The 131,966-nt window shown below is 43.4% G+C and overlaps 4 protein-coding genes across 26 annotated transcripts in view; 3 read left to right on the top strand and 1 right to left on the bottom strand.

Annotated features, from left to right (window-relative positions):
* Positions 1-10,689: 10,689 nt before the first annotated feature.
* On the bottom strand, positions 10,690-71,028 carry FAM114A1 (family with sequence similarity 114 member A1). Of its 3 annotated transcripts, none has more exons than XM_045834513.1 (14): positions 70,943-71,028; positions 63,490-63,850; positions 52,784-52,871; positions 39,329-39,442; positions 39,106-39,206; positions 36,099-36,233; positions 33,425-33,577; positions 27,494-27,617; positions 23,678-23,769; positions 21,793-21,954; positions 20,635-20,774; positions 18,197-18,269; positions 15,844-15,897; positions 10,690-14,127 (listed from the first exon to the last, which is right to left on the bottom strand). In XM_045834513.1, exons 2-14 carry the CDS (start codon positions 63,835-63,837, stop codon positions 14,002-14,004), a joined length of 1,710 nt encoding a protein of 569 aa, XP_045690469.1. In that variant the 5' UTR covers positions 63,838-63,850; positions 70,943-71,028; the 3' UTR covers positions 10,690-14,001. The 3 variants fall into 3 exon arrangements, with proteins under 3 accessions (XP_045690469.1, XP_045690468.1, XP_045690470.1); XM_045834512.1 differs by having other exon boundaries at positions 39,106-39,209; positions 70,943-71,027; XM_045834514.1 differs by lacking the exons at positions 39,329-39,442; positions 52,784-52,871; positions 63,490-63,850; positions 70,943-71,028 and having other exon boundaries at positions 36,099-36,247; positions 39,152-39,206.
* A 71-nt stretch (positions 71,029-71,099) lies between these two features.
* On the top strand, positions 71,100-91,410 carry TLR6 (toll like receptor 6). 11 transcript variants are annotated; one of them, XM_045834510.1, is made up of 6 exons: positions 71,107-71,329; positions 75,984-76,148; positions 78,272-78,824; positions 88,234-88,316; positions 88,451-88,613; positions 89,857-91,410. In XM_045834510.1, the coding sequence occupies exon 6, from the start codon at positions 89,906-89,908 to the stop codon at positions 90,908-90,910; it is 1,005 nt and encodes a 334-aa protein (XP_045690466.1). In that variant the 5' UTR covers positions 71,107-71,329; positions 75,984-76,148; positions 78,272-78,824; positions 88,234-88,316; positions 88,451-88,613; positions 89,857-89,905; the 3' UTR covers positions 90,911-91,410. The 11 variants fall into 11 exon arrangements, with proteins under 11 accessions (XP_045690460.1, XP_045690457.1, XP_045690461.1 ...); XM_045834504.1 differs by having other exon boundaries at positions 71,100-71,329; positions 78,593-78,824; positions 88,451-91,410; XM_045834501.1 differs by having other exon boundaries at positions 71,100-71,329; positions 88,451-91,410.
* A 13,415-nt stretch (positions 91,411-104,825) lies between these two features.
* Positions 104,826-113,045, top strand: TLR1 (toll like receptor 1). 3 transcript variants are annotated; one of them, XM_045834366.1, is made up of 4 exons: positions 104,859-104,907; positions 105,635-105,786; positions 106,789-106,888; positions 109,138-113,045. In XM_045834366.1, the coding sequence occupies exon 4, from the start codon at positions 109,192-109,194 to the stop codon at positions 111,562-111,564; it is 2,373 nt and encodes a 790-aa protein (XP_045690322.1). In that variant the 5' UTR covers positions 104,859-104,907; positions 105,635-105,786; positions 106,789-106,888; positions 109,138-109,191; the 3' UTR covers positions 111,565-113,045. The 3 variants fall into 3 exon arrangements, with proteins under 3 accessions (XP_045690323.1, XP_045690321.1, XP_045690322.1); XM_045834365.1 differs by lacking the exon at positions 105,635-105,786 and having other exon boundaries at positions 104,851-104,907; XM_045834367.1 differs by lacking the exons at positions 105,635-105,786; positions 106,789-106,888 and having other exon boundaries at positions 104,826-104,907.
* A 12,539-nt stretch (positions 113,046-125,584) lies between these two features.
* Positions 125,585-131,966, top strand: part of TLR10 (toll like receptor 10) — a 9,452-nt gene continuing 3,070 nt past the window's right edge. Inside the window, exons 1-4 of one of the 9 annotated variants that reach the window (XR_006785192.1) lie at positions 125,585-125,906; positions 130,576-130,861; positions 130,959-131,057; positions 131,222-131,746. The gene's annotated coding sequence lies outside the window, so the exon portion shown is untranslated. Of the gene's footprint in view, positions 125,907-126,270; positions 126,407-127,936; positions 128,323-130,575; positions 130,862-130,958; positions 131,058-131,221; positions 131,747-131,966 lie in introns of those variants that run through there. The other 8 variants (XM_045834692.1, XM_045834695.1, XM_045834693.1 and 5 more) reach the window with 8 other exon arrangements.

Raw genomic sequence — 131,966 nt, 5'->3', positions numbered from 1 at the left:
AGGCTCAGGTCCGGAGTGTACAGCAGGAGTGGAGGGCTGGAACACTCCATGAGGGGTGGATACTGTACAGTTTCTGAGTAGCCAAGCTATTGTTTCTTTGCACATCCCCTATTCTGTTCTGACAAGTGACTTGGAAATCAGTGGGAACTTGGCTTACCAAAGGCATGAATTCAGCTTCAAGTTCTACTAAATTGTGTGAGCTTTCTGGAAGCTAATTCCACTTATTTATTAAAATAATAGACTTTAACAGATGTTATGAAGCAGTCACAGATATAGTTAGCCTGCTCTCTGCCCACAGAGTTTATAGTCTGGTAGAGGAGCTAGAACATGCATACCACTAGTTATAATACCAGACCCAGTCGAGTCAGATAAGTGTTGTTTGCGGGCTCCATGCTTCCTGTTGAGAGTTCACAGGCCTAGAGTATCTGTTAAGGTCTATTTTCTTTTCTGTCTACATGGTTCTTAATAATCTCCAGCTATTGGTGCTATTCTGATGGTTGGTGATTTTAGGGGAAGTGGAAGTCCTTACATTTTAACAATCTAAATAAGGTATGTTATCAGATACCTAGATGTAGGACAAACAAAAGATACATTAAAAAAATCTCTGTGAACTAGCAATCCTATACTTTAGTAAAGACAGGATGTCTTTACTAAAGTCTCTACAGGATGTCTTTAGTAAAGACAGGATGTCTTTACTAAAGTGAGGGGAAGGACAAGATGAAGTGTGTATGTTTGAACAGGGGGAAAACAGAACATTTTGGCAAAAATATGATACATCATAAAACCTTCTGGAAGAGTTCATGTTTTCCACCTCCTGAGAGTTAAGGCTGTTACCAGAAGAAAATATGGAGATAATGTTGCTGCTTACTAGAAGAATATCATTTTGAGGGTTATTAGTTAGGATACTTGCATCTTCAAATAACAGCAGGCCCTAGTCAAAAATGTCTTAAATAATAACAAGATTTATTATCTTACCTAACAGGAGTTCTGGGTAGTGTTTCCAGGGTTAGTTAATTCAAGAATTCACATCATCAATCATCCAGTTTCTTTCCTCTCTTCTCTGCCATCTTCAGCTGTTGTCTTCAGGCTTCCCCAGCATGATTCCAAGGAGTGATTGTGTTAATGTTAGTATCACATCATCAACAACCATCACATCCTATATCACAATGTCCTTTTTATGAGTAAAGAAGCTTTTACAAGAAGTCCCCCACCCCTCACCCAGCAGATTTTTCCTCACACTAGAGCATCGAGAATTGGATCACAGATCCACTTTCAAACCAACCATTGATGGGGGAATGGGACCCTCGGGACATGAAGGGTCAAGATTTTCCTGGTTCTTAAGGAGGAGAGAGGAACTGACCATCAGAACACAACCAGCGCTCTGTAAACGCAGAAGAAGCGTGCTGGGTGTCTCTGTGAATGTTCCTCCTCTGTTACATGTTGATGTGCAGAGAGAAACTTGCTCAGAACAAAACACGGGCTTGTTTTCTCCTCAAAACGATCTCTTCAGGTGTGCTGAGGCTGTTCCCCAAGCAGTGTCGCTGCCCATCCTACTGTGATGGTGTCTGCCATGTTGTCATGGGGCCATTATCTCCCTCCAAAGATACCTCTTTTTTCAGTTGTAAATGCCCCGTCTGTTTTCACGTAGAAAAGTGATACCAGTGTGTGGTATCACAAAGGTGGACACATTTGCAGTAAAGAGCTTCGCAGTGGTCATTACCTTTCTCTCATAACCTTTCACTGGTGACCCCTTAGGGAATTACCTCTCACCCATTGAAGGACATCTTGGTGGGACTGTACATCAAGGTTTCTTGCCCACCAGCTGAGGAGTGGCACGTGACCTGAGCTGGGTCCATTTGACCCTCTGTTTTTGATTCACAGGTGCACCAACAGGAGGGTGGGAAAAATGAGTGGAGCGCATTCATTCCAGCAACAGAGTTGCATGGTTCCTGCTTTCAGATGATCCGATATGCTAGCTCTATGGCCACTGATCAGCCTTGGTTTTGAGCCTGCTCCTCTGGCCTTCCATTTGATTCTGTGAGCTATCATTAATATCTTTGTAAAAAGACCTTTTTCCTGTTTAAGTTTCTGAGCTGGTTTCTATTGCCTGCTGGATATAAAATTTATTATAATTCATAAAGTCATAGGACGTCTTAGCTGTAAGAAATTGTATAAATCATCTGGCTGCACCCCATTTTACAGCTGAGGAAACTGAAGCCCCAGGGGCTGAGAGTTTCACCCAAGGTCATATCACAGAGTCTGTCAGCGACGGAACTTTGAATAAGACAACATCTCCTTGGCCCACGGTAGTGCAGCCTGCTTTTCATTTTAATCCCCTTTTAGTATAAACCACAGTCTCTGTCGATCTCTTCCCACCCCCACCTTCTGCAAATCTCAGTAGAGACTGGTGGCTTAAAACCTTCATTTTAAAATTCCAAACTGACAATTTGCTTTGTGTAGTTAAAAAACTTGTTTCGCAGATTGTCCTTTCAGAGATCTGGCATCTGGTAAAGCCAGGCATCACTTTATATCCTTATAAGGAGCTCTGATTCTTTCCAGCTATCTTTGAGTGTTTGGAAAGGAAGTGGTGTGCTCTAGGGAAACATATGGGCTCGGGTTCTGACAGAGATTATTCACCATTTCTAAGTCTAGCTTCTAGCTGTGTGCATGTGGGGAGAAACTTCCGTGGCTCGCACTAAAGGATATATAGCTGCTCTGTTTTTTCGGTTGCTGTAGGGCAGTCGTAGCTCATAGGACCACTGCTAACATAGCCTGGTGTTAGAGTAGAGGGGGTTAATGATAATACTGTCATACCTCAGCACTTGTCGGCTCCAGAACTCGTCAAACCTTGTACTCATTGCATTCTGATGACAAAAAAATGCCTCATCACTCATTGCTTGCTTGGTACGTGTTGGTTTCGGCACCCTTCGTGCGTTCTGGAATGCATTAAGCCCGAGGACCAAGGTACTGCTGTAGTACTAATTATGTGCCAGACACTATTTTAAGCACTTAGCAGTTTAGTTTATTTTTACAACACTGGTAGATAAGTACTATTATCATCATCCCAATTTATAGGTGAGGAAATTAAGGCAGAGAAAATTTAAGCAACTTGTTTAAAGTCACGCAGCTTTAAGTGGTAGAGTTGAAATTTCAACCCTGGTGGCCTGGTCTCTGAGTCCATACTCTTAACCTTCTGTTGCTTCTTAATCACAGAAACGCTCTCTGTGGAGGTACAAGTATACTACTACTACTACTACTACTACTACTACTACTACTACTACTACCACCACCATCATTTTAGGAATAAAATGATTGTCCCCAATGCCAACAAATGGCTTTCCATAATCACTTCTAACAGCGGTTCTGTATTATGACTCTCTGTGCCCCAACAGTGTTTGCAGGGTGTATACCTACAAACAACAATCTACCACAAGTCTCCTACACCACTGCTTCTCGTCTCTGCTTGAGTAATGAAGTATCCACAAAGACTCAATTATTTGAGAGTTGTAAGAATTGCACAGAATGAAGCTTTTTTTGCCCTGGATCCTCAAAAAATAGGATCAATAAGTAATTGTTCCATAGACCACTTAAAAGAGTTTAATTCTTTTAACTCATGTCCAGACCCCATGGGGTGAAAGATACTCATTGCAATTTAACTACACCCAAATATTGATGAAGAAAGGCTGTAAACTGAGTACCCAACAAGTCCCTTTCTGCCTACCAGGTTCAAGACACATTTTTCTACTTGAAATTAGCTAAAGGGAGATAGTAAATCATTTCTAGTCCCATCCTATTTGGCAAACAGACCGTATAGGCTTTATTTTTAAGCAATTTATCATAACAAATTTCCACTATGTCAAAACAAAGTAACTGTGCTTAATGATTACATCATAGTAAGATTTGTTTTAGTATACCATTCTTTATTCAGGGTGAAAATTTAGTAGGAAAAAAGATACTTAAAAATTGTCTATTTTATTACAGCTGCGTAAATAATAGACTAATACTAGAAAGAAAGTTCCTCATTATTCAGTAATTTTTTAATAGAATAATTAGACTAATGTGAGCAAACAGGAGTACTTTCAATGGCATGTTTTAATGGCAGAAATCTCACCAGAGGCAGAGGCTGCCCAGGCCATGTCCTCAGGCATCGGCTGCTGTGGCGGGTGGTCAGTGGTGGGGGAGCATAGGGAGGAGAGACAGGGAGGAGAGAGGAGGAGGAGCGAGGAGGAGGCACAAGGAGGTCGCTCTGTCCTCTCCTGGGAACCAGTTGTGTGGGCCCTGGGAATGGCGGCCTCCTCTCCCCCTGGGACCCAGGTTGGCCCACCTGTGCCCCAGACAACTGTGTCGGAGACTCCGTCTTTCCTTCTTGCCTGATGCACCACCACGGTGCCTGGGCAGTGCTGGACCTCCCTCACCATCACAGCACCCAGACTCGGTTTATCAGCAGGCTTTGTTTGTTTGTTTGTTTGTTTTCGGTGAAATCTAATTGTGGTTCATTACTTGTTAAAGCTTTAGATGGGCTCCCTTCTGATTATTAACATATTGTTGAAATGGAGGTCTTTTATTGATCCTTTCAGTCGTTAATGTGATGCCCGCCTCATGCCAGGCACAGTCCTATAGCGGAGACAGCTACACAGACAATAAGAATGCACTTTGGAAAGGCCTGTGCTGGGTCTGCACTCCCGAGAAACTGGTTTCATCCATCTTTGAATTCCCAGACAGGTGCTTCATATAGAAATAACCCAAGACGTGTTTGTGGACTCAATGAATGTTGCCATGGGAGCCCAGGGGATGGGCACCCAAATCAAGGAGGAAGACAAGTGAGGAAAGACTTCCTGGCCAGGGTGGAAGGAGCACAGACAGAAAAGGGGACCTTAATTCAAGATCTATGTGTCCTCCAACACACACACACACACACACACACACACACACACACACGGGCGGCTCCTGACATGCAGGAGACAGAAATAAGCTCTCTTTGCAAACAGTAATAATGATGCTATTCTCTCTTCCAAGGACTTGCGGTAATTAATGGGTAAGAAATGAACTTCGTTAAGCTTGAGAGTGCCAGCATTCCACAGGGGAGAAGTGACAATACTGTGATCTATTGTGATATTTTTCCACACTATATAATTTGAGCTTGTAACTGATTAACTAATTAAAGATTAAGCAGGCCGGCCTTAAAGGCTACTGCACAACGGAAAGAATGATTTATTACACAGCAGGTTACCGGAACAGAGGCGAGAGCCAGGCTGCATCCAGAGGAGCACGGCTGGAGGCGGCTGTAAGTCCGTGCAGCAGAGCCAGGCTTCCCTGTTCACGCCAGAGAAAACCGGCCCCTTCAACCCGCCTTTGGGGGAGTTCCAAAGCGCAGTTACCAACTAAAAGGTTTGGAAAATTCCTATGGGGTTTTTAAAAGTTTATTAATGGTTAAACACACTTCCCAGGAAAATCCTTTTTCCCTTCCCAAGTATTATCCCCTAAATACCAGTTTTTGAATCGCTGTAGTAAAAGAAAATTGAGACACTGGAGGACTGTTGGAATTTTATTTCTTTTTGGGAGTTATACAATAGCCATTGTTAAAAAAAAAACAAAGATGAATTTCACTAAGGCACAATTTTATTTTGTGATAATGTTACTATACAGTAAGTCCTCATTTAACATCGTGAACAGGTTCTGTGACTTTAAGCAAAAAGGGATATAATAAAAACAGTTTTATCAAAGTCTAATTAATATTAGCAAGAGTTAAGTTCTATGCCTTTTTGTCAATGTTATAACAACATGGCATTGAATCTAGCAACGTTATTTGAAGACCTGCTGTGCTGATTTCAGGAATATTTGGTCTACGACATCACCAACACTGTTGAATCCTTGGATCCACACCGGTCCTTCGTGGGCTCCAATAAGTGCATGATGGCAGCTGTGTAAGTTAAATCCCCACCACAGAGAGATGGGGGGGAACACAGTGCAAGGGGCAACCCACAAGGATTTCTGTGAGTTTCACCCGTGAGTTGATGAGGAATTGATGAAGGCACCTGAACTGATGGGTGACATTGATAAAGGTGCCTGAGAAAGTAGGCTGGGTCCAGACTGTAAAGTGCCTCGTTTGGGGATTTTCCTAAATGCTAGGGCCCGCCAATGAGGAGGAATAACCGGATCTGAGCTCACAGAGAGTCTGCGCCGACACTACCATTCTGGGCAATTAGAAGGGGCCTGCGAGGGTGCCGATACCAGGTTTCTACTGCAGGGGAGGAAAACTAACCGACCCTCCCGAGTTCTTAACTGAGACCCCTGTAATACAAGTTTCACACGAGAAAAACAAATAGAAGTTTATTAATATGTAACCTCTTGGGGGATAACCTGGGAAAAATGAGTAACTCAAAGAGGTGGCTTAGAATTCAGGCATAAATACCATCTTCATAGAGAAAAAGGCATGGGGATACAGACCCCTTGGGGGAGAGTAGATGGTTTTTGGGAAGGATAAATGGGCCCATAGAAGAACAGATGGGATTATAATAGGCTGTGACAAGGTCTGTCTGGGTGTGGTGTCCACTTCTAGTCTCCTTTCCTGTGATAAGAGTCAGTCTTCCTTGACTGATAAAACTCCTGGAGAGGAGATCAATGACAATGGAATCTCGTTTAGAGGACCTGTCTTTAGATGTATGGGAAGTTCAGGGAAAGCCTCTCTCTGCATTTGCTGGTTTTCAAGCACCTACAGCTCAAAACAATCAATGCACCAAAATAGCATATTTAAGGGGGGGCGGTGTCCTAAACTTCTACACTCATATGGTATTGGGGCAGCATATTCTGTTACCTTTCGGTATCTATTACACTAGTTCACAGGATGGAAGTGAAGAAAACAAAACAAGAAGAGGCAACAGGGTGGAGAAAGATATACAACAAGGAGGTAACTGATAGCACTAGGAAACTGATTGGATTTGAAGATGAAGAAAAGCAACAGCCTAGGGTGGCAGTGGGGCTTCTGGCAAAAGTAACACTGTGCATCCAGCTAAGACAGAGAATGTTCAAGGGGGAATGTTCATGAATTCAGTCTGGACACTTTCAGAGTGAGGTTAGAGGGAGCCTCAAATACTGAGCTATTATAGGTGTCGGGTAGGAAGTTGACCCTATGGCTGAAATTCTGGAGTGATGTCAGAATTCCAGGTAGACATTTGGGTGTCATCAGCATATACGTGGGTGGCTGCAGAAACCATGGATATACCTAGTAGATTTCTCTGCTCAAACTGATTTGTACAATTTTGGATGAGAGATGTGCTAAGTGAACTTCATATTGAGCACTGGTTTATTTGGCAGAGCGCTCAATAGTTACATGTTTGTGGACTGACTGGATGGATGTATGGATGGATGGATGATTGAATGAATGAAGAATTCATAAAAATCTATAGATATTCTCTTTTACTTTATCTCATGCTTTGTTTCAGTATTAGCTCTGGAAAGAAAAAATCTATGACTACCTCCAAGAAGCCAAAAGACAACACTTGGATATCTCTCCAAATCAATGAGCCTTTCATTTTTTTAAAGCCAACTAATTTCAGAGCCTCTGATGTGTCATGCATTATTCCTGTCAGGTCGCAGTGCCCCAGCCCCAGGTCAGGGACTGACCAAGTGCCACCTTTGCAGCAAACATAGATGGAGATGACCAGCTGAGTGATAGGCCAGGTACTGTTCGGCAAGCAAACATGTTATTTCAAACATGACTTTTCTTACATAAACGAGTCTTTACATTCCTTGACAGAGACCAGATGTTTTTAAAAGAAAGAGACATAGAGTACCAGATATTGGCACGTGACACCCATGTCTGACATAGATGGTGTATTTCAGTCCCAGCAGCTGTAGACTACACCAAGTCTCTAAATGATCAATCACACCACCATCGGGACACACAGGGCACACTGGAAAGAAGTTTCCTATTACCACTGATGGATGATTTTTACCTGTCCAGGGAAAGGTATTTCTGACCCTTTATGAGTCATTGAGGAAATTCTTCAAATGCACGGTTGTGGCCCAGAATGGCTCAAATATTTTTGCACCTCACTACAGGTACCAAATGATTTGGGCAATGCCAAGTAAATTACAAATCCATATTGTAGCTCAGAAATGTCATTAGGACTCAGATTCATTATCTGCTGAGACTTTTTTTTTGCTTTCCATTTATTACCCTCCTTTGAGTGACATGAAACTGTAGGCATAGAGCAGAGACCTCAGTTCATTCGACCTTGACACATTTTTCGTGTCTACATTTTTGCCATAAATTTGGAGACAGAGAGACAGAAATTGCAAATGCAGGTATTAAAATCCCCTTGGGCTCCATTTGTCAAGATGAGCAGATTGTAAACTGCCTCTTGCAAATATGATATGTACCAAGCTAATAACTCCGAACCACAGACTTATTCATTGGTGTGGCGTTTCCCTCCAGAAGTTTCTGAAATTGCTTCTGTGCCATTGTATATCCCAGAGCTGTTCAGGTTTAGTCAGTTGATTAGAGGGACTATCTGGCCAACGAAGTTGGGGTCCTCTTCCAATGAGAGAGAAACGACAAATTTTCCTGTTTATATCGTTGCATCAGTCTTTACAAACCATGCATTTGAAATGCTCAGTTTGGGCTTTTGGGAGGAAAGCAAGAAGAGATTTGTAGTCACTGAAATTGTTTTAGAGCCTTATAGGAACATTGATGACAAAAAAATCCAAATCATTTTTATTCTCATTCAAACTTCTGGCTCTTCTATAGAAAAATAATCTGTGTATTTTCACTTTAAGTCTCTGGCAGGGCCCTATCTTCTTATTTCCCTGATCAGAAGCAATTGCCTTTGGTTCTTGTTTTCACTTTTAACAGTTCAAGAGTCATTTATTAATATTTTCATTATAAAATATCTAAATATTGCAGATAACACTGGCGTGCCCTTCAGTTGGTGTGTCAAATTCTGATACTCTCTCCCATCCCGTCTACCCTGCTCAAAAGCATTGTTAATAGTTTTGTGTGTATTTTTCCAGATCTTCTTCAATTGGGGGAGTGTGCATGCACGCCTGGGTATGCATGAAGTATGTTTGTGTGTGTGCATACGTCATTTTAGGTAAATATACTATAAGTACCATACTGTAGCTTTCTATTTACAATGATACATCTTGGGCTCTGTTAGCACAGAGATTTCATCTTACTCCACAACAAATTGATTTCTCTCTCTCTCCCTTCCCCCACCTCTGTCTTTCTCTCCCCTTCCCTTTCTCTCTTAAAAAAGAAAAGCTCATGCTCTACACAGGTAGTAGAGGGTTAAAGATTTTTGGGAAGGGTAGTGAAACACAAATGGGCTTCCCTGGCACCATGCAGGGGGGTGGGAGGAGGAAATGAAGCTATTTTAGGAGCAGCGAAGGCACCTGTGAGACAAGGGCAGCCATGAGAGGACGAGGAGAGGGGGTGCTGGGTTGGTGATGACCAGGAAGCTGCTTGGTGTGAGTGTCTGTGAAGCGGTGGGGAGGCCTGCGGTGAGCACAGCCCACGGGCCCAATACCCTCGCATGGCTTCATTCTGTGTCTCTCTAGTCCCAGCTTGTTCTTAGTTTCATGGCAACAACCACGGCCGACGACCAAATCTTTCAGCTATAAATCCACCTCACGGCATAAACATACAAGTGTTCAGATGTCTCCAAAAATAACATGACACACTCCTCTTTCACTAGAAGACTCTGTATAAATGTTTAAAACGCTAGTTAGTCAGGTCACATGGACCTGGGTTTGAATCCTGGCTCTGTCTTACTAGTTGCGTAACATTAAGTGAGTTATATAATTTCTCTGGGTCTCAATGTTTTTCTTGTAGTAATATCTACCAGAGCAGGTAATTATGGAAATGAAATGGAATAAAACATGTAAATCATTCAGCACAGTGCCCAGCACATGGTAAATACGTACTAATTATTTTTATTTAAGTTTTTTGGATGAATTGTTTTCTGGTGAGATAAACGGAGAAAGGAGAATATAAATTATAGAGAAAGAGAAGAGGAAGAAGGACTTCACAAGCAGACCCTGGAAGAGAGGCACTTAATGACTGTCAGAAAAAAAAAATCCCGAGAGAGAAAAAGGATGAAGATGGCAGGGATTCAAAGGCAGAGGCTGAGCTTTGCTTTCTGCCAAGGTTTCATCCATCTGGCCTTGGCTTCTACGCCGGTTTTCCCCTCCAAGTGGCAGCTCCGGAAGCCTAGTGCTGCGACGCAGTTCAGGGTGACACGGCGTCTCTGAGTCACCCTGAACTTCTGTGCTCTGGGCAGGCATGCAAGAAACGTCCGTGTTCTGCTTCTGCAGTACGGCGTTCCTGGGAGACTAAGAGCAGAGAGGGGCCTGTCAAGTGAGTCGGCAGTGACCACCGGTAGACCTAATCCTGTTTCTTTTTGGCTGACAGCTCATGCAGAGAAAAACACTCTAGGATCCAGACAAGGTAAATGTAGCTGAAGTCCCAACACAAAATCCCAACCTTGCATAATCAGCCTGTGTTCACAGCCTACCAGGATCTGAGATGCCAGAGATACCAGAAACACAATCAATACCTTTCTCACTGCTGGGCTGTAGTAATGTAAAATCACTGCTGAGGGCAAAGTGCTCCAAGGGTGGAATAAGTCAGATTAGTTTTTGGACCTAAGCAAAGACACACAAAATAAATAAATAAAAAGAACAGCATGATGTCTTTCCTCAGCTTTGTTTATTAGCAGATATTGAATGGAGCATCTGTTACAGATGAGCATATAGAAAAGGAACATATAAACCCGAATAAATAATGAAATGTCTAGGAAAATGAAACGAATGGTTAACAAAGATTTCTTTTTTTCCCCCTTTGTCTGAATCCACTCCTACAGCTTTTCCCATTCTAATCAACTACAAAAACTGGGCAAAATTACAGTTCTCTGAGGAGTTTCCAGGATGATCCCTTCTGATGTGCCTTTACAAACACAAGAATTTAAGAACCAAGTTGGAGCTGGATCTGAATATAAAAATGTAGGGCACGCCTGAGAAGAAGATCAAAGGGCAATTTTTACATTACAAAAATGACCTTAACCCTGAAGAATAATTGCTTTTATAAAATTAAATAGAGATTGAAGTCATGTAGTATGATCCACCCCCTCTGCTCCGCATGCATACATGTACATGCACATAAAATGTGTACACATATATGTTTTTTTAGGGGAGGAGAGAAATATGTTTATTTCATGTTTTTGCTAAGTGACCTAAGACACGTTGCATTTTGGACTTCTGGGATGACTGGTGTTGGAATCCGCCTGCTTTTGTTGCTCACTGAAGCGGGCAGTGAGCACCACTGAAGTGGCTGCTCATCTCGAAGGTGGCTTTCCAGACGTGTGCGAGCACCTGGGGCAGCTGACTGCTACAAAGACAGAAACGCTCTCATTTCTGGGTTCCGGTATCTACCCAGTAGTCAGCACTTTCCTTTAGGCTGCCCGAGGCCAGGGCTCCTTTCATCGCTTGTGAAGGCAGCTGAGATCCCTGGTTCCTGAGTTGGGATAAGGGACACGGCTCAGTCCTGCCACTGCCTCCAGCTACTCACACCACGCATTTAACCGTGCACTTCAAGTGCAGCCCAGTGTGAGACCCAGAGAAAAGAGAGACGCCTATTCTCAGGAGGGGAGGCTGTTTAAGACTGGACCCCTGCTTTCAGATTTGGGCCTCGATCTTGCCCTTTAGTGGCGTGCATATCAATACCCCCAAGGAATTTTCCTTGGACGTATTTTTGCTTTGAGTTTGAAATAGGCTTTTGATGCTTTTTATCTAATAAAAAGCACAGGCACAGAACTGCATTCATTATTTAGACTGGAACTTATTTTGCACTTGATGGAAGAAAAATCTGGCACTCTTATTCAGGGTAATGGCACAGAGTGAAATGAACCCAATTTATGTACAGGGTTATTGAAGGAATAGAAAGCTTTCAAAGTAAGCCTGCTAAATCATTCCTTCAGTGACTGACAGACATTTTGCCCAGATCGGGATCCTGTGCTTTGCCAGCTTTTAAAGCAAAGCAAAGGAGCAATCATTTAAAGTGACGGTGAAAAAACAGCACTGAAAGAGAGAAATCCTGGAGGGTGGATATATAGTGACTGAGTATTCTCTTTTAAATAATATAGTTCACAGACCATGAAGCTGGGCTCTGGGAATCATTTCTCAGTTCATATCTTTACCTGGCAACTTTCAGTATTCGATTAAAACACATGAAAATGCAACATAAATGATGTCACCCACTTTAAAAAGAATAGTTATCTCATTCTTCTATAGGTTTCTATTTTATTTCATGATTAAAATTTTGGTATGCACTGAATGGGTGTAGTTAGAGTTAAAGTCTAATTCTGGAAATCTAGCTTCTTTGAGATGATTTGTTTCTTTGGCATTTCCAGTGAATGTCTATAAATCTATCTGATGCTAAAAAAATCTGATGTGAAGAAATTGTGTAAGTCCTTTCCTCTCTGCTCCCCACATAAAACGTCTAAAATTTCTGAAGAGGTAGAACAACATTTTCATCAGCTAATCGTCTTCTAGATTTAATAACAGGAACATTTCAGGCAATCAAAAAGCAAGTAAACAAAATCTTTAGCTGATTCCTTGAATAGTATTTTTCCAGATTGTAAATAAATAGTTTTGATGTTTTCTATCTGGCCGTTTCAGGATGCACACCAATGAAGACACAACACAGACAAAGGAGTGCCTGTGTGGAACAAAGATAGTGTACTCCATCAGGGCAATAAAAGCAAACGCAAAGGCAGGGTTTCCCACACGTGGGAAAGTACAGGCTTTATTTGCCCTGAAGAGAGCCCCTGGGCAAGACATCCTGCAATGGCCTGTAAGGGCGTCTGAGAGAGAAACAGGATAGAGCACCCCACCCAGGACACAGCACGGGCCTTCAGGAAGAGAAGTGCCCGTGGGCAACGCCTCTCCTGGCTGCAGGCTCCTCTGTGCCTCCCTTCCCGGGTCAATACACCAGTCAGTCGGCCCGCACACCAGCATCTTCTGCCCCTTCGCAGGAAGGATGATATTTGCTCCGGGCGAGAATGATCTGTGTGTTCATAAAACAGCCCGACTCAGCCACAGTAGATTTAAAAATGTAGTCCTAGGAGTCTACCATGTTGAAATCCCTTTGATTTTCTATTTGAACACTTCTAAGATTTGTAATTGTGCTATCATGAATTTACGGTCATAAGAAGTCAATTTTAAACTAAATCCTCTGTAGTACCCCCTTTCATATACATTTTCATACCGTATACAAAGTTTGGGGTAAAAGAGTTCAGAAAGGGTGGGAAAATACAATAAGTTCAAGAGTAGACATTTTTAAAACCATAAATGTACCTTGTTCTTTAAATTTTTTAAGGTTTAGAAAATTTATTAGTATTTTAATGCAGTTTAAGAATTATTATAAACCCTCTTTCAGAATACTTGTCTTTATTGGAGTTAGATCATATTCCTCTATTGTGAGCATATAGTAGGAGCTCAATAAATGCTTGTTTCAAGAAGGAATGGCTCTAAAGAGATACTTATGTTCCCCTTTAACTATTATAGCTAAATCTATAAGTAGTGTTATCTTTGTCCAAGACATTTATGTAACAAAACTAAGTTTAGTATAGGAGTTGACTTAAAGAAATACTTTAAGAATAGAAAATTTAAAGGTGTAAATTTAAAGGATTAAAAATAAAGTCTAAGGTTTGCCCACGAATCTCCAAGTATATAGCACGCTTGACCAGGGAAACGGCAGTATTTGTGAATGAATTTCAGATTAAAGAAAATTATCAACACAAAGCTGTGTACATTTAAATTAACACCAAGAAAACACAATTATTTGTAAAATAACCGAAGTAATATTCTCTTTAAACTTGCATTCTCAATACTGTCTGTGCAAAATTGCTCGTAGTGTCCTCAGATGGGTGTCTGTGGCCAGATGCGTGGAAGGCAACGCCTTCAATGATACACGCAGCAAAGCAACGTGGCCCGCTGTTCCCTCTAACTGGGTGGGGTCTGGCCAGCTCCCGGCTGTGCTTCTGAACAACTGGTCTGGATGTGTGAAACCTGCAGAACGGGCAGCAGCAGCTGGAAGGCATCCTGGATGTAGGTCGTGCTATTGCAGCCCTGAGAGGGGACAGAAATGTGGTTCAAAGGGTGTTTTCATAGTTCAGCTCTGACAAATCTTCCAGTTTGACAACGTTCCCTCTCATCAAGCCCCACAATATTTTGTAGCATTTTTCTCGTAACATTGGTGGCTTAAAGCGAATGTAAACACATCCCTTGGGATGCAGTGTGTTTAGCTCTTAATGATCCATACTAACAGAGAGAAGAATTCACTCAAAATGAAGCAAGCCATTTCCATAAACTTTGAGGACACATCAGTGTGTTTATTCATGACCCAATATGTCTAGTCTTCACTATCCCCTTCCCGGATAGCTATTCCCACTGTCTTGAAATAACACAAAGCACAGTATGAAGAGGGCTCTGGTTTGCCCTAACTTACAGATGAATGAGTGAGAACGGCCTGCATAAAGCGAACTGGAAATACTGTGTATTATGTGTGGCAAACCTTGAACCCTAGCGTCCTCCCGTGAGCGTTGGTGACTCCACTTGGTTTGGGTGTTTGACGTTGCTGGGCAGGCTCTGGGGTGCTCTGACACACAGCAGCGTTAGAGGGAGAGGCCATATAAAGCTTCAGGTAACTAAAACATGAGGCAGTTCCACTGGGAGAGTGAATGAGTACTTGACCTTATATTCTCCACAACTGACACAGTAAATTAATCTGCTGATGCCTCTGGGTGGCCAGGGGAGGGAGAGACTTCCTTGTTCCACGTTCTGCCTCTGATTGCTGGGGTTGCCTCTTAACTGTGTCTGTTCCCCCACAACCTGCCCCCACACGCCTTGTCCTTTCTGGTTGACTCCATTCTACATGCGGCTCTGTCCTATACAATAACACCTGGTGCCACCACCTTGTTACTTTTTTTGGTAGTAACTTGGTAGTTTCCCTTAACAGTAAAGCATGACTCCTTAAAATGTTTCTATGTATATAATAGGTAGCCCTCTCTTACCTGAAGTTTTGTCAATTCCAAATTTTGCAATGGACACCTAATTCCAACTGCAAAAACCTACTGTATATTCATGGCCCATGTTTAAACTTAACTTGTTAGTCCTTTATGGCATCAGCTGGGTGCTCTGTGGCTACAGATAGGTCTGCTTCGTATTTTGTAGCCCCTAATGGTAGGCTCTTCCCCCACCAACCACAGGTAGAACGCTGTGCCTTCTGACTCGAGAATGTCTCTGAGCCTTTCTTACATCAATGTTTCTGGCACAGACAACGAGGGGTCAGGGCAGCCTCCTGTCTGTCTATGCTACAGAGTCCTGGTGTATGGAGAGGCCACGGAGCCAGTGGTTGCAGAGGATTGTGCCTCTGGTCACCCAACAGGCAGAGGGTCAACAGTCTACTTGTCATTCTGCCAGTCTGAAGCTTAGAGCCCACTAAATAAACCAAAGATTATTGTGAGGGAAGGGAAGTGCCCACTTTTAGGAAAATCACAGTGTCAAATCTGGTGTCAAACTTGGCAACAGAAATCTGCTTCTGCTGGAGAAAACAGCGACAGGAATAGCATGCAAGCTTTGCGTTTCTCTTTATCATCAGGAATTCTTGGAAATTACATATTGTTGCTTCACAGGGGGGTTTACAGCTGGTTGAGCTCCACAGATGCACTCAAAAAAAGACTGCTGATGATATTTAGAATCGTAGTAACACTCGCTGCCTGGGGAAAAAGTGTAGCTGTAATATTTGCTTTGATTCAGAAGCACTTTCTCCCCGGGTCCACTTACCTCTAACAATACACTATCGATCATGGGGTTAAGGACCTCAGCCTTCTTGTCGCTCTGCAGAATCAAAAGGGTGAAATGGACAGATTAGGTGCTCATACTGCACGGCCCGCCGCATGCAACGGCACGCACCCACTCTGCGGAGGGATCTCTTGGACGGAAAGGAGAGGAGAAGTGGAAAGGGTACTCTAGACCAGGCTTCCTATTGCTGCGTCCCCTGGATGATCTCATTTACTTTTGACAGAAATCCTAGGGGGTGGGTAGGTAGGTACCATGACAACCCTAATTTAAAGATGAAAAACGAGCAATCGGGAAGGTTGAGGAACTTGTTTAGGGTCACAAAGCTAGAAATTTAAACTCAGACTCTTTGACTACGGAAGACGTGCAGCAGGTCTGGGCGCAGGTGAGGGGAGTGAGGCCGAGTGGTAGCGGTGCAGGGCTGGCGCCTGTCTTTGCTTAACATTGTTTGGCATTCATTTTGATTTTTAAAAGTATTGCATTAAAATATTTCTCCAGATGACTGAAGTTGTTTCTTTGTCTTCTGGGGGAAGCCCCCTTAAACTCTGCAGGTGAGCTAAGCACTTTAATTACCTACATTAGTTCCAGCCCTGTTCATGAGTCTCCCCGCTCCTTCTTCATGTAAATGCAAAACATGGACATTTGGTTATAGGGTGTGTCTTTCAAATCAGCAGCAAAATGAAAACAACCTTAAATATAACTTGCAAACTGGTCTGCAGATTCCAGGTTTCAAAATGTAAAAACATGTAAAGCCAAGAATACAGAGCCTGATATAAAGTAGGTATTCAAAAATGAGAGCTAGCATTAGTATCACCGCTATTATCTCCACTATTGGTCCATCCATCAGCAGCCTTCTCTACCTAAAGCTTTTGATCTATTCTTAGACATTAATAATTAAAAGGACTGGGAAGAGAGAGGGCAATCTTAGTAGATGGTTTTCCTCACTGCACCCAGAAGACTTTATGGGAAACAAAAGTACAAGATGTAAATGAAATACATCTTCCCAGAACAGCCCCCTCTTACTGACATTACCCTACTGGGGAAACCATAATGAAATTTTGGTGAGAAAAAAAATCTTTAAAAACCCAATCACTTTAGTAAGTAACCAGAAAATCCATTATGGTTTTTGCTTTCATGTTTACTTATCAATAAACCTCTAAAATATAATAAAAATGAGGGCAGTAAAATGACACTGGTTTTCAGAGTCAATGAGATGTACAGGCAATTTCAATAGAGTCTGGAGAGCAATATACACTCATTAACTTCAAGTTATGAATAATGGCTGTTGTGGAGCACAGAAACAATGACTAGATGTAAACGATTCATCACAGTGCAAGATGAGGAGGACTGTTGGGGCGAGAGGCAGTTCAGTGAGCTCTATTTAGACTTAGCTTTTCCTTTCTCCAAAATAGCAACTTGTGTGTTTCTGATTTTGTGCATGCAAACATTTGTACACATTGTGCCTACATGGTTGACCCTTGAACAACATGGGGGTAGAGGACCTGAGCCCCCACACAGTCAGAAGTCTGTGGATAACTTCTGAGGCCCCCAAATCATAACTACTAATAGCCTACTGTTGACAGAAAGCCTTACAGATTACGTAAACAGTCAATTAACACATATTTTGTATGGAATATGTATTATATACTGTATTCTTACAGCAGAGTAAGCCAGAGAAAAGAAAATTTCATTAAAAAAGTCATAAGGAAGCTACATTTACATTATTTCTTTAAAAAAACCCCACATATAAGTGGATCCTGAGCAGTTCAAACTTACGTTGTTCAAGGGTCACACATGCGTGCGCACACACACACACACATACACACACACACAAGTTCAAGTATGACGCCTGTCTGCTGAGCTTTGCTACTCAAATTGTAGAATGTGGGTCAGAAACATTGTTATCATGCGGGAGCTTGGCGGAAATGCAGAATCTCCGTCCTCATGCCAGGCCTACTGAATCAGAATCTGCATTTTACCAAGATCTCCAGGCGGTTTGCTTGCACATTCAGGTGTAAGAAGCTCTGTGCTGGAGCTACCAAATGTGAAGAGGAATGGAGAGCAAAACTGCATATTCCCCGGAGCTGCTCAAAAACCCACCAACATCACAGAAGCCTGAGGCGGCAGTGTCAGGGCTAAACCCAGTCAGATGAAAGCCTGAGCTGCCTGCCTGTCCTTGGAGACGGTGCTCTGCGCCTAGTTTCAGCAAACATCCTGGCAGAGCTTCAGTTTTGTGGAGCTATCAAAGGAGGCCCTGGCTCCTCCACTTTTGACAGAAGCCCCTCGGAGACCCATCTCCTTTAAAAAGGTGGAAGAAGAATCGGTATTCCAATCTTACCCCAACAGTGGTTAAGGAATTTGTAAACTTCTTTGATAAGGAGGCTACTTCATTGCACATTGCAGTAGTTAATCTGAAATTAAAAAAAAAAGTGGTTTGGGGATTTTCAATAAAGTAAAATAATGTTACCATACAAGACAATTACTGACATTAATACCGTATTCCACTTAAAAGAATGGCACACAAATTTGAAGATGCTTTGTAGGAACATTTGTCTTAATAACCTTTCATGATTCACAAGCACAGTTTAATCTAATCCTGGTTTTCTTTGCATGCTTGATTGAAGGATAATTATCTAATGCAGGCTACCTCCTTTTAGAATCAAAACCTCATGCAGAAGAATACCTACCAGTCTCGAGCTCCACACGTAAAGGGATTAAGATTCTTGCCAAGTGGCTTTTCTCCAGCTTTTTGATCATTTTCAAATAATAATGGACATTGATGGAGGCACTATGTTAGGTACTTTTGTATAAATAATCACATTTAATCCTCATAGTGACCTTATGGGTAACATTATCATTCCCATTTTACAGATGAAGAAAATGACTCTCAAGGACGTGAGGGACTGATAATTGCACAGGGCACGCAGTAGGAAGTGACAGAGCTGGTATGCAGACTCAGGTGTCTCTTGATACCTGGATTGTTTTTATCAGATGCTTGAAGAGAAAGATCCTATAGAATACGTTTTAAAGACATATCAAAATTCCAAGCTTATTCCAGCCATTCCACTTCCAAGACTTTACCCCAAGAAAATAATGCAAGATGGACACAAATATTTCACTAAAGCAATATGTTACATTACAGATGGTGACAAAAACTGAAAACAACCTAATTACCTAACAACATGGGTACTGTTTGATTTTCAAAAATAATATATATGACTTTAATGAATGGTGATTAAAATGCGATTAGAAAAATAATAACTCAAAGTTACGAAAAGATCTAATGCAGCAAATAGAAGTAAGCTTTGTTCTGAAAAATAGGGGTCCTTGTCTAAGCTAGGTATTCAGGTTTAGTGAGCAGTATTCATCTATCTGGCCATCTGTCCATCCTCCATCCACCCATCCCTCCACCAAAACTTCTCTGCAGAGAGGGTCAGGAGCAAAGCTAGGAGGTGGCCCAGAGCCATTCTGCCTATGTGCTTAGGCGTGTGGGTGGAGAGGCACTTGCACAGACAGATGTGAGGTCTGAGTACCCTTCGCTGTGCAGCTGGCTAAGGATGGGACCATGGGGACTGCGAAGCAGAAGGAAGCTAAGAGCCCTGCTCTCCGTACACACGGTGGAACGTCAGCCCTCCCCTTCCAAGTCAGCACGGCAAACCTGAAACAGCACCTAGGTGTTTTCATCAGTGTTTCAAACTTTTCCTATTTTTCCTTTTCCTCTTCCTTCTACACACTGAAGCGAGCAATATTCTTTCCTAGGCATATTAAGGATAGGAACGCACAGTTCTTGCAACATCTTTGACTTTCACGTGTTTAGATATAGACTAGGTGACACGTGCTGACAAGTGAGGAAAAATGCCACTCATACTGACTTTTTGGAAGGTCCTTCCACTAAAAATTTGCTCCCCAGCCTATAATGCCAAATGCAGTAGTAAGCAAAGACTAGTTAGCTACTAAAGTAAATGAGTGAGTTGAGATGTGTGTGTATGTACCCAAGTGTTTTTAGGAGGCTCTTATTTCTGGCTCCTGTGTCTGTGTCACAATGAGACGATGTTCGGGCCCGTGCTAATTTTCTACACCATGACACACAGCCATGTGTATAAAAGTTAATGGCCTATTTTTCTACTCCATGCCAATTATTTCAACAAACTCCATGCCAACTAGTTTCATGTATATAAAGTTACATACATACACTTTTATTTCACTAGATAAACTAATAATAACTTGTATGTATTGGAGAATGTAACATGTGACAACACATGTCCACATGCATGCAGTGTACAGTGAACCGGCTCACTTTAGCCACCACCATCGACAAGATTCAGAGCATTTAGAGCTGGTGGAAGTCCCTGGGCACAGTGTGGGTTCGTCTGTATATTTTTGTGAAGCTTGCTGGGAAGTCACATTAAGGTTTCCTTTCAGTATCTGTGTGGTATCTGTTGAAAATGTGATTCCCCTCAAAGGTCTGTACTTCCAAGACTTGGGTCTATGAAAATAAACACTTACCGAGCTCTGAATGCCTTCCCTTAAATCTCTTTATAAATAATTCCTGAAGTGTCTAGCTAACTGTTGTTATTCTTGTTAACATTGTTCATTTCTTAAGACAGTCCTTGTTCCTTAACGTGACCATGAACACTGGAATTATCTGACTTGAAATCTGAATCTTTAGTAGCCTCTGTGTGTGTGTGTGTGTGTGTGTGTGTGTGTGTGTGTGTGTGTATTCAAATGGCATATACATGTAAAATTGGAAAAATAAGAATTTAAAATAACATTTACTTTATCAGAACGTTTGCTTGGTCCTGAGCTGGTTTTTCCTCTTCTTGCCCATGAAGAATCAATTCCGCTACTTTGTGAAGCTGCTCGATACAGCGTGCTGTGACTTCTGCCAGACTTTCAATGGACAGCATGTACACTTCCTGGAGTGGGCAAGTGAGTAAGACAATTATTCACTGAGCAGATGCTTAAAAAACCCCTGTGATATTAAAAATGTATATATAATTATTTTTAAAAGGTTTTATTTATTTATTTTTAGAGAGGGAAGGGAGGGAGAAAGAGAGAGAGAGAAACATCAATGTGCGGTTGCTGGGAGTCATGGTCTGCAACCCAGGCATGTGCCCTGACTGGGAATTGAACCTGCAACACTTTTGTTCACAACCCGAGCTCAATCCACTGAGCTACACCAGCCAGGGCATATATAATTCTTTAAGAAAAACAAATATTACCTGACAAGTTTACCCAAAGATTCATAGGCATGTCTAAGACTCTTCTAAGTGGAGGTGCGGCCGGGTCCCCGGGACGTGGTGAGCCTTAGTCACAGCTCCGTCCCTGGTCCCCAGAGCAATGCTGCACACACAGCGGGCAGGTGCTCCAGAAGGTGTGTGAGCGAGCGGCTGAATGAAATGGGCCTCAAGGAGCGTTTTTCTCAACATGAACTAATTTTAAAAATTAGTTCCTCTAAAATTAATATCTAGCGTGAGAGGAAGTTGTTGCAAACTCATTTTTGAACACAGGCAGGATATAAATTATGCACATGTATATTTATTAAACTAAAGAATAACAACTACAGTGATAAAATTTTTTTTGAAAAAAAAGTCTTCAATTAGCTCATTAATTGTGAGGCATAAAGACATTTTATGGTTTCAAATTTGCATACAAGATGAAATTTCACCCTCAAGGTAAATCAACTATATTCTTAAAGATCTGGGTTTCCTCCCCCCACATTTTAAATTATAATTGTAGAGCCATGGAGAAAAGCTACCATACCTATGCTAAGTCACGAATTATCTTGGCATGGAGACATTTTAGTGTTTATTGTACTAATACTCATATTTCTATAATAAAAATGAAATGGCTTTTCCTCACTTAAAATTAGGCTGCGAATAACATTAACATGATATTGCTGCTCTTCAGGTGGACAATCGAAAATAAACGTACCTCCACTGTTTTAGTTCTCCTTTCCTCCTTTTTGTCGTCTTCGGGGTTTTCAGGTTTCTCTTCCTTCTCTTCCTCCTTAGTTTTCTCCTCCGCCCCATCGCCCACACCCACTGGCACGACGGTCTGATCCTCTTCCACCCAGTCATGGGCCTTCTTCATGGCCTGCGAGGGCCCCCGGCCAAAGCAAGACAGTTACCGCGTGAATATGGAGACTCAGAAATTCCAGTCTCCAGACCAGGACCAAGTTGCCCGACACCATCAAGGCTGGTTCTCTGTGTATTTGAAGAACGGTGGGGCAACTCTGTAAGCTCCTTCCAAACACCTTGCTTTCAGATGAACATAAAGTAGGGAAAGGGGACGGAACAGAAAGTCTGGAGAGAACTATACAAGCCTAGAGGATTTTAAAAAAACCCACTCTAAAATGATACTCAGAGAAGAAAAAAAATGACGGTCACCTTGAAACAGTAATAGTATATTTTTCACTGTTCATGACCAACTGTAAAAGAATCACAGTACTTTTTTTTAATATAGAGGTTAGAGACTTAGCCAGGGCATCGCTAAAGCAGATTTCCTCATCCACCATGTCTCATGAAGCCCTCAGTGTTTCATGAGCCCAATAATACATCACGCCAGGAAGATGAGAGATGGCTCTAATCTTCTCTCGCCGCTGTGCTGGGTCTTCCGACCTCAGCGGGGAGCGGAGGGGGGAGAGGAGGGCTGTTGGAATGACTAGGTGCTGCTCTGGGACTGCTTTAATTTCACAGGAGTGCCTGAAAAATCATGTCTAAATCGGACAAGGGTAAATCACCCTTCCTATCTGCTTCTCCCTGCATTTAGAAAGGAAGCTTTTATCACCCCGGTTTAAGCTGTTTGCTTAAGTGAACGCTGTATCTGAATTTATGCTAAACTTCTCATCTGAAAGCTCACACATCAAACGTTTAATATGTCAGAGTGTCGAAGGGCAAGTTCCTGGTGTGGAGATTTGGGGAGCCGGAACCCAGCAACGCTGCCCCTGGTGCGTCCTCACGGAGCCACCGAGGTTTACCTGACCACTGTAAGTATAGCGGGGGGAGCCCACACACGCTCCCCGAGCGCTGGCAGGTGCTGCTTGGAGATGAACGAGGCAATTTCCCACTGTGTTCAGGTCCCTGACCTGCCAGGATCGGTGACCTCTCTCAGAGATGAAGAAATGACTCTTCCTCCCTCCTCGCTGCCTCACTCTGCCCTCTCCTCACCCACCTTGATAAGTGAGGGCCAACTCCTGCTGGCCAAAGAGAAGAAAGGGAAAACCAAAAGAGAGAGAGTAGGACAAATGACACAGTTTTAAGTAATGAGTGGCCAGTGTCCTCCTTAAGAAACTCCGAGGCAAGACCTTGCACTAACTGGCAAAGCCTGCTGTGGAACAGTTAGAGGGACCCAGGTGCCTGCAGCTGGGATGTGCTGAGCCGTGGTGCAGCCCCAGCATGCCAGGTGGGAGGGGGCTGACCTGGCTGGCGCACTTCTTCCCTTCTGCCGAATTCTGGCCTGTTGCTTTAGCGGGGGAGGGAGCTGGGATTTGAAAAAGCCCCTTGGTGCTTCTTTTCCCTGCTATGCCAGGGATAACCACTGCTCTGAGATAACATTCTATTTTGAGGAGAAGTGACTTGTTCAAGGTCATAAGGTAATTACTACTGAAGTTGCAACTAAAACACAGGTCTCCTGACAGTCTAGCCTGTTCTCTGCCATCACACTTCATTATGCAGCCTCCTTGGATCTTAATTACTGACCCCAGACTTCCCTCCACCCATGTGCCATTTGGGGTTTTTCCATTTCAGGTGGGTCTCTGGAATTTTCTAACTCAGACCTTCCCCTAAAAGGGAAAAACCCCCACGCAGACGGTGCTGACCTTATTGAGTTTGTCAGGCGTGGCTGCAACATGTAATTCAAAGAGAAGCTCTGTAAGCATGCTAGCAAATTCTCCTCCCTTTTCTTCTGAGCCTAGAAACAGAAAATGACAGAAGTAAGAAGCATGATTAATTTTTCATCTTTCAGAATGTGGCAGCTCCCCCAGCCTACAGCCTGCCCTCAGCTGCCAGGCAAAGATGAGTTTCACCCACTCTCGACACTGAAGAGAGGCAGCAGGCTGCTGGGGGCTGCTGGGTGCAGGGGCTGCAGCCCATGGCACTGGCTGTGGCGGCCCGGGCTGCTCAGGAGGCAACGTGAGGAGAGGAAGGGACATATCTGCCTTATTTGCAGCTATAGGTGGTCAGCAGCTACTCAGTGAAAAAGTGACTGAGTGAACAATGAATGCCATTTCTCAGGCCCGAGTGACCTGGGACAACACTGTATTGATGACTTAGAGTCTTGTAATGCCCAGCATTGCAACCCGGATGCCACCTGGGGCGCCCTTTCCTGTCCACAGAGCCGCCGTGTTGAGGAAGCCAAATTAGCCTCAGTGGAGGAAGTGGCGTCTGGACTGAGCCTTCAAGAATGAGAAGGCATGAGTTACACACACAAAAGAGAGTTGGGGGTGAGTGGGGGGAAGAGAAGTTGGGGTGGGGGAGAAAGAGAGAGAGAGAGAGCTTTCATCAAAAGCTGAGAGTCTCTCTCTGATAGGGAGAGGTCTTACTCTCACCCTCTCTGGGTTGGCAAACTCAGAGGGACAGGGGCACATCTGAGCATCGACAAGGTCTCGTTCCCAAACTGCCTGGTCCTTCTCATTCTGTGGGAGGCAGGGTCACGGGGTGGAAAGAGCCTGCACCTGAGCGTTGCAGGGTGGGTTCCACCCCGGCTCCAGGATTTAATGGGTCTGTGACACGGGGCCAGTCATGGGGCTTCTTAGCTTCCAAACTTTCCTCTGCACATGTAGGGTAATAAAAGCCACTCCTCTCCGCTCTAGCAGTGTTGTAAGGACCAAATAATATAACAAATGCAGAAGTATTTTGTAGACACTGAAGTTTCATGTAACTATATTGTTAAGTGCTACAAAGATACAACATTAGGAGATTAAAAATATTTAAGAATAATCAACACTGTGTTAGGAATTAAATACTTTGTACAGCCCCAACTTTTAAGGGTCCATTTATTCTATAAAACAGGAAAACACACCAATAGCTTCTGCCAAATATTTTAGAAAAAAATCAGAGAGAAATGGAAGTAGACAAAAACAGATGATAAAAATGTTGCAACAAAGAATACCTATTACTACAACTCTTAGTTTATGTATAAGGTGAGAAAACCTTCTCCAAGGCAATATAGAACTAGAAAGTAGCCTTTAAAAATCTCTTTATGACAGTGGTAAACCAAATGAGAGACCCATGGCCGTGTGGTAAAATTATACTCTGCTGGAAAGACAAACATGTAAATCATTAGCTAACGTTATTAACTGCCAGGGAGACTGATACTCAATTTATCTAAAAATGACAGTTTATTATATTTTTGGAGACCATTGAATAAATTATTTAGGTGTTAGGAAGCTTTTAGGAATGCAAGTGCTGACAAGAAAAACATTGATGGCAACATTCTAGTTTCTTCCCTAGTGCCGCTCCCGGACTGTCTGCTTGCCCCGCGGATACGTTGTAACGCTCCATCATAACTTGACTGATTAATGGCTACCCTGTTATTCTCTTCTCCTGGTTCTTTGAGCATCCAAATACCATTTCTTTATTAAATTAATTACAATTATTAGTGGTTTGATCATCTGGAGGTACCCTTTGGGAAAATGGATATGTTACAGGAGATTATAGGGTTCTGTCGCTTAAGGAGAGACAGATTTAGCATATCTTACACATGCTATTTAGGACTTTAATTTATTTTGTCATATTAAAAAGAATCTCAGTTTACTGAGGCTCTACACAGAGCCTGGAACACACCGTGCTCTCTCTGACAGGGTTGGATCAAGGTTCCTTCCCCAGAAGCTGCACTGGCTGGGGCAGCAACGCTGCCTTAACCTGCACCGGCAGCAAGCTCTCCTTGACGTTATGGGGAATTTGGGATCCCCTTTTTATCCTTTCTGAGTGAATCCCTAATAGGACCCTGGTCTACCTCAGGCATCCAGGAAATGAAGAGAAATAGCCTGGCTCTTTGTGGTGACTGTTAATCTGGAAGATAGGCATCTATACTATTTCATCCTGAGTCCAGAGTACTAGCTCCATGACCTTTAACAGCTAGCCTCATAGTTTCTTCATTATTAACACAGAGACAAGGCTGTCGTCCTTTGTGACTTTGGAGAAACATACAAATGCTCAAAAACATAATTCTCCAACAGTCTCTGTGATATTGGCCTCTTTCTATGCTTTGGTATAACTGATTCTTCTGTTCTGATGCAATGAGCATAAAGCTCATTAAACTGAAGGTCAGTGTGTGGGGCTGAAGGGGGAGATCGTATTTTAAATGACAGTTTGCAAATGCCTAGGATAATTTTGGCCTGAGCATCGAGGAAGAAGCATCGGGAGCACGTGTGTTTGAGCTCTGGTGAAAGGCACGGAACACACCTGGACACAAAAGACTCCGGCGACCTGACGGAACGGATGTACGTTGCCACTGCTCCGTGAGTGGGCGACAACCAGGGCACCCCTAAATGAAAGCTACAACTTACTACGCCTTTACTGTCTTCCTGGCATTGTGTGAGCACTTGAAGTAATAATCACAGGTAACATTTTTGAGCTGTTCTGTGGGCCAGGCACTGGCAAATACATATTTGTACATGTACTATCTGATTTCAATCCTCACAATAGCCCTTGAAAATATGTATCATTGTCAGTCTTTTACAGGTGAGAGACTGAGTTTCAGAAAGGTTACAGCACGTGTTCAAGGCTGTAGAGCATGTAAATGGTGCAAATGTTTCAAGTGGGACCCTTCGCGTGGTTCCAGAAGCCAGCTCTGTCCTGTCCACGGCTGCTTGACCCTTCGGCAGAACCGGCAAGAATGCCGTGGCTGTAGTGTGTAGTGATGCCATGAGTAAGAAATCACTGCCCACGTGCGTACCACGTGTTTTAGTACGTTCTGCTCCCAGATGGACAGCTTTATCACCAAGCATGCCTACCTTGGAGATCATTTTCCCCGCTCTGCAGGAAGACTTGCTTCTCACAAAATAGGTCCCAGTGTGCTGGGGGCCACGCCACGGTCTGGCTGGAGGGTTATCAGGAGAGCGCACCTGGCTCAGCTCAGTGATTGACAGCCTGACACGTAAAGCCCTGGTATGCTATGTGCCTTTCTTTGCATGAACTGTAATTTTGAGGCAGAGCATATGCAACTTACAAATACATAGAAATTAAAGGAGAGAGGAAAAACAGGAAAAGAAATCCACTGACGGACCAGCCCACACCAACATCAATCACATCCAACAACTTCCACATGCAGATACACCAATCAGATATCCAGACGTGTACTCTAGTCATCAGGGCTCTGATCAGCGAGTGGCTGCCCTTGTCCATGGGACCACACCCAGTCTCTGTGTGCCTGTGAAGGGCCGGCGATGGTGCTGGGCACCGGAGCAGTAAAGGTGCCTCCGTCAGGGGCTCCCACCCCGAGAGAAAGGACTGTAGGTGAACGTGGCCAGCTCCTGTGGCTCGAGCAGGTGCATAGCATGTTTTGGAAGTAGGAGGGGGGAGCGGTGAATGAAATGATTTCACCCTGCTCAGAGGGCTGTGCTTATGCATGGCTGCGCCGTAAAGATCACACCAACCGTTTGTCTCCCTGTGAACCCATGATTTCCCTTTACCTTGATCTTCCTGATTCTCTTCATTCTCCATCTCTTTGGCTGCAAAGATGTCTTTAATGGAAATTAGGTCATTTTTTAAGAGCTCCAGCTTCTCTCCATCAAATGATGCGAGAAATGACTGAACCTGAAAAGAGAAGTAGGTCAGCACCACTGCCATTCTCTCTTCTCCTTAATAACGTTTCCGTGCAGACGACCCTGGCTCTCCTGGGACCCAGGTGACTCGGTGTGGGAGGCAATGCTGGGCTGAGTTGCCAGTGAACTGTGCGACTCTAGGTAAGTCACATGAGTTCCCTCGGCCACAGTTTGTGAATGTTTAAAGGGAGATTAGCACTTCACCGAGGTCCTGGTGCGGTAAGCGAAGTAACAGATGTGAAGTACAGTGCAGGAGTGCACGCGGCAGGTGCCAGGTGAGCGGTGGTGGCAGCTCTTCTGTGACAGTGACTACGGACACACTTCAGTGTCAACCCAGCATTCAAACGCCAGCTGCTCACTTACTAGTTATGAGACCTCAGGTGATTTATTTAACCTTTCCATGCCTCAGCTTCCTGATTGGTAAAAGGGGGACTAATAGCATCTACCTTATAAGGGTGATTTGAAGGTTGAACGAAACAAGGTACTTAAAAGTACTTATAGCGATGATTGAGAAATTTTATATAGGCACACATAGACTATGCACATACGTACACATGTAAATAAACATAAATGAATAAATAAATAAATACACAGGTATAGATACAGTTGCTAGATATGGGTTATTGAGCTGGGGTTGCAAAAATACACAAAACACATTTTTCTTCTCAGAGATTTTGTTGTCTAGAGGAGGGAGGCCCATGTTCACCAATAAGGACAGGGCAGTTGTGAGTGGAGGCACAGTGGGGGCTCCAGGCAGGGAGCGGCCCACCCCCAGGGGAGGCGCGAGGCTGTACAGGGAGACCTCACAGTGCGCTGAGGTCCTCCCTGACCTGCTGTTCTCCCTGCCCGTCGCTTTCAGATTCCCCCTTTTGAAATGATCCTTCGTACATGCTTCAGAATTATTTGTACAGGTGGCCAGTCATGCTCTGTGAGTCTGAGATTGATTTCAATTTCCAAGATGGACAAAGTGCACGGAGAACCACATAAAAAGTGAGGTATGACTGTAGAAGAGTAAGGCTTTTAATTTTTCATTCTGCAGGTCCAACGCTTGCTCTGCAGGGAGAGCCTGCAGAAGAGGCACTGTGCCCTTTTGAATGTTTTAATATTCATTGCGGTGGTAGATTCGCACGGCAGGATAAGTGAGAGAGTTATCGAGGGCATCGGGACTCCAGAGCACCGTTTTCCTAAACGCCACCACTTTCCTAAACGTCACTAATGCAACCAGTGCCAGGGCTCTGGGCGCGCGACGTCCACGCGAACCCCATTAGCTGAGCCCAGCAGGTGACAGCGAGTGCGCCCTGCACGGTGGCTGCTGCCCCTGCTTTCGGTCCAACCTTTTCAGACTTTGTTTCAGCTCACACACTCATGTTTAGGCCCCAGGGTCCTAGACATGCCCATGTCATATTCCTACACTTCAGGTGTATTTCCTCAGGAGAAGTTTTCTAAGAGTACAACAAAAAAGGTAGTTGAATAAGCGTGTCAAGAGTAGAACACTAGTGAAAATGTACACACACATGCAGAACAGTTTTGTTTTACTGAGTTTTCTGGAGGGTAGCTCTCCCCTAGGAGTGATTGCAGTGGAGTTTTCTGCTTTGGGAAGCCCCTGGAAGGGTTTTCTTTGTTTTGTTTTTTAAGCAAAAGAGTTTTGTCAGCATGTCCACTACAGCATCATTTTTGCCTCCTCCTAGTTAGTTTGCTCTGTTATGCCAAGGCAATGTGCACTGAATCTTTATTTCAATCCAATAATAAAAAATAAGTAAATATGCACTCCTCAATAAATATTTGTGGGATGCTGGCTATCTGATTAGCACTGTGCAGTCAGGAACACCAGGGTAGACAGTCTACCTTACAGACTTTTCCTTAAAAGGGGGTGCTGGGTGCTGTTTTGAAGATTCTTGTTTACTGTTGGGCTGGCCAAAAAGTCCATGACGTTATTTCTGTACGATGGCTCTAGTAAGTTGTCTTTAATTTTATTCGACACAATTTTGTTAGATTGTATTGTGACAGCTCTCATATCAGCATGCATCTAAAAAAACTTATCAAAATTGGTGAATTATTGTGCAGCCATTTTAATATTGAAGATGGAAGAAAATACACAGCTTTTTCAGTATATTTCAATTTAGTATTCAATAATACTTAATTATTTCAAGAAAGGTAAAAGCACAACTGAAACACATACAAAAAGATTTGTGCAGTGTATGGAGAAGGTGCTGTGACTGATGGAAAGTGTCCAATGTGGTTTGTGAAGTTTCTTGGTTCTATTGATGTTTTAGCCAAATAATTCTTTGCTGTGGGGCTGTCTTATGCACTGGAAGATGTTTGGCAGCACCCCTGGCCTCTGCCTACTAGAAGCTAATCGTGGGAGATAGCCGACATGCTCAAAATATCCAAATCAATACACTTATTAGTGAAAATGAAAAAAGTGTCTTTTATTTTATGGAAAAACCCAAAAGGCCAACCCAATATTTTTGTTGAATATTGAGCATGATGGCAATACAGTGATTAACTTTTCCTTAAAGATTTACAGATTATACCACACTGCCATGCAACTGTCCTAGAATCAATCTTGTAGGTAGTAATGCTAGAAAGTCCTTATATTTTATAATATATTATATTTGCCAGTGGAATGTGAGCAGAAGAAATAGAAATCATTTCCGGGTTAAGGCTTTTAAAGATGGGAGGGTCCCCTCTACATTCTCTCGCCTCACGTTGGTGGGGTTAAGAAGGCACTAGACGATGGTAAAAGCCAATACTTCAGCCTTGGACACAGGGGTGTCCACAGGACCACAGGGAGATGCCTGCCCAGAGCCTATGCTCCTCCTTCTAGACTGCCCACCCTTCTCCAGGTGACCCTCCAGGTCCCCTTCCACGGCCTGAATGGACCTCTTCCCCAGGCTGTGCTCCTTACAGGGGGCTGTCTCCTGCAGAGAGCCCTCCTAGGCCCAAAGGATGACGAAGAGGTGGTTGTTTGCAGGGAGAGAGTGGAACTGGTATCAAGTCCTCCTCACATGTGCCCATGAGGTGCTCTGAGGGGAGGGCCGACTGGAGATGAAGGCAGGAGAGTGGGCAGGAGGAGGCTGTGGCGATCGGAGGTGTCTGGGGGTTCTAAACAGGAACCCAACCTTCCAGGTCATTACGTTAGTGTATTTGTCAAGGTAGGGTGACAGAATACATTTTCTTCAGCAGTCTCTTTCTCAAGGTCCTTTTACTTTTAAATATTCGTTTTGTGTAGGTTGCCAGATGAAATATAAGACGTTTAGTTAAATTTGAATTCTGGATAAACAATGAATATTTTTGTCGCATAAATATGTGTCCCAAAGATTGCACGTGACATGCTTAAGCTAAAAAAAGTATACATTGTTTTTCTAAAGTTAAAGTTTAACTAGTTATTCTGGATTTTTACTTGTTAAAGTTGACAACCCCAGTATAGGTCCCCATTTGTATTCTTTCCAGAGGCCGAAGAATATTAGGATGGGCCCCCGGGAGGCAGCAGACGGACAGAGCCTGGCTCCGGGCTCCCTCAGTGCAGGAAGGCTGCCCGCTGATCGGGCACCCCGCCCTGGGCTGGGAGAGGAGTAAGGACGACTCCCGGCTAATGGTTCTGACCCAGACGTTTTCAGGACTGTTTATCACAGCACCCAGTCACTACCATTACCAAGCCAAGAAAAAAAAAATGTTGTATTCCTTACTAGGGAAACTACAAACATCTCCACGTTGGGAAGAGAAAGCAGTGTGCAGAGGGCAATGCAACCCTCCAAGGGCCTCACCCCCCTCCTAGCAACAGCCGTTCTCTGGCGCTCCTGTCTGGGGGCCTGAGGCTGTTTCTCCGCTGAGACCTGCAGTGGAACCAGGCAGAGTGAAATCTCTCTCTCTACTACCACGAGAGCTTCAAGGGCCCATGCTCACCTACAACGCTTTTAGTGATGATAACAAATACATATGACATAAGAACGCATAAAAAGTAAAATGCCATCAACATTATAGAAGCGTATGCACGTAGAGATATATAAAATGGCAGCTAACATTTATCGATTGCTCATTAAGTATTAGGCATGCTGTGACTAACTTCACATGGATTTCATCAATTATTTTAATAACCCTATGAAGTAGGTTTTCATTATTATTTTCGTTTAATAGACAAAGAGACTGAGGTAAGACAGATTCAAAATCATACAGCTACTGAGCTGCACTGGATCATGTAACATTTGACCTGACGCACAGGTTTTGTAAAGAAAACTCTGTGCCTCAGTGGGAAAGTGCGTTTTCTAAAACACACCTCGCCAGATCATCGAATCCTGATTCTATGGGAGTAATTTTATAACTCTGGAAATTGTAGATAGCCGACTGCAGTGTGAAACAATTGTCTAGAGACACGGGAATGAATTTTCCCGGTGGAGCGGCAGCCTCCTGTGAGAAAACCAGGTTTGCGTCCTTTCGCACATTCACTTCAAAATCGCTTTACTCCATATAAGTCAGAGCTTCTTTGGCTTTTCCTTTGAATCAGTTACAATAGCAGGTTGGTTCCTTCATTTAATTAATGAGCTAAATAAAGTCTTTAGTTCGTGTTCATTTTAAATCTGTATAAGACTCATGATTTTCCTGTTAAAAAATTGTTCATTACTGGTATAACCATGAGATGGCTCGTGGATAACTAAAAAGGAAACAAACACAGAGAGTAACCTGTAACTCGATAACCCCGCGGGTGGGGAGTGGGGATGTGGGTCTCTACTTTGTTTCGTTCTCGGTTGCCTGGTTATGTGGCCGGTGGCATCTTCCCCTGACTAGGTGGCCATGAAGACTGTCCCAGCCTCCTCAGAGTCCCGACACGAGAGGAGAAGGCCTAGAGAGAGTCCAGATGTTTCCTCCACTCTGAGGCTCTCTTCCAAGCTCAGCTCCCTGTCTGAGCACCCGCCTCTCCCCAGGGGGTGGCCCATAGCCCCTCGGAGCCCACAGCCTCTCCCGGGAGGCCTGGAGGGCACTGCCCTGCGGCCCCCACTGGAAAAACACCCCAGAGTACAGTCAGCCTGAGTTCACACAAAAGAGCCATATATACAATTAAGTGATTTAATAGGTTTAATGTGCTTAGAATAGTGACTATGTAAGTGCCAGTACAAGCATTTGCTAACTAAACACACATGTACCCCCACCCCCCCACACATAGATCTTTTAAAAAATAAACTACCAAACCCTGCTGATTTCTGCTTTTCATGTTTTGTTTATTGGGATCACCGTAGGGGAGATACGGCCATGCAGGGCTGCTGGGTAATTTCTCAGGGTTTTGTTCAGGGGCATTCCCAACTAGAACTGTAACTGCCAGCAAGCTAATCCTGCCCTTTGTAGTTCCGACAGTCTAACAAATGGGCGATTAAATACAATATATAAGCCATAATACCAAAAATATTAAACCTCCACAGTCTGGAAGAAACATCAGCTGCTTTGTTTTCTTTGTGGGGGAAGGGAGAACGGCTTGGTAGGGCGTCTCTGATGCGTGTACTATGTCACCGAAGGGAAGTGCAGGGCCGGGAGCCTGGCAGACAAGCTCTCGAGCAGCCCTTTGCACCATTACATAGGTAGTGATGACTGTTATTGTGCCGGCTCTGTTGGGCGTGGGGAGGAGACACAGCCCAGTCCACAACAGAGAGGAAATAACGTGGAGCACAGGCTGCACAGCATTTGTGACCTTAGCATACAATGACACTCTAACAGTGAGATGTTCTAATGGCAGGTTTTCTAGCATCTTTCCTGTTTAAGAAAACACAGTGATGAAGATGTCATTTAAAAAGACCAGTGCAGACATACCTTGCTTTCACTTTCATTGGACAGAATTTCCAGAGCTTCCAGGTGTGACAAACCTTGATACTCGTCAAACAGCATCCCGTAGTGTGCAGTCCTCCCGGCCGGGAGCTGCTGCGCCAGTCTCTGCTTCTCTTTCTCCTTGGCCTCCCGTAACATCTGCCAGATTACACAAAAGTTGTACACTCCATGGTGCCCGAAAGTCCCATTTCCTGCCTAAGACGTAGGCAGCGACGAGGACTGACTTTGTATTTGTAAGAGTAGGTTTTAGTCATTTTGGAGGTTCTTTAAAAAAATGACACTTTTGATTGATTCTACTGACAATTTTTACATAATATTCCACTTGGAATTTTACATGTTCATTATGCACACAACAAAACAAAGCAAAAATTCTGTGCCTGGGGACTAGGCCCGGAAAGAAGCACAACAAAAGCTCAACACCGGCTCCCATGGAAATGTTTTCCATGTGTGCGATTAATTTCTTATTCTCTAAAATGTCCAACTTTTTTACAACGAGCAAATTTATGCGCATCAGAGAGGTTTAATCTGTCATGACAGGATTCATTAATTGCAGCGTCTGCACCTAGGCAGACTTCACAGCCGAAGTAAACGGACCTGATTTTATCTGAGTTACTGTATTTAGAATTGTGTGTGTGTGGTTATTAAATATCTTTGATGAAAACATTAACAGAATATAAGCTAATAATGTATTTCTTACTAGATATTGAATATAAACAAGAATGTTGGCTTATCTGTTCTTAGACTGATCGTGAGAAATACGACCGTGAACAGAGGCACTCTCCATGTTTTGTTGGTTAACTAGAAAAACAGCAAAATGAACACACGCCCGCCATCACTCCCAGTTTCCTGCACTCACTTTCTTTGATTCGAAGCCTTGTTTATTTGCTTCCTCATCCAGTTTACTGGGGCATTAAGTTTATAGCGTTTTTTCATATCCGTGAAGAGCACCAGTGTGTTTATACACTGGCCACCACGAGGTCATAAAGGGAAGACGGTGGAAGAACAGATTTTATTTTTTATTGTGTGCCAATAAAACAGCCATTTTGGGTCTTAAGGTTGTTGGCCGATAACCCACTGGGTCACAGCCAGAATTCTCCCTCCTGCTTGTATTTAAGACTACATCAGTGCAAGCTCCAAATTTTAAAGTTTTCAGGACAACCCCATCAAACCTCTGGGAATTTTTAACACAATAAGGCCTAGTGAAGAAGGCTGAGAGGAAAAACATTGGTTCATTTGAAACGTGCTGTCGGAGGAGAGCTCCACAGATGGACCGCCAGAAAGACGAACAAGTGGGTCCTGGGGCAAATGAAGCCTGAAACGTCGCTGGAGGCCAAAATGACACAACTACTGCTGCCCGACTCTGGGCACATCCTGAGGAGTCGGGGTTCTTTGGAAAAGGCAGTGATGCTGGGAAACAGAAGGCAGCGGGAAAGGAGGAAGACCAACTAGGAGGCAGATAGACTGATGCCATGAGAGAAGCCGTAGGCAGGAGTCTGCAGGGGCAGGGCAGGGCTGCTGAGGTCGGGACCCTGGGGACATCACTCAGTCACGGGGTCATCGGGAGTCAGAGCCGACTCAAGGGGAACGGTGTGTGTGTACATACTGGACACCGAAAATGCATTTGTGGAATGAATGAGCGAATAAAAATTACTGCTCAGAAGCAGGTTAAAGTTGGTAGTACTCTGGTGACGCAGGGCAGCAGGCCATGTGAGTTATACAGGGGCAGTGCTCGGGTGTGCCCCAGAACAGTGGGCACTGCGTGTTTTGCACATGTTTCAGATGAGTAAACTAGAGCAAACGCTGCAGATGGTCCGCACAGCTTCTGGGGTGACACATTTCTGTGAGTGTGGCTGCCCACTTTTCATCAGTAGATTGAATACAGGTACGATAAACACTGTGAAGGGGGCTCGGAAACTACGGTGACCTGGGAAACTGGCCAGGCCCAGTTCTTCCTTTTACAGGGTATGAACTTTTAGAACCATAAGAAACCTATGTTTGCTGTGTGTAAGCTGCCCCATCTGTGGTATTTGGTTACAGCAACCTGAATGGACACAGATAAATGGCATAAATGGAATAATCTTCAAGAAATTATTAAATGAATAAAGCCAGGTACAAAAGAGTGTGGTCAGTAAGCAACTCTGATTGAAAAAGTATACACATATGAATGTGTATGTGGCTACACATATCTTTATCTATAGCTACATCTTTATATCCATACGGTAATTCTGACAGAATCCATAAGCAGCTGTTACAGTGGTTGTCTCCTATGTACAACTAAGTGGCCAGGACAAGGGGTGTATCAGGAACTCAGTTTTTATTCTGTATTATTTTGTATCATTTGAATCTGAATGCCTAATAAAAGCCCTGGCTGGTGTGGCTCAGTGGATTGGGTGCCAGCCTGTGAACTGAAAGGTCACCAGTGTGACTCCCAGTCAGGGCACATGCCTGGGTTGCAGGCCAGGTCCCCATTTGGAGATGTGTGAGAGGCAACCAATTGATGTGTTTCTCACATATTGATGTTTCCTTCCCTCTCTTTCTCCTTCCCTTCCCCTCTATCTAAAATAAATAAAATCTTTAAAAATGCCTAATAAAGAAGATCATTGAGAATGTATTTATTTTACTGACTGAAAGAAGAACTGGCAGAAGCACGTCATCCCACCTGAGACAAGGACACGGTTCTCTCCATGAGCGTCTTGGTGCGCCTGAAGCCCGGGTCGCTCTCCGCGAGCACAGTCATGGTTTTCTTGCCGATGAACTCCAGGGCGTCGAGCCCGCCTGTCAAGACGCTCTTCCCCTGCAGAGGAGATACTTGCCTGAGATTACATTTTTACATTTTGCTCTTTCGCAGCAGTCAGCAACTCCTAGACGGCTCTATCTTCAAGTATTAAAATCAATATAAAGTCACCATTTTTTTCACTGGAATTTATCATCCATTTAATCCTATTTTCTTCCCCTTCGAGGAGCGCGTCGTATAATTTGTAGGACATTCAATGTTATTTTAAAAAAAAGGATGGTTAGGGGAAAAAGCCAAAGCATATTCAGGATTAATTTTGCCCTGCTCTGTGTGTATGAAGAGATATATGTTTAAGACATAAAATTAATAGGTGACCCAATTGCTACTTTTGTTTGAAAGAATTTTAATCCAAGTAACAGAGTTATTTGGAACAATCTATTAAAACATCCAATACTCTTGCCAATTTGGGGAATTCTTTAATCTAGGGCCCTGGAGGGTAGGGCCCTCAGGCTATTTCAGACGGCTCTTCTGCAGTTCCAGAAACTAGTGACTACTGCCTATAATTAGCATATTCATGAAGTGAGGCAGGCTGCTTTCCATATACCACTGGTTTTAGAAACTGTTCTCTTATATAGTTATCCTCTTGCAAATCCCTTTGTCAGCCCTGGTTTTCCTTAAAAAAAAAAAGATTGAAACAATCAAGATTTACTGGCATAAACTGTTCATATAAAGAGAACTGCTTAAATTCGTGCGACCTCTACTCCTGTCCTCCAACCACACGACAGCAATTGCAGTGTGTACACATCCGTGCTTTTCCCACCTTACATGAGTTTTACACATTACATTTTATTATTATATGATTACCTATATGCATCTTCCGATCTTCGTAATTATCACTTCAATAGCAATATTGGATTTCACTGAGTTAATGTACTTTATTATTTCCATCTTGGACATTTAGACTTTGTTTTCATATTTGAGAGCAATCCACAGTCACACAATAAAACATCTTAAAATACACCTACTGCTTTGGGAGCCCTAGGGGATATCAGCAATTCACCCTTCTGCATAATTTGATTTATTTTCTCTTAACACTCTGTGGGGGATCACTTCAGCAGAGAATCAAGTGGAAGGATGAAGGTCATAGGAATTTTGAGTAAAGGGAGACCAGCTGGGGGCACCCAGATCTTGGGAAAGAGGAACACAGCGCCCTCTGATCCAGGGTTTCACTTCCATGGTTTCAGTTACCTGCGACCAACTGCCATTCAAAAACACTACATGGAAAATTCCAGAAATAAAGAATTCACATGTTTGAAGTTGTGCGCCATTCTGAGTAGTGTAGTGAAAGCTCACGCCCTCCTGCTCTCTCCCACCCTGGATGCCACTCGTCCCTCCATCCGTTTGTCCAGCAGACCCACGCTGCGCTTGCTACTGCCCATTAGTCACGTGGTGGCTGCCTCAGTTATCAGACCGACTGTGGCGGTCCCACAGTGCTTGTGTTCAACTCACCCTTGTTTTACTTAACAATGGCCCCAAAGCACAAGAGTAGTGATGTTGGCAGTTTGGATATGCCAAAGAGAAGCCACACTTCTTTCCAGTGAAAAGGAAAGTATGCACAGGAAAACAAACAGTACACAGAGGGTTTAGTGCTGTCCACAGTTTCAGGTATCCACTGGGGTCCTGGAACACACCCCTCGCAGAGAAGGGTGGACCCCTGTGCCAGAAGGTGGGAGAGGACACAGAAAGGAATGTGAGGATGCTGGAGAGAAACTTGGAGTGCTTTGCACTGGAGCTCAGGGAGACCATGAATTCATTTCTTATACCAGAGATATTGAAAGAGCTTCTTCCCACCCCCAGCCCTACAAATTCCCCAGGGCTTACCAGACGTGTATTGCTATTTGATCCTAAAACACATTTGCAGCCCCTCATTCACCCTACTTAGCCTAGAGGTCCTCAAGAGCCAAGGAGAGGAGTGGTCCTTCCCTATTTCCGGCACATCCTGCCCCAAGCCTGGGTGGGATGCCCTCCCGTGTGCGCCCACAGCCCCTCCTCAAGCCCTATTGCACTGCATATGCCTGGTGAGTTGTCCCCGTCTTCCAGGATACTGTGTCCTCTCGTTTGTCAGCAGATGCTCAGCATGCAGCGTAGCTCCTGGTATATAGTGAAGGTTAATTATCTTTTTAAAAAAACGAATAAAGGAATGCATTGGACAGGAACTACATTTCTAGAAAAACTAGTTCGCTGGTTTTACATAGCACAAAATAAACCTTTCTTCCTGGCCCCGAAGACCCGCTAGCTGCCTCAACTCATTTTTTCATTATTCATCTGTTCCGTTGCCGTTGCCGATAGCAAGTTTCTTTAAGAGGTAGGCAGCTCCCCCAGTGAGGGGTGGGTGTGGGGAGGGGGAGACTTGGAGTTACCAGAGGAAGTGAGAGTAGAGATTGGGAGGTGGGAATGGGGGAAGAACATTGGTCTCAGTTATCTGGAAACACTTTAGAGACATCTCGGGGATGTTGTTCCTGACCCTTTACCAGCGTTTATTTTTATTTAAGTGCTTTATAGAATGTTTCGAACAGAAGGTTAAGGGACACAGAGCACTGAGGGAAAACAGCTGTCCCAGCTCTAAGGAAGAGCCCTCTCCCCCCAACCAGACGCTGTCCTTGCAGCCGCTGGAGGACACTGTTCCATGAGCCTGAACAATGTGCCTTTTAAGCAGCAGCTGTCTGTTAAACATAAAACGCATTTTCTTGTGCTCTTATTATTCTGGTTCCAAGATTACGCCTACTCTGCCAAAAAGCACCACAAAACCACGGTCCGAAGTTATGAACAAGGCTGTCTTTTCTCTGATGTACCTTGGTCACGGGTAAATAGCGATATCAAAAGAAGGTGCTGGGAGGTGCCATGGAAACAGAGGAGGCAGCTGAGGACTTACTGTGTTGTGAACCACATTGGTGATGGCTGACAGCATGCCCCGAGACCCCGAGGACGGAGAAGTGGGTGGGCCTTCCGCAGGGCTCTGATCTGCGGCTGCATCTGCTATCAACGAGAGAAGCATCCTTTCAGAGTTCATTCTGCTGATCTGGAAGTTTCTATTTGTGCATATAGTGTAATACAGCCCAAGTCCAAGAAGCCCCCCGAGTAAGTATGTCACTCACTTTGAGGGGCGCTGTTTTCCGTGTCGGGTTGGGCCCCTTCAGGGGAGCCGGAATTCCCGCCATGAATCCGTAGAGTGGCCCCTGCTTTTTCCTTGACTGCTGTCAGTCCGTGACCTATCAGGAGAGAAAAATGTGGTTCGTGGGCACAAGAGAAATCCACGGCCTGCAAATGCCACAGCTCATCTCCCAGAGTTGTTGTAAGAAAGTGTGGTGAGGAACAGCAGAGACTTTGCAGCCCCCTGGACGTGGGTTCGAATCCCAGATCAGCCTCTGCCTAGTTCAGCGATCTTGGAGAAGTTTCCTATTCTGTCAGTGACTCGGTTTCTTCATTACTGTTGTGAGGAGCAACGGGAGAAACCTTTGTCAGGTGCTCTCAGGTGCTTTATTATTCCCTTTGGCTTCTCACACTGTCTAACTAGCAACCTGGGATTCCACACCTTAGATATTATCTGTGAATAGTGTTCCTGTCTCATCCTCTTTTCTCTTTTCCCAGCTCCTCCAGGCAGGTATGTGTCATTCATTTTTTGATTTGTCGCAGGCCTTCCACTGTTATTTGGTGAATTGAAATCGGTTGAGCTTTAACCTCCTCTTTCACTGTGTCAGTTATTCCTTTCGCATGGACAGAGCAGGGTCTGATGTGTCAAAATCAAAAGGCAAGTCAGTGGGAAAACCAGCAAGGGCACCCCGCAGCTCTGACTGTTGTCTGAGGCGGTAACCGCATAAACACAAACTGTGGGAACAGTCAGCCAGGATCAAGGGCAGTGCTTTCACTCCATCTGCACAGGGACAACGCCTCCGTCTCCCAGACCTGGGGCAGTGGGTATGTGGTGACTATTTGGTAAATACAGAGCTGACCGTCTCACCCCCAGCCCCACCCCCAACACACATACCTTTGTTTTGATAAATATTATCATCTACATTTTATCTGCATGGTTTTTTTCCTTTCTCTCCCCCTTACAGGCCCTCATGAGGAGCTATCACTTTCTCAGAGTGCCCAGACTAAACAAAAAGTTAACAGTCTACTGATGATCCTAAGTGGCTGTTTGAGTCCTCGGGGGAGAGACAACGCGTGCTGCCACCGTCACACCTGCCTCCACCCGAGCTCCCCGGGGAAAGTGGAAGATGGCACTCGGGTCTGCGAGACCTCAGGCTGGTAAAACCCAAGGCAGCAGCAGTGCTAATACATGGGGGGAAAGTCCCAAGTCATGGCAGTGTTTAGAGCCAAAGAGAAGCTCCTGGGCTTACACGGCACTGTTGAAACGACCAACGGCCCACCTCCTGAATAACAGACAGACACGGATGGGCCCCAAACCCAAACAGTAGTACCGTATCAGTTGTCACGTCGTCAGAGCTATTGTAACATAATTAGGACACTGGTGTTCATACGACACAGGACTAATTATATGCAGTGGGAATCACCTGTCATTATACAGGATCTAGAAAACCTGAAACATTATTTACAATGTTTACAACATTAGTTACATACAGAAATCTATGTCTCTGTTCATGTGCAGATCATTAAATACAGCTCAAATTCATTGTTGAGTTACAGTGGGGGAAAAAGACGCACTGTAACTGATAAAAGTAATACTTGAATTAATTCTCTCTAGCTTCCAATGAATTCCAAACATTTCAATGGGAACTTACTGGAGTCACAAGAACACATTTAAGTTATAGAACATAATCATCTAACATGTTTACACACTGAGTCCATATTCCTTGCCCTCTTTTAAAAACATATTTCTCTACCTGGCTGGAGTAGCTCAGTGGATTGAGCATGGGCTGTGAACCAAAGTGTTGCAGGTTCGATTCCCAGTCAGGGTACATGCCTGGGTTGCACGCCATGGCCCCCAGCTACCGCACATTGATGTCTCTCTCTCTCTTTCTCCCTCCCTTCCCTCTCTAAAAATAAATAGATAAAATCTTAAAAAAATAAAAACAATAAAAACATATTTCTCAAATGGAAATAATGTACACCCAGATCTGAATCTATGATTCTCACCCAGATTTCTGAGAGCTGAGATCAAGCGATAAATGATTCGGAAAAGGCTGGGAGATGCCTGCTGCAGCTTCTTTGCAAAAGCCATATAGGAAAGACGATTCCACCTCCTCCTCTGGGACCGTTCGGGGTTTGTTAGACCTCACAGCCATCATCTCCCCTTTCATCTGCTCCACCCTTTGTGGGTTAGGGTCCTGTTTGCCCGGGGAAGGGCGGATTCTCACCATCTCAGAACACAAACCATCACAGATGTGTACGCAGAGGCTGCCTCTAGAAAAATCGCTTTGTTTCTGAAGGAAGTCCCATTTTTATGTGCAAATAAATGGGATGTGTCTGTTTACCAGACATGACAATAGGCTGCTACTCCAACTGCGAGCGTGCGCACACACACACACACACACACACACACACAGCTTTATATTGAGGTATAATTACATACCAAGAATTGCATGTATTTCAGGTTCCTCCAATTATATATTCTGATAAATAGTTTTTTTTATGAATTCTTTTGTTAGTAAAAGTGCACCTTGACTGCATTCTACCAGAAACCTAAAGCCATGGTTTTTCAAAGCTAAGGTTCACACTGTATACCACACCCTACTTTGAAGAGTAACTTCTAAAACTTTGCTGAGTGCGACATCTAGTGCCCAGAACCAGGAAGTAAAAGTAAAGAGTCACTGTTGCCTTTGGCTGGGGGGGGAGGGGGGGATGCAGTCTCAGATACTGACAGGTCCTACCTGAAACAGAGAAAAACAACAGACCCAAACAATACTGCAGTGCACAGTTCTTAGATTAGTTTCTTCACATGTCATCACACACCTTAGCAACCTCACAGAGACGAAAACCCTCCAAATTCCATGCTTCTGGAGACAGAATATCCTCTACCCCTTGACATAGTGCAATATTGCCAAGAAGATAAGAATGTTGTATAAATGCCGTGATACTGCATAATTTAAAAACAAATGTTAGGAAAAGGGAAATTACTCTGACATTCCGAGGGTATGTGTTATCCTGGATGCAAAAAGACAATAGGTTCAGATAAGGTGAAGACTGGCCTTTGTCCAGGATGATACCAGCCTAGGACATGACTACACATCATGACTCACTTTTAATTAGAAAGTTTTAATTTCAGACCATCCTATGTGGTTACTTTAGGTCTCTGTGTTTGTAAGGCCACCATGCAGGCCTCCCCTGAGCTTGGCAGGTTTAGCATGTGGCCCCTTTTTCATCTACAGGACAATAACACGACAGGCAACTACTGGGCTGAATAGTATCAGGACAGGCAGCTCCCTGGCTGAGTTATTTTGCAATAGGCATCTACTACTGCAACAGACAGCTACCCAGCTGGGCTGTGAGGATATCGCAACAGGCAGCTACTGTCACAAAAGGCAACTTCCCTGCCAGGTATTCTCACAAGAGGCAGCTGTTATCACAAGAGGCAGCTACCCGACCAGGCACTGTCACAAGAAATGGCAACTGCCAGGAGAGGCAGCCATTACCACAACAGGCAGCCAGTATTGGAAGAGGCAAGCAACTATCACAAGAGGTGGGCACTGTTGCGGCAGACAGACACTATGGTGACAGGAGGCCACTGTGACAACAGGAAGGCACTATCTCAAGAAGCAACCACTATCACAAGACACAGCCACTATCATGACAGGCAGCCAGTATCACAAGAGGAAGACACTGTCGGGAGAGGTGGCCAGTATTGCAAGAGTCAGCCAGTATCACAAGAGGCATTCATTATTGCAAGAGGTGGCCATTATTGCAAGAGGCAGCCAATATCACAACAGGCAGCCAGAATCATGATAGGCAGCCACTACTGCGAGAGGCAGAATGTATCACAAGAGGAAGATGCTGTCATGAGAGGTGATCAGTATTGCAAGAGTCAGCCAGTAAGCAAGAGGCAGTCACTATCACGAGAGGCGGCCAGTATCGAGACAGGCAGACACTATCATGCCAGGCGGTCACTGTCGCAACAGGCAGTCAGTATCGTGACAGGCGGCCAGTATCATGCCAGGTGGCCACTGTCATGACAGGCAATCAGTATCTCAATAGGTGGCCACTGTTGTGACAGGTGGCCAGTATCATGCCAGGTGGCCACTGTCACGACAGGCAATCAGTATCTCGACAGGTGGTCAGTATCGTGACAGGCAGTCACTATGTCTGGACAGGCAGTCAATATCGTGACAGGCAGTCACTGTTGCAACAGGCGGCCAGTATCATGCCAGGTGGTCACTGTCATGACAGGCGGCCAGTATCTCGGCGGGTGGTCACTATTGCAAGAGGCAGCCACTATCATGACAGGCAGTCACTATCTCGAGAAGCGGCCACTATTGCAAGAGGCAGCCAGTATCACAACAGGTAGCCAGAATCATGAGAGGCAGCTGCTATCTCGAAAGGCAGCTACTGTCAGGAGAGTTTGTCTCTATCAACAGGAGGGCACTATCACGACAGGCAGCTACTATCACAAGAAGCAGTCTCCATCATGACAGGCAGCTACTACATTGAAAGGCAGTTACTTCCACAGAGGCATTCATTACTGTGAGAGGCAACCCCTGTCACGAGAGGAAGATGCTATCACAACACACAGCCACTCTCATGAGACAAAGACACTATCGAGACAGGCAGCTACAATCTCGAGGGGCAGCCACAATTTTCAAAGGCAACCACTGTGTGAGAGGGCACCACCACGACAGGTGGTCACTATCACAAGAGGAAGACACCATAACAACAGGCAGCCACTACCACAACAAACCCTTACTGTCACCAGAGGCAGCCACTATCGAGAGTTAGCTTCTACCGCAACAGCAAGACATTATCACAACAGCCAGCTACTATTGAGAGAGGCAGCCACTATTGCCAGAGGCAGCCACTATCGTGAGAGGAAGACATTATCACGAGAGGCAGCCACTCTCTCGAGGAACAGCTACCCAGCCAGGAGCAATCACGAGAAGCAGCTGCTATCACGAGAGGCAGCTACAGGGGCCAGACTATGTCACGACAGGCGTCTACACAACCTTTCCCACAATAGGTCAGCAATTGCAGCGGGAATGCATGGCTATAGTGCCACCCTCGTGGGAATACTCATGCTGCCTTTTCAGACAAGGGAGACTATTTCTGGTGGTTGTTACTCCCTGTACGTGCTTTGCCCATGACTTGTCCACTTTTCTCAAGTGGAGCGAACTCCGTGTTCACCAAATGGGAACTGTCTGTCTTCACCCTGCCCTTCAATATGGTGATAACCCTGTACCTTTCAGCCACGGGCTGAAAGGTACAATCCGTTCTTCCCAACCACCTTGATCACACCTGAAACCAGTTCCCAGTGTCACCTGGTCTGAACTCAATGCCCTGCAGCTACTAAAATCCCTGCTTGTGGGTGTTGGCCAGACATATGGCTGTGACAACCTGTGGACAGGGCTCATTTTCCCAGGCGCCATCCTGCTTTCCTCCCCACTCGTGTGCCTGCATGTTGCAGTGGGGTCACTGGTGGGGACAGCAGAGCACTCAGTCTTTCGGCTCCACTTAAGGACACCTACTCTGGACTCTGCGGTTACAACAGCTCTCTGGCCTGCATTGCGATTGGAGGAATGTTCATGGCACTCACCTGGCAAACCCACCTCCTGGCCCTTGCCTGTGCCCTGTTCACTGCCTACCTCGGAGGCAGCATGTCGAACCTGATGACTGTGTGTCCGAGTGTCATGTTGTACCTGGCCCTTCCACTTGGCCACACTGCTGTTCCTCTTGCTGAACACCCCCCCGCCCCCAATCTACAAGATTCCCCTCAGTAAAGCCACTTATCCTGAAGAAAACCCCATCTTCTACCTACCGGCTGAGAAAGGGGTGGTCGAAAGCCCTCTGTGAGCACAACCTTCCCCCACACCCGTGGTCACACGTCATTTCTGACTAACTGCCCAGGTGGCCTCCAGGGCCCCAGCAAACCATGGTTTTCCACTAGTAGCCGCTTTCCCACTAACCCACTGGCGATCTGTTCTTCCATTCATTTTGTAGTTTTCTTTTAGATTTCAGGAACATCCCCAAAAGCGTGAGAGACGCATCCATGTGCTCTTTCTAAGGCATTTTAAACCCTTACGGGGTGTAGGCACTAGGACTGGAATATATTTATAAAGCCAGAATGCTCCAGCAGAAAGATAAAGTGAGACGGAACTAATTATTGATATTTATTGATATGTTTGATGTTCAGTTGGCTAGATGATGTTAACGGCATTAAAAATTAAGCTCTGTAAGCCAACTAAGCCTTAAGCGAATGGAATTCATGGTCACAAAATCGAAGTCAACCCAGAATTCTCAGATAAGCAGCCTGGCTTGTGAAAATCGCTCCGGCTGCGGGCAACGTGGCAGAGGTGCAGTGACGGCCGGGCCCGCCCCAGGACGGCCTTGGCGTTGCTAGTGCACAGTGTGGCACTTACAGCAGATAAGCCTGGGTGTTTTCAAGCTGACAGAGTGGCAGTAGGGAGAAAGGGCTTTTGTCAGTCAAAGTTGTTTTGTATTGTTACTTTTCTTAGAGATTGCAAAGGATTTTTTAGGTAGAATTTATTATCTTTTTCGTGCGAGAATGTCCCATTCAGTGTGTATCAGTCCAGTATTTCGGAGCATGCAGGAAGTGCAACTGTGGAACCCTAAAGGTTTTTACCTCTTTGGGTTTGCAGTGCTCGGTGCCAAATATACAGTTTGTTGAATCAATAAACATGAAAAGGGAAGTAAACTTACAAATAGTTTAGGGAGAAGGTCACTTTTTCCTTCTCTCAGGAAAACAAACCAACTTGGTTCCCACTTAAAAACCCTGTGACCAAAGGCTTTTGAAACCACGACTTGGCAACAGTCACATATACTCCTGGGGAAAAATTAAAATTTCAGTGTCTGAACTGAAATATTTCTCATTAGGGAATTCGTGAAGTAAGACTTGGGGGAGGGGGTGAGAAAAGCAAGCATCACCAAGGATGACCAGGAGTCAGGAACCTGGCGGGGGCTGAGTGAGCCGGAGGCCTCTTCAGTGTCTCCAAGTCCATCTTCAGAAGGAGCCCTGCCCAGTGTGCTAATTCCATACCCCCTCCCTGTGTGCTCACACAGGCTTGTGAATAAGAACATGTTAAAGCCTTGTACATTGTCTAGTTTAAACGGTATTGGTTTTCCCAAGCTATTTTTTTCACTAAGCATTAACCTAAAATTAAGTATTTTATGAGTTTTGTTAAAGAGTTTTATATAACACATTTTCATGTAAGAATACAAATAAATTATACTCACAAAAAACAACAACAATAACCCCCAAATGTTAAGTGATTGGCTGATGTTTAATTTATCACCTACACTCTAGTGGAAAAGATCCTAAAGAGGAGTTAGGAGTCTTATGGAGGAATTTTGATTTCTTCATTTATTAGCCATGTGGCCTTTGAGAGTAACTTAATCTCTCTGAGTTTCTGCCCTTGTGTCTTCTCTGAAAGGAGGATCATAACATTTTCCTTCCATGGTTTTGTAAGGTCACTGAGGAGAAATATGAAACTTTTGGTATGGCCTAATATGGAGCACTTTTCATGTCTCAGGCATGGGACTAAATAGTTTTATTTTTATTTTTTTAATCCTCACCCAAGGATATATATTTATTGATTTTAGAGAGGGGAAGGAGAGAGAGAGAGAGAAACATCGATTAGTTGCTCCTGTGCGCTTCCTGGGAATCAAACCCACAACCCAGGTATGTGCTCTCACCAGGAATTGGACCCACAATATTTTTGTGTATGGCATAGACACTCCAACTAACTGATCTCCCTGGCCAGGGCATGACTAAATATTTTTAGTTCAGTGAATTATCTCATTGAATCTTCTCAACACTCTTACGAGTTAAGGGATATTATTACAACCATTTAACAATCAAGAAAATGAGACCTGGTGATGTGATACCACTTGCCTGAGGTCCCAAAGCCAATAAGCAGCGGAGGTAGGATTTGAACCTAATCCTTCTGACTCTAGAACTCACATGCTCAATCACTATGTTATGTTAAAGTTTTATATGCCATTTATAGTTGATTAAATGTCATCTTAGTCCATTTTTCTATAACTCCTTGAAAATTAGATCTTTGTGAGGGGCTTCCTCATTTTAAAAACATTGGTTTATGTTAAAATCAGCTCCACTTACTTTACCTTGACCAAACAGCAAAGTGAAGGTCACCCCTGCAGGGAGGATTTGGAGACCTAACCCTGCCCCTTCCAGCCACACCTCGCATAGCTTGGTGTTTTCAGGATTAGCCCTGTGCTGTGCAGGCACAGATCGCAGGACACTGTGTCGTGCTTTCTTACACCTCCAGTGGAATTTTTCTTCTCAAAAAGCACTACAGCCCTGGATGGTGTGGCTCAGTGGTTGAGTGCCAGCCTGCAAATTAAAGGGTCACTGGTTCAATTCCCAGTCTAGGGCACATGCCTGGGCTGCAGGTCAGGTCCCCAGTAGGGGGGGGTGCGAGAGGCAACCACACATTGATGTTTCTCTCCTTCTCTTACTTCCCCTCTTCCCCTCTCTAAAACAGAAATAAATAAAATCTTTTTAAAAAAGCACCACAATTTCACCAGGCCCTCTTCTTGAGAGTTCCACTGAGATCAAAACTCTAATGAAGGGAGTTCTCCCCTTTATCTGCAGGATAAAAATATTTGTCGTAGGTAGGAGGGTCTCTGTGATCAAGTGATAATGTAGGGGGGCAACAGCAGCTCCAGGCAGCTCTCTGGATGCCTGGGTAGCTCTGGGTGCTTTCTGGGTAGCTCTGGGTAGCTCTGGGGTGCCTGGGTAGCTCTAAACCCTGTTTTGTGCACTCTCAGCGCAAACCTACTTTTGCCCCGCCTCATATTGACTGCATTTCAGCCTCTTCTATCAATGAACTCAAGGTATTATAGGAAGTTGTAAGGAGCAGTGGTTTAGAAAAACACACAGGTGGTGTTGCTGTGCTCGGCTACAGAAAACTTCAGTGCCGCAAAGAGGGGACCCACCAATCTTCCCTTTGGAAAGCTCTTCCCATTCCATGACAATGGTCAACGTCTCCTCTGTCACCAGACTGCCCTTGAGGGTCAAAATTGACAGGAAATGTTTCTGAACTGACAGTGTTCGCCTGGCCATGAAACAGAAAGTCATTAACCCCTGGGTTGTATTCATAGATTTTAAAGGATTGTGAATCCTACTTTCTTTAGTTTCTCTTTTAATATATTCATTTTTGGAAAGGAAAAGACAGGAATGATATAAAAAGAAAAGAAATGTTATATGAAAAATTAAAGCAATCTAAAAAGGGGGGAGCCCCCTGCATGAGTTAGCAGGTGCCCTACTTGAGGGTCCTTCAGCATATGGGACCAGTAGGAAGTGACCAAGAATCAAGCTCCAATCGTGATTCTTGAGAATTCTTGTCTCATCAGCCATGTCACATGAATTCATGTGACATTAATAGGGATTTACACAGGTAAGAGTTCTCATTTTAGCATCATTTTGAGAAGTTTGCCATTCTCTATAATAAACACTGTCAATATTTCTGACAGTGCTGGCAGAAGGGTTTCATTAAAATGTGCAGAAGAAAAAAAACGTGTAACTTGGGAAAGGAGGCAGAGGGGGGCAATGGTAACTTTGAAAGGTAAACAGGCAGATCACATGCACCTTCTCCTCCTTGGGTCCTGTTGCAGAAGGTGTTTGGACTCATAAAACGGTCAAAACTAGAATTTTAAATGGACATTTAGGTCTTTTGTAGTATCTAGGAATACAGTGCTCTGTTCTGCCATGGAACTTTCACTTAGCAGAACAGTTTCGGCATTGTCAACTTTCATTTGATTATTGATTATCGCTCTTAGTATGTTCTATGAACAAGTCAGGTCTCTAAGATGCTTGTAGAAAATCACATCTGGTTCTCACAGCATAACTTTGAAATTATCATCAAACTCTTATTTTTTGTACATTTCTCTTTCCCATTCTGGTTTCTGCCTAGATCTTCGATAATAACCATTTTTTTAGATTTTATTTATTTATTTATTTTTAGAGAGGGAAGGGAGGAAGAAAGAGAGAGGGAGAGAATCATCAATGTGCGGTTGCTGGGGGCTGTGGCCTGCAACCCAGGCATGTGCCCTGACTGGGAGTTGAACCTGCGATGCTTTGGTTCGCAGCCTGCGCTCAATCCACTGAGCTACGCCAGCCAGGGCTTGATAATAACCATTTTTTTAAATGGAATTTTATGAACTTGTCCTAAGGCATGGGTGACAGGTGATCAAGTCTTCTTGGAATGTGATGACAGTGCAGCTGCGAAGGGAACTAACACGACAGTTATGGCCTTTCCAAAAATAATTGTTGGCTGAGAAATGTTTGGTTTTATATAAGCATTGGGAAGTCAGTTTTTCTCACTTTCCTTTAATTTTGGGGTCAACATTGTGAGTCAAAGACAAAATAGAAAAATACAGAGTAGCAAAAAGTCAATCAATTGTCTGTATTTTTCCACTTAGCACAGTACTTGCAAGTATCTTTCTCCTTCTATGTGTAGCTACAGAATATGGAATTATCATGTTCCAGAAGTTGGAAGAATTTGTCTCATTTCCCAACCCCCACTTTTTCAAATAAGGAAGTTGAGTCTCAGAGAGATGAAGTGCAGGACGCAGCCAGTTAGTGACAGTTTGTGACCACAAGCTAGTAGCAGTCAGGACCTGGCCTCAGGTCCTATGACGCCTGGTACAGTGCTCTTTCCAAGAGAGAACCACCTTCTACGGGTTTCCATTTTCCAATTACTGTATTTTGCCTTATATAATGTGCACTTTTTTGCCCAAATGTTTGAGGGAAAAATAAGGATGCACATTATACATGGGTAATACTAATTCCCATGTAATTATACATACATATATACATATACACATAATTGTACATGTATATGTATGTATACATATATAATTATAAACATGTATAATTGTATGTATACATATATAATTATATGGGTAGTACATAATTATAATTATATAATTACAATGCAAATTATACATGGGAATTAGAACTAAAATGTGTGTGTACATTATGCACAGGAGTGCATTATACACAGCTAAATATGGTATTCTCCTGCCAACTCTAAACAGTTGTAACTATTGTGATGGCAGTTTTTCAACACTGAGAAGCATTAGTTTCTGTTTCTAGTGCTGAACCGACAGCTCTGTGTTCTGTTACAGACCATGTGTTCTGCACTCCTGTCTGCAATTGGAATTACCCTGGGGGTAACATGAGGTTACTGAAATCAATTGCAGTGGAATACATGGTTACTTTCTTTATTTTCTATAGGCAATTTATAAACTTTCAAGAGCCTGTCTACTGCTCTGAGTGCTCTGTTTTCCAATAAGTTTCTTTGCCTTATGGTACTATTAATGCTGCAAAGCCCTGGTGGATATCACGCCTCTACATAACGGAAGGCATGCCTAGCTCACCTCTCAATTCAATATAGAACACAATCCAGGATGTTACCCATAACTTTTTCCAGCTTCTGTTCACAGATGGCTGAACCCTATTCCAACCCTGTTTCAGGCTGTGAGCCCAGCATTGGCACCTCTCCATTTGTGGCACATTTGTGATCCTTATTATATTTTGGGAGTCCGACTCTCGACCACCACCACTTCCTGTTTCCAGCTTTGGAACCCATGGCTTTAGCCTCCCCTTATGCTACATGTTTTTGTTCTCTATCAGGTCCACAGAGATACTTATCTAGTTTTAAAGTATATATTGGTATTATTTAAGCTACTATTATTGTGTAAAGTCACAGCACATCTGGACCAGAAATCTCTGAAATATGTGTCAGGAGCAACTTATGGGTGGTATTCAGTTACAATTCTTTTGTGTGCATCGGGGTCATGGTGACCAGGGGGGATGAGCAGGTTCAGTCTCTACTTTTCTAAAGACGGCTCCTGTTTGTCCAAAGGGACTCTTGGGATGAGCCTCAACATTTCAGAATGTCTTCGATTTCCTTCCAGTGTCCTTTCACCATTGTCTGTGCAAACAAGAGAAGAATGCCAAGACTCAAACACTTCAAAATTCCATCATGCAGCCAGAGCCACAGAATGGTACTAAGTTTCTAGAATTGGTGAGGACTTCAAACAGACAAGGGCAGTGGGGTAGGCGGTGTGGAGAGATGGCCCCCGAGATTCTCGCCTCCTGGTGTTCACTCCCTGTGAAAACACCTCTCGCTCCCTCGAGTGTATGCAGGAGCATGAGTAGAATGGGATCACCACCCCCATGATTAGGTACTGTTACATGGCCTAAGGGAAAGGATTTTGCAAATGTAATTAAGGTCCTTAATCAGTTGGATCTGAGTTCACCAAAAGAGAGATCATCCTTGATGGGCCTGAACTAATCAGGTGAGTCTTTAACACGCAGGGGCCCTTTCTAAAGTGAGAGCTTTAGAGTCAGAGGGAGATTCTCTTCCTGGCTTTAAAGAAGGACCTGAGGGAAGTTTCAAGGAGCTGAGAGTGACCAGTGAGAAAACAGGAATATAAGTCCTACCGTTGTAAGGCACTAAATTCTGGCAACACCCCATATCACCTTAAAAGATGACCCCGAACACAGGTGAGAATGCAGTGGGCTGACGCCTTGACTTCCGCCTGGTGAGGCACCGAGCAGAGGCCCTAGCTGTCTGTGCCTGAACACCCGCTCTACAGGAGCTGTGTGCTCATTGGCGTGTGTTGTTTTAAGCTACTAAATGTGTGGTGATTTGTTAGCAATCGAAATGAATGCAAGAGGACATACCAAACATCATTTTGATGTTTTATAGGCCAATGTGCAAATGTCATCCAACCTCGGAGGAACCGTATCTCCACCAACCATACATGAGAGGGAAGGTGGCAGTGGTGTCTCACACGGTGGTCATGCTCAGTCACGGGCAGTGATCTCTTTAGCCTTTTCTGGGTCAGCCACTAAGCAGAGCACAGTATCCCTCCTACCCGCACTTCTTCTATTTGTATTCGTGTCTCAGTGCTCTGCTGATGAAGTGCCTTTTATAGACACTTCCAAAGTGCCTCTTACAGACCCTTTTAGGGGATAAGTTAGTTGTAGATTTTAAAACATTCAAGTGGAATGATAAGCACAAAGCTTTAGCAATATATTTTTAAAAGCCCCAACCTTATATTTTAAGAGTCAATATAACATAGTGGCTTTTATATAAAAAGCCATCCTACTTGGTTCTCAACTCCGCTGCTCCTGACTTCGGGCAAGGTCTTTGCCTCTGTGATTCAGCTTCCTTTGCTCTCAAATGGAGAAAGTAAGAGTACCTTCTTACAGAGTTATTTTGAGGAATAAATGTATTAACAGACATGAAGCACTTAGAACAATAAGCACTAAAGGTGTTTGTCATCCCATGGGCTAATGTTAAACTCTGTCAGCACATGGTACGACTGAACTATCATATCCTATTAGGCTTCCGAACTTCATCCATTCAAATGCAAGACACGATGCTTACCTACTGTGGCAGATGCGGAGGACAGCAGAGATTTGCCCCAGGAGCCCCAGCCTGCCCATGCCCCTCCGTGTGGAGGGAGATCCATAGCCTGTAGGAAAACAGATCAGCCACAGGTCAGCAATTCAGTTTATCCCTGAAAGGAAAAACATGCATTGGTTGGAAACAAAGAGAAGTGTTTTTGTTTCATTCTGTTCTTTAAATAACCAACAACCCTGTCTCACTGGCTTATAAGGGTCATAAAAGAATATACCAACCCACACTGCACTATGCACTTTGGAACCAAATTGGTTAGTAGTGGTGTTGGCTTCTGAAGGCTTGGCTTGAAGTGAGAAGAAGGGAGTTTTATGTCAACCAAGACCTCCCATTATCTGGAAGACAGAGACAGGGATGTGAGGGAAATGATTTAATATATTAGGGTACAAGGGTGGTATGAGAAGGCTCAAAACAACTTTGACTCGTGCCATTTTTATAGAGTGAAACAACTGTGTTCCTCAAGGTAGAGTTGACTTGCAGGTCTCTGGCATGGTAGGAGGAGCTTTGCCAGGAGTGATACAGGCAAAGCATCTACAAAAGCTTCAAGGAGCCTGGAGATGGTGGCAGCAACGGGTAGCCTTTTAAGGTAGACGCCGTTCAAAGTGCCCACCCCACTCACAATGACCTGTGTAACCCTATCTCTCTCTGTCCATGGGCTTAGTAGATTCAAATTCTTTTGTTTAGGTATTTGAATTGGGACTGAGAGGCGGGTTGCTTGAGTTGGTTGCTTGGACAGAAGATGAAAACTCAGGTGGTGCAGGGTGACCATATTCCATCTACCATGCAGACTAAGACTTGAGAGGAAGCAGAGTGAGCAGAGTTAAAGACATATATTCAGAGGAGCTGTTTGAATTCTTCATACCTTCCTAGCCCCCGGGTCCTATTCCTCTTGGTGGAACAGGCCCTGCTGCATTTCTATCCTTGGGTTACACGACATTTTTGCATAGTGTGTATGTGTCTGTCTGTCTGTTTCTCTCTCTCCTCCTCTCCACTGATGTATCCCCAGAGCCAAGAAGAGCACATGACACATAATCAGTGCTTAATACATCTATTCGTTGAGTGAATAACTGAAACTCATCTGTTTTCTTAAGTGTACAACAGTTTCTGTTACTTGCAACTGATGCATTCAGATCCAATTAGTGAAACTGTATAACTTGAATAATTAGCTCCTTTCCTTTTCACCAATCTCTAACATGGAGAGCTATAATTCTCTGGCGAAGGGAAAAGTGAACATAGTACAGGGTGACCTCAGGAGAAACAGGGGTCAATTCGGTAGCATTGTGGGACCCTCTTCCCTGGTGGCCAATAGGGGAGAATCATGGGAGACCACATGCGCAGTAGCTTTAAAGTAATACAACTACTTGTACATCCTCAGTAAAAGCCCACCAAAACTAGCCAGGAAGGATCCACCCTATAAGAATAGAGTCCCTCCAGCCCATGAGGTCAATCTCTGCTTGGAGTTGGCCTGCCCCCATGTTCTCTGCTATAAACTCTGGGTGTTCGGTTTGATTCTTTGTCCCAATCACCAAGAACCTGGTTACCTGTGCCCACCTGTGACAAAACCACAGCTTTCTCTTACTCTCTAGGAATATATTCTAGAAAAGGAGGCAAGAACACCTTAGGAGTTGAAGAATCATAGCTCTAAAAAGAAAAAGAAAGCAAGTACTTAAGAAAGAAGTGAAAAATTCCTACAAAGTTTGAAGACTCTATAACCCTTGACCCAAGGCTGGTCCATCAGTGGTCTCCAGCCCCCTTCTCCCTGCTGCCTGTCACGCTTGCAGATGTGAGTGGACATGTGAAACAGTTTTAAATTAATGAGCGATAACTGGAAAAGTTGTGCTTTTCATAACAAATTATACAGTTATGGCCAGTGCCAGCTCTTTCCCCCTCCCTTCCTCCCGTCCTGAATGTGGAGACAATGCTTGAAAGAGAAGCAGCCATTTTTGCCGCCGTGAGAGAAAGGCCAGGGAATCCCAAACACCGGTCCTGGCACTCCTGAGCTACTAAACCAACGTGAGTGCCTGCCTGTCTGCCTCCCTCCATTCTTTCTGTGAAGAGAGAAAAAGCCAAATTGCTATCTTATAAACTACTATACGTTGAATTTTAGTTACTTGCACCCAAATGCATTCCTAAATGATTCACCTAGTACACATGAAACACTATCCATCAGTGTAGGCTACTGGTGAAGAGAAAAGGTTATAGAATTAAACTGCTCAGGTTTCACTCCAGGCTCTGTCATTCTGGGCAACAAGATACCCAAGTCCTTGAACCCACTGTTTCCTTCATTACAGAACACAAGGTATAGGAGGATACGAACCAAAAGCCTCAGAGGTTTATTGTGAGTATTCAAAGAAATAATTCTTACAAAGCTGTGAGCATAGTGCCTGGCACTTAATGAATGCTTCATAAATGTTAACTAATAATAATAAATTACATTTTTAATACTAGGAAGCAAAAAGCTTTGAAAGTTGGGCGACATTTTCTTCTGTTGGAAACAACAGAAGCCTGTTAACATATATGATAATACTCATGACTCATGACTAGAAGCTTTCCTTTTTGGTGTCTATGTTGATTTACTTCATTTTGGCAATGGAAGCCAATGGCAATTTTATAGCATCGTGAAGACAGATATAAGCTGATGATGAATAACATTCTTTTATAGGAAAAATCACTACCTATGTGATTAAGGAGAGTTAATACACTTAAGGGTGACAGCTTCTGACTCAAATTTACAATACTTAATAGGCTCTGACAGCTGATAATTGAGTAGCAAATGGAAATAAGTGTGAAATGAATCTAGAACTTTTCACAGTATAATAAATGGTTTCAGTTGATTTATTAATCAAGCTCCTTTGACATTGAGCTGTGACCTCCCGATCAGCTACAAAGAATATCAGTGGCAAATACTCAAATAACTACATGTGCACACTTAATACCAAAACCATATAAACTAAATGTTCAGCATGGATTATAAATCTATCTCGTTATGAGTACTGTCTCCACTTGACATGGCTTTAATGTCACATACCTATGAGACTATAAAGTAGGCAGAATGGATCTACTCAGATCTTCTATCGTTAAATACGGTTATTTTAAAGCTTTTTTCTTGCCCTCATGCCATGTAATCTCCACCTCCTTTATCATATATCTTCACGTCCTGTTTTACAGAGAACACAAGTCATCATATGATGACTCTCTAAACTCCCTGCCCCCGCCTTATACAATCCCAGAAGAACGGCCTCATCTGGTACAACAGATCAGATTTGGCGTGATCAAGAGGAGTATGCAAAACTGAACGGGAGGTCATTTAAACATCTGTAACAAACTTCCCAGGTGATTCCAGTGCACCCCCAGATTTAGGAAGCACTGCCCTCCAGGGCCAAATGGCACCAGCATCCACCCCCCTGGCTGCTCAAGTCCAAAACTGAGCGCCATCATGGACAGCGGGCGAAAAGGGGAAATAAATGAATCGGAGCAAACTCTGCTCGCTCACTGAAGAGGCGAAAATCTGCTGTCAGCAGGTCTTGGCCTATGTTCTCTCTTCTTTGCCTCCTTCAACAGCAATTTCATTTTTCTTTTTATTATTTTTTTATTCTTACCCGAGGACATTTTTTTTCATTGCTTTTTTTTTTTTTACAAAGACCGAGGAAAGGAGAGTGGTTGGGAGAGAGAAAAACATCAATATGAGAGAGAAACATTAACTGGTTGCCTGCCATACACATTCTGGCTGGGGATCAAAACTGCAAGCTTTTGGCTCCTAGATGGTGGTCCAACCAACCGAGCCACACTGGCCAAGGCAATAGCAATTTTATAACTTAAGCATTCTGCTCTTCCTTTTGTAGGTGGAGAACTTATCTGGTGGTAGTCTATGTTTTCCTTTGAGAGTATTTCTGGAATTCTTTACCTTCATAATTGTCCTTATGCATTGGCATTGAACAGTAGGGATGATGTTTTTCTTACTTTGGGCATATTTCTTGGTGTTCAGAATTTAGGGATGTTTGATCTAGATGGAGTCTTTTAGGGGACAATTGATTAGTGTATTATACGGTCCTATAAGATCTCTGGGAATAAATATCACTCCTGATTAGCACCCAAGACAACCATCTCTGAATTGAGGCTAACTTTCCCAACTCCTTAAGAGTAAATGTTCCACCTAAGGCTTCCCTTGGGCCTTTACTATCTAGCTATACTACCTAGTGCTACAGGACATGCTGCAATCACTGTAAATGGCATCGCCTTCCCCAACTAGCCTGTAGGCATCCTGAAGATAGCCGCACCACTGAGATACCTGGGCACAGCATACAGTGTCATGGGACTGGCCGAGGCCTTCGAGAACCTAGTCCAACATGTCTCATGGATGCCGTACTGTGGATTCCTGCGGAAAGCCTCAAGTCAGTGGCTTCTAGTCTGCACATATCAGAAGGGATGGGAAAGAGAAGGAGCAGCAAAGATGAGACACCTTCACTGAGGGCATAAACTGTGAATGGTGTGACCCTTCAAAACAGAGACCCTTCAGCTGGCAGAACCACCGGTGTCTTCCTCTTCGCTAGGTCCCCTCCTGGCCACACCACCCTCCCTGCCAAGTTACGGCCACCGTGCGGCCTCAGACAAAGGTGAAACAAATAATGTGGGCTTCAAGGAGCCCCATACACAAAGTTACTACACAGATGCAAACCACTTAGAGAAAGAGATACACATTTAAGCACATTATTACCAAATCTAGTGTGTCCTACAAGATACAGGTTTATACTTTCTCAAAGAACATTCTACCAGGGTTTTTTTTTTCTTTTTTTGAGCAGGGATTTTCCCAATAGAAGTTTTTTAAAAGGGGTGATGAGATGCTTTTCAGCTCCAATATAGCTGGGATCAAATAGGCTTTTGAGTTTGGCTGTTTCCTATAGGACCTGCCTTTCCTTGGGAAACTGTGTTCAAGATCCAAATAGTCAACTTATACATAAACTTTTGATTCAAGATTTTTTGTAGAGTTCATCCTCTTTTTGGATCAGAAGAAGAGTTGTTTTCATCACTGCCAGAGGCCATCTTACAAGCGTCCAACAAAGGGCAACTAAAACAGAGCCGATGAGCAATGCTTGAAGATGAGGCACAAAACCGACTTCTCATATTAACTCAAGAGAAGAGAACAGGTTACCAAAAGTATCACCTTTTCTGGGAATTCTTAAAAAGAGACTAAATTTGCAAGCGCCTAGAAGGGTGTAAACATGACCTGGGTGAAAGCGATATCCTTCCCAAGCAGCCGTATCGGCTTTCTGCCTTTCTCAGAACAAACACACTCACAGGTGTTCCTCCCACACCTCGGCTCCCTGAGCTCCCGTGGGCAATGCCGCACTCACACATCCAGAGTCCGGTCCCAACTCTGTGGCCAGTGTTTGCACTTCCATCCAGGTGCTTCTGTGACAGTTCATTCTGAGGAAATGCTCACCGTGTCAAAGTCCTTGAAAGCTATCACTGTTGCGTGGGGAGAGCTGGGGAGTGTCTGTCTGCCCCTCAGCACATCCTTGTAGCATTGAGGAGATTTATAAAGTGCTTTCAAAAGCAGGGTCCACTCGGTTTGCTCAGACAATTTAAGAAGGCAGGTGTATAGGAGCATACTGACTTTTTACTGTGGTGTCTTTATCAATGAGCTTGTTACAATTATGAGAAGTCTGAAATTGAAATGTATAACCCAGGCATCAAGAGCATATATATTTTGAATTAGTGGAACTTGTGTAGTTTTTTTAAGTCATCCCATGTCAGAATGGTGTGGCTAAGATACAGTTTTTTTCATGGACAATGGTATTTACTAACAGTGGCACTTACAATAAAACTGGGAAGCAGTGCTCCCCACAACAGAAAGACAGTGAAGAGGGAAAATGGGTTCCAGAGTCAGGTATATAGGTATTCACAGGGACAGGAGACATACATATGTATCTTATTGGTTCCATTTCTCTGGAGAACCCAGCTTAATACAGACTCTGGCATCAGTATTTTTTTAAAGCTTTCCCAGGGTTGAAATGTTCAGTTAGGGTTGAGAACCTCTAGCCTGGGAGTTCTTAATCCCTCGTAGGGTCCATGGGCGGCTTCAAGGGTCTGTGAACCCTGACTTCAGAAACAAAATTGTGCGTACGTTGACCATATCTGATCTAAACTCCCAGCTGACATCCTTGCAAAATAACTGTTTGGTTTTGTTTAAACATCTCCAGTCTTAGGAAACACTCTCTTCCCCGAGAAAGCCCATCACATCTTAGAACAGTTCTACGGAAACTAAGAAGCCAATTTTGGGGGACTGGGTGAAAAAGGTGAAGGAATTGAGAAGTACATATTGGTAGATACAGAACAGGCACAGGGATGTAAAGTACAGCATAGGGAATATAGTCAGTAATACTGTGACAACTACATTCTGTGCCAGGCGGGAAAGGAAAATATTGGGGGAAGCGCCTGACTGTCTAACCACTGTGCTGTATGCCTGAAACTACTGCAAAACAATAGTGAATGTAAACTGTAATTGAAAAAGAAAAAAAATAAAAATGCAGTAAATTTTTAAAAAAAGAATCATAAAACATTAGTCAGAAGAGTTAGTAGTCTTCACATGCAGATTTTTCATTGTATAGAGGAAAACACTGAGGCACAGAGAAATGAGGTGTCTTGCCCAAATTAACAGACTTGTTGATAGGTTGGAGAATGAAAGCCCAGCTCTTCTCTGCCCCATCCTGGTTTCCTGTTTAGTTCCCCTCCCTCATGGCACGCAGCAGAGTCCCTTCAAAGAGGTATCCTGATCATAATACCTGGTGTCAAACTATATTGCAAGGCCATGGTAATCAAAACAGTCTGGTACTGGCATAGGAACAGACACATAGACCAATGGAACAGAATAGAGAGCCCAGAAATAAACCCATGTCTCTATGGTCAATTAATATTTGACAATGGGGGAAGGAACATTAAATGGAGTAAAAATAGCTTCTTCAACAAATGGTGTCAGGAGATCTGGGCAGCTACATGCAAAAAAAAAATGAAACTTGACCACCAACTTACACCATACACAAAAATAATCTCAAGATTGATGAAAGATTTAAATGTAAGTTGCGGCACCATAAAAGTTTGTTCTCCTAGAGGAGAACATAGGCAGAAAATTTTTGGGTATTCCACGCAGCAATATTTTCACCAATATGTCCCCTAGAGCAAGGGATATAAAAGGAAGAATAAACAAATGGGACTTAATCAAATTAAAAAGCTTCTGCATGGCTAAAGAAAACATTAGCAAAATGAAAAGGGAACAAACCGTATGGGAAAACATTTGCCAATAATATCTCGGACAAGGGTTTGATCTCCAAAATATATAAAGAATTCACATGACACCACACCAGGAAGACAAACAATCCAATTAAAAAATGGTCAAAGGACCTGAACAGACACTTCTCCAAGGAGGACATACAGAGGGCCCAGACACATATGAAAGGATGCTCAACATCACTAGCCATTAGAGAGATACAAATTGAAGCCACAGTGAGATACCACTTTACACAAATCAGAAAGGCCATCATAACCAAATCAACAAACAACAAGTGCTGACGAGGTTGTGGAGAAAAGGGAACCCTAGTACACTGTTGGTAGGAATGCAGACTGGTGCAGCCACTGTGGAAAACAGTACAGAATTTCCTAAAAAAGCTAAAAAGGAAACTGCCTTATTGTTACATGGTGCAGCCAAGAGGGAGACCCCAAATGGGCATTTGAAATGGGGTCCAGAACTCAAGGTGTCCAGGAGATTTTAAGGTGTCTTCACCCCTTCCCCCACAGGTATGAGTTGGGGGAAGGGGCACACAGAGCAAGAACATGCAGGGCAGCTGTGCAGCTAATCCATGGCATGGTCATTTAACATACCCATAGCCTTCGGCTGGTCACTTAGATATGCTAAATAGCTATGGCCATCTCTGGGCCAGGAGGATGGAAAGGGACTCTCTCACCCAAGATGTGACTGGGGAGCAGGTCCCCTGAGTTACAGCACCTGCATGGGAGCTTGGAGATGATTGGCTCCATGACATGGGCCACACCTGCCCAGACTCATCATGGCAGTCCAATAAAGCTGGAAGGATATGAGTTCTGGCATGTGAAGCTGAGTGTGGGAGGAGTCGGAAATGGGGCTGCAGAGGAAGATTGGCGCGGGGATTTAAACCCAGACAGCAGCCATTGGAGGGAGAACCACTCGGCTTTGGCAGAGTGGAGACTCCCGCAGCCCTGTGAGAGAGAATCACCATGCGGCTTTAGCAGAGAACCACCACTCAGCTTTGGCAGAGTGGTGACCCTTCTCCTTGCAGTCATTGAGGGGAGAAGCACATGACTTTAGCAGAGTGGGGTCTCCTGCAGCCCTGTGAGAGAGGATTACCATGTGGCTTTAGCAGAGAATTGCCACTCAACTTGTGGGGAGAGGGGTCGCAGAGTGGCGACCCCTCTCCCCACAGCTTTGTGGGGAGAAGCACGTGGTTTTGGCTGAGTGGGGACTCCCGTGGCCCTGGGAGAGAGGACTACTGTGCCTTTGCCAGAGTGGGGACCCCCGCAGCTTTAGGAGGGGGAAACACCACCCAGTTTTAGCAGAGATCCCGGCGACACAGCTGAGGGTGCCAGGAACCCAGGGAGGTCTCCCAGTTAAGACAGAGTACTGACTGGGAATAAGACGGAGTACTGACTGAGCCATGGACTTCTATTTCCTTTCCTGAGATATGGTATTCTGGACTGGGCAAAGGGGGAAGGAAGGACTGTGTCTGTTTGTGGGTGTTTTAAGAGCCTTTAGGATTTTTGATGAAGACATTAGGTCACTGCTTTAAGTCTGTATAGCATTAAATAAACATTTCCTTTCCTTTTCATGAATCTCTGGCATTGAGAGACGTCTTTCCTCTGGCGGTGGACATAAAGGACCTGGGGGCTTCTTTCAGTAATAGTATGTCATCCCAGGCCCCCCCCTTGTTGTGCTCTGTAACATTCTGACCTGGCAATTCCACTGCTGGGATTATACCCTAAGAATCCTGAAACATTAATTCAAAACAACCCATGCACCTCAAAGTTCATAGCAGCATTTACAATAGCCAAGTGCTGAAAACAATCTAAGTGCCCATCAGTAAATGAGTGGATTGAAAAACTGTGGTACATTTACACGATGGAATACTATGCAGCAGAATGAAAGAAGGAGCTCCTACCCTTTGTGACAGTGTGGGTAGAACTGGAGAGTATTATATTAATAGGAATAAGCCAGATGGAACCTAATTAAGTTAAATGGAACCTAATCAACAAAACAAACAAGCTAGCAAAATAGAACCAGAGACACAGAAATAAAGAACAAACTGAGAGGGAGGTAGGGAGGGGGACAACAGGGGAAACAAGGAGAAGAGTCAAGTGATGGAACACATATAAAAGACCCATGAACAAGGATAGTGGTGGTCGGGGGAGGGGGCGGACCATGGGAGAGGGGGGATAGGCAGGGCAGGGGAGAGTAATTGGCGGGAAAAGGGGGAGAACTTTTTAAAAAAAAATTTTTGAAAAGAGGTGATCTGAGGTGGCACAGTTCAGGACAAGCAGGGCAGGGGCCCGGTCCCCCATCGCTCCAGAAGGCAGGATTGGAGGCGAGCAGCCATCCTCCTCCTTGCAGGCTGGGTGCCTCCCCACCCCCACCCACCCCCACACAGATGGAGGTGAAGATGCCAATGGAACCCAGCTCAGTGGTTGTGTTGATCGGCACAAGGTACCAATTGGGAGACAGTGGTCTTTTTGCCCAGAGAAACAGGTGCAGACACTGAAGGAAACTGGCCGTGAACATGCGAACATGCTCTGCCTCTGGCCCCCTGGAAGGCGGGAAGGTGTATGAGGATCTGAATGTCTGAATGTGATCCGAATGTCTAAGATCTCCACAGTGGATTTGTAAATATGCATTAAAATTTAAGTGACATTAAAGCAACATTGATGTGGTTTGGGTAGAATCAGGCTCATTAATAATTTGGACTCATGTTCAATATTACAATATTTTCCACTTTACTACTGAGTAGCTTAATATCTTACTGGGTTGTTTAAGATCTCCAAGCCTGGTTGCTTTGTTTATAAATTGAAGTTAATAACATCCATCTTAGAACCCCCAAGAACTGTTGTATGGAGTGAATTACATGACATATAAAGTGGCTAGCAGAGTGCCTGGCACACAGGATGTATCCAATTATTGGTAGCTGTTATTATTATTAATAACTCCATTATCAAAATGCAAATATATGCCCTGGCTGGTGTGGCTCAGTGGTTTGAATGCCGGCCTGCAAACCAAACTGGTTGCCAGTTAGATTCCCAGTCAGGGCACATGCCTGGCTTGAGGGCCAAGTTGCCAGTGGGGGGCGCTCAAGAGGTAACCACACATTGATGTTTCTCTCCCTTTCTTTCTCCCTGCCTTCCCCCCTCTAAAAATAAATTTTAAAAAATCTTTTTTAAAATGCAAATATAAAAAATATTTTAAAAATACAAATATAATGACCAAATGTTCTCAAATATTTCTTTTCTCACCACACAACACAGTTTTGATGACAGAGGTGATATCACAGTATATTCTGAACCCCCCAACGCCACCCACAGAGATTGGCAGAGATCTGTGCCCATGGTAGGTGTCAGTAAGAACTTAGGTTGAACTGAATCAAAGAAACCACTCCTACCGGATTATTCTGTTCTTTCAGGGGTATTTCGGATCCAAGTTCTGCCTCCAGGCTGACAGCGTCGATGCATTCGGTGAGCACATCCTCAGCCACTTCTCCATTGAGTGGGGGGTCCACAGCACTGGTGTCTTTGGGCTGCTCCAGGTGCCCAGCGTCAGCAGCCTCTGCACCCTGAATGGCTGCATTTTCATGCACCTCGCCTCCAGGGTCAGCCAGGGTCGGCTCATTTGAAATTGTCGCTGAATCACAGTGTGCCTCTGCATCTTTGGGTAAAGAATCACTGTTGGGCATCTCGGTAATTTCTGCTTTGTCTCCAGTGGCTACCGTGTCACCAGCATCATCAGACATTTTTTCTTATTACCTGTCAACATGATTACAAAGAAAAACTTTCTGCTTTAATCTGAATTGTCAAACTTTAATTCGAAGCCCTGAATAATTAAATTACTAATAAACCTTCTTCAACCAATAAGAAACTTGACGTAACCTTGGGGTAGACTGAATCAATATCCCGAAGACATCCAGGTCCTAATCCCTGGAATCTGTGAATTTTACCTTGTATGGCAAAAAAGACTCCACCAGTGTGATCCAGTTAAGGACCTTGTATTGGGAAGAGTATCTTAGATTATCCAGGTGGGTCCTAAAGGCAGTTCCCAAGTGCCATTATTAGAGAGAAGCAGAGGGAGACTTGACTACAAAAAGGAAAAGGTGGTGTGCTGACAGGAGCAGAGACTGGAGAGCTGTGCTTTGAAAACAAAGGAGGGGCCACAAGCCAAGGAATTTGAGTGACCACTAGAAGCTGGAAAGGTCAAGGAAATCACTCTCCTCTCAGAGACTCCAGAAGGAACCAGCCCTACCAACAACTTGGCACTAGCCCAGTGAACCTGATTTTGGACTTCTGGCCTCCAGAGCTGTAAGAGAATAAATCTGTGTTGTTATAAGCCACTCCGGATGCTGTAATTTGTTACAGCAGCAATAGGAAACTAATACAACCTACAGTGCTATCTTTTACCTTTCATGTATTTCTTGTTTGGTATGCATGGATATGCATATGGTAACTAGGAATATTATTCAGATCTGTGAAATTATTTATTTAGTGTGACTTCATTGATTTTATTTGTAGCAATAATGAGCATAAGCATAGAAAATACCCAAAAGCTTATCAAAAAATACTTGACATTTAGCTCTGCCATGTCCCCAGAGATTCACATTGAGAAGGAGACATATAAACACATAAGTGTGCTTTGTCGGGCACCAGCTGGTGAAGGCCTGGGCTCTGCTTGGACAACAGTTTAGACAGGGATACACAAGAGTGAATGGGAAGAAGTGATATGTTAAGCCAAATGAGGAATGTAGTCATTACAAAACAACCTACAACACAGAAAACTCGTTATCTTGTAAAACAGTACTGCTCAATAAAACTTTCTGTGATGATGAAACTGTTTTATATCTGCACTGTCCACTGTGGTAGCAAATAGCCACATGTGGCTATTGAGCATGTGGAATGTGGCTAGTGCCACATTAAATTTCTTTAATGTAATTTTAAATAATATAAATTTTAATTTTACATAGGCATATATGGCTAGTGGCTACAAGCTGGATAGCAGAGATATGGAAGGCTAGTTCAAGTTGATAATTTTTTGGATAAAATGCAGAGTGCTGTCACTACACAAGAAGCCAAATCTTGGGCAAAACAATGGGTATTTTTGTTGACTTCAGTGTTTACCAGTTGGTCAAATCTCAGGTTGCTGCTAAAACCACGGAATGAGAGAAGCCATTTAACATACCAGCCACCTGGTGGTGGAAGCTTAGAAAGAACTCAAGTGCACAAGCCAACCCTGCCATCCCCTCAAATAGCTGTTGCCTGGCTATTTCCTTTTCCTGCTACGTTCTCCCCCTTGGTGAGTCACACTCCTTTCTGTTTTACACACCACTTTGGAGTTGTGAGTCTCAAACGTCTACCCCCAGTCCACAGAGACAGAAAGGAAATGAGTGGTTTCCAGAGGCTGGTGGGAGGGGGAATGAGGAGTGACTGCTAATGGCACAGCTTTCTTTTACAGGTGATGGAAATGTTCTAAAATTAGATCCTGATAATGGCTGTACAAGAGTGTGAATATATTAAAAACCACTGCACTGTGCACTTTGACAGAGTAAATTTTGCAGTATATGAATTACATCTTGATTTACTAAGAATATATATAATATATAGTATAATAATATCTTAGTACTGCTGCGGGAAAGAAATTCTACCTCTCAAGTAGTTCTAATGGCCAATTGGAAATCTCTTCTTGTCCAAAAGAAACCTGTGGTCTTACCATGAACTGGATCTTCCTCTTAATTTTTGTGTTCCATTTGACGGCACCCACATTTCCCCAGTTGCCCAGGATACCCTAGATTGTGGTGGGGGGGGGTGGATTCTGTCAATGAGTATGGTCAGTGCCTGGTTGAAACAGTAAAGAATGACCCAAGGCCACTGTACAGAAAAGGGTAGTCACCGTGGTTTGTGGGAGGAGAGTGGGATTGAGGGAAGGTGCTTGAAAAGCTATTGTCATCTGGAAACTTACAAAATCTTTGGGAGAGCCTTGTCAGGATTGGCTTAGGATGGAGGCTGGCAAACTGGCCTGAAGTTTTATTGGAATACAGACATCCTCATTTGTTTGTACATTGTCTATGGTTTGAGTAATTGTGACAGAGACGACACAGTCCACAAAGTCACAAAGCCTAAAACGTTTACTCTCTGGCCCTTTGTAGGAAATGTTTGCTGGCTCACAGCCTAGGGCCCTGCTTGACTGCCACAGCCCAAAGCGCTATCCGTGCTCATTAACCCTGACCTCAACCGGGTCCCAGGGGCAGGGCCGTGAGGAGAATGGGTCCGTGAGAACGTGAGACTGAGACATCACTTTTATCCCCATTTTGGGTTCATCAATAGCTGGTCATAGACACTGCGTATTTATGTCTTTATAAGATAATTTGAAAATCCTTGTCATTGATCTGGATTATTAAGAAGCTCCAAACTATTTCACTTTTTCTACAATATAAGCAGGAACACAAGTCTGGCTGTGACAAACATTCATGGGCAAATAAAAAGCATTATGGACACTTTGTTGTGTGTGCTTCACCCTAAATGTGTTATGGTACCATTCATAATGCTAACTACCTCAACACGCACCCAGTGATGTGCGTGGGTTGTCATTTATGCCCTGGAATGATGGTTGGTTAACATCTGAAGTGCCCTGTTCAGACACTTGCTCTCCAGAGGTCTTTAGTTAGCATTTCAGTATCTGTAACTGAGAGCTCACCTCTTGAGTGGGTCTAACTTTCACCTTCTCAGATAGGTACTCCACGGTGTGCTAATTACCATAAGGAATATTAGAAATCATTCTCACTGATGAAATAGAAACGGGGCTGAAGATATGTAGACTGCAAAAATAATGTACAGGTTCTTTTTTACCCTGCCATTACCAGGGCATAAGGGTTTATTGAGCCCAGCAGCTTACTGGCCTGTGGAGCAGATTTTTTCTAGTTCTCTGGCTGATTGCGGGAGAACACCAGAACTTGAAGCGGATGAGAAGGTCACCTGAGTCCTCCCCAGAGGCCTGAAAGCACAGAGCTAGGACTTCACCAAGCTTACAGGAAAGGCTGTGTAACAGAACCCAGTTGCTAGTATATTTGCGAGTGAGCGGCGGAACTCTTTCTGAGAGCTTTGTGGTAACAGCACTCTTGGTAGGGAGGTGTCATGGAAGGAAACCTACAGCCCCCACCCGTCTCTAATGGCCAAATTGCCTTAGGTCATTTCACCTCAATTCTAGAAAAATTGCTATAACAAAACCTCTCTTCCCTGCGTTTGCTCTGCATTCAACCCACAACACGAAGCCATTCCCTTCAGAATACCCAAGGAGTCAGCTCGACGGTGTTGAACTGATACTGTTAAAAAGTATTTATGGACAACTTATAAATTTCAGAAAGACTATATTTCTTACATCTGTTTCTATAGTAAAAATGGTAACTACACTGTGCAGCCCTACTTTAACTTCCAATCATATATATCTCTGATCTGTTTCCTTTTACCTGTTACAGGCGTACCTTTTCCCCTAAACCAAAACGAGAGGGGTCTTTTGTGTTTGTTTTGGTAAACCTTTACCTACAGTGGATGTTACTAGGACCACAGAGAATCACTCACTTTGTGCCCTTTTGTCTGTGATCATCAGAAATTGTGTGTCCTACACACACAGCTATTCCCTCGCAGTTACTGATGGAGTCCGCCAGGACCGCAGCCGCGCCCCACGCTGTTTCCTGGGACAGCCCCCATCTCTGCCCGGGTGCCCCAAGGGCTGTCAGGCTTCCACGTTCCTCCCAATTTATCGTTTAGAATGTTGATCACTGCGGCTAAGTCTGTGGCTTTTTGATGCTAGGGAGGCTCAACCCACAGAAACAAGGGGGCTTCTTCAGTAAACTGCAAGGAGAGGAGGGGTGGCATATAAAGAAGCCTTTGTGGGCTGGGAAGAAGTCAGCTTTTTTCGTGAATAAATTCAATCATACCTAAAATGCTCTCGGAACTATGCTAGATATCGGAGCGGCAGCATCATAGTTCCAAAAATAACATTAAAAGAGAAGACATGATTACTCTCCTTCAGGAAATGAATAATCTGTTTATATTTTATTCCTGATCAGTGAAGGTGCGGGGAATGATTTCGGCTAACACAAGCTAGTTAAGTGATGATGCAAAAGAGCCGATCAAATAAGGAAAAGATGAACTAGCCCAACCTCGTGCAAGGGAGAACCTTGAAAATAGCTTTGATACGGTTATTTAGGCATGACAGAATAAGAGTAGAGCAAATGTCCAGCCTCAGAAGTGAATTCTAGAGATTCGGGATGGACACCTGTGTGGACGCCGGCCAGGAGGCCACGTGCAGGAATAGTGAGGGTGGGAAGGGTGGGATTCCGAGGCGGAAGGAGTTGCGCTCCGACCCACTGTCCCTCTGTGTGCACACAGCTCACTCATTTATGCTGGGCTTCCTCGTTTCCTCCCCTGTAAACCGAGGGTGGACCAGATGATCTGAACGCTTAGTTCTCGAACACCATCCCGCAGCACTGGGACAGTCCATGATGACAGAGAAAAAGGAGGACAAGATGGCAAGTTTTTCATCAATCTAAATTTATTAATGCGAAGGGCTGCCTTCATCTTGCAAGGCTAACCTTCATGCTCTTCTTGGTATTAAAATATCTTTCATTCTTATGGAATAGTGGTAGAGTGGATGGATTTTTTTTTAATGGCTTCATTTGGCAAAATAAGAATTTGGTAACACAATGCCCTGTGTGGAATCACTTTTCCTAATTTAAAAAAGTGCTGGTCATTAAAGGACGGGGGACAAACACTCTGGATGAGAGCTTCTGAATCGGTATGTAAGAAAGGCTTCCTGCCCTGGCTGGTGTAGCTCAGTGGATTGAGTGTGGGCTGCAGACCAAAGGGTGGCTGGTTCAATTCCCAGTCAGGGCACATGCCTGGGTTGTGGGCCTGGTCCCCAGTAAGGGGCATGTGAGAGGTGACCACACTGTGCTGTTTCTCTCCCTCTCTTTCTTCCTCCCTTGCCCTCTCTCTAAAAATAAAATAAATACATCTTAAAAAAAAAAAAAGGAAAGACTTCCTATGACAAGGACACATGTCAAGGTCCCAGTCTCTTTTTACTCCAGTGTAGCCTCCATGTGTCTGCCAGTTATTTTTCTGAAACAGATGACAACTCTTTGTTTTCCTGTTTAGAAAGCATTAGGTTTAAACACCTTTGCACAGCACCTGTGGCCCCTCATAATCCAACTCCAGTCTTGCTCTGCTCCTGCATCTCTTGCCACACCCTACACACTTGCCTCACCTGACTTTCCATCAGAGGAGCCCGCACCTCCCTGCCTTTGCTTATGCTGCTTCCTCTACCCAGCTGCCCTGCCTCCAAATGCCTGTCAAACTCCTGTTTGTTTCTCAACGCCTAATGTCATCTTTTACTCTGAAATTGTCCTTAATTTGCCCTTCTCCTTCCAAATTAATTGCTGCCTCATCTATGTTTTTGCAATACATTTGAGATACTTCCATTGCATTTATAAGGAGTATTTGTTTGTATGTCATTGTCTCCTCTAGGACTGTGACCAACAAGCACCCAGCTGGGTGAATTACCCTCAAATGGTTACTGAACTGAAATATACTATTCGGTATTGATTAAAGAGAAACAATGTTCAGTTTAAGCTGGTCTTATAAATACAGTAAGGGACTACTTATATAGACTGAATCCACGAGATTCAGGAAGGCCCCCTCCCACCCTCAAATTCCTTCTACACTGGCTCACTTGTGCCTCAAATTCCACCCTGAGAGGTTCATTCCTTTGCTTAAAGTTTGCAGTGCAGGGAGGTTATCAGATTCTTTCCTGAGCTCAGATTTTGATGGAGGAAAGGAAGGAAAGAGCATGGAATGAACATCAGTGAGGCAGGAAAGGGCCACAGGGAAGAAAAGAGGGCAGAAAGAGGCCTGTGAGGAGGAAGGCAATCTCACCCCCAGTTTCCCCTGGGGGGCTGAGGTCTCCTGGAGCTCAAGAGACATTGATTTTAAAAGTTGCCTGTTCGTATCCCTCAAGATGCCCTATACAGTAGGGCATAGTCAGCGCCCTCACAGCCCACACAGAGATGTCTTCCTACTCTTGGAAAAGTCAGTGAGATTCAGGTGCCTGATCTGAGAGAGCTAGAAATACTCATCAGGGGAGAAGACGAGAAGACTGGGTGGGTGGGGCGGGGCTGGGCTGGGCTGGGCTAGGGAGTAGTAGTCAACCCCGGGGGCTGTGCATCAAGGTGGTGCCAGCTTAGGATGTAGGCCCGGGTGGAAGGGAGGGCGTGGATCTGCAGGGGGAGGGATGATGAGCTCGGATGGGAGTGGGAGGTCCAGGCCTGCACTCGGTTTCCCACCTCCAAAGGCAGGAGAACCCCAGGATGGAGGCCCCTACCTTACCAGGATCTCTGTTGGAGGACCCTCTGTGCCCTCCGCTGCCTGGACCCTGCAGCCTGCCTCTGACTCCGACCTGGGACTCTGGGGAAACTTTTTCAGATGCGCTTGGTGCTGGGTGCTCAAGGCAGGCTCCGCGGAGGTTACTGCCGGCCGAGGGTGCAGACCCGGAGAGCGGGCGTGTGGGTGTGTGCATGAGCGTGGACCCGGAGCGACACACACTCACACACACACACTCACACGCCCGCACCCACGCAGGGCCCTCGGCAGCGCCGGCCGCGCCTCCCCGGACCTTTACCCCCTAGCCGGATCCTCCCGGGTCCCGCGCCCGGTGACTAGTCCTTGCCGGCGGTTTCTCACTAACGCAGCGGGCGGGAAGAGGGGACCAGACCAAGGAGCGACAGCGGGTTTCCCCACCACCCCTTGTCCCCGCAGCCCGGGAGAAGGGGACTGGGAGAGGGTGCCCGGGGATCTTACCGCTCAGGCTGGCGGGTGCGCGCTGGAGCTCCGGGCGGGTCCCGCCCCGCCACGTCGGCAGGGCCAGCGGGGACGCGGCCGGAGGGCGGGCCTGGAGGGGGACTCGGGCGAGCGCCCCGCCCCTGGCTGGCCCAAGGTCCGGCCTGCCCCGCGTGCTCCTCGCTCCAGCCCCAGAGTGCAGCTGGGGCGCTTCGGCACCCCCTTCCCCCAGCCTGGGGGCGTCCCGGCTGCGCTTTTGACCCTCCCTGAAAAACTTTGCTTTTCTAGCTTTGGGGCTGTAGCGAGAGCCGGAGGGGCGTCCGCCCCACGCAGAACTGGTCCCGGGACTCGCCGGATCCCTTTTCTTCCTTTTTAAAAGTGCCCTGGAAAGTCCGCCGAGTTACGCTGGTAAGGGGGGGCCTGAGGTTCAGCAAGAGCTTGCGATCGGCTGATTGTGCCGTTAAACAGCTTTCTCCTACTCCGTTTGTGGGAGTGGGATCTGATTTTAAAACCGAGGGACCGAACAAACAAAAGCACTTTCTAGAAGGTCTATTCGGAAATGTGGGTCAAAATTAAAAAATGTTAGCTTTGGCCCAGGAATTCCACATCTGCGAATTGGTCCTAGGACTCAAATACGCAACTACGTTTATTGTAGTTGTTTATGCCAGGGAAAACCGGAAACAGCCTGTCCCACAATAAAGGGCTGGTGGAGTAAATTAATTTCCAATAGTCAGGTATACTGTCGCCATTACGAATTATGTCTGCAGGTCGAATTCATTAACGTGGAAGGAAGGCCATACTGGAATGTTAAGTCAAGGGCAGAGGAAGCTGAGAAGGGTGTGTACATAGTATAAGCCTGTTCTTATAAAATATACGTATATATTTTATAACTTTTAAAACAGTGATTCTGAGTTCTGTGATTGTGTTAGCAAATCGTGTTCCAGGTGTGACAGGTGTCTTTCGGTGTCCTATAGACAAAACATCCTTGCCCGTGGGACAGCTCAGACCTTTGCTGCACCTGCCCCTCTCTGCTGTGGCAACAGCCCAATCAGATCCTCCCGTTTATAGGGGCTGGTTTCCTTTTCTCCTTTGACCCAAAACAAAGGAATATTAATCAAGCAATTCTAGCAGCAAGTTTTGTTGTTGACTGTAAATTAAGCCTTTTTACTCGAATGTTGTTGTTTCCAAGCCCACTAGACTTTATTTCAAAACTTTTATTTTTCTGCAACTTAAAAGGTTTTTTATTCGTTTAAAAAAATCTAGAGTGAAAGAGGACTTCTGGTCAAGATGGAGGCATAGGCAAGTATGGCTCGCCTTTTTGTACAACCACATCAAAATTACAGCTAAAATATAGAACAACCCTCACTCAGCAACATCACAAATCAAGTTGAATTGAAGTCTCGCAGCTATGGAATTAAAGAGACCACATCCATCCAGACTAGTAAGAGGGTTGTAGATGCAGAACAGGCTGGTCCCTCACCCACATGTGGTGGATAAAATTTTGGGAGGAGTGTCTCAGGACTGAGGACCCCCAGCCTCCTACCGGGCCCCCCAGCCCAGGGTTCCAGTGCCAGGAAGATAAGTCCCCACAATTTCTGGTTGCAAAAACCAGTGGGGATTGAGTTGGTGGAAGAAACTTCTGGAGCCCCAAGCAGTTCCTCTTAAAGAACTCATACACGGGCTCACATACTCAGACTCTCTCCCCCCTTCTGGGCTCCAGCACCCGAGAAGCCGCCTGAAGGGCACCAGTGGCGTGCAGGGGGAGGCTGAGGTATCTGGCTTGAAGGTGAGTAGAAGCCATTGTCCGTTTTCTGGGCCTTGCCCCCACAGAGTCAGCAGTGCCATTTCTGAGATTCCATCAACCTGGCTAATGCCCTGGTTGCCCAGCCTGGAGATTCTCTGAGACTCCAACCCACTCAATTTGTAGGCCTTCCTAAGCTGCTTTTCCGAATGAATGGCTCTTGCTTCACAACTTCCTAACTCTTCTCAAACAAGCAGCAGGTGGCCTCAGTGAGCCCCTAGGCATGACACTAGTAGCCTAGATTCACAGCTTGGCTATGCCTGGAAATCTCCAAGCCCAGCAGAAGATGCTGCTATATCAGATTACTTTATAACTCAGGCAGGGTGGCCCTGGGAAAAACATAGGTGGGGACTGATCTTAGCCTGCACGACCTGGGAAACTCCAGGGCCAACACACCAGTGTACTGCTACAGACCACTTCAAAGCACCGTCACCCTGCCACTGCACACCTGATTCTCCACAGAGGGCAAAGGTTGGTGGTAAGTGATCACAACCAATCCTTGCAGCTGACTGGCCTGGATAACTCCCTCTTGTTGATCTGCCAATAGCAACCAAGGCTCAACTACAAGAGGAGGAAATACTCTGCCCACACAAAGGGCACACTTCGAGTACCCAGCTTGGGTGATAGAAAAGGCTGAACACTGGACTCTACAGGACACCTACTACATTAGGCCACTCTACCAAGACTCAGAGTCAAAGCAGCTTTACCTAATACATAGAAACAAACACAGGGAGGCTGCCAAAACAAGGAGACAAAGAAACATGGCCCAAATGAAAGGACAGATAAAAAAAAACTCCAGAGAAAGAGCTAAATGAAATGGAGATAAGCAATCTATCAGATGCAGAGTTGAAAACACTGGTTATAAGCATGCTCGAGGAACTTAGTGAGGACATTAACAGCATAAAAATGACCCAGTCAGAAATGAAGGATACAGTAATTGAAATAAACAATTTACAGGAAAACAACAGTAGAGTGGATGAAGCTGAGAATCAAATCAATTATTTGGAACATAAGGAAGCAAAAACAACTGCTCAGAACAAGAAGAAAAAAGAATTTTAAAAAAATGAGGATAGTGTAAGCAGCCTGTGGGACCACTTTAAACAATCCAACATTCACTTCATGGGGGTGCCAGAAGGAGAAGAGAAAGGGCAAGAAATTAGAAACCTATTTGAAAAAATAAAGAAAGAAAACTTCCCTAATTTGGTGAAGGACATAGACATGCAAGTCCAGGAGGCACAGAGAATCCCCAACAAGATGGATGCAAAGAGGCCCTCTCCAAGACACGTCATAATTAAAATGCCTAAGGTTAAAGATAAAGCAATGGGAGTGGGTGTGTGGGAGAATGGGTGAAGAGGTGAAGAAATTAAGAATGGTAGGTACAGAAGAGCCATGGGGATGTAAAGTACAGTATAGGAAATGGAGTAGCCAAAGAACTTGTACATATGACCCATAGACACGAACAAGGGTGGGGGGGTTGCCTGAGGGAGTGGAGGGTGTTGGCTGGAGGGGAGCAAAGAAGAAATATTAGGATAATTGTAATGGCATAATCAATACTATGTCATTTAAAAAAAATAAAATTGAGAATTGACTCTTGGACTTGGCAATGTGGAGGTCATTGGTAACCCTGGTGAGCGATTTCTCTGGAGTGGTGGAGAAGGAAACCCATTTGGAGAGGGCTGGAGAGAACGGGAGGAAAATAATTGGAGGCAGTGAGTGAAACACCACTTTTTCAAGGAGTTCTGGTATAAAAAGGAGCAAAGAGGAAGATGTTGTAGGTTCAAAGGAAAGAATTTATTTTTGGTTTTTACTTTTAGAACTTATTTTTAAATATGGGGGAAATTGTAGCATTAGGTGCCGACTGGAATCACACATTAGAGACAAATGATGATGCAGTAGAGAGGCTCACTGCGGGAGGGATTTCCTCCAGCAGGCGAGCACGAGTGGGGGTGCGGGCTCAGTGGGCAAGACCTGGCTCTCGACACAGGGAGTTTATTCAGGGGGTAGAGCAGGGAGGCTAGTAGAGTTTGGGGGGAGGATGTGACGAAGATCATCCACATCCTCGCATTCCCAGTTACTACTTACAAAGTGCAAGTTGGATTGCAAAAAAAGGCAGATAGGAAAGAAAATAAATTCATCTGGAACATGGTGTCGGAGGAAAGCTCTGCAGATACCCTGGACTTCCAGATGAACGAATGGGTCCTAGAGAAAATGAAGCATGAAACATCCCCGGAGGCTAAAATGACAGAAGTGAAGCTGTCCTATTTTGGGCACATCTCATTCCCCAGACGAGAATGCCAGGAAAAACGGGGCAGAAAGGAAAGAGGAAGACTGAAGAGGAGAGGGATGGATGCCATGAAAGAAGCCCCAGGCAGCAGTCTGCAGGAGCAGAGCAGGGCTGCTGAGGACGGGACACTGGGGACATCACTCAGTCGTAGTGTCGTTGTCGTAGTGAAATGGCATGTAACACACACGTGGAAATGCTCTTCTGGTTGCAGCTGTTTCTTTGTGAAAAGTAAAGCATCATCATCAGCTGGGAAGGTGAAGGGAAGGAGGTGCTGGAAGTGTAAGAGGAAGGGGTATGAGACAAGAGAGGGGGAGAGTCAACAGGCTGGGGAAGGGGAATGGAACAGGTAATACTGCTGCCCCCTCTGGAGGCTGGACCCAGTCACGAATGTTGAGGGAGGCAGTAACCATGGGTGTGTACTTTTCCAACTACATTCAGCCACTCAGGCTCGGTGTGGTCCAGTGGCGAGTTGGATTTAACCCAGGTCAAGGAGAGAAGAATCAAGGAGCTGTGGGTGAATGCAGAGGGACGATTGAAAGGGTGGATCATGATCTTTCAGTCCAGTGCAGTGGGTGAGGAATTGTTGGCACCAGAGGGAAAGGGGTGGTACCTGGAAAGTGGGATGCTGGCAAATGAGATTATGGAGAGGGAACAGCCGTTGGTAATCATACTACCTGGGTTATAATAGGGGAGTGCAGGGATGGGGTAGCTTGCAGGAAAAGATCATTAAGAGAGAGAATATTTAAGAACTAAGAACCCAGGGGAATGAAAGAATGTCTACATAGCTATTGAAATCACTAGAGTTATGTACGGCAGCGGTGGTGTTGGGCTTAGACGGTGAGCGGTACTGAAATATGAATGAGGGCGTGATGAGGCTCTGTGGCACCACCACCGCAGCCAGGAGGGGCAGGTTTCAAGGACTGCAGGGAGGAACAGTGATCTGGAAGTAGCAACTGAGATGCCTCTCTCTCCTCCAGGCTGTGAGGTATGAAGGATGCAGTTGAGAAAACAGAGACCAGTAGAGGGCGGTGTGTTCAGGACAGAGTTTCAGTCTTAGAGTGGTGGGATCCTCACTGTGTTGGAATGGAATCACCTGAAGAGCTTTTAAAATAATGCTGGTGCCTGGCGTCAACCCCCACCATGTAAGTCAGAATCTCTGAACATGTTTGACAGCTGTTTTCTCACATTCGTACCAACATTTTGATGTTGTTAGATGCTTTCATTTTTTTATCCATTTCAGTGGTGTCTCCTGGTTCTCTTAATTTGTATTTCTCATATTTAATGATGATGCTTTATCACACATTTGAGATATTTCTATTTCCTTTTCTGTTATCCATCTGTTTGTATTTTTGCTAATCCTCCCATTGGGCTTCTTAGTTATTCTTTTATTGATTTGTAGAAATTCTTTATATATTTTGTATATTAATCCTTTGTGGTTATATGTGTTACAAATATCTTTCCCAAACTTTAGCTGATTCTTTTTTTAAGATTTTATTTATTTATTTTTAGAGAGGGAAGGGAGGAAGAAAGAGAGAGAGACAGAGAGAGACATCAATGTGCAGTTGCTGGGGGTCATGGCCTGCAACCCAGGCATGTACCCTGACTGGGAATCGAACCTGCGACACTTTGGTTCGCAGCTGGTGCTCAATCCATTGAGCTATGCCAGCCAGGTAGCTGATTCTTTTTAATGCAGCAGATAATTTGGGTGTAATGTCAATATTTAATATCTAAGTTATCAATTTTATTTCTTGAGGTTTGTGTATTTTGATAATTTTTTATAAAATTTGTTTCAAAGCTACTGGTAGACACTAATAACAATTTTTTTCCTAGGGAAAGAGAAAGGCAGCTCTGCCTCTGTTCATATGGGGACAGTATACGCACTGGCCTTAGATGACGTTGTTTTCCTTACCCCACCACGATGCCACTTCATTTTGTAAAGAAAAAATGCATGAAATAGTAATGCATGTATATATTTTTAAAATTCAGACACAGCAAAAGAGCATATGCAATGGTAATAAAAATATGTCTCCCCTTGGCTCATGTGCTCCAAGGTAACAGCTAAGTATCCTCTCAGAAAAAAATTATGCATACATCAGCATATGTATGCAGACCCTTGTGTTAGTTTCTTGTGTCTGCCATGAGAAATTTCCACAAATTGCATGGTTTAAAACAACAGAAATTTATTCTCTTAATAGTTTTTGGAGACTAGAAGTTCAAAACCAAGGTGTTGGCAAGTCTACTAGGTTCTGGGGGTTGCAGGCATTTCTTGACTTGAGGCTGCAGAAGTCCAGTCTCTGCCTCTGTTTCCAGAATGGCCTGCTGCTCTCTCTCTGTCTTCCTCTGAGTGTGTCTTATAAGGACACCTGGTGTCTTACTGTAACTGGAAAAGACACCGGCGTTCGGGCTGCCTGTCACTACCAAATCCAATAAGCAATGACAGCGAGTGAATCTTTTATGGGCGCTTTATTCAGGTGGCTGGTGATTGGAGAAGATGGCAGGCTCATACCCTAACAAACCACCTTCCCTTCTCTTTCCTGGCCAGATCTTTTATAAGGGGGTGGGGGAGGACAAGCAAGGTGCGGTGAGGGCTTTGAAGTTTAGGTTAGCGAAGCTGCAGCATTCCTGTTCTTGGCAGTTAGCTGTTCCCAAGGGTGGGAGGTGGTCACACAAAAGGCCCGGATGCCTCCAACATGTCCCCTGGCAGTAATCTCTAGCCAATGCCCCAGGAGGTCAGCTGCTTTTCTCAGGAGCCAGGATGGGCCTTATCTGTAGTTTCTGAAACAAAAGCTTAACATACACATTACTTGCTAGACTTACAGCTTTTTACCTTAAGCTAAAATTTTCCAAGTCTTGAGTCCCCTATCATTACAGGCACTATAGTGTAATGCTGGAGCACATAGACGCAAGGGATAGATTGCATCTGGGTTCAAGTCCCAGCCCCACTGCTGACCAGCAGAGTAAGCTTGAACATTTTACTAACTACTCTCCCCTGTCTCCCCTGAGTGGGAATACTGATGGTACTTGTCTCAGAGCACCTTTATGAGTTCATACTTGTGAAGTGCTTGGAACAATGCCTTGCAAGATGACCTATGCAGATGTCTTACGGACCAGATTTTACACAAATGCAATCCCACTCTCTACACTGTTCTATACCTTACTTTTCTTCATATCGTATCCTGAAGTCTTTCCACCTCAGAGCATAACAAGATAAGGCTTGCACAGAATCCCAAAGCTCCTTGCTGTAATGACTCCTCTTCTGTGTCAGTCCCTATTGCAGCCACGCTGTATTCATCATCTTTCCTACCAATCACAAGATTCCTATTTGGTGGATGAATAAAAGGAGTCTCTGTGAGGTTAAGCAACTTTCCCAGCCAGGGCCACACAGCAGGTACCCGGCATTGTGAACGTGGCCAGCTGGTATGGCCTGTGTGTTGGCCATGCCCTCTTCCACGTTACCTGACTTTTGTCATCTTCGCAAAGACATTTCTTGGAATTATAACAGCTGCAACAAGAACAGTCTCCTTGTTCCTCTAAACCGGCACTATTACGCAATGCCCTAAAGACAATGCAATGCCGTTTGTTAAAGGCACTGTGCAACGTGACCACCTCTACAATGATACGAGCATGCACGCGCACATGCGTGTTCTTAAAGACTTCAGTCCAGTGTGGCTTGAAATTTCCTCAAAACCACAGCTGGCCCGGATCCCCTCCGCCTGTTTCCACGGATACCCACTGTTCTCCTGCTGTCTCCTTTTGCTGGTCCCGCAGAGACCCATCCACTTGCTGACCAGGCCCGAGAAGACTTGCTGTTATGTTTGGTGAGTAAGGATGAATAGTAACAAGCTGGTCTTCCTTTCCCTCCGAAGGCAGAAGTGATCCTTCCCAGACGTCCATCTTTGTCAACTGTCAAACTGTAGGGTCTTAACTTGTTTGTTTTTTTTTTTTGTAAGATGAGGTAAATGTCAGACAGTGGGATTAATTACGGAATGATTATTTCACTCATATGTTCGGCTCTTTACAGAACCTCAATTAAGTGGAAAGTGTCAGGAGTAGGGACTCTTGGCTGCCTGAAGTCTCTGGTTAACCAGACGCCCTCTTTTTGTATCAACCCTTGTTTACATGGAGAAACAGAGTGAAGGAATAAAATGGAGTCACTATAGTCAAGCTGCTAAATTACCTAAACCAAGTAGGTTTGGGCATGAGGAAAGGAGTCTATTCTTGTTTTAATTAGCCTGAGAACTCGGGCCTTTTCTTTCTTCTTGGGAACACTTCTGGGTTTTCGTCCTTCCTGTGGCTCTAGTTTCTAAATTCTAAGATCCTTGAATAAACCTGTATCATTTACTTCTAGCCAGAGCCTCCAGACTCCTTTTGAGTCCATTTGACAATAGCATTCTAAAATTGTTCTAAATTCCCTTTAGAAAACTGATTTTTTTAATTAGTCCTGTAGGATCTCAGTCTTATTTATGATTCTAGAATCTAGAATTAAAGCCTCTAGTAACACTAAGTGTTGGTCAAAATGTGGGGAAACAGGATGCATTCCCCCCAGGTGCGGCTCTGTACGAGTGCACCCATCAACTACTAAACTTTCCTTGAAAGGTGACTTTAAAAAAATCTTGGACCTGAGCTTATTTTATTTTAACGTACTTCATCCAGCTAAGATAGTGCTCCAGAATTGCTCAATAGTGTAGTTGCAATAACTTCGGAAGTGTTAAGTATGGTGATGATAGAAAACAGGCAAAGTTCAGTAAGTTTCCACTCTGGTGACAATTTCACATACAGGCTGCAAACTCTTACCGATAAATCTTACTTTAGAAACAGCTTTCTTCACACTGAAATTGTCGCAAACTGCTCGCTCATATGATTTAAAAATCAGATTACTGTTTTAGCCTGTAACCCATAGAAACCTGCTTACTCACAGCTTTGAACTGTATGTAACCTTTGAAAGGGAAATTCACCAATAGGAGTAATTCCAGGAAGGTCCAACAGATGGCCCCAACCCGTCTCTATGGTATTGCTTTAAAGGGCTTTCACTTCGTCAGGCACTTATTTTTCTGCACTTATGAGTTATTTTCTCTTCTCCTGAGAAAGAAATCTTGGTAAGTAAGCAGGCTTTTGTGGCTTTTTCAAATTATGACATAATTACTTCAAACAAGGAAGAAAATGCTAGCGATTGTACAGGAAATATGTAATGTTTTTTGACATTTTTGCAAGATGATTGATTTGAAGTGTTTTTATTTTAATGTTGCACATGTCCCTTTAAATATGTAACAAAGATAAAGATATGACTATCATGAAAAGCGCTTGTAGTTATAGTTAAGGGAAAAACTAACCGAAGAAACATTTATTTCTTCTGCTTTCGTCTACTACCTTTTGTCTTTTCACCTTTCTCTAGTTCCTTTTTTTTTTCAGTAACAAAGTAGTTTATGCCACCGATATGGTACCTATCACATATGATGCATCTTTATCGCAGATGGGAATATTTTGTCTCCCCTGTCATGTGTTTCTATAATTGCTTATTTGTATCTGTCACTAATTTATAAGAATTTGGAGAGCAGGGATTATGCCGGTGTTATTCATATTTATATCCCCAGTGCCTAATGCCCAGCAAAGTCCTGGCTCGTCGTACACTCTGAACAAACAGTTGTGTGAAGGAAATGGCCGGGACTGACCTCGGACTGGCCTTTCTCTGGGTCTCTCGCCTGGACTTTGACAAGCACAACAGTGTTTCTCTTGCACACTTGGTGACTTGATTATGGTGTCTCACTTACCTCCACGTTTTTCTCATCTTCCCTTATAATTTTAATTTTCATAGATCCTCTCCACTGTGGCTTATTTTTTGTCTTGAAAGAGAGTTTCTTCCATCTGTCTTTTTTTCTCCCTCTTTTTGTTTGATGCATTAAAGAAAAAGAAGAAACATCTTTTTCCTTTTTATCTCTTTTTACTTACTTTTTAAAAAGTTGTGAACTCTCCAATCATCCACTCTTATCTCCCTTTTTTCTCTCCTTTATTTTTCTTAACTATAAAAGCTCCTGGCTGGTTTGTTAAGTGTACACACTGGGAACTGCTTGAGGGCATAAATGCTCCTGAAGGAATCAGCTCTAAGGGCAGCTGATCAACTCTGCCCCATGGTGGCTGAATTACAGTTCCCTGAGCACAGCCGCCACAGAGGAACTTCTAGGTAGGTTCTCATTCATAAATGCCAATTATCTACAACATGTGGAAGGAGTTCTCTCTCTATACAAGTAAGTAATACAAGCATGTCTCTTTAAATATAAAATATTTTTACATTAGCTGTATTTTAAGACAAACCTTTTTTTGATGTATAAAAGATGTTCAAAATTAGAAATTTTGGAAATATACAAAAGCATAAGAAAGGAAATTGACTTTATGATTCAGAGATCCAGAGATATCCACTGCCTGCATTTGATACCTTTCTTCCTATTCTTTCTGTTCCTAGGCTTTGTGTATATGTGAGGTTTTAATCATATTTAACAAAAATAGAGTCCTACCGCATGTACAATGTTGTATTTTTTTATTCATGTAACATTGTATCGTAGATCTTATTTTTCCCCAAAGTGCAGTATTGGAGACTATATGCTATTCCATATTATGAGTGTGCCATAATTGATTAAACCATTTTCTACACTAGACATTATCATTTTTTTCAACTTTTCATTATGTTACGAGCATTGTCATAGTAATATTTTTAAGCATATCTTTGTTAATTCCTTTAGAAGACTATTCTGAGAACTGGGATTGCTAAAATAAGGGTAAGCAAATGTTTGAAGAATTTATGTAACTGACCAAATTGCCCTTCAGAAAGGTTGTCTAATTTTTCATTTCTGCCAGCAAGTAGTAAATGACAGTCATTACTTCTGCCTCCCTCTTCCACTTGTCAGGACTCGGGTGATTATATTAGGATATCCTTCCCATTTTCAGGTCAGCTGATTAGCAACCTTAACTGTAGCTGGAATGTTCATTCCCTTTTTCCATGTAACAGCATGTTCATAAGTTCTGGAATTAGGGGGTGGACATCTTTGTGAAGCTAGTATTCTGTCTGTTGTAGTCCAATATGTGTGTGAACTTCAGAGACTTCTCCTTGATTTATTTCCCTGAGAACTTCCCTTCTTGCTTTTACGTGTGTGCCTGTGTGTGTTTTCATCTCAGGGGGGTTAGGTCAGAGGAGGAGGCTGGTGCAGGTTCGCACCATCCTGTTGGCTCTCATAATTCCTATTAAAAATGTGATTTTCTTGACCCAGAAAATATTTATAACATTTAAAAAAGTAGTTGGAAAAGTTTGTTTTGTAGCAAGAAATGTGACTTTAAAAGTATTTGCTTTAGAGTATTTATTAACAAATTTATTTAACCTAAGGAACAGTTAATTTTATTAAATACTCCACAAACACGGGGAATTTAAATATACAACAGTCTCTTTTAGGAGGTACAAAGTTTATAAGTCTTTGTTTAACTTTTATTAATTATTTTATTCACATCCTCCATTACGTTTACTTTTTGCTAATTAATCTAACTATAACCCCAGAGAAATACACTAAATAATTTCACAATCAATGTCTCCTTGTGTTTTTAGCATTTATACTTTGTAAATTCTGATGCAATATTATTCAGTGCATAAGTGTTCTTATCAGTTATATTTTCATCATGAGTGATTTATTTTTAGTAGTATAAAGCAGCAGCTTCTCTTATCCTGTTGCCCAGATTCTCTGATACTTTGATGTAATGGAGTCTTGAGTGTACAAACTGTAATCCCTGATGAATAAAGCTGCAAGTGTTCTTATCTCCTCTCCCCTTCACAAGTACTGTGTGTGGTTTACGCATCTCAGAATACAGTGTGCCCATTCGAGTTCCTCCCTACCTCTCGCCCAGTTCTTTTTCTTCTGTCTTTATTGAGCTATGATAGACATATAACATTCTGTAAGTTTAAGGTCTACAATGTGATCATTTGATAACATATATATTGCAAAATGATTACCACACTAAGGTTAGTTAACACATCAATCACCTCACATAATTACCTTTTCTTGTGGTGAGAATATTTAAGGTTTCCTCTTCTAGCAACATTTAAGTATGTGGTATAATGCTGTTAACTCTTGTCCCTGGGCTGCACCTGAGATCCCCAGAATGCATTTGTCCTGCAGCTAGAAGTTTGTACCCTTTGACCACCATCTCCCCATTTCCTCACCTCCCAGCTCCTGGCAACTACCTTTTTTTGGCTTTTTTAGATTCCACGTATAAGTGAGATCCTACAGTATTTGTCTTTCTCTGACATATTTCACTTAGTGTAATGCCATCAAGGTGTCAGGGCAGTACACACACACACTCGAGATTTGTCTGGGAAAAGTACAGCCATTGTTAATATAACAAGAGTGGTTTGTAACCTGGCAGCCAAGGAGAGTGGACTGGAAAGCACTTGTGTGAACAATGTACTAGTCACTCCACTGTACTAGTCAGTGGGGGTGGTAGACGCTGTTGAGTGAGCATGTGTGCTGTGTGGCTATTGCATTCAAAATGACTGAGCAAGTAGAGCAACAAATCTGCATCCAGTTTTGCGTTAAGCTTGAACATTCCTCTACGGAAACTATTTGGATGATTTGTAAGGCTTTCGGGGGCAATGCAATCAGTGCAGGGCAAATAAAAGTGTGGCACAAATGCTTCAAGGATGGCTGAGAGTTTGTTGAAGCATATTCTGGAAGGTCTGCAACAAGCAGAACACCTGAGAATGTTGAATGTGTACAGGCTGCAACCAACAAAGACCAGCCACTGACAGTGTGAGAGCTAGAAGCTGATGTGGGGATTCCAAAACCACTGTGTCCCAGATTTTGATGCTGGACTATGGCATGAAATACCTCGTGGCAAAATTTGCTCAGCAGCTTCTGCTACCAGAGCAGAAGAAATATTGTGCTACAGTTGCTAATGACTTGACATATACATAGAGGGTCCAGCAGAAGTAAGGCCTGCCTGAGTGTGGTTGGTAGGGTAATAATATGGGTGTAATAATTTATAGCTTTAATTTGAACATCTCGCCTAAAATGTCATATGATGTGCTTGAGTGTGATATTGTTATATTATAGAAGTACACGCTTATGATTTTGAAAGAAAAGATTTTGTAATAAAAAAGGAGCATTATTTCTGCTGGACCCTGTATATATATATACGTATCATTTTATTTACCCATTCATCCGTTGATGGACACTTAGGTTGTTTCCATGTCTCATTGTGAGTAATGTGTCAACAAACATGGGGGTACCCCATCTTTGAGATAGTGATTTTATTTCCTTTAGATATATACCTGGAAATGGAATCGCTGGATCACATGGTAGTTCCATTTTTATTATTTCTGAGGAAACTCTTTATTATTTTCCATAGTGGCTGCACCAATGTACATTCCCCAAGAGTGCTCAAGGGGTCCCTTCTCTCCACATCCTTGCCGACACTTGTTGTCTCTTGTCTTTTTTTTAAATCCTCACTGATGAACATTTTTTCATTGCTTAGTGAGAGAGGGAGAGAGAGAGAGAGAGAGAGAGAGAGAGAGAGAGAGAGAGAGAGAGAGAGAGAGAGAGAGAGATGAGGAGAGAAACATCGACTGGCTGACCCCCCTATACGTCCCAACTGGGGACCAGTCAGGGATGGAATCCATAAACTAGGTATGTGCCCTGACTAGGAATGGAACCAGCAACCTTTCATTTTATGGGACGATGCTCCAACCAAGTGAGACACACCGGCCAGGGCTCTCTTGTCTTTTTAATAATGGCCTTTCCAACAGGTGTGAGGTGACATGTCATTGTGATTTTGATTTGCATTTCCCCAATGATTAGTGATATTGAGCATATTTTCATGCACCTATTGGCAATTTGTACACTTTCTTTGGAAAAATGTCTGGTTAGGTCTTCTGCCAATTTGTAATTGAATTATTTGGTTGTGTTTTTACATTTTTGCTATAGGGTTATATGAGTTCCTTATATATTTTGGATATTAACCCCTTATCAGATAACATGGTTCATATGTGTTTTCTCCCAATGTGTACATTGACTTTTCATTTTGTTGATTGTTCCTTTTGCTTTGCAGAAGCCTTTTATTTTGATATAACCCTACTTTTTCATTTTCATTTTTGTTGCTTCTATTTTTGGTGTTAGATCCAGAAAATCATTACCAAGACCAGTGTCAGGTTTTCTTCTAGGAGAAGCTGATATTGTGTTTACTTCTAGGAGTTTTGTGGTTTTAGGTCTTATGGTTAAGTTTTTATCCATTTGGAGTAAATTTTTTGTGAGTGGGATAAGGCAGGGGTCAAACTTTCCTTTTGCACATGCATATACAGTTTTCCTGACACCGATTACTGAAGAGACTATCCTTTCCCTATTGAGTATTTTTGACTCCCTTGTTAAATATTAGCTGACAGTTTATGCATGGGTTTTTTTCTGAGCTCTCAATTCTGTTCCATTGGTCCATGTGTGTCTTTTTTTTTATGTGAACACCACACTGTTTTGATTACCACAGCTTTGTGATATAGTTTGAAATCAGGAAGTGTGATGCCTCCAGCTTTGTTCTGTCTCAGAATTATTTGGTTATTTGGTGTCTTTCACTAAAGACACCAAATAGGTTCCATAGGAATTTTAGAATTTTTTCTATTTCTGAGAAAAATATCATTGGAATTTTTATAATGATTGCATTGAATCTACAGATGGCTTTGGGTAGTATGGACATTTTTAACAATATTTTTTCTTCTGACCCATGAACGCAGGATATCTTTCCCTTTATTTGTGTTTTCAATTTATTTCTTCAAAGTCTTCTGTGTTCAGTGTATAGGTCTTTCATCTTCTTTGTTGAATTTATTCCTATTTTATTCTGTATTTATTCTGTATTCTATTTATCCTGTATTTTATTCTTTTTGATGCAATTGTAAATAAGATTGTTTTGTTTATTTCTTTTCCAAGTAGTTTGTTGTTAGTGTATAGAGAAACAACTGATTTTGTTTGGCTTTGTATCCTGCAGCTTTACTGAATTTGTATATTAGCTCTAAAAGTTTTTTTGGTGGACTCTTTAGGAATCTCTACATGTACGATCATACCATCTGAAAACAGAGGTACTTTTTACTTCTTCTTTCCCAGTTTGGATCCTTTTTTTTATTGTCTAATTGTCTCTGGCTAGGACTTCCCATATAGTGTGTTGAATGGAAGTGGTAAGAGTACTTCTTGCTCAGCTGCTACCTCAGGGTCTGTCATTGTGTGATGAGGATCTGGAGGATGGTGGCGTAGAAGGAAAACTCAGTGTTGTGACCCACCCATATCGGTACCATTGGGAGGACAGAAAAACTACTTAATTACCTGGTGGTTGTTCACCCTTGGTTTGAATCAGAGACAAACACAGAGTGAGTTAAAATGTATTCATACCTCTTGCCGGGGAGTCTATTTTCCTGAGACAAAGCTTGAGTACACTGGACTTCCCTTAACACAGCTCAGTTTCTTTTTCACGAGTGTAAATGCTTTTGAATCCTGCCATTAATTTTCCATCTTTCTATGGTTTAGGTGGCAAGGTGTTGTTTCAAGTGTTTCTGTGTTTTCATGGTTATTTTGGTGAACAACTGGAAGAGGCTGTATGGGAGGAGGGGGTGAGGGACTTTTAACCATATGACATTTTAAATTTTTTTATATTTAAAACTTTTTCACATGCCGTTTTTTAAAAATTGAAGTATAATTGGCTTTAAAAAATATGCCATTTTGTGGGCAGAGGACCTGAATAGGCATTTCCTCAGAGGACGTACAGATGGCCTAGAGACATAGGAAAAGATGCTCAATGTCACCAATCATCATAGAGAGGCAAATTAAAACCATAATGAGATGTTACCTCACACCTGTCAGAATGGTTGTCGTCAAGAAATCAACAAACAACAAGTGTTGGTGAGGATGTGGAGAAAAGGAAACCCTAGTGCACTGGTGGTAGGAACACAGACTGGTGCAGCCGCTGTGGAAAATGGTATGAAGGAAAATGGTATGCAGTTTCCTCAAAAAATTAAAAATAGAATGCCTTATGACCCAGCAATTCCACCTCTGGGTATATATCTGAAGAAACCCAGAACACTAATTTGAAAGACTATATTCACCCCATGTTTATTGCAGTGCAATAATAGCCAAGATATGGAAGTAGCCCAAGTGCCCATCAATAGACAAGTGGATCAAAAAGCTGTGATACCCACACACGCAATGGAATATTATGTGGCCGTAAAAAGAATGAAGTCTTACCATTTGCAACAGCATGGATGGACCTAGAAGGTAATTATATACTAAGTGAAATAAGTCATTCAGGGAAAGACAAATACCATATTATCTCACTTACATGTGGAACCTGAAGAACAAAGTAAACGAACAAACAAAACAGAAACAGACTCATAGAAAGAGAGAACAGACTGATGGATGCCAGAGGGGAGAGAGTTTGGGGAATTGGGTGAAAAGGTGAAGGGATTAAGAAAAAGGATTTTGGTTAAAAAAAAGGAACGCAGGGGCCTGGTCCACTTGCAGTCGTAGCTCTGCCACATTACACACTACGTGAGGTCAGGGCTGTGGTCTGCCACCAATGTCCAGAACAGTGCCAAGCACGTAGTAGGCACTCAATACATATCTGTTTTATGTTTGTACATATTTAAATAATTTTATCATAAAAATAATTTTAAAGAAAAAATATGCCATTTTGTAATGAAATGTTACAACCCAGAAGAGTGCTTACTCTTCCAAAGAATGGTGAATTGAACTTGTACTCATCTCTTAACTGCTTTTCTATTCCAATACACCCTCAGGTGATGAACAGCAGATCCTTTTGTTAATAAAACTGAACGACAGCTAGTCAAAGTCTACTCCCAGTTATTCTTGCTACACAAAGTTGTACTTGTGTTGTTACCTGCTCTTGTTCCCTGGGGGCTCCTAGATGGTTTTCTAAAATCTTGAATGCGGTCCAGTGACTCTCAGATTTCCAACCCGTTGTTCTGGTCACAAATATGGGGTCCGTGGGCTTGTGTACCTGCCTCCACCCCTCAGCCAGGTCATCTTCTCATTCACCAGTTGTCACGAACATCAGTATCTAGGCCATGTTGTAGTACAGTGAGAGGTCCTGGCTGTGGGATACCGTTCTCTCCCCCACACACCAGCTTTTAGCCTGACCTGCCTTCTGCCTTCCTCAATGTGCTCATTAACATTTATCCGTCTTTTCATGTTCTATCAGTGTGTCAACTGTGGGAACTTGACGTTTAGCAGATGATCAAGTGCTGAATCCTGTCTCTCTGAACGTGTTGCTTCTGGTCTAATGTGAGTTGGAAAAACACATACCCATCTTATGGGAATCATGAATAAAGAAATAATTGAGGTTTTGTGTTTGGTAAGTAGAGAGTTGAGAACAATCACCCAATCTTTATACGTCGTACTGTACATTTCTTTTCTAGAATGTGGGTGCTTACCAAGATGCTCTGAAGAACAGCAACAACCTTTTGGAACATAGCCGCTTCCACATCATGATGGAAGACAGAAAAACCACTGTCGGAAGCTTTCATTTTGTTTACATCGTAATCTTAATAGCTGGAACCACAGTCCAGTTCTCTGATGAAAGTGAGTTCTCAGTAAACAAGTCAAACCAAGGCCTTACTCGTGTTCCGAAAGGCCTGCCACCCAAAACCGAGGTCTTAGATATGTCCCAGAACTATATATCTGAGCTTCACCTTGCTGACATCAGCTTTCTCTCACAGCTGAAAGTTCTGAGGCTTTCCCATAATAGACTCCAGTGCCTTGATATTAGCATTTTCAAGTTCAACCAGGATTTGGAATATTTGGATTTATCGCACAATCAGTTGCAGAAGGTCTCCTGCCATTTTATCAGTAGTCTCAAGCATTTAGACCTCTCATTCAATGACTTTGATGCCCTGCCCATCTGTAAGGAATTTGGTAACTTGACTCAACTGAATTTCTTGGGATTAAGTGCTAAGAAGTTAGAACCATTGGACCTGCTACCAGTTGCTCACTTGCATCTAAGTGGCATCCTCCTGGATTTGGAAGGCTATTATGTGAAAGAACATGAGACAGAGAGTCTTCAAATTCTGAACACAAAAACACTTCACCTAGTTTTTCACCCAAATAATATCTTCTCTGTCCAAGCAAACATATCAGTTAACAGTTTGAGATGCCTACAACTGAGTAATATTAAGTTGAATGATAGGAACTGTCAAGTTTTTATTAAATTTTTATCACAACTAACAAGAGGTCCGAATTTACTGAATTTTACACTCAACCATGTGGAAACTACTTGGCAATGCTTAGTCATAGTGTTTCAGTTCCTTTGGCCTAGGCCTGTAGAATACCTCAATATTTACAATCTCACGATTGTTGAAAGCATTGATGAGGAAGATTTTACTTATCCTGAAACATCTTTGAAAGCACTGACAATCGAACATGTTACAAACAGAGTTTTTATTTTTTCGCAGACGGCATTATACATGGTGTTTTCCAAGATGAACATCATGATGTTAACCATATCAGATACAAATTTTATACACATGCTTTGCCCTCAAACCACAAGCACATTTAAGGTCTTGAACTTTACCCGGAATGTTTTCACAGATAGTGTTTTTCAAAAGTGCTCCACTTTAGTTAGATTGGAGACCCTGATCTTACAAAAGAATGAATTAAAAGACCTTTTCAAGGTGGGTCTCATGACTAAGGATATGCCATCTTTGGAAATACTGGACGTGAGCTGGAATTATTTGGAATATGATAGACGTGACCAAAATTGCACTTGGGTTGGGAGTATAGTGGTGTTAAATTTGTCCTCAAATGTACTTACTGATTCTGTGTTCAGTTGTTTGCCCTCCAGGGTCAGGGTTCTTGACCTTCACAATAACAGAATAATGAGGATCCCTGAAGATGTCATCAGTCTGGAAGATTTGCAAGAACTCAACGTTGCTTTCAACTCCTTAGCCCACCTGCCTGGATGTGGTACCTTTGGCAGCCTCTCTGTACTGATCATTGACTATAATTCAATTTCCAACCCATCAGCTCATTTCTTCCAGAGCTGCCAGAAGATTAGGTCCATAAACGCAGGGCACAATCCATTCCATTGTACATGTGAGCTCAGAGAGTTTATCCAAAGTATAGGCCAAGTGTCAAGTGGAGTGGTAGAGGGTTGGCCTGACTCTTACCAGTGTGACTACCCAGAAAGCTACAAGGGGACCCTACTGAAGGATTTTCACTTGTCTCCATTAACCTGCAACACAGCTCTGTTGATTGTTACCATTGGGGTCACTGGACTGGCGCTGGCTGTTACTCTGACTGTCCTCTGTATCTATCTGGATCTGCCCTGGTATCTCAGGATGGTGTGTCAGTGGACCCAGACCCGGCGCAGGGCTAGGAACATACCCTTAGACAAACTCCAGAGAACCCTGCAGTTCCATGCTTTTATTTCCTACAGCGAACATGACTCTGCCTGGGTGAAGGGTGAACTGGTACCTTGCCTAGAAAAAGAAGGTATACAGATTTGTCTCCATGAGAGGAACTTTGTTCCTGGCAAGAGCATTGTGGAAAATATCATAAACTGCATTGAGAAAAGTTACAAGTCCATCTTTGTTTTGTCTCCGAACTTTGTTCAGAGCGAGTGGTGCCATTATGAACTCTACTTTGCCCACCACAATCTCTTTCATGAAGGATCGGACAACTTAATCCTGATCTTGCTGGAACCCATTCCACAGAACAACATTCCTAGCAAGTATCACAAGCTGAAGTCTCTCATGACACAGCGGACTTATTTGGAATGGCCCAAGGAGAAGAGCAAACATGGACTTTTTTGGGCTAACATTAGAGCTGCGTTTAATGTGAAATTAATACTGAACACTGAAAACAATGATGTGGAAATGTAAAAAAAAAGTCAGGAAATCCAACTTAAGAAGCTCTCATACACGTGCATTCCAGTGAATATCATGGTGTTAAGCTGTTGCCTAAATGGTGCCCACATTCTCTGTACGTGCTCAGGAAAGACGGAGCGTGAGCCATGCTGCGTTGAGCTGGGGAAGCAGGCTGGGGCTGAGGTGGTGCCCCAACTTGCCAGTTCCAGACAGCTCAGTCTGTTCTGGTCAAACCATTCTGTTTCAAATCGAAATAGTCCCGTGTGGGTTAAAGGGTCAGTCATTCAGAGACCTTTCCTCTCTCCTCCCCTTTCCCAAATGGGTTCTGCATGAGCAGGCGTTGATGGGGCGTCATGGCAGGGAGGAAAGAGTCGACCTCACAACTGTACGCAGTGCCCCTTCGAGTGCCCTGTGCCTCCTCCTTGGCTCTGGGTGAGCTTTGTCATCCTGCTCAACTTTGGGGCTTGGGGGAAAGTTAGACCAGATGTGGAAAATAAAGATAGCTTTTTTCTTCATGTCTGAATAATCGTTAAATTTTTGACCTAGCTACACAAACATGCAGTAGTTTGTGTATATGAGAGGAAATACAGCTTTAGTCATAGACTGTTGAGGCCAAAGACATGGGCTTACCTGCTTGCCGAAATCCTCTGCCACCCCCACAAAGAAACAAAAAGTACCTCAGAGCCACATTTATTTGTAACTGGTTATTGTGTAGGGCATGTTGGTGCATTCGAATTTTGGAGAATGCCTCAAAGCTAACAAAAAGCACATTTTAGACAGAAATATTAGACACAGCTAGGTTGGACTCAGTGGAAAATAGCAGAAAGACACCAGTACTCCTCAACTCATTTTACCATTTACAGAAGACTAGATTCAAAAGGGTGAGCAGGGATTCATGAAATAGAGGTGCTAGACCTGGGGGGAGATAGCTTTGGATTTCTTCCAAAGGCGAACGAGAGAGGCTCTAAACATAGTAGAAGCGTAGTCTGGCACCCACCCCGCCTGAAGGCTCACCGGGCAACAGGAATGCACAGTCCAGGACAGCGGACAGGTGGGGTGAGAGCTCCTGGAGGAGCTTGACAAGTGTCTCCTAGAGTTGGTGCCGGGGTGGGCAGTGAGTATAGAGATTGGTGAACGATGCTTTACACGTATAAGTGCGCGATAAATATTGAACGAATGTACCAAGTGCTTCCCACCTGGAGAATTCAGAAGGCGAAAGGTTGGCTTGGGCAGCCCCTAAGCAGCAGGATGAGGAAAGAAAGGAAGAGTCGATTGTAATCTGCCCTCCCATTAGTCAGCATGGCAAACTTCCTGTGGGCCGTGTCGACCATGGAAAGGACAGTGGAATGAAGTTATAATGAGGGGACCTCAGTTATCTGGACAGCCTTTTATACAATGAAGGGACTACAATAGTAAGAGGCCATGGAGCTAGGGGGAAGAGGTGTGTGTGGGGGGTGGAGGGGGTGTGGCTGCTAGCGGTCAGCCAGAGACTGTGCCACTTGCATCAAGGAACTGTGCAATGTGGGGTTTGCCCAAAGCTCCTGAATAGCCCACAGATGCATCCTGTGAAAGAGCCAACATTTGGACTCCACCATCATAAGAGGCACAGGCACAGGGCCTGGCTGCCCTATCTAATAGTTAGCTTCAAGGAGATTTGCTGCTCTCTGCCCGCTGCATTCTTCCCTTGTGGTAGCCTAGGGACATCCAGAAGACAGAGAAGACAGAGGAGGTGGAGGAAGGGTAAAGACACTGACCACACTCCTCCCCCACTTCCCAGCAAGGAAGGCCTGAGCCAGGGCCAGGCAGCCTTCTGGACTGGGTGTGAGGTGGGTGTCAGACTGGACCGGCTTGGACATTTTAATGCATGAAGTACAGGTGCAGTTGCTGAAATGAGACTTGTCACTAAAATCAATGGGTCTGCCCCAAATTCAGAATAGATCCTGATGGAGGGAGAGGCCACAAAACCTGGTTGTAAGGCAGCGGTTTAAGAGAAAAGGGAAGCCCTTTCCTGATGGACTTACTCAATAGACCAGTTTCATAACTGATCATTGACAAGTAATAAACTTTAATGAAATTTTATTCGAGCAGTCTTCTTCCTTGCTCTGCAGGAGAGCACTGGCTTTCCCGCACAGACCCTCTCCCAAACGGCGAACTTTCCTCAGCCTCCGGCGGACTATTTCATAAACTAAACAACAAAAACAAAAACACTAAAAAAAAAACCCCCTAAACAACAACAAAGTATGTCACACATTCTAAATGATCAAATATATTTATTTATTTATTAAAAACACTTATTTACTTATCAGTACCTTGTAACCTTGCAGCTCAGGGATTAGTCAGCAATACCCAGTGTGGCCCAGCCTCTCTGGGGGAGTCCTCGTGGAGATGTCCTCTCTGATGGACCACGAATCCAGCTGTAGGCCGTAATGGCCACTGTCTTCGTCTCCCAGGAGCACTCTGGGAAGACTGCTCTACAAGCTTGCGTTGATTTCAAGAACCTCTGTACCTTCTTTGCAATAAGTTAGAAGGTCTTCTTAATAACAAAGGTCCTCACAGTCCCTGATCTAGGTTCATAGGACAGGTCTCCCAGGGCCAATTTTAGAAGAGAACAATCAATATTTAGCAAAAGGAATACATCTTAAGTTAAGCAATACCAAGTGAAGAGCTTTAGGCCAAGGCAGATGAAAAGATTCAACAAGTTTTACCAGTTGAATTTTACCTGTCTTGTCAGTTTGTTCTATAAAACCAGAGGACTGGGGACGATAAGCGCAATGACAATACCATGGTGTCAGCCGAGTGCTGCGTGGCTGGTGTAGAATTTGGTGAAATGGGTTCCCCTTCCCTTAGGGGACTCGGGGGATTTTCTGAGCAGCAAAACTCCTCTCTAGAAGTAATTTAGTAACTGCTGTAGCTGTAACCCTTGGACCCGGGAATGCTTCTGCCCAGTAAGAATACATATGCATCATCATTACACATGTTTATCCTTGAGGGAGGGCAACTGAATTGAAATGCACTTTCTAAATGTCAGATAGGCCTCCTTCGTCTTATTTCCCCCTTTTGTAAAGAGACATCCTCTTTATAATTTCCTACTAAAACATACCAACAGTATGGGAAAGAAAAAAAACTTTTGTCCTTTTAACAGTGACAGAAACTCAAATTCTAAATCTGTATCAGCATACTTTAAGTTAAATAAACCTATTCCAGTCTTCATTTGGATGAGATTTCTTTCTCAAAATCCCATTTCTATAAAACTTCTACAACACATACAAACTTCCTGCAACTTTTATAAACCATCTTTTGTCCTATTTCTTTGTTGCATTTACTTTAGAACAAAATTATTTTCTTTTTTTAAAAAATAAAAATACATTTCCATTCCTCATACCTTCTTTTACCAAACACACATCTTATTCTACACGTGCGGTCATTTCCAATCATCATAAAATCCTGATCAGGCTTTGTCATAAGCGTCTGGACCTTAAACTGAGGCATCTTGCGTGCGTCTGTCATACAATGACACATTCAGGTCCCTGCCTTATTACCCTGGTCTCCCATCTAGTCTGCCAGCTCCAAAGCTGGAGAGCTGTAGACAACTTCATTTCTTTAATTCAACCAACATCCTTAAGGTGGTTTTTCTTTGCTGAAGGTTAATCCTAGATCATGTGCACTTTAAAAGTAATTGCATTAGTTTCTGTTATTTCTCCAATGTGTGTGAGTGCTCATTTGTTTTAAGCCAGTTAAATAGGGCCCTTTGACAGTCTCCATTCAAATTTACAAATCAAATTTTTTGGCAGTACCATCTAACAGTATCGTATCTATAATAGACATACATAGCCATGCATAAACACACAGCACAATAATACAAAACCCAAAAGAAAAACTATGGATCCAAAAGCAAAGAGAATGGCCCCTAAAGATCTTAAAGACAGGAAATTTTCCTGGGGGGAAGACTAAAAATATCTCCAATGGCTCCTGGGCATCAGAGAGCTGCTGCCCATCGGGAGACAAAGATGGGAGGGGAAAGGTGGAAGGTAGGCAGGGCGGCAGGCAAGTGGGAGGGGGCTGGAAAGTGAGGGATCTGCTGGGGTTGTTTTAGCAAACCTGGTTTTCTTTGGAGTCGCAAGTGCAAATAAAGGTAAAAGGAAAAGATTTCCAAGGATACCCCCTTTGTTCCAGTTTCACCAGCATGGGTTTCCCTCTGTAAGGCATTTACCTAATTTAGAATTCTTTTTTTTCCTAAGGGAGGTGATAGTAGCCTCTTGATTTCACATAGAGCTTCTAAGGCACATTAAAAACAAAAACAAAAATCTTCCCCTGCCCTGGCCAGGGGGCTGGGTCAGTTGGAGCATCATCCCACGCGCCCGAAAGTTTCACATTTGACCCCTCCGCAGGACACTCAGCTAGGCGAGTGTTTGATCCCAGTCCAGGTGCATGCGGGAGGCAACCGATCAATGTTTCTCTCACACATGAATAAATGCTCAAATATTTTTAAGTGGTTTCAATGTGTTCCCCCCAAAATATTGTTGACATTGAAAATACAGAATTTTGACATTGTAAACTAGAATGAAATAAAACCTACATTTTGGTCGCATATAAAAATATCCACACGTTGCAGGGCATATAGAAGTTCTATCATAGGAAGTTGATCTTTTTAGACAAATATTTTCTATCTCCTCTGTTGAATTTTTCCAGATACCAACTTGGAAAAGTGGGTGCTTGTTTCAAGGGCATCGAGGGGTCTCCCGGGGCCAAAGGCTGAGCTCCAAGAAAGTTTGGAAGCAGAGACAGTAAACTGCCCAGACTTTCTCCGTCTAATCTTTCTACCCAGACGAATTCGCTGTGATGCGAGCAAGGATGAGGATCGAGGAACTGCCTGCCTCATGACCACTATCCAGAAGGACGGTGTATTGGCCTGTTAGGGCTGCCACAGGAAAATACCACAGGCTGGCGACTTTAACAACAGAAGCTTGTTTCTCACAGTTCTGAACCCCGGAAGCCCAAGATCCAGGTGTCAGTGGGTTTGTTTTCTGCTGAGGCCTTTTTCCTCGGCGTGTAGACGGCTGCCTTCTCATTGTGTCCTCAGGTGGCCTTTTTTCTGCGTGCCCACTCCTGTGTGTCTCTTTTTCTTCGTATAAAAACAACATTCATATCGGATTAGGGCTCCACCCTTATGCCTTCATTTAACCTCTCTAAAACCCCCATCTCCTAATACAGTCATATCCTACAGTACTGGGATTTAGGGCTTCCACATATGACTTTGGGTGAGGACACAATTCAGTCCGTAACAGATGACTGTATAGATAAATTGAAAAATGTTGTGACAGAGATTTTTAGTTGTCACCAATATTCATTCTGTCTTGATTTAATACTAGACTGTGTGAGCTTTATTAGGGCAACTCAGCTAGAGATTACATTTCCCAGCCTCCCTTGCAGCTTGATGTGGACATGTGACTAAATTCTGGGCAATAAGATGGAGCTGGAAGCTAAGCGCTTGTTTGTGTCACATCTCTAAGAAAAATGGGTCATGTCTTTCCACTTGAAAAGGGGTAAGAACTGGAAGGAACCTCCCCGTCCCTGGAAATGAAAGCCTGTTGATGGCCTGCCCTCCTTCTGCCATTCTGTTCGGCTCAAGCCCGCCCCGCTCCATGTCTTGGATGGCTCACCTCTTATGTGAGAGGGAAGTAAACTTCCACCTCGTTTAAGCCACTATACTTTCAGGTCCCATCGATAGAGCATCTCCTCCTGCACGCTCATGAGTACAGACATTTACAACCCACGGGCAGTGGTGGCACAGCCTTCGACTGTTTCCTGACTACATCCAGGAGAAGACAGGGGGCATGTTTTGCTCGGCAACCCGAAGCAGAGCACCTGCCATCCCGACGAGCCACCAACATCTCTCACCTGTACGACGACGTAACCTCCCAACCAGCCTCCTTGCTTTTTCTCCTGCCTCACACGTTCTCTCAATAGCAGTCGGAGCGATTGTTTTTAAGGCGTAAATTATAGTAAATCATTCTTCTGCTTACAACCTGTTAATGACCTCCCCTTGCAGTTAGAACAGAGGTCAAGCTCCTCATCAGGACCTGCTGCCACAGTCTGCCTTCCTTCCCCTCTGTATCTCTCTCCTCTCTCCCCCTCGCCCAACACGTTCCAGCCACAGTTGCCTTCTGGCTGTCCCCCGACCCCCCGATGTGCCACATTGATTCCCACCTCTGCCAACTCTGCTCCTGGTGCTTGCACTGAGATTAGTCTTTCCTGGGAGCATGATTAGCTTGTTCCTGACCTTTGTGTCTCAGCTGAAATGTCACCTCCTCGGACAGGCCTCCCTGTGATTCCCAATCTAAAGAAGCATTCCCTGCAATCATTCTCTGTCACATCGCTCCCCTTGGTTTTCTTCACAGCAGACATCACTCCCTGAAGTTACCTTGTCTGCTTGTTTTCAGTTTTCCCTCTGCAAAAGTACATATGCTTCGGGGGAATAAGAGACTTCCGTACCTTGTCTGCGGCTTATCCCCAGTGCTGAGAACAGTGAGTGGCCTGTCGCAGCTACTCAGTAAAAACTTGCTGGATGCATAAATAGCTTCGAATGGCCATGAGTATGAAATGTCTTTAAATTCCTCACTTTCATCTTAAAAATGCATACAACTAAGCAACCCCTCCACTCAGTAGATTGGCCCTTCACCTGCCCCCAATCTACTGCCACAATTCAAAAGGTTTGCCTTAATGTGTTTTCAGTTATTAACACCTTGATGAGAATAAAAATTAGGTTCCTTAATAAGATGACAGGTTAGAAGAAACGGTACGTGGCAAAGATGATTAGGGATGGCTGGTAGGATGAACCCTGTTGCAAGGCTTTTGGGTAGCCCCGGGGCAGCGTGAGGGTCCTGGGCCTGTGGCTGGGAAGGCCCTCCAATGGGGGGTGGGGGGGGGAGGCACAGTGGCTGCAGAGTTGGAAGTAAAAGCGCACCGTGAGCAAACTGGCAGCTTTGCTGGGTGTGTTTGTTTTCATGGTTTCTGTAATAATTACCACACACTGGGTGGTTTGAAACACCAGGAGTTGATTCTCTCCCAGCTCAAGAGGCCAGAAGCCCAAAACCAAGGTGCCCACAGGGCTGTTTCCTCCTGGAGGCTCTGAGGGAGGAGTGTCCCGTGCCTTCCCCCAGTTTCCGGTGGTTGCCAGCAGTCCCTGGCATTGCTTGGCTTGTAGCTGCCTCAGCCCGGTCTCTGCTCCTGTCTGCTTGTGGCGTTCTCCTCTGAGTCTCTGTGTCTTCATTCTTTCTGTCTCTTATAGGGACACTCTCATTGGACTTAGGGCCCTTTTTAATCCAGTATGAACTTGTCTTGATCTTTATTGTCATTATATTTGCAAAGACTCTATTTTCAAATAAGGTCACATTTTGCGGTTTAAGTGGATATGAACTTTTTGGAGGGGTGGGGTGTTGTTTCACCCTGGGGTTGGCATGGCTATCTGGGATGATCTGAAGACTCAGCTGGATGTGGCAACACCCACAGACACACAAATGCTAACATGGGGAGTGAGAGTATGGAAGAAGCTGCTTGGGAAGTCAGGAGTGCAGAGATGGGAATAACTGGCAAGGAGAACAGAACGCATGGGTGAGAGAGAGTGGGAGGCAGTGACTAGATGCCTGGGATGTGAGGGGGAGAGAGCGTGAGTTCAAATGAGAAGGTGAGCATGAAGAAACAATATGGGGAAAGGAGGAAGTCAGTTTTTGTTTAGTTTTCTGGAAATCCATTTGATTACAAAGGAATCAGAATAAATTACTGGCAGTAAAAGAGACTTGAAAGGATTTCTGAAGCCACAAGGCTTTCTGAGGGTTTTTAATTATAGTTAGCTTATGAGGCGTCTCAACACTGTCGAGTCCAAATATGACTTTGTTTTTATCTTCGTCCAGCCATTCCATCAACTGGAATGTGAAATTCTCCCCTTCTAATCCTTTAATGATGTCTTGAGCAGATTTTACACCTCTCCAGCTTTTTCTGAGGTATTAATAGTGCAATCTAGTTTAATATGTTTAATCTCCAACTCCACCTAAACTCCTTGCCTTTCCCCATGTCAGAGGTTAGGCTTGCAGTTCAGTGCTGATGTATACACGGGGCGGGGGGGTGGGGGGGAGGCGGGGGGCAGGGTGAGTGTCGTCAACCTGGGGTGCACACCCCCTGCTCTTCCCTCTCCCAGATCTAGCTTTCTGATGTGGAAACCAGGAATGGGGGGAAGAAAGGCCAATATTCTTTTCAGTGAGTGTGTTGGTTAAGGCACAGGCTAAGTTGTTGAACAAGGAAGCAGGGACTTCAGTAAAATAGAAATTCCTTTTTCTTAAATAGTAGTTGGGAGGTCTCTGAGAGGTAGCTGTCTGTACTTTACAAAGTTATTCATGGGTTCAGGTTGACCAGTTGACTGTGTTTCTCATAGCTTGACTTCTGTTCTGGTCTCTGTTCTCCTTTACGTGGATTGGCAAGGATGAATGAAGTCCTTCCTGTGCTTTCTATGAGTACGCAGACCAAGGAAAGCTGAGAGGCAGCTATGGCACCTTTTCCAGGTGCAGGACACCGCAGTCTCTAATTGCGTATTAGCAAGTGTTACTCCAACAGAAATCTCCAGGAGAGTGGATATCAGTCCCTCTGTTCACTGACACTGCTGAACTCTCAGGGGCCCGTGTGACATTCTCTGTGACTGCTCAGACAGGGACCACTTTTGGCAGGAGTTGGGAGTCCTGCACATTTCTGCATCAGAGCAAGTATCCATCTGGGGACAGAGGTGTCTAGTCCCCCTGTCCAGCGTCCACGAGTGATTCCGTTGGTATTCTCTCTTCCCTTGGCTTGGGAAGGAGGGGATGTCATCTCTCCCATGGGGAAAAGAGGGCACAGTCTTACATCACAAGCACTGGTGTCCCAATGCTGCTCCCGCTCCCGCTGCCCTCCCCGGCACTCTCAGGTGGCTGGGAAGTGTGAGAGCCAGGTGTTGGTGGGGCGGCACTGTCTGGTTCAGCTGCTTTTGAGAATGCCCTGGGGGAGGTGTTGGGCCCCCATTGCTGGCATCTGTATTAGAAAATGGGCTATACATTTCCTGGTTCTCAGTTTTAAACCCAAAACATAGGAAAAGTTCTAGTCAGTACCGTATTACATAATCAGAGCCAACAGTTGGAAAGGGAACTAAAATTTTTGGTAATCTATCAGATTACATGACCGATGAGCAATTTAAAAATCCTAAATCCTAAATTTGAATTAAATAATAAAAAAATATATGGAATAAGCCCTGGCTGGTGTAGCTCAATAGATTGACTGCAGGCTGTGAACCAAAGGGTCGCCACTTTGATTCCCAGTCAGGGCACATGCCTGGGTTGTGGGCCAGGTCCTCAGTGGGGGCCATGTAAGAGGCAACCACACATTGATGTTTCTCTCCCTGTCTTTCTCCCTCCCTTCCCCTCTCTCTAAAAATAAATAAATAAAATCTTTAAATATATATATGAAATAAAATAACAGAAGAAAAGGCAGACAATAAATCAGTCATATGGTGTATGTCCACTGGTTCACAGAATCTACTTCATGAAAATATCCTGAGGAAATAACTGTTCACACACACCCTAAAGAACCACATGCACAAGCCACTTTTTGCGCTGTTTGTAGTAGCAAAAACTGACAACAACTTAAATACCCGGTAAGAGAAGGCTGGTTAAACACATTCTTACTAAAATACTTAAAAAATACATTATAAAGAACATGGCATATTATTCATCCAGTACTAAAAGTTGTAGATGGACATTTACTGGCATGAAAAGGCATTTATGATGTGTTATGGGTTAAGAAGAGCCGATTACCGAGCAGTACACACGGTCTGATGCTGTGTGTGGGGGAGTGCAAACTGGTATGAACTCTCTGACCAGCAGTGTGGCCAGAGGCACTGGGAGCCCGGCCTGCCCGGGAGAGTCTGCCGCGTTGCCATCAACAGGATTTTACAGGATCTCTTCATGGTGAGGTTAGCATGGAGTTGACATTTTCCTTTTTATTTATTTATATTTTCTGATTTTTCCTCGGTAAACACCTATTACTTGGATAATTAGAAATTAAAATAACGAAAAAAAAATTATGTTTGGGAAGAACACATGCACATATATTTATTTGGCCTCGTGATGGAGAAGAACTTTGTAAAGCTAAAAGCAGTGTAACGGTGGTCTGCCGGAGCTGGTTGGCACAGACTTGTGAGAGCCCATTGTTAAATGCAGGGTCCAGCACAAATAACAGCCCTTTTTTATTACAAAATCTTTTATTATGAAATCATAAGCATGTAATTCCGTAACATAACACCATCACACTGAAGCACACCAGATGACATATTAGGTGAGAGGTTCAAATTAAAACTGTAAATTATTGCACCCATATTATTGCCCTACCAAGCGCACTCAGGCAGGCCTTACTTCTGCCGGACCCTGTATTTAGGATTTTTGCAAGCAAGTTAGTTGGTACGCTACCAATCAGGCTTTTTTTTTTTTTGGTAACCTGGTTCACCAGCACCAAACTAAATGGCAGTGATAGCAAAGAAAAAGTCAACCAGCTTGTTTGTATTGAAATGTATGCATTTATTGGTTCAAAAAGATCATGAAATATAAAGTAAATGATGGGAAGAGGGCAAAAAGTTTGACAGAGGGTGAATGTCAGTAACATAAAAGAGAACGTAAAATTAACTAGTAAAAACATAACCCTGGAAGAGAAATAGGAAAATGTTGTGAACAGTTAATTCACTAAAGGATACAAATTGCCAATAAACATGAAAAACCATCCTAGACGTTTGTAATAAAAAAAATTTAAAGGAAACAATAAGAGACATCACCAGCTATAAAAGTGACAAATCTGTAAAACGTTACTTTTGTGGAGAACGTATAAAATGCGTACTCTGACGCACCCTCGGGGGCAGCTCCACTGGGACAAGTGGCACGGACAGCACCTTCTCCAGCGGTGGGCACCCAGGGCACACTCCGGTGGGGGTCTGGGGCTGGGCCCGCGGGAGGGTGCAGATCAAGGGTGGAGTGTTTCTTTGTGGGCTGACGAAATGTTTCTAATTGGGTTGTGGTGATGGTTGCACAACTCCGTGAATATACCTAAAGCCATGGAATGGTACACTTCATTTTTGTTTATTTTTTAAATCACAGAACCTTTTTTTAAATTTTATTTTAATCATTGTTCAAATACAGTTTTCTCCTTTTTATTCCCAGTCCAGCCCCCCTCCCACCCCTCCCCAATAAATCACAGAACTTTTAAAAATATAGATTCTCATGAATTCTGAATGGAAGCAGAAATTCAGGAATAAAGTATATATTGTATTAATACTCAAATGTAAAAAAGATTTAACAGTTATAATATGAATATGCTGTGAAAGAAGCAAAAATTGCAGAGCAGATGCCCGATCCCAGTTATGTCCCTTTGCTAATAGTACTGGTCACACAGAGTCAGCACAGACAATGTCGTCCAACTTGTGTACAGAAAGGGCGCCCTTCTCAGAAACAGGGAACAGAAATCTCTTTTTGTAAGTTCCTCTGCCTGCGTAATGTTCTAGAAGGAAGCACGTTTTCTGAGGCCGACAAACCCAAAGTCAGCAGAGAGGGCCTCTTAAGAAACCTGTCAGCATCTCAGACATATGTTTACACAAGCATTTCCTTCAAATGAGTTTTGCCATGCATTGTGCTGTCCTGCGTCCCAAGTACAAATTCAGTTCCCTTGTGCTATAGACGTTACACAGATTTTCTGCTACGCTCAATGTGTGTGCTGGGACAAAGGATGTTTATGGTGCTTTGTAATTTCCAGTGTTGCAGCTTGCTCTCTAGGGTTTGAGCTGGTGTCAAAGCTACTAGTAACAGATTGGAAAAGAAGCTTTGTTACACTTGATACCTATTTACACATAGTGTGATAGGATCTGCTGGTGATTTTCTATAGCTTCTGCAAGGATTCAAAGTGCTTCTTTTTTGCTGATTTTTACAACAGGTCGCTGCTGTTTCTGTAACCTAACCTGGTGCTCTCTGTCTCAGGTTTGGGAAGAGGTCGATGCTCCGATTGTGTCTCCTCCAGGTCGCCGTCGCTGACCCCTTTGCAGGCATCGCTCCCAGCTTCTCCATTTGTTGCATATTATGCTTCTTGGCTGGGGTTTCTACCGTGAGCATCCTGACAAATTGTTCCATGCTCAGTAAGTCAGCATGTGTACCTTTGTCATTTTCACATTTCAAACGAGTGAAAAATTTTAATGGTATGTGAATTATATTTTTATAAAGCTTTTGTTTAAAACAAAACAACTACAGGTCACATTTAATTGCAGGATATTCACACTGCCCCAGATCCAAAAACAAATGCCTGGGTATGGTTTGGGGGTGGACAGAAACTGCTGCTTACAGAAATAAAGGGGCCTGGAGTCTAACATATGGGACTTCTGTTTTGAGTTCGCCCTTTTGGCAGCTATTAATTGAACTTAGGCTGGTACTGATTTGCATGGCTGTGAAAACCCCCCGGGGTTGTCCAATATGGTAGCCACTAGCCATGTGTGAGCACTGGAGCACGGGAGATGTGAGTAGCCCAGCTGAGATCCGCTTGCTCATGTTTGAATAACCCTTATTTTATTTAATAATGGTCTTAAAGAACAAAAGTGGTGATGCTGATAATTCAAACATGCCAAAGAAAAGCCATAAAGTGCTTCCTTTAAGTGACAAATATGTCTATACAGGAAAAACATTGTGAATATACTATCCATTGGGAATCTTGGAATGTATCTTCCGTGGATACGGGCAGGGCGGGTATTACTGCACTCGCTAGGTCTGGTTTGCAAGATCACATGCCTTTGGAAGCCAGGAATGGAATTCTTAGTCCAAGACTACCCTCATTTCCAGGAATGGGCTTGAGGGAAGAAGTAGTGGAAGTGGAGGAGGGAGGAGGTTCATTCTTTCAGTTTCAGAAATACGTTTATAGACACATCTCCCTCTCAAAGAAAATGTGAGGGGGTTGGGGGAAAGATCTATCGAGAGAGAGAGAGATAACATTATACATCACAGAGAATCCCAGAATCCCAAGTTTGGGCAATGTGTCTAGAAGTAAATATCCCAAGGTTTAGGAAAGCCGGCCTTGCTCATGGTGGTAGGAAAGCAGACTCTAGCAAAGCATTGTGTGCAGTTTGTCACTGGACATCACGCCACACCAGGATGAGGGCAAGTTCAGAGGAATTCAGCTGGTGTTTCTTAGCTTCAGTCACCCATTTTTTATTTTGTTGTTTTGCTGTTATTTTAAAAGACAAGAGTGAATTCCTTAGGTGTGCTGGCAACAACCCAAAGCAAGTGTTTCAGACTTGACCTGAGAATAGAGATGATCAGATAGCATATTCTTCACAGGAACATTTTTAAAAATCACTTTTTGAAGACAGTTTGAACATATCAGTGGAAGACAATGTGAGCATCAGATTTACTCTGACAACCAAATTGTTTTAAAGAAGACACGATTAGTACACATTTTATATTAGCACGTGAATGGTCTTTCCTTTTTATGAATGAGTGTACGCAAAACTTTGACCTCGACCCTTCCCTTTTTCCACTCTGTCACTTACTAGTGGTCTGATCAGAAGGCAAGAAGAAAGCAAAACACCTGAAACACACCCAGACCGGCACTCCCACCCTCTCCAGCACGGCTACAACCATAAGCATTTTGGAATCAGCCAACACTGATCTGGGGATTATTAACGCCGCCTCCTTCAGTTCGATAGTGAGATGACTGTGGTGAAATAGAGCCACAAAGATATAATTCTGTTTCAATACTGGCTCATCAAATTAACCCGCAGTCCATATTCTACACATGAACAGGAGAAAATAGTGAGGTCGACACTGCAGTGTAATTTCAGCGGGCTTCAACAGATGGCACAAGAGAGCTCTGCTCGCAGCATTAAATCTGGTTACCAGTGAAATAAACATTTGAGGAAGTCCTTCACTTTCCCGCAGACCGCCAGTGAGACGGACCAGCAGACTGTTTCGGTAAGTGATATCTTTTTAAAAGTATTCTTCTATAAAAGAAAATCATGGCATAACCAGTATTTGGACACAGAAATCTCAGTCTCCATGATTAATTCCTGGGTGTTTTTGTAAGTGGGTTATTTCCGATATGTAATTACTGCAGTTTGAACTAGCATTTGTTTGTTAGTTCCTTGTCCTAAGTCAGTGAAAGGGTTTGTGTGTGTGTATGTGTGTGTGTGTGTGTGTGTGTGTTTCTTGAATGACACCGCATGTCAAGCATGATTTGTTTGCACAAGATATATTTGAGTCAGGGCATGAGTATTTGGGTCACACACATTTTCCCATTATTTTCTTGTGGAGCTGCAGGCTGTTGACTTAGGGTGGTATTCTCTTCATTGGGCCCTAGGGCTCCATCTCTTTGCAGTGAGAATTCTGAGAAGAATGGCACAGGCTGGATTACTCCCGCAGGCAGTGCTGCCTTACGACTGCGCTGCTCTAGTGGGCAGGTTTATTTCAGTTTCTTCTCTGGGCTGCTCCCACAAGCTGTTCTTTTGTTTTCTCAGACCGCTGAAACTAGCCTGCGGTGCTCCTGCTCAGGTGGAACTGTAGGTTTTCAAAACATTTCCCAGGTTTCACCCAGTTTGATCAAAAGAATTGAAAGTGAATGAGTCTTTACCAAAAAAAAAAGTCACAAAACCATATAGGTAACAAAGCAGAAAAGCTCTTGAACTTGTTCCCACCTTTTCAGCCTGTGGTTCATAAATAGCTGGTTGGCCTGGTGCAGAGAAGACTCACTGGGCATTTGTGGACTGGAGTCGGTGGCTGGATAGACTGTGTGATCACCACCAGTTAAGGCAAATCAGGGTCCTGACTTGATGCCCCCAGTGTCTCCAAACAAAGGTAATTCAAAGGAATTGATGCATCATATCATATACTGGGAGGCTAAACTTACTACATCACAGAAATTGACAGACACCTCTAGAGATACTTTCAAATTAGAGCATCCTCTTACTAATCAACTTAGCAAATAATCATTCTATCTGGTAGTAAAATGGTTTTGAGATTCTAATAGACATGAGATTCAGTGCTGGTCATTAGGACTTTAATTTGAAAATACTGATTTTCACTGATTTAACAAATTTGGTATATATATAGAAAAGTTAAAGATCTTGTAAGTACCTAAAACTCAATTTGTCGTATGTACAACACTTTGACTCCTTAATTACGGAAATAGAGATGGTACTTCTGAGTACTTCAAACTAATTACTGTATATGAAAGGGCAAAATGGAAGTTGGGCAAATAGAAGATAGCTGAATCAATTAATTTTGCTAAATACAAGGCTGAGGCCAAGTTTTCATTAAATGCTGGGGGACAGACAGTTTTACCAGTTTAAGTCTTTGTGTAGGTTGCTGTTGTTAAGGAAGGAAGACAGCTTTGGTCTTGCTAGCAGCAGGGTCACTGTGCACCAGGTCCGACAGTCCATGGCCCGGGCACGGGGTCTTCTCTCTGACCCTTGTCTCTCTGTCATGCTTGAACTTGGAAGCAGCAATTGGTCAGCCAGGCATGCTGTACAGAGAGTTGGTCAGAAGGCAGAAAGATCTCCAGTTTTGAATTCAGGCTTTGAATAAGTAAGGAACCTCATTCAAGTGTTAAGCCCAAGCCACATTACTTGGACTGACTTTTACCAGATAGCTTTGTTTGGACATATTAGGCACTGGTCCAGGCAATAATTGAATATTATTTTGAGTCTCACTTAAGTATTTCTCTAAAGAATTAAAAAGAATTCTGGGATGAAGAATTAGGAAATTTCTGGGACTTTCAGTTAAGTATAATCAATGCCAAAAAATGCCACGTTGACTTTGAACATGCATTTTAGTGTGTGTGTCCTCTTTCTTGCACAGAGTCTTCATGCGTGGTGACAGATGGGGTGCTACTGGGCTCCCTCTCCTATGTTAAGAGAAAGCAGGGTAATGAGGGATCATTGGGCACCTCTACAAAAGGGTGAGTCCAAGCAATGTTTCAAAAACCAGATTCCTTTGCACATCTAACTTAGAGAACTTTTGCGACGCAGGATTTTTTCTGGGACTTGAATTAGAGTCAGCCTTTGGTATCCATATACCCAACCCCTCGGGTGCTCAAGTTTCTTACATATTGTAAAATGACATAGTATTTGCATATAACCTAAGCACATCCTCCAATATACCGTATATCATTTCCAGATTACCTTTAAACCTAATACAATGGAAATGCTATGTAAATAATCACATTGTTGAGGGAGTAATGGCAAGGGGAAAACAGCCTGTGCATGTTCAGTGGAGACACAACCATCTTAGGTTAGGGAGAGACGTATCACTCTCCAGGGTTCACCCCAACACAACTCCTTCTGGTCTCATGTGGCATCGAAATGGTGGTACCAAAATAGTATCTGAGATATACCCATGCTTTTGCTGTGTGTAATGCGCACTTGTTCTTGCCCAAATTTTTGAGGAAAAATAAGAATGTACATTATACATGGGTAGTACTAGTTCTGTATCTACATGTTTTTAATTCTTTTATTTATGTGTATGTATTCAGAGTGTAACTCTAGAATGCAGTAATGGTATCTGTATACAAAATAATACCCTGGACTATGATCATTGGTTTTATATATAAATAAAAAATTGAATTAAAAATTTAAAATGGAAGTTTTTTACCTACAAGTTTGGGTCAGACATGTGGGTGCACACTATACACAGCAAAATATAGTAGTGGGTTGTTGACTAGAGCAATAAGCATGACCTAGAACACAACACTTCATAGAGAATAAATACATATTAGATAAATGAGTTTAAAAAGTTCTCTGAATAAGAGAGGGGAGGAAACTTCTCCCATCTTCAAAACCCCTCACAACTCACTGTCCCCCTATCACTCTCAGAATAGACTCTGAGCTCCTGGCAATAGCCTGCACCCGGTGCAGTGCTGGCCCACCCCCGTCATCCTCGCTCACTTCCTGCCACAGCACGGAGCTCCTCACCAGCAGCCTCAGGACCGTTCCCTTGCCTTTCCCTTCACCAGAAATGCGTCCCCGCCTGCCCCAAGGTCTTTGTTCTGGTTTCTACCCCAATGCCATTTCTTCAGAAAGGCTGTCTCTGACTAATCCATCTAAAGGACCACCGTCAACCACGTTACCCACCTGCCATTATTCCTGATGAATTCACCCTGTTTTACTTTTCTATATGGCACTTATCACCACATGATATTACATTTAGTCATTTATTTGTTTATCTTCTGGTTCCCAACTCGGTAATAAGCTCTTTGATAATTAGAATCTTACCCTGTCCACTGCTTTAGCTCCAATTCTTAAAATATAGCCAATTGTCAGTAAATACTGATTGAATAAATAAATTTTCTGAAGGACCATTTATTATGATCGAATTACCTTTTGAATAAACCAAATTAGGCCCTAAACCCTATATAGTAAAAAAAAGCTAATGTAATAAGGGTCTGAATTCACACGGGAAGAAAACCTGTAAGAACGTCCTAGGAAAGCGTACATTAAAGGTACACCCAGCTTGAATTCTAAATGATCTTGGGAGGTTGGGGTTGGGAGTCTTTGTGGATATATAAAACCATCCGTATTAAATGTCTGTGGCTGCTGTAACAAATTACCATAAACTTGGTAGCTTAAAACAACAAAAATTTATTTTCTCATGGTCTGGAGACAAGGAGTCCGAAATCCAGGTGTCAGCAGGCTGTACCCTCACTAGGGCCTCTTCCAGCTTCCGGTGGCTTTCGTCATCCCTCGCCTGGTGGCTGTATCCCTCCAGCTTCCTCCTCTGTCTTCATACGGCTTTCCCCTCTGTGTCTCTGTTGTCTGCTCTCGTGTCATTGTCAAATACCCCTCTGTTTTTCTCCTACAAGAACACTTGTCATTGGATTTAAGGACTGCCTGGATAATCCAGGATGATCATCTCGAGATCCTTAATTATCTCTGCAAAGACCATGTTTCCCAAGTAATGTAACATTCACAGTTTTTGGAGATTATGACATGGTTAGGAGGTAGACGTATCTGCTAGGGGGTGAGGGGGCTACCATTCAAGTCATTGTACTCTAGAGGTAGTATAATTATTAGCAATATGTATATTTCCCTGGTTTTTGATTGTGTGATGCCAAAGAATGTCATCTTCATTTTATGAGTCTCTAGTTAAAAATGATTAATGTCAGCCATGCCTAATTCAATGCAATCATTGAATGTGGATTTTTTCTTCTAGGATCTGTATCAACATGCTCTGAAGAATAGCAACTATAATGTCTAGCATGAGAAAATGACTGAAACTAATTTTACCATCTTCCATTTTGTCATCACCTTCATGTTAATACTTGAGATCAAAATCCAGCTATCTGATGGAAGTGAATCGGTAGTTGACAGATCAAAGAGAGGTCTCATCCATGTCCCCAAAGACCTATCCCTGAAAACAACAGTCTTAAATATATCACACAACAATATATCTGAGCTTCGAACTTCTGACATGCTATCGCTACCAAAGCTGAAGATTTTGATAATTTCTCATAATAGAATCCAGTATCTTGACATCAGTGTTTTCAAATTTAACAAGGAATTGGAATACTTGGATTTGTCCAACAACAAGCTGAAGAAGATTTCTTGCCACCCTGCTGTGAATCTCAAGCACTTAGACCTCTCATTTAATGCATTTGATGCCCTGCCCATATGCAAAGAGTTTGGTGCCATGTCTCAGCTAGAATTCCTGGGTTTGAGTGCCACACAATTGCAAAAATCTAGTATGCTGCCCATTGCTCATCTGCATATCAATAAGGTTTTACTTGTCTTAGGGGAACTTTATGGGGAAAAAGAAGACCCCGAGAGCCTTCAAGAGCTCAACACAGAGAGTCTGCACATTGTTTTCCCCACAAGAAAGGAATTCCACTTTGTGTTGGATGTGTCAATCAGCACAGCCGTAAGTCTGGAACTGTCTAATATTAAATGTGTGCTAGATGACAATGGATGTTCTTATTTCCTAAATGTTCTGTCCAAACTTCAAAATAATTCAAGATTATCAAGTCTCACGTTAAACAACATTGAAACGTCTTGGCATTCTGTCGTCATGATGCTCCAGTTGGTGTGGCACACAAGCATAGAGTATTTCTCAATTTCAAATGTGAAGCTACAAGGTGAGCTTACTGCCACCAATTTTCATTATTCAGACACTTCACTGAAGGCCTTGTCCGTACACCAAGTTGCCAGTGATGCGTTCACATTTGACCAAGGTAACATCTATAGAATCTTTTCAAACATGAACATCCAGAATCTCACAGTGTCTGGCGCACACATGCTCCACATGCTTTGCCCATTCCAAAACAGCCCATTTCTGCATTTGGATTTTTCCAATAATCTCTTAACAGATACAGTTTTTAACAATTGTGGAACCTTGGTTAGGTTAGAGACATTTAGTTTACAAGTGAATCAATTAAAAAAACTTGTAAATATAGCTCATATGACGAAGGAGATGAAGTCTCTACAACAGTTAGATATTAGCCAGAATTCTCTAAGTTATGATGAAAGTGAAGGGTATTGCTCTTGGACTATAAGTTTATTAAGTTTAAATATGTCTTCAAATAGACTTACTGACTCTGTGTTCAGTTGTTTGCCCTCCAGGGTCAGGGTTCTTGACCTTCACAATAACAGAATAATGAGGATCCCTGAAGATGTCATCAGTCTGGAAGATTTGCAAGAACTCAACATTGCTTTCAACTCCTTAGCCCACCTGCCTGGATGTGGTACCTTTGGCAGCCTCTCTGTACTGATCATTGACTATAATTCAATTTCCGACCCATCAGCTCATTTCTTCCAGAGCTGCCAGAAGATTAGGTCCATAAACGCAGGGCACAATCCATTCCAATGTACATGTGAGCTCAGAGAGTTTATCCAAAGTATAGGCCAAGTGTCAAGTGTGGTGGTGGAGGGTTGGCCTGACTCTTACCAGTGTGACTACCCAGAAAGCTACAAGGGGACCCTACTGAAGGATTTTCACGTGTCTCCATTAACCTGCAACACAGCTCTGCTGATTGTCACCATTGGGGTCACTGGACTGGCGCTGGCTGTTACTCTGACTGTCCTCTGTATCTATCTGGATCTGCCCTGGTATCTCAGGATGGTGTGTCAGTGGACCCAGACCCGGCGCAGGGCTAGGAACATACCCTTAGACAAACTCCAGAGAACCCTGCAGTTCCATGCTTTTATTTCCTACAGCGAACATGACTCTGCCTGGGTGAAGAGTGAATTACTGCCAAACCTAGAGAAAGAAGATATACGGATTTGTCTCCATGAGAGGAACTTTGTTCCTGGCAAGAGCATTGTGGAAAATATCATAAACTGCATTGAGAAAAGTTACAAGTCCATCTTTGTTCTGTCTCCCAACTTTGTTCAGAGCGAGTGGTGCCATTATGAACTCTACTTTGCCCACCACAATCTCTTTCATGAAGGATCGGACAACTTAATCCTGATCTTGCTGGAACCCATTCCGAAGTATTCTATTCCCAGCAGCTATCACAAACTCAAAACTCTCATGGCACAGAGGACTTACTTGGAATGGCCCAAGGAGAAGAACAAACATGCACTTTTTTGGGCTAACCTAAGAGCATCCATTTGCATTAAGTTGATGGAGCGAAGCGAAGAATAGATCACACATACATCTAAAAATATTCCCTTTTCACTGTGGCTGCTTTTGGAAGTTCCAACAATGACTTTATTTTGCATCAACATGAATCTAAACATGACTTTGAATTTATGAAATAGATAAAAATGTGTATTTTTCAGGTTCCAGCTCACCATTTATGGTAGTAAAAATAAATAAAATGATATAATTTTGATATAAACCATTAATTTCTAGCCTATGAGGGATTCCCTTGCTTTTCACTTGAGTTCACTGAATTTATTACATAACCAAGAGAAGCACCTGTTGAAACAACTTCAGTGATATATGTCTTCCCATGTCCCAGAGTTAATGATAGAAAACTCCTTGCCTTTTAGACCTGTAGCTGGGTTTCTATAGCATATTTCTGTAGCTGTTGGTGCATTTTTCATTTCCACTCAGCACTTGGCTCTATGTGTTGAAGGCTGCTTATTACTAATGCTGGAGACACTTTTCCTGAAGGGCTTTCTTTCTGGCCATGGGAACCCACTCGGCCCACAAAAATGGGCAGTTCAGAAGTGCTGGAGATTGTCCTTGGAAGCAGCCCTTAACCAGTGTCACAAAGAGAACTGGCAGATAAACACCCCAACTTTCTTGCCTATTTGGAGGGGGTAAATCTATGGGTGTACTTTACACTCCCCCTGAGTTCCCCAGGACGATAGAATTCTGATTCTCCGTGGTAGAAAACAACTTGATAAAGCATTCTTTATTGGGTTCCTTTTTATTATCTCATATCCTCATTCCTCTGAGGTGTTTCCTGGGATCAGCTCTGAAGTAAATGACTTGTAGTAAATACTTGTAGTAAATACTTGACTCGGGGACTACATCTGGAGGACCCACATCCAGAGTGTGTTACATCTCAGGCCAAATGGAAATGTGGTTTCCTGTGGCTGGAGACCTTGCTGGGACTTAAGTTGTCTGCACTGGCGTGCATGAGAGCCTTTGCTGTTTTGGTTAGGAGAGGAATGTGTCATTGTGTACTGCTTCTGTACATATAGCATCCCTGTTTGGGAGGACTATGAAACTAGGGCATGGGCCGATTAAAGCAATGCAAGAAATGAGCTCTATCTGATATTTTTCCAGCTTTATTTTATCAGATATTTTTCATACTCATCAAATATTTTCTGTCTACCCTCTGATGCTGGCAGCCTGACAGCACCTTGTCATAGCTGCCTCACCTATCTCACACTTTGTGCCCGTGGTTTCACCCGTACCACTACACAGGATGTTTGTAGAAGCTTGCACAACCATTTGGGTATATGCACAAACCTGGAAGTGCCATAGATACCCCTGAGAAGATCCGTGACCATTTAGATATTCCTCTGTTTTATTCTGGGGGTAAAAGGAATGAGACATAGTTCAGCAATGGATTTTAGCTAGAACTGTTGTGGAGATCATCATAATATACACATATGTCAAATCATTATGTTGCATACCTGAAACTAATAAATATGTCAATTATATCTCAATTCTTTTAAAAAGTCTACAACAACAACAAAGGAAACAAATGAGGCACAATCTACATCATTCCCCAAAGAGTCCCCAACAGGACTGAACATCACATAGGAGTAACCGGATCAATCACTCACTGTTGGATTGGCTTTCTCTTCTTCCTTGTTTCATTCTTCTTAGTTCCCTCAATCTAAAGCCCTGAGATTACATCTTCAAACAAATGGTCTTCACACAAAGTTCTTGTTCAGTCTCCACTTCTGGGAAGAGAAACTCAAATTATATGTATATCTTCTTGCCCTAGGAAATTTAGAGTTGATCAGAGGGTATGACATGCACATGATAACTAAAATAAAAATCAATGAAACAGAAATACACAACTGACATTCAGAGACTCCTTAGATTGAGTGAAGAAAATCTTAGAAATAATGTTTTCTCCACTTAGCTTTGAAGGAAGACTTTAATGTAGGATTTTTCAATGTGTGATAAAGAATAGGAAGTCCATTCTAAGTAGAGAGATGAGAAAAAAGACAGGAATACCCAGCCCTATTCTGGGCTGGTGTCCCAATTTGACTGAAAAGTGACAAATGACAGTGAGATATAAGCATGGAAAGTTAGATTAAGCCCTGGTTGGTGTGGCTCCGTGGATTGAGTGCTGGCCTGTGAGCTGACAGGTCGCTGATTTGATTCCTGGTCAGGGCACATTCCCAGTTGGGGACATTTGAGAGGCAACCAAATGTGTATCTCGTGTACATTGCTATTTCCTCTCTCTAAAAGTAAATAAATAAAATCTTTTAAAAAAGAAAGACTAAGATTTTATTGTCAGGGGTCTTGAATTTCAAGCTATGAAGTTAAAACTTGGAGATACAGGAAAGTCATCATTTAAACTTCTATGAGGAATAGTAGTGGAAAGAAAATTAAAATCATGAAGTATATGCTAAAAATATGTGAACACTCTTGTTCTGTAATGGAAGTTGCAGACAGAACTGGGTTTTCCTGTTTTCTCTAGGGTGATTGCACTTCCTGTATTGGACTTCAAGATTTCAAAACCAAGTTTCAGTTGCCCAGCACCACTTGCGTGTTAGTTTGCTAGGGCTGATATACTGGAGTACTGCAACCCAAGTGGCCAAAACAACACAAATGTATTGGCTCACAGTTCTGGAGGTTAGAAGTCCAATAGCAAGGTGTTGGTAGGGTTGGTTCCTTCCGAGTGGGAGGGAAGACCTGTTTCTTATTGGCTCACAGAGGGCTGTTTTTCCCTATTAACTCTTTACGTCATCTTCCTTCAACGCCTGTCTGTCTCCAAATTTCTCCTTTTTATAAGAACAGGTTAGAGAACCTGTTGACCCTAAGAACCCTATTGACTTAGTCTCAGCTAATAACATCCACAGTGATTCTGTTTCTAAAAGGTCACATTCTTAGGTATTGAGTTTAAGATTTCAACAAATTTTGAGGGACAGAGTTCAACTCATTACATCTTGCAAGTCTCAAAAACATCCTTAAATGGAGGCCTAAAGTCAATTAAAGTTTACCTAACAAACTCAAGATTTCGAGAAGTTAGATTGATCCTATATAAAAGTATTTGATCTCAGAAGTGGTTTTAAGAAATCTGGAAGGAAGTTGACATTGTTTTGGTAGAATCTCCTTTCAAAGAGTTCTAAGTTGGGTGAAGATGAATTCAGGTCAAAGTATGGACAAATACATAGTAATGAAAATAAAGTTTTCACAGGTAAATTAGAGGAAATATTGCAGAATGGGTAAATATGCAATCTCCGATTCTGAATGTTTAGGTTTCAATTCTAGCCCCATCACTAATTTGTGGATGACCTTGGACAATTACTTAAACTTTCTAAGCCTAGGTTTCACTATTTGTAAAATGTAACCTTAGAATAGCTAGCCAAGACCTTTAGATTTCCAGGTATAAATTAAAGACTGGGGAAAACATGTCTCCTAAACTGCAGAGGCCACATGGGAAGCTTTCCAAGTGGTTCTGTTGAAGCCTCTCTTCCTAAGATTAGGGTGAGGAGCACACACACTCCCACCCAGTCTCATACTATTGCCAGGAGAATTAAATGAGTTAATATATGTAATGTGCACTTTACATATGAGTTAATATATGTAAAGTGCCTGGCACAAAGTGAAAACAAATGTTAAAAAACAACAACAAATTTTAGCTATGATGATGATGATGATGTCCTGCTTACTATTACTGTTATTATTATCACCTTCATTATCTTATGCCACCAAATGTGGGACTGGAGCTGAGCTGCTAATCTGCTAATCGTATTCAGTCTAGAGTGTCCTGGACTTTCTAAGATGAAATAAAATCAGCAAAGAGACAAAATTTTACTACATAAACCTGGAAACAGCTCTATGTTAAGACGAACAAGCAAATGAGCAAGCAAACAGAGATTTGCAAAATGGCAAATGGGGAAACAACAAATTGAGAAGTAAACTGGTAGCGAATGTCACAGGTAATATTCTCTTTTACTTTTTTTACATGAAGAACTCATTGACTAAAATAGAAAAGCACCAAGATCCCAACTGATATATTGTCAACGAGAACGGGCAGCTCGAAATAGGACACAAATGCGTGAAAAATTTCAGCCTAACGAATGCAACATGAGCGTCACCGAAGTTTCCACTTTGCAGGCTACCGTTTCCTTTTATTGTCAAGTAAAACCATCTGAGTCCCCAGCCTGCGTGCTTATGGCAATGCCGTCCCTCCTGAGGATTTCAGAGGCGTGCTGCGTTTCCTGATAATCTCTCACGCTCTCTCTTCCTGGGCTGTGTCTTCCCACCACTCCCCAACACTTTGGACAGCTCGGCGCGGCCTTTGTTGGCTGTTCTGAGTTCTCTGATGGACTTTACCCTCATACTAGAACCCAGTTGCTTTTTGAATTCCCCAAGTTAACACCCCACACAAGCGAATGACAACTCTTAATAAACATCCACTGTCAATGTTAATCAACGAGGTCCCAGGTACTGTGCCTTTGAGAGTCAGGGGACAGGAGTGCTGCTTGGTGGTGGTGATGCAGTCACAGGCAGCCCTGCCAAAGCGTTTCCCTCTCTTCCAAGACAACTTAAGGATACTTCTTAGAACTTAAATCTGATGGTCCCCTCCCCCAAAGAAATCAAAGCATTGGAAAATATGCTAAGGGACTTTCTAAGAAATTAGAGCAAAAAAGTTAATTGTCAATGCAAGAGGGAAAAATAAAGACCTAAATTGAGAGGTCCATGTCTATCTAGTAGGTGTTCCAGAAAGAGAGAATGGAAGGCAAGACAGTATCAAATAAATGAAACAAAGCCTGGCTGGTGTGGCTCAGTTGGTTGGGCATTAGCCCACAAATGGAAAGGTTGTCGGTTCAATTTCTGGTCAGGGCACGGGCTGGGGTTTGGGGTTCAGTCCCCACTTAGGGTGCATAGATAAGGAGGCCAGTCAGTGTGTCTCTACCACATCAATGTTTCACTTTCTCTTTCTTTGTCCCTTTGCTTCTCTCTAAAATAAAAAACAAAGGAATTCCACTGAAGGACATGAGTCTCTTAACTGTGCCCAGAAAAATTAATGCTATAAGTCCCCTTCTCATGACATTTTAGAACACCAAAGACAGTGGCTCTAAAAGATTACACTCAGAGAAAAGCACACACGAAGGATCAGAAATCAAATGGCATTACACTTCTCAATACAACACTAGAAACTGGAAAATGATAGAGCAATATCTTCAAAATTGTATGGAAATTTATTTGCTACTTAGAAATTTAGATCCTGCCAAACAGTCATTCAAATATGAGGTAGGGCATTTAAGTTCCAGCTCCAAGTTGAAATTAAAACACTCTTTCTTTGGGAACTGCTGGAGGGTGTGTTCCACTGCAGCAGGTGAAAACCAAGAAAGGAGATGCTGTGTATCCCAGGAAGCAGGTGGGCTACGGTACGAGAGAGAGGGCCAAGGACTTTTCAGGGCGGCAGTAATTCATGAGCAGAGGATGTCAGCTCAGTAGCCATCCTGGAGAATATCCAGTCCATACTGGAACAGGATCATTTAAAATTTTTGACTTGAGAGATATTTGAGAATGTGGGGAAAATGATCATACATAGCGAGGAAACTACCAAAATAAAATACAAAACAATTTTTAATGAGAGAAAAACTAAGGAGTGTAATCATTGAGCATCATCATAGTACATAATAGTTTTTAGTGGTGCCCCAATATATTTACATAGGCTATATAATATACTGTATTTGCTGTGTATAACATGCGTCCACATTTTGTGCACATTTATATACAAGATTATTATATCATTATGGCCATATGATATAATCGTGATACCCATGTGTAATGCACACCCCTATTTTTCCCTCAAAATTTTGGACAAAAATGGTATGCATTATACATGGTGTGCATTATACATGGTGAACACTGTGCAACAATTTAACCAGAGGTAAGAGAGAGCTGTTTAAAAAAGTGAATGATTGAGTTAGAGAAATATTTATTTATTTATTTATTTATTTTTAATAATTTTTTTCTAATTATTTTACTGATTTATTTTTAGAGAGAGGGAAGAGAGGGAGAAGGAGAGGGAGAGAAACATTGATGTGCAAGAGATACATTGATCGGCTGCCTCCCACATGCCCCCTACCAGGGACCTGGCCTTCCACCTAGGCCTGTGCCCTGACCTGGAATGGAACCTGTGATGTTTTGGTTCACAGGCTGGTGCTCAACCCACTGAGCCACACCAGCTAGGGTGAGAAACAAAGTTTTAAAGATATAAATGACACCAGATGTAGTTGGTGTGTTGATGAGTATGTAACATTAGATTCTTAAAAAAAAAAAGCTCCATGACAAAGAATTAACATTTTCCCCATTACTTCTATAAGTCTAGAAAAGTTAACTAAATGATAAAGTCCTGATTTACAGTGTTTGCCGATTTCATGGTACAAATACTCCCCCATGGTCAGTTCTGAGGTACCAATGAGATCTCACTAAAGGCAGAGTTTGGAGGAGTTGTGCCAGCCATTGTGTAGTGTTTCCACCATAAAGATACAATAGACATAAATAATCCCAAAAGCATAATAACAGTCAAGTAATTGGGAAGTGCTGAGTTTTAAGTACCTACTCCTTTTGGTTTTTAATATAGTCAATTGCAAGTATATATAATTTTATTTTTAATAGTGGGTGTTTTCAATAACTGGCTCACAAAATTCTTGAAAATTAAAAATGAGCTCTCAGGAGCTGCCATAAGCTGGACACAGCAGATCACTGGATACATCAGAGACAGCGAAATAAGGATGACTCAGTGTGTAACTCTTTTATGTTGAGTCAAAACAATGGCATGTGGCTTGGAGGCAAACAAGGAAATCCAGGGAGATTCCTCATGCTGGTGTGTCTTACAGGGATGAGTTTCTCTGTGACTCGGTCTAAGATAAACACCAAGCAACTCATTAATAAAGTTTTGTTAATGAAGTTACTGGCACCTGCATGAGGAATCTATACTTTCAATCTTTCCTTTTCTGTTTTTCCTTTGCTACTCCCTGATTAGCTTACACTTCTTATTCCTTTGCCATTATCTGCTTAGCCTATATTTTTTTCTTCCTTTTTTCTTCATTCCTTTCCTCTCCCTTGCCTTTTATCCTAATTTTCTCCATCTTTTTGTTCCTCATTCTCTCCTGTGTTTTTGCTTTCTCTTTTTGATCTGCTATCCTGTCTGCATTTTGAAATGTTGCATTTTCTCTCTTCCTCTTAAATCTTTCTTTATTATTTGTCAGTCTTTCCTCTTCTCTCCTCCCAATCCACTTCTAATACTATACACTTTTCCTTTCTTGTCCCTAAAGCCTTTGGGATAGTTTCTGAGGACACAGGTCCTAATATATGTCTCTATAACAGTATCATTCACAAAGTGAGCAGGGTCAATTGACAAAGGGAGAAGGAGCTGGAATCAGGAGGGAAGGAAATGAGAAATATTAATATTTGGGACCTCTGGGCAAGATGGAGGTGTAGGGAGATACACTTTGCCTCCTTGCACAACCAAAAGAAGGACAACAACTTATTAAAAACAAAAAATAACCAGAACTGCCAGAAAATTGAACTGTGTGGAAGTCCAACAACCAAGGAGTTAAAGGAGAAATATTCATCCAGACTAGTAGGAGGGGTGGACACAGGCAGCTGGGGTGGAAAGGACTCATGGCAAGGTGGTGGCTGGAGGACTGGAGCAGGTGAGGCAGTGGCTGGCAGACCTGGCAGTCCCACATTTGCATGCAGATAAACTGGGAGGAACAACTGGGGAGGGAGACAGACTGCGTAACACAGGGTTCCAGTGCAGGAAAATAAAGCCTCAAAACTTCTGATTGTAAAAATCTGTGGGGGTTGCAGTAGTGGAAGAAACTCCCAGCCTAACAGGAGAGTACATTGGAGACACCCACAGGGTCCTAGAATATATGCAAACCCACCCACCTGGGAACCAGCACCAGATGGGTCCAATTTGCTTATGGGTAGTAGGGGAAGTGACTGAAAGCTGCCAAGAGCTGAGCAAGCAGCACTGTTCCCTCTCAGACCCCTTCCCCACATACAGCTATGTGGGTTGTCCCGCCCTGGTGAATACCTAAGGCTCTGCCCCTTACTACATAACAGACCTTTGAAGACAAAGAAATATGGCCTGAAAGAAAGAACAGATAGAAGCTCCAGAAAAAATACAACTGAGCGATGAAGAGATAGCCAATCTATCAGATGCACAGTTCAAAACACTGGTAATCAGGATGCTCACAGACATGGTTGAGTATGGTTGCAAAATAGAGGAAGAAGTGAAGGTTATGCAAAGTGAAATAAAGGAAAATATACAGGAATCCAACAGTGAAGGGAAGGAAACCGGGACTTAAATCAATGAGTTGGAGCAGAAGAAAGAGATAAACATTCAACCAGAACAGAATGAAGAAAAAAGAATTAAAAAAAAAATGAAGACAGGCTTAGGAAATTCAAGAAGAACTTTAAATGTTCCAACATCCAAATCATAGGGGTGCAAGAAGGAGAAGTGGAAGAGCAAGAAACTGAAAACTTATTTGAAGAAATAATGAAGGAGAACTTCCCCAATCTGGCAAAGGAAATAGACTTCCAGGAAATCCAGGGAGCTCAGAGAGTCCCAAAGAAGTTGGACCCAAGGAAGCACACACCAACATATATCATAATTATGTTACCCAAGATGAAAGTTAAGGAGAGAATCTTAAACACAGCAGGAGAAAAGGAGACAGTTCCCTACAATGGAGTTTGAATAACAATTTTAGCTGATTTCTCAAAAGCGACCTTGCAGGCAAGAAGCCTGAAAGAAGTATTCAATGTCATGAAAGGCAAGGACCTACATCCAAGATTACTCTATCCAGCACAGCTTTCATTTAGAATGGGAGGGCTGATAAAGTGTTTCCCACATAAGGGCAAGTTAAAGGAGTTCATCATCACCAAGCCCTTATTTTATGAAATGTTAAAGGGACTTATCTAAGAAAAAGAAGATTACAACTATGAACAGTAAAATGACAAGAAACTCACAATTATCAACAAGTGAACCAAAAAAAACAAACAAACTAAGCAAACAACTAGAACAGGAACAGAATCACAGAAATGGAGATCCCATGGAGGGGTATCGGCGGGGAAAGGGATGGGGGAGAATGGAGGAAAAGGTACAGGGAATAAGAAGCAGAAATGGTAGGGACAAAATAGACAGGGTGAGGTTAAGAATAGTATGGGAAATGGAGAAGCCAAAGAACTTACATGTATGACCCACGGACATGAACTAAGGTCGGGGAATGATGGTGGGAGGGCAGTGCAGGGTGGAGGGGCATAAAGGGAAGAAAAAGTGGGAAAACTGTAATAGCATAATCAATAAAATGTATTAAAAAATTTGGCATCACTGGAGAAAATTTCATGGGTGAATTAGAGTTCCAGTTTGCTGGCTGACTGTAGGGTGGTAATTTATTAACAAGCCTCTAGCTCTCTGTGCCCAACGTGAGAGCCACCAGCCTTATGTGGGTACTGGGTGCTGGAGCTGCGGCAAGTCTGACTTGTGCGGTAACACACACAAGATTTCTAAGACATTGTATGAAAGAATACTAAGTATCTTAATATTGTTTTGTATTGAATACATGCAAATATATTATGTAGTTTATACAGATTAAATAAGTAAAATAAAGATTTTATACAGATTAAATAAAACAGAATATTATTAAAATCAATTTCATCTATTTCTTTTTGTATTTTTTTAGATTTATTTATTTATTTATTTTTAGAGAGGGAAGGCGGGGGGGGGAGAGAGAGAGAGAGAGAGAGAGAGAGAGAGAGAGAGAGAGAGAGAAACGTCAATGTGTGGTTGCTGGAGGTCATGGCCTGCAACACAGGCATGTGCCCTGACTGGGAATAGACCTGCGATGCTTTGGTTCGCAGCCCGCGCTCAATCCACTGAGCTATGCCAGCCAGGGCTCTTTTTGTATTTTTAAATATGATTACTAGATACTTTAAAGTTGCTTATGTGGGTGACACTATTTCTATGTTCTGTTAGACAACGCTGCTGCAGCCCTTGATAGTGACGTAGCTACCGAATCTCTGCAGTCTGTCGTTAGGTTCCCACTACAGATTTCGGATGATTTACTTTTTTTGTTCAAACTAAAATTGTCTCCCCTCCTTATGCATCAAGTGTAGTAAAACTATTTGAATTTCCTAACCATGTGAGAATTTTGTTATCTTTTATTCATTTTTCAAAAATATAATTCAGCCCTGGCTGGTGTGGCTCAATGGAATGAGTGCTGGCCTGCAAACTGAAAGGTCATTTGTTCAATTCCCAGTCTGGGCACATGCCTGGGTTTCAGGCCTGGTTGCCAGTTGGGTGTGTGTGAGAGGCAACCGATCAACGTATCTCTCACACACTGATGTTTCTCCCCTTCTCGTTCTCACTCCCTTCCCCTCTCTCTGAAAGTAACTAAATGAAATATTTTTAAAAAATAAAATAAAAGGAACCATATATATATATATATATACACACACACACACACACACACACACACACACACACATATGTATATACACACACACATATATAGGTGTGTGTATATATACCTATATTTATATATATACACACACCTATATATTTAGGTGTGTATATATATATGAAGAGAGGCTTAGGACACACACACAATTCAGAAAAAATAGCCTGGGGTACCATTTTCTCTTACTGATATTTATAATTGAACGAGAGGAGCCTTACTCAATTAACACATGCTTCACACTAAACTGTGAGCAGGCTTTCAGCGGTGTGGGGAGAAAGCAGGCTCAGTCCCTCTCTTCCACCAAGCAGGCAGCCTTGAGTTGTGTGACTGTCCCGTCTGCCTGGTCCAGGTACCTGTACCTTATCAAAGGCAAGACATACAATAGTCCAGGAGACTATCCGATAGTCCATGGGTCCTGTGCCAACAGAGATGCTCCATTTTTGGATGGTGATTCAAGGACCCAATCAGATTTCTGACCTTGAGGGAAACCCCCTCAGAGCAGAGCCTCTGCTCTGCCCGTAAGTCATGACACAGAGAAAAGGCTATAGAAGCAAAGACAGCAATAAAGAGAAGCCAAGGGTAGAAAAGAGAAGCAGATGGAGAAAGAGGAAGAGTCACAGAGAAGTCGAGTCATAGCCAGAACAGAGAGTAGCCGCTGCCCACTTTGGAGCGTACAGGAAGGCCAGGTGGTAGCCACTGTCGCAGGCTGCCCTTGCTCCGGGGCTGGGTGAGGACTGGCAGTGTGCTGATGCGCTGCTTTCTGGCTTCCTGTGGTGTCTTTAAAACGAGTCTTCATCTGCTTGCGGTAATGCAAGGCTCTCTGTTCATTGCAATTTATACATGAAGGAAGAGATGTGGCAGGCAGGATTCTGAGATCAGAAGGCATAAGGGGAAAATGTATGTGTGCTCGTGTGTGTGTGAAAGGGAGAGAGAGAAAGAGAGAGAATTATCATGGCAGGTGTCTCTACAGCTCAGGGTAAGATGAGAAAAGAAGAGGAAGTGAAGGGAAAGAAGGGAAAGAGAAAAGATTTTTGACAGGAATAAAAAAATTGCATCTCCCCCTGGCTGGCGTAGCTCAGTGGGCTGAGCTCGGGCTGCAAACCAAAACATCGCAGGTTCGATTCCCAGTCAGGGCACATACTTGGGTTGCAGGCCACGGCACCCAGCAACCGCACATTGATGTTTCTCTCTCTCTCTTTCTCCCTCCTTTCCCTCTCTAAAAATAAATAAATAAATAAAATCTTAAAAAAATTTTTTTTAAAAATTGCATCTCCAAGTTATCAACACATATGGTTCTGGGCTTCCTATTCTATATTGCTAGTTGAAAATAAGGATTTAAAATTTTTTTAAATTGCAAATGAAGGTGGTGGGAATAGTACATAAGGTCTTGTGCACCTGGAGTGGTGAAAACATTGTGGGCTTTGGAGCCAGACTGGGTTTTGAATCTGAACTCCATCTCTTACTGGATGATGACTTCAGCAAGTTCTCGTTCTCTCTGAACAAGTTTCATTATCTGTCAAATGAGAATTACATATAACTTCTCTGCAGTGTGTTGTGAGTGTTAGCCAGTATCTTCTATGTGATACTCCCTGCGCTGAAGAAGTGAATTCAAGCTAACGTGGCGGTGAACATGGTAGCACAGAATCCTGCTTCCTAACTTGGCTCAACTCGTTTTGGGTAAATACATTTAAACAGAGGTAAGGGAAATGTCTCCATCCCCTGACAGTGTAACGTGTTTAAACATGTTGGACTCCAGGGAAAAATTATGTTTTTGGACACAGAAAACCCCAAGTGATTATTTTTCCTCGAGAGGGCAATCGTGAATATGAACGTGCTGATCATAGTGGTTGGAGAGTTTCCAGGATAAAAGAGATTTCAGAGCTGAGTTCATCAAACAAGCAAGGCCGGCCCTCTCCAGCATTCCTGATGCTGGTGCGTGTATCCGGCTCCTGTTTCCTTGCATGTGCAGGCGTGTTTGTGTTTGTTTATGTGGGCAGTAGACTTACGGTTTTCTGTTATGGTTTTTCTTTACACAGTTATTTATGGTATGATTTCCCCTAAAATATGAGTAGAAATGCACTTACTGCATTTTTACTTAAACACATTATTGTAAAAAAATTCTGGTTTTAACAATGTACCCCTCCGCAGTTTCACATTTACATAAACCACGTTTATCATTCATTTAAAAATTGACCATGCCCCCTACGGACAAATCCATTTGGAAATTTTCATCTTCACTAGTAATTTCCAGCAATGTCACCTAAATCTTAAGTAGAAGTAAAACCTCAAAAAGCATTGCTTTGAAAAAATTGATCTGCATTCTGCAACCTACGTAAACTATACCATGCTTGTCTTACCACTTTATTTTGAGACAAGGCCTCTATTACCCCTTGCCACCCCTCTTCCAGTCAGATCGCTAAAATGATGGAGCCACCGTTCCTGTTCTTTCTCAGCTCCACTTGGTCACGCCCCCCACCCTCGCCCGTGTGGTGGGCGGGGCAACTGATCTGAACCTTAAAGTGAGGCGCCATCCAAGTGCCCTAAGATGCTCTGGGAAACAGGATGGCAGGTCCACAAAAGGGTTAAACATAGAATTGCTGTGTGACTCAACAACTCTGCTTCTAAGTACATACCCAAAAGAATCGAAAGCAGAGTCTTGAATGGATTATTCATACGCCCACGTTCATGGCAGCACTATTCACAACGGCCAAAAGCTAAAAACAATCCAAGTGTCCATCGCTGGGTGAATGAATAAACAACATGAAGGATATGCACACAATGGACTACTATTCGACCTTAAGAAAAGAAGAAAGTTTTTTTTAATGTTTGCAAATCACATATCTTTTTTTTAAAGATTTTTAAAATTTATTTTATTTTTAGTGAGGGAAGGTAGGGAGATTAAGAGAGAGAGAGAGAGAGAGACATCAATGTGCGGTTGCTGGGGGTTATGGCCTGCAACCCAGGCATATACCCTGGCTGGGAATCGAACCTGTGACACTTTGGTTCGCAGCCCACACTCAATCCACTGAGCCATGCCAGCCAGGGCTGAAAAGAAGAAAGTTTTGATTTCCTTCGTGCTACAACATGGAAGAACCTTAAACATGTTATGCTAAATGAAATTAAGCCAGTTACAAAAGGACACACAGTAAATAATTCAACTTATATGAGGCCACAAGAGATGTCAGATTTATAGAGACGGAAAGTAGAATAGTGTTTACCAGGGGCTGAGAGGAGGGGGAAATTGGGAGTTATCATTTCATGGGTCAGGGCGTCGGGGTGGGGTGATGGAAGAGATCTGGGGGTGGATGGCCGTGGTGGTCGGGCAGCAGCGTGAACGTGCTTGGTGGCATTGCACTTAAGATGGTTAAGGTGGTACCTTTTACGTATCTGTATTTTACTGCATTTATTAAAAAGACATTCTAAGACTACGACCAATTTATGCAACCTGTAGTACCACAGGGATGCAGTAGAGGGCAAAGGAGTTTTAGCATCACAGAAAATCATGATTCAGTCACTCCTTCAGCCACACCTGTGGCTCACACGCGCTGCTGCAAGCCTGGGAGTGAGAGCTGTTAGCTTTGTTCGTCCTAACGCTCCTGAAAAGGCAGTGAGGGCTGCAGGGGCCTTCCCTGAAGAGGAGGTCATGTGAACTCATGTACGTGGGAAAAATGAAGCCTAATTCAGATTTCTAGTATTGTTTTGCCTCTGTTGCTCTGAGGATTACTGATCAGTGAAAGACCTCGGGGCTGCAGATCTGAGGAATTGTACTGAAGAGGCATGGGGGTTTGAGTTTCCTTTCGATGGTTGCTGATTAAGCCTGGCCAGTCCTTCTCCCTCGAGTGGATGGTCCCAGGAGTCCTGGTGAGTTTCCTCCAGCTTCAATTTTCCGTGATGCGTGTTAGTGATGTCTGCTGTCGACTGTTTAGAGCTTACTTGTAGCTCCTTTACAGTCTAAAAGTTCTGCATGTGTGTTGTATGTCTAAAAGCAGGGGCACAGCTCTCGGATTTTGTATGTTGTGGCCCTTGCTCAGTTTCCTCTAGAAGTCCAAAGGGACCAAAGGTGGCCGTGTGGCTGCTGCAGGGAATGATGGGGGGCGTCTGGGCATTTGATCCCCAGAAGAGCTTTCTCACGGACCACCTGCACTAAGCCATAGATTAGAGTTCCATGCACTTTCTGAGTTTTATTTTAATTCTTGTGGATGTGTAACTCTCTTTATGCATGTAGACAAAGTCCTCTGAACTCTGTGACACCCAGCAGAGTGTCCCACAGCAGCCTCCTACCACTCGTGAGAGAGGCACACGGGGTGGGAAGGAGGAAGAGGCCCCCATGGCCGCAGGCCCTGACGGTGGAATCGACCTTGGTAATCAACTCCCAAACTACTTCATTTCGGGGCTCAGAATGCCTTCAGCCTGGGTTCTGGAAAGGACTAGACAGGTTGGGTTCAAATCCAAGTGCTGTCACTTATTCAGTGGGTAACCTTGGACAAGTTACTTAATCTCTGGGTTCCAGCTACTCCATTTGTAAAGTTGGGATAAAAATAGCCACCATTTTGTTGGGTTGTCAAGAGGATTGAGCAAGATAATGTATGGGAAGTGGGTAGCTCCCCACCAGACACATAAGAAACATTTAACAAATGGCAGTCATTCTCACTCTTATGTTGCAAAGACCACTCAATGTTCACTGAGTTTTTAAACCCTCCTCCATTTTTTTTTTGCATTATTGGGAAAGAGAAATTAGAGGATTAGATATTCTTTGACAAACCACCTATAGTCATTTCATGGTGTCCTAGACTGGGACTTTTAAATCATACTCTGTTCAGGAAAGTCATTCCGTTTTTCACCTTCTTTCAGCATAGTAGTCACAGAAGTAGGAGTATGATAATAATAATAACTATTACTTATTGGATGGATATTTCATGAAAAGCTTATGCCCCACTTTTTAAAATATTTTAATGAAATGCTGTGATGCATATGGCTTGCCTGCAATAGGATCTCTTTATTATTAAGAGAAGTTTAAAGAGAGTTGGTTCATCCCCCTTGTTTAGAATAAGTTCTAGACGAGGTTGTGGTATTGGGCGGGAGGAAGAGGAGGGTAGACCATGGAAGCTCTGACCTTTCCATGTGGGGGATTTCAGAGAAAGAAACTGGGTTAGATTCTGCTGCATTTTTCAAGGGCCACAGCTCTCAAAAATACCTTGATCAGCTAATGACCGTCCCTCCCATTGTCCTGCCACGCCATCCTGCAGCCTCAGACAGAAGGAAGAATCAGTAATATGGAATCTTGTCTCGATGAAAAAGTTTTCTATTTTGCTCACCGTGAATGTCTGCATTAATTTTAATTTTTAAAATATTATTTATCTTGATTAATGAGTGACTTGATGGCCCTTAAAATTTGTGCCTGAAATCCCCTAGTCTCGGCCCTGATAAGTGCTACCATTTGTAGCATGCCCACCCCGGTAACAAGTGACTCATATGCACTCTCTTTTTTACGCCCCTTCACAAAATCTGTTGTACTGATGAGAAGCTGGAACTCTTCAGCAGTTAAATTAATGATCTAAGCTAGCACAGCCAGTGAGTGGCTAAGGTTGGACTTGAACACAGATTGACTAATCCCTTACACTAAACTCATTCCTGAACCATCATGCACTGCATCGTATCAGGAATTCACAACACCAGTTCATTCATTCAACACACATTTTTGAGAGCATATTATGTACCACTCTGTGCTTAAAAAATATAAAATGAAATCATTTGTTCATTCATATATACATTTTTAAAAGTATTTGCTGAGCATGTGCTGTGTGCTAGACTCTATCTGATGTGCTGGGGATATGGAAGTGAACGAGACTGTCAACTCTTTCTCTCCTGGGCGTGAGAGGTGGGGGAGATAATTGATAAACAAATAAATGAACAGAAGTTTTAGATAGCAGTAAGCACTCTGTTTTGTAGAGGAATTAAAATAAAGTGATATGAACTAAAAACAAGTTGTCTACTTCACACTAGGTGGTCAAATCAGGTCTCTTAGAGGGGATAAACTTTAAGCCAAGATCTAAATAACCAAAAAAAACCCAACCAAGAAAGGCCTGGGAGAAGAGCCTGCCAACCCCAGGGGAGAGGCTAGTGCTGAGGCCCTAAGGTGGAGGAAGCGTGGTGCGGCCGGGAACTACAGAGGGCCAGTCCGGCTGGAGTGTGGAGGGCAGGAGAAGAGGAATGTGAAGTGAGATCCCAGAAGGAAGCAAGAGCAGCTCATGGAGCGTGTCGTTGTCTAGTATTAGAGGTGAGTTAGCCACAGGCCGGCTGCTGTCACAATATACAGTGGCTTAAACCGGATAGTGCTCAATGTGATGACTCAGTCCGTGTCACTGTAAGTAATTGAAATAAAATCTAAATTGGGTGACATTTGCAGACTTACTCATTAGGTTCCTTGGACTGTGTATTAGGAGACTTTAAAGAATCAATACAACTTAGTGAGATATGGTTTGATTGTGATTAAGGTAGTGTAACACATTCTGAGAACAAATCAGCCCCGACTCACCCTAGAGTGGCTAAGAGCCCGGGCTCTGGACTCACGACAGTAACTCCGTGACGGCGAGGTGGGCCTTTGACCGCCACCTTTTGTGTCTGTGAAGGGGGAGTGGGGACAGCACTCGGCTGTCGTAAGGATCGATCTGTATAAGGTTAGTGTTACTTAGCTCAACGAATGCTAGCTGTCGTTACCCCCAAAACATCAGGTGGTCACTGTGTCATTAGCATGACAGAGCCCACATGGAGTGGAGATGCCACCAGACTTGCTGAATCGATAGAAGTGACATCAAACAGAACAAGTTACTCCTGTCCTCTTACATGTGGGTAACAAATTAAAATCATGGCACTGGGAACTGATTTATTTTGCTGGATTCCTGAAATCTGGAGGATTGTCACAGATATAACATTACATCACAGAGGCTTTTTTAAATATTTGTAGCTGTTCTTCCATTGACTGTCGGATGCTGTAGTAAATATTGTACGAAAAGGAGATGACCAAGGGCTACCTCGGATGAGCTGGAAGGAGTAAAAAGGGAGGAAATATCTCAGTGCCAAGGAGAAAACCCTGGGCCTGTTCCAGGCCACCATCTCCTCAATCCCACCCCCACTGAGAGCCTTCCATGGCCCCTTTCCACCAAGCACTCAGTGGGCAAGGACTATGAAAGTCAAAGTTTTCTCTTCACCGTCATGTCCCTAGGTGGTTGAGCATTTCTGTGTTCAGTTTCCTGTTTTCTATGAAACATTTTTATAAAGTATTTTCATTGTTAACTTAAGAGAAATATCCACATTTTCTAGAATTCCTTCACAACAACAAACAAACAAATAAAAAACCCAAACTTGAGTAGGCTCTAGAGACAGAAAACTCCAGACGAGAGTGGGGCACTATTTCAGGTGTCCCGTTGTGTTAGTTCTGCCAGTTTGGCCCCTCGCCACACTGGCACAGGTGTGCGCACGTCCACACACACACACAGCTGCTCACAACTGCGGCCCACAAGAACAGCACAGCGAGGTCTCACTGCGCCACGTGGAGGGTGCCTTGTGTTCCTCCTGCTGGTCTATGGGAGTGACGGGTCCGAGGGTCGACTGAGGGCCGGTGCGTTTTGGACACATGCGAGGTGAAGCAGGAGAACTCACACCACTGCTGATTATTTTCCTGTGGTGTTTCCGAGTGCCTGGTGTGGGAGGACCTAAAGTGGAAGAGTTTACTGCTTTAACATTAGAATTCAACCACTTCTCAGCTCCTCCTCCCGCCCCCCACCGTCTTTCTTGCATGAATTACTTGAGAGAGTCCCAGCAGATCTCTCCCATCAGCCTTGTGCTGTTCCAGCCATTTCCACCCAACAAGCAGAGGACTCTAAAGCAGGGGTGTCAAACTCACTTTCACCAGGGGCCACATCAGCCTCGAGGTTGCCTTCAAAGGGCCGAATGTAATTTTGGGACTGTATACGTGTAACTACTCCTTAACAGCTAAGTGAGAGCTCAGCGCTGCTGCCAGTAGAAACAAGGTGCCGGGTGGGAAAAAACAAGGCGGAGGGCTGGATTCAGCCTGTGGGCCTTGTGTTTACCACCTGTGCTTTAAAATGTACCTCAGCACCTGTGACCCCTCTACCCTGAATCCTCCACTGATTTCTTATTTCAATCAGAGGAAAATCCAGAGTCCTTACAAGATCTGACTGACCCTTCCATTCACTTCCCCGACTCCAGTCTAGCTACTCCTCACGTTTTCTAAGCCTGCTGTCCACCAGGCCTCTGACCTTGTACTCGTGCCTCTCTCTCTCTTCAGGACACTTCTTTCCCCAGACAAGTGGCTCGCCCCCTCACTCCCTTAGGTCTCTGCACGAAGGCCACCATGTTAGAGGGACCCTTTTTGACTGCCCTGTGCGAAATATCAGCTTCCCCAGTCACTCTCTATTCCCTTTAACTCAAAGTTATTTTTCTTTCTAGTCCGTATCACTGCCTCAGATATACATGTATCATTTTGCCTATCGTCTCCCTTTTCTTGCAGCTCACCAGGATGTAAGCTGTGTGGGAACTGAAGTTCTCCCTGCTCTATTCACTGCTATATCCCCAGTGCCTAGGAAAGTTTCTGGCCAAGTAGGTACTTCACAAATGTCTTGAATAATGAATGCTGTGAGAATCTTAGGTCTCCGAACACCTCTGCTCTGTGTCTGATCAAACAACTTGAAGGCTGCGTCTTCTCAAAATCCTCAGAATTCTGCATCCGTGAGTGTCCTCATCTGTAAAATGCGAGAAATAGAACTCCCCTCAGAGTGTTGTGATAAATCAGTGAGGTAATATATAGGACGGGTTTAGTATTTATCTCGGCACGTAGAAAGCCTCCAGGAGATGGAAAGTGTTTTCATCTCCATCGTTACTATTGTTTGGCAGGGATTGAGATTGCTTTCGCACCAACCTGAAGACACATGAAGGAGTAAGGATGGGAACCATTCTGTTTACTTCTACGATTCGGACCTTCTGCGTATGTTGGTAAGTGTTGTTTGAAGTCAGATATTAGCTTCCAGGGACTTTCTACTTCCACATGTTACAAAAATTGAGGAATACCTCATAATGTTAGTGTAGGGGCCCACAGTATTAGGTGATAAAAATTTCTTTCATCGAGAACTTACATCCACATTAAAACCTGCACACAGATGTTCACAGCAACTTTGTTCATAATTGCCAAAACTTTGAAGCTATCAAGATGCCCTTTAGAAGGTGAAGGGATGAATAAACTGTGGTACATCTGGACAAATGGAATTCTATTCAGCACTAAGAAGAAATGAGTGACCAAGCCATGCAAAGACATGGAGGAAACTTCAGTGCATATAACTAACTGAAAGAAGCCACTCTGAAAAAGATGCATCCCATGCGATTCCAACTGTACATTCTGGAAACGACAGAACTGTGGAGATAGTAAAAACATCAGTGCTTGCCTGGTGTGTGCGTGTGTGTGTGTGTGTGTGTGTAGATAAAATGACAGCACAGAGGATTTTTTTTTAGCGTGATGAAACATACTCTGTATGATACCATAATGATGGACACATGACATCATCCATTTGTCTAAACTCACAGGATGTACAAGAGGGAACCATAATGTAAACTATGGACTTGGAGTGACTGTGATAAGTCAGTGCAGGCCTATCAATTGTAACCAGTGTATTACTCTGGCGGAGGATGTTGACAAGGAAGGAGGCTATGCATGTGAGGGGGCTATATATGGAAAAAATAAATCTCTGTACCTTCCCTTCAGTTTTGCCGAGAAACTTCAACTGCTCTTAAAAAATAAAGTCTTTAAAAATTGCTTTTGATTTTCTTAAAGCCTGCAGGCTATCAAGAGGGAATGTGAGAGAGGGTGTTGAGTATGTCCTGGCAATACAGTTCCTGAGCTGAACCGAG

This window comes from Phyllostomus hastatus, unplaced genomic scaffold (genome assembly GCF_019186645.2).
Source record: "Phyllostomus hastatus isolate PE091 unplaced genomic scaffold, TTU_PhHast_1.1 phas_contig_196, whole genome shotgun sequence".
NCBI lineage: Eukaryota > Metazoa > Chordata > Mammalia > Chiroptera > Phyllostomidae > Phyllostomus > Phyllostomus hastatus.
This window is presented reverse-complemented; position numbering and strand designations above follow the sequence as displayed.

Coding starts and splice junctions, on each gene's coding strand:
- TLR6 (XM_045834504.1), top strand. CDS start 88,520: ATGATGGAAGACAGAAAAACCACTGTCGGAAGCTTTCATTTTGTTTAC.
- FAM114A1 (XM_045834512.1), bottom strand. CDS start 63,837: ATGTCTGATGATGCTGGTGACACGGTAGCCACTGGAGACAAAGCAGAA. Junction 20,775..21,792: donor GGAGAACTAAAACAGTGGAG/GTACGTTTATTT, acceptor TGCCCACTCCAG/GAAGTGTACATGCTGTCCAT. Junction 15,898..18,196: donor ATTCCTTAACCACTGTTGGG/GTAAGATTGGAA, acceptor TTGATTCTGCAG/AGCGACAAGAAGGCTGAGGT.
- TLR1 (XM_045834367.1), top strand. CDS start 109,192: ATGACTGAAACTAATTTTACCATCTTCCATTTTGTCATCACCTTCATG.